The sequence below is a fragment of the Manacus vitellinus genome, unplaced genomic scaffold, assembly GCF_001715985.3.
Source record: "Manacus vitellinus isolate BGI_N305 unplaced genomic scaffold, ASM171598v3 scaffold_2_pilon, whole genome shotgun sequence".
NCBI classification, from domain to species: Eukaryota; Metazoa; Chordata; class Aves; order Passeriformes; family Pipridae; genus Manacus; species Manacus vitellinus.
This window is the reverse complement of record NW_021940208.1, coordinates 11,436,268-11,580,446: the sequence shown is the minus strand read 5'-3', so window position 1 is coordinate 11,580,446 and position 144,179 is coordinate 11,436,268. Positions and strand designations below refer to the sequence as shown.

Sequence of the window (144,179 nt, the reverse complement as noted above, 5' to 3'; positions counted from 1 at the left end):
ACAAGAGTCACTGTGTAAAATTCTGAGTTACATGAAAGATCAGAGTTTGAATGGTGGACATAAGGCCAACCCAACAAGGAGGGGCAGGTCCATCTGGGTGCATACTTCAAGATCAGTTCTTTCTCTTTAGAATGTCCCAGACATTCTAGTGACGACCAGTGATGAAATTGCTGTCCATGGATAGGTACCTTATTCCAGGTTCTTAATGGACAGCAGCCACTCTTCAATGATTTATTAAGATTTTGATTTTAAGAAATGCTCTTCCAGTTGAGGTATCTGATGTCTGAAATTTCGGAAAATATACTGGAAATTTTGCAAAATGCACAGGAGACAGCAGCAAGTCTGAGGATTAAAGATGCTATAATTTTCCCTGCCTTCGATTGCTAAGCAGTTGACACGTCTTAGTTTGGTAGCATCTGGATTGCAACAGTCGCTGATCTAGGGATTGCTGTTCAACCAGATGTTTGCATTGTCCTTTGGGACCTTCAGGGAGAAAAATGAAGTATAATCAACAGCTATTATAAATAACAATGGACCCAAAGAGGCTCACAGACTCTGCACAGTATGTTCAGCATTCACACAGAAATCTGTCTTTGCATTTGCTATGAGAAGAGCAGAACAATTCCCAGAGTGGTCCACCTCCCTCACAGATCTTTTAAGAGTTCGCGTTTCCTGAAAGCTGATGGGAATCTTTCCAGTCACTTCACAGAAAGCTGGATAGGGTCCAGAGAGTGCAGAAGAGGGGTTTATCAGTTTTTCATACTTAATGCCATCCTGTGAAATGTATGTACCATGAAGGGATAAATAATCTGAGTAAATTTCAAATATACAGATCTTACATGGTTACAGAGAAACTATGCAATTACAATGTGTAGCATTCCAGGAAAGAATGGAAATGGGAAGTTAAAAAAGGCAAGTTAAATGAAATATTCCTGTGGCATATATGAAATCCAGTTTAGTTTAAAAGTTCTGTGCACTTGGATGGAAAAGGAAAAGCTTAAACACCATCCTCAGCACTAGCCAGTCGCAGTACAAACTCTTTAATGTTGACTGGTAGTCCTCTGGGAGTAGTTATGACTTCAATATTCCCTTGATAAATTAATTTCTCCAAGATGTTCTCAGGGCTTGTGTACATTCTGCTTGTGGCTGCACTGATAGCAAAGTCACATTCCTCAACTCTAAAAACCCAATAAATACATTGTGTTTTTTCATGAGATTTGTCTGGTTTGCATTGGAGAGCCAAGAAAGAGGACATGAAATGACCTTTAGCTTATAGCCTGGTTATGAGAACATCTTTTCATTTGTGTGCTGGAGAAGTACACTGCTCCTTTCAGGAACCACAACCAACAGGACAAGCATGACCAACTTTGACCACATGTGGGAAAGAGATAATGACAGCATACTATGACCAGTGGTATTGGGTCTTAAAATGGATATTAGGTGCCTGAAACTCACATTAATGGAATACAGATACCTTATTCTAACAAGACAGTCTATAAACACAGCCCCTAGCCTGCTCTAGATGCCTGAGATATCACTGCTGTTTCCTCTAAAATTCTTCTATCCAGTCTTGCTCCTCTGCCTGATTAGAGATTTTGTTGTATTGGGTTCATATAAGATAACATATGTGAATGGTGGATGAACATTTCTGTCCTCCACAAAGGGAAATCCCCAACCACTCTCACCTGTTGCTTCTTCCTAGTGCACATATTTGGTTCAAGTCTGATCAAATCTGAAGCCTCTCATGATGGAGCTTGTTCCCCCTGTCACCTTTCAGGGCACTGAACCTGTCCCTGCCAGTCTGCAGATGGAGTAGGAGCCTTCCTCTCTTGCCAAGTCTCATGTCTCCAGCCTCCTCCATCTCTGTCATTCACCTCTGAATCCATTACAGCCTCTGGCCATCCCTCCTTTGGTGTGGCACAGGTTCAGTCTCTTGCCTCTGAAAGGTCTCCGTGCAGATCCTGTTAGTCCTCCTGGATGTGGCTAAACCTGCTCACCTGCTCACCTCTCACCTCCTGTGGCAGCTCCTTCAGTTCCTCAACCAGAGGATGTTTCCATTATTCCCAGTCCCAGAAGCACCAGGCACCCCCTGTAGCCCGAGTCTTGGGTGGCCAAACCCTCCCTCTGAACTTACCTGATCCTCCAGAGATAATTTCTCCAGTTTGTGATCTGGACCATGCCCTTGGCATGTCTGGTTTTTCAGCAGCCACTTGCTCTCCAAAGCAATTTTTGAGATACTTCTACATCCAGTTCTGTACAAGGTGCTGGGTCTGTTAATTAGACAACTATGTTCCTGAAGAGGTGAGCCCTCATGAAGTACAACAAAGGGAAATGCCAAGAATTGCACCTCAGGGGGAATAACCCCAGGCACCAGGGTGGGCTGAAGCACTTATATGTCCGAAGCTATTATTATATTAGTTGAAGTAATATTTTTTATTTAAAAGAAAAAAACAAGCAAACTGAAAAAAATCTGAAGAAATTAAAAGCAGCTGCAAGACTATTCATCACAGTAGATTGGATTGTCTGAAAAAAAAACCACCCAAATGTCACATCAACATTCCTGATTATATTAAGCCCCAAAAAGATGTTCTCATGATAGTTACTGTGCCACAGATAACAAAGTGAGTCAGAAACTTGAAATACATCCAGAAATGAATGGGGGGGGTGGAGGCAGGAGAGTGTCCAAACCAAAAATTAAGATAAGGGTTAGTTTTCTCCCATGAGCTCATTAAGTTGGATATTTTGGCTGCAGTTCTATGACAGCAACTCGACAACTGTGAAAGGGACAGTTTCAGTACATTTATCCTCAGTATTGCCTTAGCTTGTTAGATTCCTGGAGAAAGTAAACCAGGTCCCAGTTTTCTAACATATTTCATCCCCTAATTTAACCTCTCTGAAAATATTTTCCATTTCTTTCAGTGTCATGATCAATGAACTTTTTTTTTTGGATGGTCATTTCAGAGAGCTGGAAACACTGCTGCATGTGAAGTTGTTTCCTGGGGAACCCTCTGCAAGGCTTCTCTGAAACTCAGTCTATCAATCACAGTACAATGGCTTTTTTTATAACCCGCCATGCAAGACTAAGTAGCCAGATGGTTTTTATTCTCTCTCAGCTTTAAATGGACACCTATCAGTTTGTAAAGCAGTGACTCTGAAAGGTCACAGTCAAATTTAAATGCCCCACTCTATTATTCTTACCAAAACTGTGTTTCATGCTAATGAGGTCTAGAGTAATGAAAGAAATTTATTCAAAATTTACTTGTATTGCAGGAGCAAAATGGGTGATGACAAATGCTGTTACAAAACACTGTGGAATTTGGCCTTTGGTACCTCTTAATGACCTATCACATGTAATGAAAATTGTCGTTATGTTCCCATCACCAACTAGAGTTGCTGGCTGAACAAAAATTATAGCAGTTTTGTATGGTTTTGTTTACTGTTTTCAGACTCTTTTCTCTATGTATCTACCTATTAATTGCACCATTAATTGGCCTATACATTCTTGCATTTCTTTTCTTTTCATTTTCAGAAGAAACTGGTGACTCTCTTTGACCTCAAATCCTCTACCACTTTATCAGTATTCTCTTGTTCTCTGCCAATTGATCATCTCCAATTACAGCATTGATTGCAGATTTTTAAAGGTCGCAGTAAGAAGCAGCATTCAGGTGTAGGAAGACTGGTTGGCCAGCAAACTAAACGGGGATAATATCTTTCCAAACATAGCTTGCAACCGTCACGAGGCAACCTATTAAATTAATTGTATTTAAAATTCTATACTGTCTTATATTTCAACAGAATAATGCCTGAAGTATATTAAGTGACAGCCTATTCCTTGCAAATAATTTTTGTGTATGTACTTGAATGGTGCCAAACACAGACAGTCCTTGGTCCCCCATTTGATCCTGTCTGCCTACCGCAATAAAAGGACCATACCTTCTATGATGATGTTCCAATCTCATAGTAATGGTAGCTTTTGCCCAGAAGTGCTTGGAATCTGGTCCATTCCTTCTTCAAAGTTTGCTTTCATTTTAGATTAAGATGGTAATGCTAAGTGATAAAAGCCCAATTTCTCCACTCCTTTTATTTAGTCATATATACCTGGTGACTTCAAAGACTACCATCAAATTTTTATGAGAATCCATCTCCAGGAAGACAGTGACAAATTATATACGCAATCTAACTTGATTTCACAGGCAGGAATGTCTCAGATGCTAGAATTAGTGTCAAATCCAGACAGCTTCAGACTTCACCGGTACCTCCAAACAGAGGCAAAAAAACCAATTTAGTTGGAGACAGGCAAAAAACACTGAGCTGCTGTGTTATCTTGTATGCTCAACTTTTCCAGAAGTAAAACTAATTTAGGGTTTTGGTAGAGTGTAGTAAACATCCTGACCTTGGAATAAGAAGAGCACTTCAAGGAAAAATACCTGGGTGACACTAGCAGCTGGGTAACACATTGGAAGCCTTAGGAGAAGAGGGTGAGGTATCTCCTCTAAAGGAGGCATCTGGCAAGATCTTGGCTCCAACTGTTGTTAAAACTATTTTTTCAAAACAGCAGAGATGTGGCAGGTGAGGCACTAAAACACAGATAAGAACTCAGAAAACTAAGAATAACTTCTGCTACTTAAAAGGCAAAAAATGAAAAATACAACTTTTATTTTCAGATTATCTTCAAAGGACAAAACTCCAATGTATTAACCCTTAGAAGCTATTGACAAATCTGCAAAAAAGAATCTCCAGACTAGTCAGTGTAAATAACTGCAGATACAGGGAGATAGGTGAAGTTTCTAATGCCTCTTTTAAAAATTATTTTATTACATTTTTATCTATTCTATAGAAGTGCTTGAGGCCTTTAAAGGAAAGAAAATCTTGCAGCTGTCTCCGTACACATTTAATAAAGTCATCTGTTACCTTTTTGTCATATTTCATGCCTTGTCTTCCTATCCATTTCCATTTCCTACCAGTCATTACTCCCTCTCCCTTCCATAAATGTAAAAAAAATTTGAGGTACTGGAGCAGTAATGAACCCACATTAAGGATGATAGCAAGTCAGTGCTCAAGCCAGCTTTCTACCCTATTCACTTTACTGGTGCAGCTCCAGCACTACTGCCACAGTTCCTGGAGAGAAACAAGCAATTCAAGAGAACAACTAATCATATGCCTATTAACTTAGCCATCCTCCTGTAGTTATCTTTTTCCTAGAGTAGCCGTTTTTGACTAAGTTGGCAAACTTACAGATGGTGAAGTTGAAGCAGAAACCAGTCTCACTTTCCAGCAGTCAGTACTAGGCAAGTAAACAAAGTGGAAGCTATGCCATAAGTATTTAATTGCAAATAGCCTTAAATTAACATTCTTGAAAATAATTTTCAGTGAGCTTCAATTCTCCCAGTTACCACAGAATATGTTAGTTTTCTCTCTAAGCATGTTGCAGCATGTCACTTGCAATAGGCAATCAGCAGCACAGCTGCAGTTACCTTTCAGGACACTCATTACCAGCCACTATCTATTTCATTTCTGCATGGTCTTCTGTTCATTCATTCTCCGGGATGGGAGACATTGTGATGAGCTGGAGCCTGTTAGAAACTTCTGATGAGGCTTCTCTTGCATATTCTATCCCTGCACATCAACTAGGACAGATGCTAAGATCGAAAAACTGTCTTCATGGCTAAATTATTTCACCTCCTGAATCATATGCTAAGTCAAGATAAAACCAGTAAGAGCAGAAAACTGCAAAAATTTCCAAATAGCTTTCATAAGAATAACCGTGATCAAATTCAGGAGCAAAGCATATCTTGGTTTGGGAATTTTCATTATTCCATATTGTGAGTAAAATTTTAGATAAGCGTAGGGATGTCCATCAACCCCAGAAAGAAACATAAAATGGGAAGCTGCTTTCAGCCTGAGCTAGCAGACACATAGTGCCAATACACGCATAGTAAATAATGTCAAATAATACTATAGCAATCAATACACAAATTCAAAGAATAGAGAATGGGATGAGGATTTTTTTTACAATAGATTGAAAGTAGGAACAATATGAAAAATCCAAGAACAAATATCACTTTTACTGACTTTGCCACATAGAGTAGCCTGATACAAATGCCATTTATTAACACTGTGTTGAAAGAAGGCACTTTCCCTACAAAACCTTCTGTAGGCTGCTCAATGTATAGATGGATTCATCAACATTCATTAAATAAATTGTCTAATTATGATAAGAAGTGTTTGCTGACCCTTAGAAAGCTACCTATCTCTTTAGTTTGTGTTTCAGGCAAGCAGCTCAGAGGGCAGCAGAACTAGTGTAGCTGCAGATAATGGAAACGGACTTGAGTAACTAGGCAGAGGCATGGCTAAATAGCTTTTAAATGAGATTGCAATGCGGAAGGGAGGAGGTGTAATAGAGGTCGTCTCAGAGAGAGTGCATTGCAGAGCGAGGTGCAGGAAGGAGCAGCTCCTGCAAGTTTAGATAGATAGTTGGAAAGATGTTTTTCTCTCTCTCTCTGGTTGACTGGAGATTAACTCTGAGAGTGCTGGTGTTTCTTATTTTAAAAACATCATCAATAAATACTCTTTAATTTTCCTCTCCCTGCTTTTCTACCCCATATGAAGCTATATGCTTTTCACCTTCAGAAATAAACAAAATCCATCATTATTGTTCAATGGCCTAACTCAAGCCCTTCATGGGAACAAGAGCCAATAGATCCTCTCACGAGCCAATGAAGTCAGTTGCCATGAGTGTAATTAGCTTTGCTTTGCCCTGTTACATAGCAAGACCAGTGAAAAACTTTTGAAAAAATAAGTCTGGATCAGAAAGGAAAGAGTTCAGATTTTGGGCTCCTTGATCTTTGAGGGTATCTTGCCAAGATGCAGGATCTCCTCTTCCTAATCTTTCATTTGGATTTGTCTCCCACTTAGAGGAACCTCCCTCTGGAGATTCCTGTCACTTACTATAAATTATGGAGAAAATCACAGACCTACTCCTTGGAAATACCGGAAACATGCAAGAGCACAGGCCAGAGCAACCTACAGAAGGTAACCATACCTGAGCAGAGGGTTGGGCTAGATGATATCCAGAGGTCCCTTCCCACCTCAGCCTCTCTATTTTTGAAAATCTCAAAAAATTTATTGGGTCTGATGGCTGTATTTTGGGTGACCAGAGGAGACAAGTCCAAGCCATTGAAGTTATGCTAGTCTTGAAGTATATTCTTTATAAAGAAAAGTCCTAAATAAACTGAGTTTTTTGCTCACCATCAAGAGCTGAGCTGCACCTCAGTTTGTTGAGGTTTCAGGAAAAACAGGCCAGGAAAACAGTTGCAAATAGTTGTTTTCTTTCTAATTTCTTTTTCAATGTCAGTTCCAATATGAAAACATAAAAGAGGTCCCTCTTGCCAGGAAGTGCTGAATAAAAATCTACAGGGTTGAGTAACAATCACACTTCAATCTTCTATAGAAGAGAAAAGCAGTATGACTGGGATGGGAAAGAAAGAAGTATAAGAACTGGTGCAATGATTGGATATCTTACTGATATTACTCTTTCATGAAGAGATGAGGAGAATTCTGGAAAATTACAGCTAAAGTTTGGATTTGTCAACAGCAAAACAATTTGGTGAGTAGGTCTCATAAGACCAAACTGTGAGAGCAACTACTGTCGCAGTAGAACTGTTATTAAATCTCATGAGATTTTTAGTAGCAATTTGACTTGAAAGCAGAATTGGAAGTGGAAACTGTCTTAATCCTCTTCTTTTCATAAAAAAAAAAATCAGATGTCATTTGGATTTTGTACCAAATCTTAGAGAATTCTTTGGTGCAATACTTGCTGCATTCTCATTATTAAGTGATCACAGAGTTTGGCAGCACTTCTCAGAACTTTAGTACCCAATATAAGAGTAAGAAATTAATGTGCAATGGATTTTAATTGTTTATTTTAAGATTAATCTTAGCTTTTTAATCTTGCACTACAGGCCCCATGAGTGACTGCTATGACTTTTTTTTTTTTTTTAAGGCACAAAGTGTGCAAGAACTGATGTTTGGTCCAGAAGATGCATACATTCATGCTTGTCTTAAAACATTTAGACAATGATCATGAAAGAATACTCCCATATTTAGTCCATGGCTAGGACCTCAAAAGACAAGATAGCCTCTGAATGTCTGAAAGAACAGACAAATGTAACAGCATGGTAGATGTCATGCTTCCTGTTGTACTGCCTGATGATATGCAAATCTAGCCCCATACTGTATGTATTACATGCTAATGGATGATCGTAAATGCCAGAAGAAAAATGTCACTGTGTCACTTTCAGGGTAATTGCTATGGAGCAGGGCTGATTTCCTTGAAATTTGGACTCAGAGCTCTTTGATGAATGGATTGAAGATTTCATTTTTACCTACAATATAGAGAATCTGGATGTTTACTCTTCGTTTTCTGTGTTTCTATTCTCCAAAGGAATAACAGCAACAAAAATCCCTTTTCTGCCTGCAGAATTTTAAAGGATAAGAAGACTTTTTGCTATCTTAAATAGCCCTAAAAGTTTCTCATTTCTCAAAGCACTGTCCTCTGGGGTAAAATAAAGATGTTTTCAGAAAAATAACTATTTCTCCTTCCTGTTTCAAAGTCAGCATTTCTACTAAACCCTGAGATGGACCCTGTACAAGGATGAAATAATCCCATAAAATTATTTTCAAAGGTCTTGTAATTTTAGATGCAGCATTCATAGCTTCAGCGCGAAGAGGATGGAATAGAAATATTCAGAGACTGAGTAAAAATCTTGTGGAAAAACTGAAGCTCAGCGATGCCACTATACTCTTTGATAAACCCAAAGAGTATATAAATAATGAAACATTTTATTCACCTTCTGGTTACACTTGTTCTAAACTTGCATCTGTTACCTTGAAAAGCTAAGGTTTATTTTTTACCAGCAAAGAGAAAGCTGAAACTGTCACACAGCATGAGGATAACAGCAGCTTCTACTTGTGTGAAAACACAGTCAGTTTTGAAAACAAAATTAACTCAAAAAAGTTCACAAATCATTTTATAGCTCGCTTTCGGGTAAGAACTCAGGACTGAAGGTGTTGTCATCTTCTTGGACAAGGTTTATAAATTCTGACATAAATACAATCCATGTATTCAGGGAGTTCCTTGATGTTGCCAGATTTGAAAATTCATATCATTTTTGGTGTCCTGTCAGACCTTATTTGCAAAGCCTCCACAAGTTCCAAAATTTACTAGATCTTCTGTCCCATCAAGAATATTTGATTATTTCTCCCATGTTTTTGAATACTTAGGATGCTAAATCAAGGCTATCCAGGAGGCAGGCATGGCTCTGCTTCCACCTCTCCTCACATGGGCTTCTGCGCATAAGGCCAGGGAAGAGTCAATAACCAACAGTTTCCACAGGAGATGAGGAGGGAGCAAAATTAGCCAAGTGCTTTGGGACAACTCTACTATGAATTTTCTCCTCTTACCTGAAGATTGTCATGTTATTCTGCTCACAACTTCAGAGAAGCAGAGAAGAGAAAAATATGCTTCAGTGGTTATTCTAGACTGGGTTTTCCATTAATGAAGTCTTCCATGGGCTGAACGTTACAGATTATAACCTAGCTGAAAGCCAGCATTACGTGGACAGGGATGGTGTGGATGGGCAAAAGGTTGAAAAGATAGAAAACACATAAAAATGAAAAACAGATCATATAAATAGACATATATGAAATTCATGGGGACCAGACTGATGAGCAAAGCAGTCACAAGCTATTTCCGTGCTTTGTTCTTCTCCACACCAGCCTGAAGAGTCTCAGAGAGGTGACTGTGTGCCATGTTTAGTAAAGAGGAGAAACACAGCACATACTCCCCTCTTTCTCAAAACATCTTGGAAGAAAATTTGTTTCCTGGAGCACTCCCTTGGGCATTGATTGGCCCACTTCAAGAATTTGTTATGACAATAAGACAGATCTAAGGGAAGACTCTGGGTTTTGCTCACTGAAAGAAGATTTGGCAAGTCAGGGTTGGCTTCAAACATGGCAATGCTTACTGAGCAGCCAGTAGGAGCAATATACAAACCCCTGTGCAAATTTATTCACAATTATGCCTCCAAAAGCCTCTACTCTACAGTGTTCTTGTTTAGCCTTGTAAAGACTATATAGCATGATATTCTGAGAGTGAGATGTTGTGAATAAGTGGTTTAAGTTGCTTAAAAAAATCACTTGTGAGTTATCAGCAAAAACAGGTTTAATATAAATTTGCAGAAGCACAATGCAGTTCAATGACAATGTTCATTCTATTGCTTGCTATATAGATAAATCATTGTAGAGAGCTTTTAATCTGATTTTAGTTTGCATGCTTTATGAGGAGACCAGGTACTAAAAAGGGTAAGGAGAGAAAAGAGTAAGGGAGACCCTCCCATTGAGTCACAAGATTCAGAACAGACCTCCTTGCTAAACTTAGTCTCAGACTGGATCAATGGTTTAGGTCTAAAGGAATTAGCAACACTTAATCGTAACAATATCCAGTCAACACCATAATAACACTACTTAATCAATTGACTAACACTTAAAAAATTTTTCAATAGAATTTTCCATAAGCATAACAGTAATTTAGCCAGAAGTCTAACTTAACCATAAGTTCAACTTAAGTTTTAATATTTAATTATAAAATTTATTATGAATCTAAAAAGGTAACATTCATAATATGCATGTACACAGACATAAAGAAGTATGTGCAAAGGTATACCTATGAAAAATTTCCCTCAAGTTCAGTGAAATACATATAACACAGAAGCCTTTGAATTTTTTCAATGGGCAAAGGGGTGAGCTTCAAGAAGTGGAGGTTTTGGCCCAGGCTTCATCATCAGCTTTCAGCAACAGTCCTCCTAATACAGCAAACTGGAGATTTGCTGAGCTCCAAGAGTTGTCTCACTCCCAGCATGACACCCCAGAAAAGCTCAAAGACCTTCACTTAGCATGACTGTTTGTAGGGTCTTAAGATGCTGGGCTTTAGTTATCAGTAAATTTCCACCCTGGCCACAGTCTGGAACCGGAATTTTCCTCAAAAAGTTCAGTAACAAAATTATTATGTCACTCAATCTGTTGTTCAGACAGAAAAATAAAGTCTCAAGGCTACTTATTAGAAAATGAGCTCGTTAGACCACAGAAGTTCTGGGAGCACAGTTTCTAATAAGTTCAAAGGGAGGTAACTGCCCAGGTGCCATTAATTAATCAAATCTGAAGCCTAATGTGCATTCCTGAGACCATAGTGTGGTCAGGAGGGGGGAGGTATGGGATGTGGTGGTGAGGGATGCACCACCATATGAAGCTGTAAAAGTTACTTTATGATCACTATATTTCAGCTGCTGATTTAGACAAAGTGGGATTTTTGACAGGGAAGGGTTTTATCTAAGTTCCTTATTAAAAACTTGGAGAAACTTATGGGAAGAAAGTTGATATTATCTGAATTCTTTATTGAAAATGTAAAAAGCATAGCTGTGCTCTGTGGCGTTTGTTCCAGAGCATAAGCATATGTAAAAGGAGGCATTATTAACAATGGAAAATTACATACAGTGCCATCCTCACTCATGCTACTGAAACTCAACCCATCTTAAAGGCAGGTTGTACTGAGTACTGAAGCCTAATGCAGCTGGGGGTTCTCAACACCTCACCCATGAAGGATACCCATCATGGGCATGGAAGCAATTTCACCTGAGTCTACCATGGCATAGAGTTGATGTGGCTTTGCTGCACAAAGCAAGTGTATAGGGCTGTGTGAAGGTCTTCCTCTTGTACTGCTGCTCTGGCAGCTTGTGGGAGTTATGAGAAACCCATTTGTATTGGGGTTCATTTATGTACCTTAGGAAAAAGACTCTTCTGGCTTTTGATGATCCTTACTCAGCACACTGTTTGGTAGTGGCAATAAGCCATAATTCAGTCAATAGAGATCGAACTATTTAAAATGACCGAGGTCAAATAAATGAAATCATGAGACTGGACTTTTTCCCCTGGATAAGGGTAAGAAAACTGACCACAGGGAAGAAGGACGTAACTATGTCCTGCATTTTCTAACTCTAGGTGCTGTGGTCCTTCCTTAGACATAGTACACTCGATAGAGCACAAGCAGGTGGCTTGTGAGAATATTTTCATCTGTTTAGAGCAATGGTGGAGTAACCCATGGCTGGGTAGATCACTAGAAAGGCAGCAGAAGACATCAACTCAGTTTTATACTTAAAGAATTTTTTCTGAGAATAAAAAAAAAGAAAGACAATTTATAAAACATACTTAAGCTTAAGATGTTTGGTTTTTGGGAGGACCTGGCATTTTGGTTCGTTTGGTTTGGGTTTTTTTCCACACATACTTTGTTTTCAAAATGCAACTAGAATTTTCTAAGCTTCCTGCTCCAGCTGTCCTGAATAGAAACTCATTATCATTAAGTAGAGAGAGTAAAAACAATGGATTTGGGAGAAGAAATTAGAAGGTAGTTTATACATATCTTATAAATATATATATGTCTTCATACATTGATAGACTGAGTGATTTTTCAATATACAGAGTAATAATATGCTGACACTCCTGTTCAGCTTTTTTCATGGAGTTTTGGGAAGTATTTCAAGAACTCCAAAGAAATTGGTGCACCTCTCTACATCCCCCACACAACAGAGAATAATAGGAAATAAATAGAGATAAAATTACTTATACTGCACTGGAGAGAGACAACAAACACTTCCTGATCTTTTGTGGAAAGTCAAAGAAACATTCCTTTGACTCTGAACTGAGTTTCTAGTGAGGAAAATTTCCAGCAATAAAAAAGTTCTTTCAAAGATCCCTTAATGGGGCCATGGTTGCACCTCCAGAAAGCAGCATTTCTGCTGTGAGTTATTAGACAAGTTGTTTACAGACTTTGCCTGCCAGTATCTGAAATTCTTACGTGCCACTGCAGATTAATTTGACATAAAAACTGTAAATGGTATCTAAAGCTACATGTAGCAGAGCATCAGCAGTATGACCACTTCTGTTTCTGGACCTTTCATTGTCTAGGGAGGAAATTTCTTCCACCTGAAAATGGTAAGACACAGTGACAACCATACCCATGAGTCTGTGACAGGTTTCTCTTTGAGTATCTTCCCTGGGACTTTTCTTCTCTGTCCATCCCCAGCATCTGTAAGCTGCTTTTAGCATGCAGCAGATGCCTGCTCTCTTGAGTGTCTAAAGAGAATCCATTAAACAACCACTCTTCTACAGCCATAAAAAGAGGTTATTCTGATGCCTCAGAAAGTGTGTTTGGAAGTCATTGTTAGCACAGAAGCATGACTGAATATCTAGTGTAGAAAAAGCAAGCTTATTTTTAGAAAAGGAAGATTTTGCCGTTAGGTAGGCTCTAGGGGACATTTCCTTTTCTTTTCCTCAAAACCTGCTCACTCTAGTCCTTCTACAGAAGCTTCATTTCCTGAACAAAATCCCTTTTCTCACCCTTCTCTGCTTTACCAGGGACTCAATTCTCTGAAGTGCAGTAGGGGATGCAGAATACTGGTCTGTAATTCACATAGAAGACGACCGGAAAAGAGTTAGAGCTGGATTCACTCAACTCTGCCTTGTTGGACCCTGCATTAAGCATCAGTTTGACAAAAAGGTCAAAGGAAGATCCAGGTTAGCAGGGCACTTGTGGAGGCAGTCAGGAGAGGAGTGCCAGCAGAGCCCTGTGCCTGAACCTGTGAGCCAAGCCAGACTCGGAACAGCAGCTAACCCAGGTTTCAGTCTCCTTAGAATCTGACTGAGAGGGGGTGGTCTGGTGAGGGATATCTGTCTTGGATCTGCTCTTTGGGACTCCTGGTTATTGTGGAGTTAGACACTGGCATCTGACAGGATTGTCTGAAGAGGGTCACAGTAACCACACAAAAATATTTTCTTCTAATTGGCAACCTAATGGTATTTTGTCATTAATCTGGGGCAATGTGGCTCATTGTGTGCGAGTCCAGACAGATATAATTCATGTTTTGTTCTGCCTGTGAGAGAAACCTTAAAAATTGGAGAAATTAATTCCCCTTTGAGCTGAAGGATAATTGGATAACAGAGCCTGTTGTTAAGATAATAACTGCAGATCTGCTGCCCTTGGCATTTCTGCACAATACCTTACAGACCCTTCCTTCTTGGCAGCTTCTGAGAGCACCAGTCTTCAACTTCTGATCCTTTCTGCTATGAACAGGGAGACCAAGTACTCAGTGGCCAACAGTGCTCAGCCTTGGCAGTGGATGATCATTGTGGAGTCCTTCAAAGCCAAAGAAATGTTTTAACTCACAATTTGGAAGTTTTCAAAAATAACATCCATTAAAACTTAGAATGTGAGTTTTGGTTTAATACCCATAGGAAATGGTCTTTGATTATTGTAGTTGCTGGGAGCTGGCAAGTTCACATGTGACTGGGGAAGCAGAAAAGGAGTGAGAACAGGCAAAATCACTGATCTAGAACCATAAGACAGGGGCCTTACTGAGCTTTGAGAAAATACTTGGTGCCAAAGAAGCTCCACCACTGCCTCCATGGGCAACATGCTGATCCCTTGTGCTGCTTCCTGCTTACCCTCCCAGGGAGATGGGAAGGATGGGGAATGCTGGCCTTTAAACCAGTTCAGTTTTCAAACTCACTCTTTACTTCTTTCTCCTGAACTGTTTCATCTGCCTTAGAGTAATAAACTCATTCTTAAGTAAAATAAAGAAGAAAAAACACTTAACAGCCCACAAGTGATTGGTCATGTGGGATCAATCAAAATGACAGGTTAAATACAGCAAAAATATCATAAAAACACACTGCAACCCAAAATGTATTTGCCAAAATGCAAGATCAATAAACCAGCACAACAGTAAACAATTTTTAGATTATAAAGAGGCATCAAACTTCTTCATTTCTTACAAAGTTCTTAACATCAAGCATTTTTTTTTAACATAGAAAATAATAGAGTTCTGTGGACCAGCACCTGACCTTACAGTCTCACAGCCCACATTTTATTCAAAAACACACTAAACAGATTTTCCAGACTGTTTGAAGTGGAAGTGACTTGCATGATGTTTTCTGTGATACTGCATGACTTAATGTCAAAACTTACAAATATCAGGAGGAGTGTTCATATTTTCCTGTCATGTAAGATTAAGCAGCCTGGAATAGCAGTTACTTTTCAGAAATACTACTTCAATGCCTGCAACTCTTCCCATCATTTCCTTGCTACATTTTCTAATACCTAAGAGTTCTGCAGCTCTGCAGCTACTGGAACTGAAATTTTGAAGGAAGCTTCTGTCTGGCATTGAAGTTTACCTGAACTCTTCAGAAGCACACTTTGGGGGCTAGGGGTGGGAGCAATATAGTTCCAGGCTCTGCTAAAACAACTCAGGTAAGCTTTGCTTTGAAATTGTTTCTCACTCTGTGCTTCAAAGTAGGTGTGCCTTATTCAGCTAAGTGATTCACTTTGTGTGGCCAATATCAACTCACATTTGGCCACACTTCGCAGTTTTTAAAACCTGCAATAGGTATCTACTCAGTTGATGCTACTTAGAGCTGGTTGCTAAACTCTTCAGAAATTTTGCATAAATGCAGCAGGGAGCTTATCAATAGCCACAGGAGAAGTGGTGCTAGGTAAGAAAAATGGGTTTGTGGTGTGGGGAAGACTTAAATGGAGATTGCCTAAGTAAAAAATGGGCATTGGGGAAATGGAGGAAGAAGCAGGATATACTCACAAGAACAGACAGCCTGGTAACTGAATTTTGGTTTAGACACTTAAGAGTTGACAAGAGGATATAAAAGGTGGATGGATAAAGGCATCAGAAAACTGTTACTAGAAAGAGTAACTGGTTGGACAGAGGTTCTGTGATAATTAGAATGATGGGACTGAAAGCCAGAAAGAGCTGGGGAAAGAAAGGTGATATCCAAATGGAGACTGACAAGGATGAAGCTAGAGGATAAGGCAAGTACTTGGGGATGAGTTAAAGTCTGAGGTATTTTGTTCTCAGCTGTTGACTGCTGCTTCCTTGTCTTTTGGGAAAGCTGTAGGAAAAGTTTATGACTGCTAGGTTTCCACAGACTGACCTGTCCAGTGCCTGGTTTAGCCTTTGCCTGCATGTAACAATGTCCCTATGTCCTCCAGCAGCTTAGCAAACACATAAGAGGAAGTAGGTACAGGATGGTTCCTTTGGATGTAAGATTTCCCAGAGAGAATCTGGCTAATATGGGATGTCTACAGAGGCAGCAGTAGGATATTTAATGCAGTTATCCTTTCAGCATGAGAGAAGGGGAAACTGCTGGAAAGGTGACATTAACAGCTCTCTCAACAACACAACAAAGAAGTGACATTCAGGGCTTCTGGCAATCTTTCTAATCTTGCAAGAGACCAAGTATTTCCCAGTTGTTTCCAAATTATTTCATTCGTGTGCTGATAAACATTTCAGGACAACAGCTGAGTTACAGAAGAGACATAGCCAGGGGCTTGGGGGGTTATTTTTCATTCTTTTGTAGCGAAAGAGAAAACAATTCATCCACAATATGTTTTCCATTTCTCTGTTACTCAGCTATGTCCTAGAACTGCTTCTTTCTCTCACACTTTTCCCCCTTCATAATGCACAAAGCATTCCTGTTATCTCTGCATAGTATTATAAGACAGATTTCCTCTCCTCTATAGTAAAATGCTAAATCCACTAGAGGGGGCATCCATCCTACCCGATCTTTGCCATACTGAAAGACCCTCATGTTTCCATTGGCTTTTCAGACTCCCTCTTTCCTCCAGCATGACTACCCACCCTACTCCACAGATCGATAAGGCCCTAATGAGGCCCTTTCACTGAAATCTTACCCTATGTAAATGTTGCCGTGTCAACAAATATTTACAAAATCCTATACCTATGTGGTGTTTATCATAATTGTTCTTGAGCTCTGTGGGAAAGGTCATTTTTCATCCAGATGCTTCCCTTCCCCTTTAACACCACTAATATTGTAGAGGAAAGATCAGAGCTTCCTGCAAGGTTCTTGTTATGACGTATTGACTCAATTGGTCTTTCAATAAACTAAGTTTTAAAAATACCTTCCTAAATTATATATAAGCTGTCCATGTAGACAGCTGAGCTACAGAATAAAGAAATGGATTATCATGTACTGCAGTAAAGGGTGTATCTTAAGGACTGAAGACATTCATACATAAATGTCCCTTTAAACTTTGAGGTGATGGAACCCGGCCAGTATTGTTACAAGACTGTAACAATACTTTTGAACTATCCTACTGTCGCAGGCTGCAGCAAGTTTTTTTCTACCTCCTGTTGCTGTGCAGCATATCAGAGTAGAAGCTTTGTGTGTGGCTTCCCACATCAGTGCTAGAGGCTGCTGCATCTCCCTCAGAGGGAGGGAATTGTGGTGCATGCCAATGAAGAGCTCACAGCATGTTTCAGTTTAGAAAGCACCATGCTAACATCAAAAAATATTGCTGTTTCCCACCTCAATACAAAATGTTGACAAAATGCAAAAGGTTGAAAGAAGTACCAGAAATACCAAACCCCATCAGCATTCAGCTCTCCCCACATCCATTATATTAGTTTAGAAATTCAGAAAAGCAATAAAAGAGAATTGAAAACAGAGCTTGCTTATAGAGCCCTAGCAGTACCCATGGTCTGGGGTTTACCACATCCCCCAAGGCCAGAGAAAGATTGATCTATACAGTATAGTTCTAATGATTATTTGTCAAATCTGATTTCCCTAATGGAAGTAGCAGGACTAACATTTTCCATAGTTTGATAGGTCATATTTTCCTGTTATTCATACTCATTTTTCCTCTTCTCAGTTCTGCAGCTCTGTTGCGTCTCAGGTGACACTTCACCATAATTCAGAAAAATTTTTGTTGTAGCTTTTTGCCTGAAATTATTATAGAATTTTATCTTTCATACAACATTTTTTCTCTATAAACCTAACTTTGGAAAAAAATGCTTTCTGTGCAGCACATATCCTAGTCTAGGTCCTTCCACCAAGAACAGCAGATGTCCAAAGTTTTTAGGAAAAGCACTTTAGTATACATCAGCAAGTTGAACCGATTTGGAGCTTTCCGGTGCTAGACTTATTAGAATAAAAGTGTAAGCTACCATACATTGAGTTCCTTCTAAAGCATGGCTCCCATGGCAGCAAGGACTGTCCTGTTAGGGGTATCTGATGAAGCAGAGAGTGCTGAGTGACTTCACAGGATGGCCCCAGGTATTTGGGCAACTACATCTCTATTACTAATTTCTGTGATAGGAAAGACCAAAATAACTCCAGATTAACCAAAGGTCGCCTGTGGGCAGTTGAATCCCAACCCTCATTACAGAAGAAACAATGAGAAGAAGAATTTAGCTCATGTGTTAATGTGTTAACAGCAACAAACTGCATTACACTCAGAAACTTTGTTTTTTCTTTCCTATACTGCTCACAGGTGAGCAGACAGTGTCACAACGGTGTGAGCAGAAGCCAACAGGAGCAGTAATTGTTCCCCTACTATTGACCAGGTCTCATTATGTTCCCAGTAGCATTATCCCTCCCCAATACAGATGAGAGCCATTCAGTCAGACACACAGACTCCTACTGTTCCTTACTAAATACAATAGGAAAATACCTGGTATCAAAATATGAGACATTTGTCTAGCCTTTTACCTCATATTGCATATTCAGTTTTAGTAGGTATATTCACTGAGACCAGACCAGAGGAGGCATAGCTGAAGGGAAGTTAATAGCCTGCCTTTTAAAATACATTGTTTTATATTGAATTTTTTAAAGACATTAAAGACATTGTATAGTATACAATGTTTTGAAACAAAATGTGTTCAAAATTAGCTCTCAAAGAGCAGCCAAACAAACTCAGAATGTATTAGACTGGAGCACAAAATGTGATTAAAAGCAAATGGCACGTGATAAATTGAATATACAAAACTAAATGAGATGCCATGATCAAATGGGAGTAGTTGTATTTTATGGAAAGAAGATATACGCAATTGGAGATGATAAATACTGATCTGAGTATACAGCACTGAAACACTGATATCACTCAGCAGATGAAAATAATGGTATGAGCTAAAGCAAAGGACAGAAGGGAAGCAAATAGACTCTGATTGATACCAAGGCACAGGTTTAACATGAAGGCCTATCAGGCATGCCATATCTATTAAGACACTGATGAAAAAATATGTGGTCTAAAAGCTGTGCATCTACCTCAGACTTCCAAAATAGTTTTGCCCTTAAACCTTTTAAGAGGTAAAGTTTCAAAGAATATATGTAAATGAAGCATGAATCTGGTAAACTGATATTATGATTTATTACAAAAATTTGATCCATCCACAATACACTGAAGAACAATGAGCACTATGGTGGCAAGATATCACTTAATTAACTCTATTCTGATCAAAAGGCTTTTGTAAAGATGTTTTTCTAACATTACGAAGCATATATGAGAGTTTAGCTGAAAAAATGAACTGTATTATCAGCTACAGAAAATGCAGAAGCCAAAGTAAAAACCCTCTTGTGACTGCTTCGAAAAATTACAATCTTGTAGTCATGAAAACAGTATTTTTATTTCTACAAAAAGAGGGATGAAGAAAGTTTGACATCTACTGCTAGTACAGCAAGCAGTGCAGCCTGTGTCATAGTTGTGTGCATTCTTTCTGCATTCACAGAAGATATTTTCCTGTTCACGAAGATTTTAACAAATTTTCCCCCCTCTGAACTGCGTTACAGGCTGTAGTGCACAGACACATGGGTAAGACCTTTGCAGACAGATCTGTGATCCTTTTTCCTGCAGCTTGAGAAGGCCAGCTCCCTGCTGAATATGACTGGGCTACAGCTAGGAAATCCCTAAATCTCTTAGTTTGAAGATTTGCAGATCAACAATGAGGAGCAAAAAATGATACACGATTTGAAGATAAAACTTGTCAAAACCCTTCAGAAAACTATTCCACCTATCAAACACATTCATTAAAAGCTTTTTGGTTTTTTTCTTTCACTGCTTTGAAAATGGTAGAATAAGGGGACATGATGTGACTGTGGAGCAGGTTCTCCCTGCAGTAAAAGCATGTTTTATCCTGGAGGCCACAGGTGCTAAGACTATCGGTGAAGAGTTTACCCCACCGTTTTTAAATTCCCAAGTAGTAATATGTCCAATCCCCTGCTAAGAATGTTGTTAGGATGGTAATCTAAGGCTTACTAAACTTTACTTCTACTTGCATATTAATCTCCTGAGTGCCAGTCTCCTTTTTATAACAATCGTCCCTCCAGCTTTCAGTAACAATGCAAATCAACCTAAAATAAAACACGAAGTTTATAACCCCTGCTCCACTCACTGGCAAAGCTGCGGCCACTGTGGGAGGCCGGCAGAATGAGCTCATTACAATGCACGAGCCCAAGCCAATCTGCAGTGCATGGGAGAGGCGTAATCAGTTTTACCTTCTCATTGTAATGCTTAATAAAAATAGATAATAAAGCATTTGGAGTACTGTTGAAGCAAAATGCTGGTTAAAACGAACCTGATAATAAAAGGCTCAGTGGGCTTTCTTGAATCAAGTGGCAGCCTCAAGCAATCAAAAAGAATTTCCCAAGAGCTTGCTTAATAAAGGAATAAAAGGAAACATTTACTTCACATGGCTCATTCTCCTCACCTTCTGTGGTTTAACTGTGTTCGTGCTTGGGACCCATAGTAATGCCTTCCAGCCCTTACAGAGTAATAATATCCTACTCCCCTTTGTCAGCTCAAGATGCCCGGGTTTCAAGCACAGAAACTACCTCTGTTTCTCAGATGTCCAGAAGAAACTTAAGAAACCTGCTAGTTAAGCATGAAGAGAGGGATAAAGAGTGAACCTTGTTTCTCTCAGTTCTAAGTGTCAGGAATGTCACTTATGGATGGTGATGGACAATAATTGAAAATGCAGGGCAATGTGCAGTTGGACATACAATGTGAGTGATGTGCATTTGAAGGACATATGGCTATGAGAAACCCAGGGTATTAAAAAATATTAAAAATGCATAAACACTGTCCTTATTTTCCACATTCCTTTAGCTGTCTCTCAAGTCTTAAAATTTGGAGGCCTATTGCAAAATGTAAACAAGATATTTTTCTTGTTATTTTATTTTACTCAACCATTCTGTGTTTACATACTGCACTTTTCCCAGTGCCACCTGACTAGGAGTGGGTAGTGGGTCCTGCCTGTAAATGGGAAGTAGAATAGACCATCAACCCAGGCCCACCAGGCCCACCTACCTTTCAATCAAATACTGTGCTTTGACAGATACTGAAACCCCTCCAGCAGACACAGACTTTGGCATTAATCACATTATATATGGTAAATTTTGTCTTTCAATGAGAAGAAAGATTTTTTAGTTTGAAAGAAAAAGCCTGATCTATATTCCGCTGAAATAAATGAAAATACTCCCCTTAACTTTCAAATGGAAAATGGTTTGGGGTTTTAATTCATTATCTCATTTTGTATGTAAAGTAAGTCTAGTAAATCTGTTTGCCTGCAATACTGAAAATTGTCAGGACATGTTATGCATTGCAAGGAAAGGTGGTACAGTGCAAGGTAGTATGTTCCACAGCCCACGGGGTGGGAAGAGGAACCTTCTGCATGATGCTTCAGAGAAATACTTGCAGACCTCCAACACTACTATAGCCATGGTGAACTGCCACTGTGATTTGCTTTTTTCCCCCTAAATGCAATATTTATGCCCATACAACCTCTTCCTTTAAAAAAATTCCTTTTCTCTTTTTCTTACTCTGTATCTTACCTCTCGGCCAACTGACAGTAATAAATTGATGAAATCCACCTAGGTTTTCTTTGAGGATTATCAGAATATGTTTTGAAGAGACAGAGTCAGAAAGAAAGGAAGATGCATCTGTTTATACATTCTAGTCTTGTGACAAAGTAAAATATTTAGCAGTTTGCTAATGAAGGTGGAAAATGGAATGTTTTCTGCAAAACAAAGCAATCCTTTGAGAACCTGCTTAATGAGATGAAGGTTAGTCAATGACAGTTTGTAGTTTAAAGTCCCAAACTACCTGCATGGAGGAAAAGACACAAAGAAGAAAGAAGTTAAACATTTTCTCTTCTTTTCTCTAGCTCCTCCCCTTTTTTTATCTTTTTAAGAACAGAGGAGGGGAGAAGATAAGCACCAGGTCCAAAAATACCAGAAAAATAAGATACACACTCACATAAAGAAAGGAGTGCTCTCCTTTAATAAAGTGTAGGAAGAAAATTGCACACAATTTGCAATGGTAAGCTACAAATCACTTTGCTGTAGCTGTTTAATAATCCAATACATTATATTTAATAGCCTGACAGTATGAACCCATATAGCCACATAATATCCAGTATTATTCAGTTTGATTGAATTTAAATAGAAGGGCTAAATACAGTCAACATTTTCTCCAGTGGAATTAACTGAATAAATGTAAATATGACAAATATGGATACAACTCACTGGCCTGAACTGCCTTGTAGATCGAATCAAGGACAGAAACAGCCTATGCTTATGGGCTACTGACCTGAATACTTAACGCAATATTTAGAAGCATTGCATAGGCTAAAAGGCTTCGGGAGCCTAGACTATACAAGCTTCATAGGCATATTGTCTTTTCCTTAGTGAGTGATAGAATTTTGAAGCCAGAAAGTATTCAAGAATGAAAAATTCACTAAATCCACTATCTCTATAAAGTTCATAAAAGACAATTTTGCACATGTTGCTTTTAAATTGCACTTTTATTTAAACAAACCACTTCCAGAAAAAATTTACCATCCAATTCCACAGTTCATAGATGCTATAGAAAAAGAAAGATTCTTTTCCACCATCTCATAGTGCCTGTCTATTGAGGTTCATACAAAACACCAATATTTACCTCATAATGAAGGATCATTAAATGGTTCTTGAAAGCTGTGTGAAATTATTATGATACAATGCATGTAGAAGGTCTTTTGTGCTTTTAAACTCCTTGTGCCTACAACCTTAATGATGGCAACTGGCCAGTTCTGGACTTCCCAGTTATTTAGTGTGTTGTGCCCTTTGAAACTGAATGGAATTAATGGTCCCCTTTGTAGCTGGTATTGAATAATCTTACTACTGTAAATACTTCTTACTATTGTAAATACTTCAATCACAAAGTGAACACTGACTTTCAGTGTATGATGCAGTTCATGATAAATTGATTACTTAATAAGTACTGCTAGTGTATGACCCCAACACATTTGTGTTTCCCAGTGTCCTGGTTATCTTCATTCCATGTGTTCCTACAGCATGTAATTTCTTTGTTAATAAAGAGCAGGCATCTCAGCTTAATACGTTTAACACTTCCTAACAAAGCTCACAGAACAGGAAAGCCGAAATGTGCAAATACCTCCTCTGCTTTTTGTCTGATTAGGTTGTATCAGAGGAAATAGATCCAGCACACAGAGCAAGAGATTATGTTTTAAGGATGGGTTTTGATACATTCTATGTTGTTTGTTTATTAGAAATAATTCCTATGAATTATCCACATTCAGAGCCAGCAACTGCTACTTAATTATGATGCTATCAGTGCTGAATGAAGAATGACTTGATGGAAAACAAAATCCTTCATACAATTTATCAGCCTGAATAACAATTCCAAATAATTAGAATCATAGTCTGCCACAGCATGCAGATGGTGCTGCAAAGCCAGTTATCTAGAATCAGTCCAATCAATATGGTTTTATCTTGGGAAGGGTGTTATTCAAAGCCATACACGCAGGCCACCGTGCTTCCATTTTTTATGGGCCTCTCTTTCCTTAAATGACTATTGAGAGGTCTTTTTTCTTTAATCTTATCATTTTCCCTGTACATAGCATAAATGATGTTCAGAAAGGTATGTTCAGATTCTAATATATCATATGACAAATGAACAGAGACAATGAAGAAAGACAAAACCCACAGACTAATTGATAGGACTCAAAATTCCCATTAATTTTGGCACAATGAGGAGGCTAAGTTCACAATTAAAAAAAAAAACAATGTAGGAAAAGCAAAGTTAAGGTTTCCTTGGCAACCTTACTTTGACTCCTTTCATGACTTAAAAGATGGTCTTACATTCTTTTGCTCAGGTAATTCTTATCTGACATTTGATTTTTCCTCCCACTTTAGTGTACAGTTACCCTACTCTACTTACTGTTTAGTCACTTTATTGAGTCAAATAAAGCTGGCTTTTACAAAATCAGACTAAAGGAAAGGTCAACATTTTAATTTTCACAAAGAAATAAAAGCAACCTTTTTAATATTTTGACTATATAATTATTATTAATTTATTATTATTAATCATCATCATCTATATTTTTTTCCTCTAGTCTCTGAAGAGTCATGAATGTCTGCAAGACTGCTGCATAGCCCCCAGAAACCTAAACTAAGACTAAAACTACTGCTTCATCCAGTTTTGCTCAAAACTGTTCTCACAACTGGTCCTGCAAGGAGTTGAATGATGATACTATTCCATTTCCAGAGTGCTCTTAAGAGCGTTGATGGTCCATAAAATTTCATACAGTCAGCACGAAGAGATAGGGATGGTCTATCAGTCTTGATGTTTACAGTGGAGAATTGTGGACAACTCTGGGGACAGAATTAGCCACTTGCTGGCTGAGGGGAGGGAGATGAACAAAATGGTGAAAGGGGGCTCCTCCTCATCTCCTTGTGACAGTCTCTGGATCTCTGCACAGCCATAAATGCTGAGTTCGAACTGTTTCTTTCTGTACTGCAGCAACTGCACTTGGTCAAGTCTGGCTGCCAGAGACAAGCTTGTCAAATTTGATTGTTCAGTGTAAAGGAAAAGCTATGTTCCCCATGAGTGAAATCCAGACCTGCTGTAATACAGCTGACTTCAGCCAAGCTCTCTTCTAGGACTGTAGCTAAACGAAACAAGAAATATGGAATTAAAACAAAAATAAAAAGGAATAAAATTTTGTGTCTTTTATTGCAACTCTAGTGAAAAATGCTCTAGAATTTGTACAGATTTCCTACAGTGTGTGTGACACAGGCAGTGCTCTCTAGCCCTGTTCTTGATTCAGTTTTTCTCTTTTTAATTCTTTCATAAAGAATTAGCTCAAACATGCATATATATTGACATAATTTGGGGTTGTCATGGCAATGCTGCTATACCAGAAATAAATGCAGTGTGAAAGTATAGTGTAATTATAATCAGAACTGAGATTCAAAAGGAAATACTTCTGAGGCAACTTTAAGTCAATACAATGCAAGTACCTTATTTTTATGCATTTGAGGAGATCTTATTTTTATAGCAGATCTTTAAGCAGAAAGGGCATTACTGAGGGTTCACTGAAGTCAATCAGACTCTCAGTTCTCACTGTTGATTTTAGCAATTGTTCTTTCAGAAGTGTACACTCATTTTGCTTTGAATCTATGCCTGGTAAAACACAAAAAGCAGACTTATTCCTTTCAGTATTTGCACTTCTAATGTTTTCTTAGTTTCAGGCTGTGGCCAATGAGTATCAGTGTGGATGCAGGTGAAGGGGGAGCTTTCTTACAGTCAGTCTGTAAATTCCTGTCTTGCAAACAATGGTTGTAACCTTCATCTACACACCAGTGTATATAAAGGAAGATGTGTGGGGAGGAGGAGGAGAGGGATGAAGTTTAAATCATTTTCAGTCTCCTCTGTGCTGCCTTTGAAAGAACAATAAGAAACACAGATGAAGGGATGGGGGGAAATAGTGGCAAACCATGCACAAAACATCACGGGGCAGGGGAGGGGGACATATAGCTAATATGCCCTAAGGCAGCTGGTCTTATGTCATAGAACATCTTTTAAATAGTGTCATGATTTGGAAGGAAGGGGGGGACTTCATCAAGATGCTTGAATTTTTGAACATTAATAAAAGGCTGACCTTGATAATACAACTTCAAGACAGAAGGTTGTCTTTCTTGTTACAGTAAGTCAGTCTTTTGCAACTATTTCTGCTGAGATGTCTGTCTGAACATCAGTGATGTTTCTGCTGTCAGTGTCTTAAGACCTTTTAATACTATTATAAAGGACAGTTTTCCTCACGGAAAAAGCCTACCATTTGATACCTTTACCAAAGCTAAGAAATAGTTTTTTGTCCTTGCCTTTAACTTCAACTACTTCTTTTCAGAAAAAATAATTATATTTTTTTTCTGCTTTTGTCAATAAAAAGAAAAATCAGGGTATTTGTATACCTTGGTTGCAGATACATCTGGGAGTAAGTGTGAATTTCACTTAAATATTATAACTGCATTCAGAATGTCAGTTTCTAGTATAGGTATGCTATCTAAATGGCAGTTTTCTGTCAGAGGTTATGCTATGTCATAAAATAAGACTCAATGCTCTTGGCCTTCATTATAACCTTTAATTTGCTTATACTGCACATGGTACTTGACATGAGGCTACACTAATGCTGAATACAGTGGGACAATCCCCTCCTTTGCCTGGCTGCTGATACTATGTTTGATGTACCCTAGGAATGGTGTTTGCCCTCCTGCCTGCCAGGGCTCACTGATGACTCACACTGAGCTGCTGCTGACCAGCACCCCCAGATCTCTCTCTGTAGGGCTGCTCTCCAACCACTCCCCTCCCATTTTGTACTTGCACCAGGTGTTACTCTGTCATAGGTGCAGGATCTGGCGTTTAGGTGGTTAAATTTCAGTGCTGACACTGGAGGCACTAAACACCAACGTTTCTCCAAACATCTCCTACTGCACTGCTCCGCTCACAGCCCTTAAGCGGTCACAAGAAAGTAGAGTTAGCCTTCTGCTTTTTTATGTGATATATATATATATATATATATGAGTGCATGTCTGTGATTTCTACCATCATATATTTTTAATAAATATGTAGAATATCATATAATTCATATATAATATAGGTATTTATAATGCATAAGAAATAAAATAATATTGTACTAGCAGGAGTCTTAAAAGGCATAGAGGAAGCTAAATAAGAGACACTTTGTGTTGACAGAAAGTAGAGAGGAAAATAACATATTCAGTGAGTGCATTATCATTTACAGGTGATTTTGATACATCAAATAGCAGATTCAGCATAGCAAGCTGGTGTATCCAGAACAATCACTCAATGAGAAAGGTTTCCTAACAATAAGAGCATGTTTTTTGATTCAGGAATTGATTTTAATGGATATGATGTGGATAAAAGGCTGCAGAGTATTTTGAAAATTGAGGGCTTGCTGTAAATGTTTTACTTTGCAGACAGATGATTCTGCCAAAGACGGTATGGCTGATTTTCAAGGGGCAAAAGAAACGGAGCGGTAGGAAACTTTAACTTGTAGAGCGGACACAGCATATTACCACAGTATGCTTTTCAGCAAGGAGGAGGAAGGGAGGAAATTAAAAACCTTTCAGACAGCTTGCAATGAAATTTAGGTAACTGAGACACAAAATTGTTTTTTCTTACACAGTGCATTGCTATTTAGGGATCACTGGGAAGCAAGAAGGACTGGAGACTTCCATGTCTCTGACACTAGCTGAGGAGGAAAATGGACTTGTAAAAGAGATATTACAGTTCTGTGGCACATGGGCAAACAAACTGACTACTAATAAGGCCCTGGAATTCAGATCCCTGAAAGAGCACAGATCAGTTTTCTTCATAAACAGCAATTAAATTTGACTTCACTGCTTTCATAGGTCAGTTCTAAGTACAGAGGGCTGCACTACTGCACAGTTCATTCTATAACTAATTTATTTGAAAGTAAACCTACCAGATCTGCTACAAAAATTTTCACAGCCTGCTCTTACTGAATGCCCACGATAAGATGTAATTGAGAAAAATAAACCAATCCAGACAAAAAAAAGCCTTACAAAATTGAGAATATGTACCAGCAATGTCAGGTAAAAGACAGGCATCAAGAATGCAGTAATTTTTCAAAAACAGTCATAAATTTTAAATGAAAAGTTTAACATAATAAAGTGTGTGAATTCACAGCTGAGCAATTAAAGTAATTTAAGTGTATCATCTGAAGTTATAGCAAGGAAAACAAATTGTAAAGGATTACAGTATTTGTCTTTAAAAAGTAGTTCATTCTAATATGGTATCACAAGCACTGAAGTCAAAACCAATTTTTGTTATACAGCTATTTCCAACACCACTGAAATCTGAACTAGGGATAAATTAAAGAAAGCTTAATAGATGCAAGCACTGCTTCCTCCACACTGCTTGGTAACCTTTTGGATGTTGCTTCCAGTGTCACAGCCTTTGCTGTGTTTCTGCCATCCTCTTAAAAAAATTGTAAGTGGAATGGAATGATTTATTTGTACTTATCAACTCTGAGACCAGAACCTGTTGTTCTAAATACCTTATCTAGTTTCCTTTATATGTAATCTGTGCATATATATTTTTCCCAGAAGCCAAATGAAAGAATTTTGTGTTCAAGACATCTAATCTCATTTAAAAGACTCCAATGCAATGGAAAATGTATCTCTTCTCTATGTAATCTCTCCAATTGGAAATTAACTTCATTGCAAGGAAATTACATCTGATTTCAACGCTGAATGTGTATGACTTCAGCTCTAAGATGCTGGTTCTTGTTATTTCTTTGCACATCGGGGAAAAGGAAAAAAGTTAACACCACTATCAATTAACTTTTACCTTAACACTTTTCCTACTATACCACAATAAAATAATTTCTTACCCTTCTTATAATTTAAGATCATAATATGTGAAAATGTAATACTGCAGGTATATCTTTAGAATCCCAAGCACTTACTCACTTTGTGATCCATCCCATCCTTTCCAGATAGGGAACTCCAGAACCGAGGGCAGCACTGCAGTACTGATCTTCCTGGTGTAATGAACAGACCTGCACTGCCATTAGACAACATATGATGGACCTGTTCCCTTCCTTGGCCTGAGGGGAAAATGACTCCTGACAACTCAGAACCATTTCTGCTGCCTTGACTTTTTGACATTGATCTGCATTAGAGAGCAACTGAAGAACGTTAGTTATCAAGCAAGGAAAAGAAACAGTGACTATGGCCTATCTCCTAATATCTTAATGGGCAAAAGGGGACAAAGAGTTGTGAGGGTTTTAGTCTTGTCCATATAAACATAACGCATTCAAATAGCTAGGTACTGTAGCAAATGCATTTAGAGGGGAAATGAGATATACATCTTTAACAAGGAGGATTACTTACCACCAGAACCACTACCTAGAGACGCAGTGGATACTCCAGTGGGCATTAATTACTTTAAGTCATTTAAAAAAGGAGTGACTCCATTTTTCTCATGAATTACCTAGCCTACCCACCAGCAGTAAATTGATCAGGCATCAGTTTACTGATAAGTTAGTGAGTAACAATGTGAAGCTTAACTTGTAGGAAATACTGAAGTAAAAATGAACTAACAATATGCTTGCAGATATTACACATCTTTACATGCACAAAACCCCCCTGTAAAAGGTACTGAAATATGAAGACTTGGACAGCTTTTGGGTAAGAATGGAAGCTCTACTGAAGCATCCTGCTTAATGGGATAGAAGAGCTTCCACAGGAGCTGAAGATGCTCCCAAAAGTCTCCTTGGATATAGCTGGTGGGTTTTAGCTCTGAATTTCACTACAGCTTGGAAACCACAAAGCTGCATAATATCCTGGCTGTAAACCTGAAGGAATGAGGTAAAGCAAGATGGGTTTTTTTCAGTTTCTTTCCTCTTGATAAGTGAAGTAGGTGTAAACCTGCTTCCTGGAAGTTCACATGAATCCTGTTAAGTAGCAACATTAACAACACAAACAAAAGCATCTGTGAATTTACTAAGGCGATGTAATAGTTTGCAATGTCTTGCCTTTAGAGTGAGAAGAAATGTTTGGAATTTGTCTTAAAAATTTCTTTAGGAGTCTAAAACCAGCATCTTAAAGAAACATGGATTTTTAAAACTCTCTCATAGTTTGAGTTTTTTTTCTTTCTTGGGACTCAGATTTTCAACTGTTTATGGTTGGGAATTTTTTCACTCAAAATTGATGAAAATACAAGTAGGTTTCCTTGTCTTTCTGAAAAATCACCAGGTGCTTGATGAATCCTCTAGGCATGAAATATGGCAGCTCAGTAGGTGGCTAGAGCTGATTTATTTTTCCTTTTGAAAAAACATAAACTTTATTTCAGTATGAATAAAATAGAACTAAAGTAGTATTTCAATTTTGCAAAGAGCAAGTTAGAATGAGATGATTCTTATCCCACTAATGAAGATATTTGGAAGAGGAATCAGAAAAAGAAGTACACTTTGTACTTAGAGTTAAGTCTAGCAAACCTACTGTGGACTTGAGGAGGAGGTGGTAGAGGTTTGAAAGCTGCATGTGGAGCATGCAGATGGCAAGTACAGCAACTCCCTGCAGAGTTTCCTCTGTGGCTGTGGGAGTGGGATCCTTGATTACTGAAGGTGAGGATATTTCTGAATTGCTCTTCCACACATCTTTTAGCTTTCCTGAGCCCATTAAGGTAACAGAGGAATCTCTCTTGCCCATGTACCATTGTACACAGCCCACTGTCTCCAAAGAGACACTCCAAGTAGTTTTTTACTGTTCACTTTCTCCGCTACTCTCCAGCGTGGGAAACATCTCTAGCAAGAGTGAAAATAGGGCTTTTTTATGGATAGTGGGCCATGGCAGCTGCCTGGATGAGGTTGCTGAGTGAAGGAGTAATCTAATCTCCATGTGACACACAGAGAGCTCATTGGAGGGGACACGTAAGTCTCATCACAAGCCAGTCTGGGAAAGAAAGTGGGTAAGAGCAGGGACAATCCCTTAGTCCAGTGAAGATTTTGACACATTAACCCTTTCTTCTCACCTTTCTTTTTTTTGGTTTTGATTGTTATATCACCTGTTTCCTCTTCTGTTGCTTTGGATTTCTTAATTTTGTATTTTCGTAAGATTCTTTATTAGTGCATTAAGTCATACTCTTCATTAGAGACACAGCTTTGTCCCTGGTTCCCACGCTGGCAGCTGTCACACCAAGTTTTTTTGAGCCCACATAACACAGAAGATGCACCAAAGCATGCAAGGTTTTGAAAGGGTCTTCCTTGAGGCCTTCAGAAATACACAGTGGTGATACAGAGGAAAAGGAATTTACTTGGAGTTTTTTATTATTTTGAGCAACAGAACACTGGGAATGGAAAGTAATGGGAATTTTGGTCAGGAATTCCACCTGCCTCTTTCCATCTGTCCCTTGTCTTGGATGACAAAGTCTTGAAAAACAGAACTTTATTTTTATTTTTGACTAGTGCTCTGTATCTCTACCGTGCCCATTCTAGGAAGAAGAAGATGTAAATATATTAGGACATTTGTATTGGCTCAAACCAAAGATGGATCTAAGCAAGTCTCCTGCTCCAACAACAGCTCACAGAACAGAAATAGCAAGAGCAAAGCTAGTGTTGGCATCCAGATTTGAGCAATCTGAAGCTTTGGGACTTCCTAAACTAGAGGTCTTATTTTTTTAATAATCCTATATTATGACATTTCCCAAATAAACTTGCAATGTTCACATTATCCTGTGAAAATGTGTCTAATTAGACCTTCTTTTTTTTCATCTTCAGCCTCTGTTGAACAATTTCATTCATTACTTGCTTTGAAAAATTGTAGTAGCAAGAACAAGATCAGCGGTAACATTGCCTGAGCAAGGTGTTGAATCTGCAGTGTATGATACCAGCTCAGATCACTGCACTAACTGAACCCCTCTGATTTTGGTGAAAATCTATGAAAGTACATGGCCCAATGAAGAAAGACGCTGTAGGAGTTCATCTTCAGAAAATGCTGAGAAAACATTTGTTTGTTTAACTGACATGGTGATGATCTAAAAAAAAAAGGAAGTTTTCACTCTTGTCACTCACTAAGAAAACTCTTTACTACCAAGAATTTTGGAGCTTTGCAGAGTTTGAAACTCAGATAAAGATGAAACGATACAAGACAATGGATTAAATACATTTCACAGTTTAGGAATGAGGATTTTTAAGGTACTTAAATGACCTGAAATTCACATAAAAGAAAAACGTCTTTCTGATTGTACATCTTAAAACAAGACACTTGCTAAGACTGTGTTATGATAACATTTCTGAACAGTACATTCACACTTACATTCACCAATGACTTTCACAAACCAGAACTTTTATCAGCCATGATCATTAGGCCAAATATCAAAGTTCTTTCAAGGCTGCTTTACACTGTAACTGATGACATTTTCACCCCAGATTACGGGACCCTAAGAGTACCACCTCTCCCTAATCACTATTAATGGCTATATCAGGCTTTTGCTATTAGAATACTCCTGCACTTTGTTACCTAAACGATGAAAGATCTGTACAAGGAAACAGTTTTAATGTTTCTTGAGTAATGGTCTATGAGAGAATAACTCCATTTCACATAACATTTCACATTTTTAGCATGTCTTGTCACTTTTTCTTCCCATTGAGGAATGCCTCAGGAAGTCATCCCATCTTTATTATGATTCTGGTAATATCTGTTTTTTTGGTACAAACAAACTCCATTTCATTGCCTTGTGTTTGTATAACCACACTTCATGGAAAATACTCCAGGGTCTCATGGTGACTAAACATTTTTTCTGGTGGCATTCTTTCCGCACATTGATTCCCTATTGTTTGTGATCCAAATTTTCATTCATTACTTCAATATGAACTAAAGATAATTAATTCAACAGTGACATAACCATACTATTTACACACCAGTAAGAAGAGTCAGGATATCATAAAACCTTACCTATAAAGATGAAATAACATTTGTTTTGAAAATGGACTTAATAAAAAGGAGCAAAATTAAGCCTAAAGATAACTGAAAAGAGGACAGTATAAAAATAAATAAGATTAAAAAGCAATGTGAATCTTATCATGAACCATTGATTGGAAAGGTTTACAAAAATTGGTTTTTTTTCTAACAAATTTGCTGCTGTTTGAGTGCCAAAAAGATTTCAAACCCTTTTTAGTCAAATTCATCATTTCGAAACATAGAAATAAAAGATCAGTTTATTTCTAAATTGTTCTTTCTCAGACAGATGTGTTGAAAAAGTTAATGATTTCCTTAGAAAAATTGCAGGTCATTCATGGCTTGTGAGATATTCAGTGAAGTTCATAAGGGTGTTCTTAACTTCCTCTCTTAAAAAATGGCTACCTTCTCTGCACGGGAACAGGAACAGTGCATGTGAGGTGGTGTTTGAGAAGCCACAACTCAGTATTTTCACTGTTGTGCAGATTGTCTCACAGCAGAGAGCACCAACCAATGCCTGTGCCACTCACCTCAGACCCTCATGGATACGTGGGCGCTGGTAGCCTCTCACACATGGGCATATATCCAACCTGGCATATCTGGGAAGGCAGAGAAGTAAAAAAAACCTTGGTTAATCTCTCTATTTGCTCAGTTTTGGAGCTCTCAAAACACTGTAGTTGCTTAGGGATGTGAAGGAAAACAATCTTCAAGGGCAAGATAAAATACATCTGGATCTGCCAATGGTGTTTTAATGTTCCATATCTGAGCATGTGTTGGAATGACTTCACTGGGAGCACTGTCTAGGTGTTTTAAAGATGCACCATCTGCCTTTGCATGCACTCCTGTTTCTGTTAGTGAGATATTTAGATCCATTTTTTCTGTTGTTGAGATCTGATACTGAAGGCAAGCAGTTTAGCAGACATACATTATCGTCTCAAATATTGTCCTAAGAAGTATCTAGGGCCTTGTGTTCCTTTCCTTCATGAGCACATTCAAAAGCATTTCTGGTTGTGAGAATACTTAAAGCCTTAGTCTTTTTAAAAAAACCTCAGCACTAAAGTCAAAATCATTGGCCTGCCCTTTGGAATACTAGAACCATTTGGAGGCAGCTTCATTGTTTAGATCTGGAGCAGCAGAAAATAACTGAGTAACATGATTTTCTGTGACTCTTCTGCCCAGAACAGGAGATATTTCAGATGAATCAACATTATCATTGAATCATAAAATGGTTTGAGTTGGAAGGGACCTTTAAAGATCATCCAGTCCAAATTCCTCTGCAATGAGGGTACCCAAAACCACAGCAACACAGTCTCTGTGAATGTGGGGTCTAATAGCAACTGTTCTGTCAAAAGTTGTGTCATGAGAACTGAGACTACAGTCAGCTTCTAGACCAGTTAATATTGAATCATTCATGCATTATGAAACCACTCCTATTACAGTGCAAGTGAGAGAGCATAGCTAAAGAGATGTTCATTTGTTCATGGTAGACATACGAGAATTAGTTCTGCTAACGCTCGGAGAGAGTAGAGAGTGAGAAAATTGACCCAAAAGTCTTCTGCCCATCCTGCATCTTACCTGCTCAAAACCGGACAAAGAGAAAGAACTGGATAGGTAGGAAAAATAGGAGTTAAGAGTTGATAGGTTGCATCGAGAAAAATAGTTTCAATATATCTGTGTAGAAGAAATCAAAGACTGAAGGAGAATAAGATAAATTTGTGTGCAAGTTTGGAGCTGGCTTCCCGCCAAGTCTCCAAAACTCAACAACAGAGCCTTGCTTCCCAGAGAGAGGAGAAAAAAAAAACCAAACAGCCAAAGCTATAGCAAAAATATATTTTACATATAAAACAGATATATACAATGCGAATACTATATACCTATAACCCCAGAAACCTTAAAAGGGAAGAGGGGAAGGGAGAAGGGGAAAAGGACAAAACAGGACAAAAAGGGACAGAAACAAAACAGGTATATGCAATCTAAAAACCCGGTAACCAGCAAAATAAAGAACTTGCAAAATCTCACCACTTCCCTTGAGAGAAGCAGGACGGCTGGACGCGGCCCAGCACTCTCCCCTCACGTGTGGCAGACAACAGCAGCCGATACAGGCCTCAACTTCAGATAAGCAAGATCACGTACAGATCTACTGTTCTTGAACCTCTCCAGAAGAGAAGAGAGCTAAGATCTCTTCGGTCGGCTTATTTATACCTCAGGTTACATAAAGGAATAGCATGGAATACTTCCTGGGTCACCTTTCTAGTTCTGGTCTACAGGAAGGCCTAGGGTGAACACTATCACAATTTGCTGTTGAGAAACTAAAGCCTAAATATGTATACTCAAATGGAAAATTGTCAGAAACATTGTTTGACAAAGTTGCTTAGGAGAATACACTGAAATGTTCCTAGACGTGATAGAAAGCATGGTGAAATTTAAAGAAACTGGCTTTCGGGAAAATAATACTTGACTGCAGGATGGTCTCAAAAAAGGAAAAAAAAAATCAATCAACCTTGAGACACTCAGTATTTTGTTAAAGTTGAGCAAACAATAAATATTTTTATTGTTATATAAATTAAAGTATAATAAGCTTAATTTCAAATTTGTTAAAAACAACAGAAATCTTATTGCCTAGTGAAAAGTTTTCCATTATTTTCATGAAAAGTTTACCTTTCACTACCAATTAAGTTTAGGTGAATATATGAATGAAATATAACTTGGAAAATGTAAAAAAAAAATAAAATATAAAAATATCAAATATTAAAATAATTTTAAAAAATTAAGTCTTAAAAATTACAAGTTCTACAGTGAAGAGAGTGCAAATATGTAACATTCCTTTTTGTGCACACAAATGAGATTTTTTTATTTATACTCTCTATTTATCCTGTTGCTAGAAAACTACTTCAACCTTAATTTCAGTCAGATCATCTTTAGACATCTAGGCAAAGCCCTAGAATCTCTCCACCAGAGGCAATCTTCAGAGACAGAAAAATTGATAGTTGCTTTTTATTGCTCTTTTTCACTTTGTGAGGTAAATAGTGAGAGAGAATAGTGACTTTTATAGGTTACAAGCACAGTATTCCAGCACTGACTCAGGCAGAACACAATTGACCTGATGCAACCCTTCAACACTGTGTACCACAGTCCTGTTCTGGAGTCCTCTCAGCATTTTATCTAGAGGTGCTGTGTGGTTATTTCTGTCCTCACAATAAGCACAACCACCCCAGCCAGAAGATCTCATTTGTTACCTCTTTCCTCTACTTTCGTCAAACATTTCATGCTCAAACATTTTGAGCATGTTCACTTAAATTAACTGTTTCTATGACCAAAATGTCAAAACTGAACATCTCATTTCATATACCTGAGTCCATGCTGTTGAGATGTGACCTCTATTTGCTGGCATACCTTTCTGAGCTGGTCACTCCAACCAAGGGTGGTTTTGCTGCTCACTCCCTGCATGGGTCTCAGTGCTGCTCACAATCCCCTAGAAGTATGTCCTTGTGGAGACCATACTGCTCATTTCATCTTTTGGAGTAAACTGCACTTGGTACCATTGCTTCTTTCAGATATCTTCATTTGCTGTTATTATTATCTATGAAGTTCCCTTGTCTGGAATAATTATTAGTAAAGAGTTGTTTGGTCACACAAGAGTTAACTAGCCTGGGAGTTAACCAGCCTGCTTAGCTACTCCCTTATGCTAGTTTTTTGAAGATATAAGCTGGGTTTTTTTGCTTCTTTTTCAGCAAAGGGGGAACAATGCAAACCTGTACTAGCCTGTGATGACACAGAAGTTACTTGGCACAGCAGCAGATGCAGAGCACACCCCAGTGCCCAAGATAGTGAGATCTGCTGGCCAGACTTCAACACAACCTTCTTGAAGAACTGAGGGCAGAGCCACATCTTGGTAGTTAATTAGCCCTCCCTACCAGGGTGAAGGAGGTGGAGATAAGAAATAGGTGCTTCCGTATGATCCTAAGGCTGCACAGAGAGAGCTTTATTGTCTTCAGTGAACAGCAGACTTGTGCTGGGGAAAACAGACTTTTTTTACTTCTTACAGAAGAGCTGTCTTTTCTGAGACAGCTTGACAAAGCCCAGGATCATACAGGCAAGAAAGAGTCTAAAACACCCTTTATCCTCATGTAAAAGAAGTCTAAGAGCTTTCTCAAACATACAGAGGAAGACTATTTGGCTGTAATACTGGATTTGAAACAATCTAGCCAAAATATGATAGACATGGAAATCCAGTATACCAGTCAAAAAACTTTCCGGTACATTTATAATTAAATATAGCACTTAGGAATGAAAAGATTCTGTTATCCTTCTTATTGGGTTTATGTAGGTTTGGCTTTGGACTAATAGCTATTCACAGAAACATGAAATAATAATCTAGATAATAATATGAATTCTGATGGTTAATTTTAGGATGCTCCTTGGTACTAGGGTCCTCCTATGTCCTGGGACAGATACAGGAATACCACTGGTCAGGGACTGCTGCCTGCTGACTGTGGGATGGACTGTAAATCACAGGTACAGCATTTAAGAATAAGTAGCTACATAAAGATTATTTGTGAATTTTGATGGGGCTGTGAAGCCAAGTGGAAAGCTACAATTTTTTAGGGTCAAAGAAATAAGAAGGCTCATTTTCTGCTTGAAGGTACCTGGTGAAAATGTGTAAAAATCTGCTATCCAAGAAAAATCTTTTGGCAAAATTATGGATTCTGAATACAAGCTCCATTTATTTGTTCACAGACTTGAAGTTTTATAGGCAGAGTTATAAATTCATAACAGTTTTCCTGAGTGCTGATATTTTCCATTTTGGAATACTGGTGAAATGCAAGATGTTCACAGGTACAATTATCATTGTATATTTATAAGAAGGGCTCAGCATTGTGACAGCATTTGAATATAAAATCCAAGATACTTGCATATTCCTTAAGTACATAATTGATTGTGTGTCTTTATTTTGCATTCAAATATGTTTTAATCTTCATTGAAAATTCCCTATGAAATTTACTATTTCTGATCAAATTTTGAAAACAAAATTATTGCCTTTGTGCTTGTATAAATAATAGATAAGATGCAGTTTAGATGCAATCAAACATTTAAGCTAATGTTAGAGGGAAAACAAGCAAAAAACTGACACAAAATCTGGATAGTATGTCACAAAATTGCAATACATTTAAGATCACAGGGAGAGTAAAGGGCTGAGACCAGTGGTTTAAAGATATTGTTCAGCTTTTCAGGTAAGGAATTGTTCTTTTTAGCTTGTATTCCATGGTCTCTTACAACAGCAGCCTTGGTTCTTGTCTTTCCAGTCAATCAATGATGGGAGAGGCAATGTATTAGCTCCCTAGATGAGACTTCTCAGCGATAACTGCCTGATGCTACTCTGATATGCTCTGAAGCCAGAGTACCATGGGCATTGGAAGAGGTCATATAACACTGAAAGAGAAAGAATGAAGCAGGCCTTTTCCTGTCAGCCACTCAGTTTGAGGCCCCCAGCCTGCTACTCGCCTGGACTTTCCTTAGCCCTAACCCAGAACGATTAATTTCCCGGTGTGAGTACTGCATCACTGTAAAAGATCATGGAGTGCCACGTAAATGGTGTTACCTATCCCTTCTTGTCTCTAAAAGTCATTCAACATCCTTAGTCCTCTAGCTTCTTGTAGCATGAAATTGCTCAGAAATAACCACAGTGCTCCTCGTAACACAATATGTCCAGAAACATAGGGAATCATTCCCCACTCTAGAACAAAATATAACACAGAGAAAAACCCCTCTTTCTATCCATAGGGCACAATTAATGTCCAGTAAGCTAATACCTGTCAGGACTGCTATATTCTTCATTTCTAACCCTCACGTCAGGCAAAGCTTGCAACCAGGACAGTAAATTTATCCTGTAGATAGGACAGGGAACTGAATTTATTTCTTTGCTAGGTTTTCCAGGGCCTTATATGCCAGGGCTACATTCACTTTATTATGGAAATTTACTATAGGTTGAAGTTAAGGTTAGCAATCCAGGTGCCTAAGGAATTCTTGGATATTTGACATGTTAAACATTATTTTTGAAATTTTTTTTTTTATTCTTTTGCCAGCTATGTGACATTCCTCAGAGACTGTGAAGAGTTTAAAGCCAAATAAATGGAAAATTAATGTACCTGAAAATCCAGCAATTGTCCAGATAAAACTGTTGGAGGATAAAGCAACAACAGTATTGAAATTACTTCATTATTACTTCACTTGGTTTATTCATATCAAAGAATTAATGCAGTTAAAAAGACAGGATTTTTTCTGATCTAATCCAATCTTCCTGTATCAATTATATGCATACTTTATATTTCATATCTCAGAGCTGTAAAAATAATTTAAACACTTCAGGCTGCAGATCAATGCTTTGTTATATTTGGAAACATTTTGCTTATATTCAGTAAAATGTATTATTTTCTAAATCTGCAAATTTATCAAGTGTGAGAGCCACTGAGCAGTATCTAATATATATATATATATATATATATACCCTGACGGATAATCTCCTTTATACTTGACATCTTCTTGTTTAAAAAGTAATAAAGTAATTTATCACGAAGTTCAATTTGTTTGGTTGAAGAGAAATAATTTTATGTAAGTCTGTCACTGAAAATGATGGAATAGTCTATTGGAATGAACACAATTTTGAAAACATAGATGAAACTGAATTAGAGGCAATTACAATCCAGCTAATCTGAACAGACAGCACGTCTACACAACAAATTCAGAGTAAATAACATCTGTTCATCTTGTGACTAGTGTTTCCTTTTTTCACTGTCAATCTAGCATGCTAAAGCAAACTTTTGAAAAATCAGTATTAGAACAGATTGTTTGAATAATTTGAATTTATCCTGCAAAAAAAGCCAAAGTCAGGTGAACAAAAGAAGAGTCATTATGGTCTGGGATGATCTTAAGGCAGTGTTTACATATGGCCCCATTCATACTGTCTCTAGACCTTCATATTTGGGAGTATCCAGGGCAGATACCCAGGTATCAGATGTGATTCAGCTCAGAGCAAGACACAGAGTTACTTGGTTTGCCCATGGGCAGGACCACACTAAGAATTAACTCAAGTTTGAAAGCAAGTTAGCTGCAAGATTGCACTTTCCTATTTGAATTGAGGAACATAGAGATCTGTTAATTTATTGCTCTCCAAATAACACTGTTTCACACCTGGAGGTATACCCAAATGCAAAAATGCACAATTTCCTAGGAAACAGCCCTACTCTTTTATATTAATCTCCAAAAGAAAAATTGCCATGGTATATACCTGTTTCTAATTATAAGCTTGTTGCTTACAACTAGCTATTTTTAATAAAAAAACCCAAACATCTCCTTTCACACTAATTTTCAGCTGTTGAAAGTCACTGTACTGCATCTATATGGGAATTAAAGAAACTTATTCTATCTTCTATACCTGGTGGGTGACTAAGGAAAGACATTTTATCTGTATGTGCCTCATTTTATTCCTCCACAAATGGAAATAAAGACACTCTTCTTTTTCTCATAGAATCTTTAAAAATCTTGTAATAAAGTGTTCTAGAAAACAGCCTGTTACTCCTAAACTGATTGTTCTGCACTATTTTCTGTAAGCAGTGCATGTGTTTGCAACAGACAACTGGAAGTAAGTTCAGTGAGTTCAGTCCCTTGCTTGGATTATATCATCATTGCATCATCTTTCTCAGAAAGCAATTGAGCTCTACCTTGAAACTAGTTAGATGACTTCTGTTGAAAGTCTCATTAATTGTGTGTAATAATGATAAGGATTTTTTTTAACTTTTATTATTTTGAGTCTAAATGCATTCCTGCTCAGTATATATCCATGTGGGCTTTTTTTTGGCTTTTTTTTCCTCCCTGTAATACTGTGCTTTGGTTTAAATATGTGTTCATCCTGTAGCATATGCCACATCTTCCTTCAGCACTGCCAAGGGGTGAACACAGGCATTTGCAGAACACCAGAAGAAGTATCACAAAAGCCACAAAAACCATTAATACTTCTCAGAAAAGCTGTCAACATTCTTTTTACCTACACTGAACTTCAGTCTGCCATGCAGGTAAAATAGGCGAGTAGCCTCTGCTGGAAGTACCTCTCCCAAAATGTCTTACCTTTACTTTTTTTTTCCCCACTTCTCTGTGGTATCTCAGAAGATACCTGTGCTCACAGAACACCATTTCTATGCCTCATTCAGCTTCAGCTGATGAATTCTTTATTACCGCAGAAATCTTCTTATGAGTCCTTAAGCACAGTCTTCCATTTTATACACCATTAAATTTAATCCCATTTTCACCACTGCAGTCCCCAACATCATGCTGTTCTTCCTGACCTGACTATTTATTGACAAAGTCAAGTTAGAAGAAAGTTTTGTCATCACAGACTTGGTTTTGCGCTCAGAAAATTAATGAAAATATTAATAAATTACTCCTATGAGCAATTTTTTAGGATCCTCACTGTTGCCTTTCTCTGGTGATTTATCCTCTGGAGAACACCATTTTCATTTCGTCTTTGAGCAGTTCTCCTCCTACCTTCAGTTAGTTACACTAGTATATTACCCACATTACAATTAGCTCTCTTGTTCTTCAGTCGCGCTGTGATATTCTTAATGTAAAATACCTTCTACATTTAATTTAAGAAATAATTTTATTTTTTAAAGAAAATTCAGAATTGCTTGACATAATTTAAGTTTATGTATCACAGTGTGTTTCATCATTTTTTCGTTCAAAATTTGTTTCAAAGCTGTGCAATCTAATTCATCCTTCAAACTTAAACACCTGACTTGGACTTTCAAATTTTAATGAATCAGTTATCCTAAAAATGCCTAAATTCACCACATGCAAGAGAGAAAAGCTGACATTTTAGAAATTCTTCGGAGAAAAAGCCTGTCTACTTGTCTTTCTTATTTTCATTATTCTTAAAACTGTATTGGTGCTTTTTTTTCTATAATTTCCCTCCATGTGAGAATGAAATTCATCTCAACTAATATTAATTGTCCAAAGTATGTATACCTAGTATAAGGCAGACTGTCCAAATTCCCTTACAGTGAAAAGAGAGACCAGAGCTTCTCAAAGTAGTCATCCCAAAGCATTGTTCAAGATATGTGAGATAAAATAAATTTGGCTGTAATATATTTCTTTCCACTGACTAACGGGAAACTAGGTAATTATAATGAAACAAGATGCTTAAAGTTTAAACAGTTAAAGTTTTAAATGGTTTAAATTAGGGAAAATTAATTCTTCCCTAAAAGATAGTTTTTCTTTTTCGTATTACCTAATTTTTCATCAAATCAACTTTTTTTTTTTTCTTTTTACTGCCTTGGGTGTCTAATTTTGCACTACTGTCCATAATAATAAAATGGGAGAATCCCAAATATTGACATGTATGTTAACCTATTTGTGTTCATACTAGCTCTCCTCTTGTTCTCTGTTTTGACTTTCTTTTTTTTTCTTAGCAAGTTTTAAGTGCTTGTGTGCAAATAGACTTGAGTGGTTTAGTACACTTCAGCTGTACTCCAGAGCTCTATGGTTTCTGTCAAAATTGTTAAAAAAGGTCAGCTTCATGGGAAAGTTTCTAAGTATTCAAAAATTATGATCCTGGCTCAGAAAATCTGCCAGCTTCTATTTAAACTGAAGAGATTAATATATAATAATAAATTAATAATTTGAGAATTATAATTCAATTATTTTTCTCCACAGCCTTATGGAAAATGTGAAACATTCAGAAATGCCAAAAAGAAAGAGACAAAGACAGTGGAGATGCCTCAGAATAGCCCGACTACCAAAGCTAAAGATTTACATTTCTTGTTTCATGTTAAAACACAGAGTTATGGCAACACCGTTTGAAAATATTGTTGCTTAGTTTTCCCTAGCCCTTTCTGTGGATGATAGCGTTGTCAAATAATCCTCTATATATTTCTGAGAGTTCTTAAAATCTCCACTAATCTCATTTTGATTGGTTTAGGGTATACTACATTTCAGAGCACCTTAGTCCAGATGCTAGATATTTGCCCCACATACAATCCCGTTTTCAGTTCTATTCTGAAGTAAGTCTATTGTGTTGAGCTCCAGGTCTACTTGTCTGTTGGAGAGTTTGACACAATGACATCTGCTCTGAAAATCCCATTGAAGTTCAGGTCTTCATGCAAGTTTCATACATGCCTCAATCCGTTAAACTTTTTCAGAATGCTGGAAGCATGAGTGTACCCAGGTTGGGTAATGAAGGAAGCCTACTAAATTCCTTTTAAGTGTCTGTCCTATCCAGGCGATTGCTAAGAAAAGAACAGCAAATAATTATTTGAAAAATGAGATACAATCATGGGTTCTTCAAGAATGTAAGAAAAAGATAACCTGATGGATGAGTTAATAGGCACGCATCCATTCAGACAGGCACACAGGGATGGATGAGCCTGATGCCTGTGAAGCAATCACTCATTAGACATGTTAGCTATTATTATTATCTGTTTGTGCTACATAGCACTAGGAGCCTCCTGCTGAGATTTCAATGCCATTGTGCACACAGTAAGAGAGTACTGACAGCCTCAACACATTTCCAGACTCAGTGGTCAGAGGTCAGCAAATAATTGCATTATTTGTGCACAGGGGGTGGAGGCACCCAAAGATGAAACAACTTGCTCCTCAATTTGTCAGTGATGCTTCAAGGAGGAGTCATTCTAAGGCAGCTGGATGACTTCTGGTAGCCAGGCCAGTTTGGGCATTCTTTCATAACGTTGTTGTGCTATATTCTTGTTGTGTTGTAGTTGTGTTGTTGGATTCTCAAATTGGATTCTCCCATAAGAGAAATAATTTCCATGACTTTCCTTTAAATTATGAGCGGAATATCAAATACATGTGGTGGACACAGCAACTGTGCCTGGAATAGATTTCTCAAAGTTTCAGCTCATGGAAAAAACCTAGTTGTCTTTCTTGTTGCATTTTCACTTATATTTGTCTCTCCTTTTAGCCTGCTGTTAGAAACTTATGGAGAAAAGGAATGCTTCCCAAAGAAAGACAAATGAGATAAGTTACCAAATTAGTTCATTTCAGTTACTTTTGTTCAAGTGACAGTTCTAAAGGACAGCAGGCTAAATGACTCAGAAGTGTGAGAAGAATTTGAGTACAATTTATTATCTTGACATCCTTTATATAATCTTTGTTTTGTGCTGTACTTCAGAAACTGTCTCATTAAATAAATTTCCAAACATTTCATTATTTTCTTTACCTAAATCTATTTTTAAGCAATTTCTTTTTCACCATGGGAAGATTAATTTTTTGACAGACATCTGAGGACTGTGCACAGGATTTTTATATACCTCTTCATCACATGCCGCATACACCTGCGCAGGGGTGTATGTGTGCCCCCCTAAGCAGGGGTACCTGTCTTAGAATTGCTGTTTTAATGGGTTTTGTCAACTTTTGGCCCCCACCTTTTTTTAGGTTTGAGTTCTGCTGGCAATTTCATATGCATTGTATTCACTTACATCTTTGTCTTTTGATTCAATTTATCCCAGTATTGGTGATTGGCATAGTTTTTAGTTTTCCTTTTCTCTCCCTGTCAAGGTCAGATTTTAGGAGCCAGACTGGCAGAGCCGAGCAGCAGCATGCTATTTCCCTGTGCCTCTGAAGGTTGCAGGGGGTACAGGCAATAAAAAACCACATCAGAGCTGCCTCAGAATGACAGGCCCAGATCTGAGACTTTTGACAGCTTTTATCTGTGCTGCTTGAACTGAATCAGATTTGGCATCACCTTTATCTACAATTAAACAAGAAGTTGACTTTAATAAGAGCACAAAGAGAGACTGCAGTGCTGGCCTGGCATAAAAAGGTGTAGAAAAAGCCATTTCAAATCTTGACAATAGACACAGAGACCAAAAACTTGAATATCCTAATGGTCTACACCTCCTATTCTGCGCTTTGTATAAATGTTTCCTTTGCAGTCTAATTTATTCCACCATTTTTAAAAAGTTCATGTGAAAGAAAAGCAGAGCATATGTAACGATACAATTCACATTTTGCCATTAATCACATGTACATGTACACATGTTTTTGCTTATCTACAGTGGGTCAAATCATCTGCTTTGCAGTAGTGGTCAAAAAGCTTGGGGCACTCTATGGGATCAGAACAAATACATATGCTATTTTTCTGATGATTCTTTCAACCCATTACCATCTGCCCTTCAGGCATCTCCTGAACTGGGAGTTGTTTCCATGAAATTAGCAACTCCTGGTGTATTTCTCTTCTGTGAAATTCTCAAGCCTCTCCTTGAAGCCATCTAAGATTTTACCATCCATGACTCTTGGTGAGGAATTCTGCCCCTCAACTGCAACACCACCTGCAAGAAGAGTCTCTTTTTTGATTTGAGACTAATTTCTGGCAGCCTCATTTGATGTACCAACTACCACAATATGGTGCCTTAGGGAGCTACAGTGGGAAAAGCTCTGGTAATGGAATGTAGCACTTTGTAGGAGGCTATGTTTTTTACTGTTGGGTCCCAAGTGAGAGCAAGTGAGAGCTCCACCTCTTCATAAAATATCTGAAGAGCATGAAAGTGCAACCAATCTAGTGAGGGGAAGGAGGTTTGCCTCCCGTTATCAGAACTGATATGGTTATATATAACTCTAACACTTCTCCTGCTCTGTTTTTCAGGTTCAGTATGCTTCTGGTCTCATAGTTTGGGAAACCAGATACTGCAAGGATTGTTACATTTAAATAAACATTTTAATGCTTGCTATAATACTGCAGCTATGTCATAACCAGAAAACATGGATTTTAATAATGTAATAGTAAAGTTCACAGAGTTGCCTCTGCAAGGTATGCTACATGTGGATTTATCCAGAGAAAAGGACAGGGAGAGGAGCTGAGGACCATGGTTCTGTAGCCATCTCACTGCTATTCCAGGCTCCATAGGTAACCCTTCCCTCTGTATGCCCCTCTGCAACCTCCCTTGATCACGGGACTTGTCCAGCTGGATCACTGTACTGAAATGCCTGGTCATCGGTGTTGAGAGGTTTTGTATCAATGAGAGATGGCAAGGCAGCACTATTGAGGACTGAGCCCAGCAGCTGTAGAGACCAACCCTTCCACTCCTACCCTACCAGCAAAGGCTCTGGGATGCCTTGTGGAATGGTGAGTATCACCAGGGTCCTTGAATCCCAGATATTTTTTGTGTTTGTTTGCCAATAAATAATTGTTTCATATTTTCAGGTGTGAATATTCTTCTTGCACAGTCTTCTTTTGCAGATCTGAAGATGTCCAATGTGACTCAGAAGAAACATAGTTATACATGCTATGTGTCAGATGGCTTCATCTCAATCTTCTCTTATTTTACCAAAACCTGACAGAATGCTTGTCCTTGGCAACTTGCAAAGATGGTTGCAGTCTGATCCTATGACAGCAGATAGGAAGTGAGATGAAGGCATAGGTTAAGCAGCTTTTCTTCTTGGTCAGAAATACCTGAATATTTAGTCTATTCACATTCTGCTTGTTCTTATTTTTCTCAAAATGTACCTTTCACAAGTAAATCTAAGCTGTCTCAGAAGTAAGGATGGATGTTTCTGCTGTGCTTAACTCTAAACAAACACAGTGTTTTTCCTCCCCAGAAAAAGATTTTTTCTGCTGAGTTGATAATCTGCCTTGTCTTTCAAAATCCACAAGACAATCTCCAAGCCAGCCATTTTAGCTGCAGCTTGGAGAATCACAACAGGATTGACAAATAACATATAGACTTATCCTGTATGATATATTTTTTAATCTGACAATCTCAAATATTGTTTATAATGAATTCTTTCCCTTCTATTCTTTTGTATGCAATATTCAAAAATGAAAAAAAAAAAAAAATTGAAGACCTAAACTAGGGAAATCTTTGTCATACTCATGTTTTTTGTTAGAACTGTTTGTGTTTTTTTTAATAGAACTACAGATAACTCCTTTTGCAAAGGAATTTAGCCACTGGCAGGCTGGGTAGCAAGGCAGTTTCTCCTGTGTAATCCTCTGTATTGCAGAACTGCAATGGTGTGAACAGGCCATAGCGAGGTTCAGCATGTGCAGTCTGCAAAAGGCTCCAGTTCTGGCATCTTGCACTGCATATAAGATGCTACTGTTATTTCAACAAGCAGAATGCTTAAATTTAGCTTTGATGGACAAAAAAATTCAGAAGCACTAAGCTGACAATATATTTATATCATAAATGCAAATGCAAAATGTAGCCACAAATTTCAAACCCAGTTCCCCAAGCATCCTCTTGAAAGAATATCTTCACAAGCTCTTGAGTCTCTTCTTTATTAATTTTATGCAGTGTCTTCTGATAAACTCAGTTTTTAGTGGTTATTTCAATGCATTGCAATGCATGAGGCACTGGTAAAAACTGCAGTAGTCATGCTTACCTACTATATCATAAAAGATTTACTCTTTCTTTCTCCCTCTTTTTTTAACCTTCACATTTTCTATTTCAGGGAGATTACCAGCATGAATGAAAACCTAATGGTGGACTGATGGCTGTAAGGAATTCAGTTCTTAATGTACCGCATCAGAGACTGAGAGCAAGAATACAGATCCCTTTGGAGATCCTCGGTAGGCAAGTCATTAGTCTAGTCCTTCAGGTTTATATGATTTGCTATGCGTAATTGCAGGTAGGTTGATTTTTCTAAAGGTTAACAACAATACCAGAGTGTGAAGAACACATTGAAACACTCATTCCTTATTGGCCACTATTAAGTTGCAGCAGTGTTTTACTTCTTTTATTACTGCAGTAAGAAACATATTTTCTGGAAGAGTTCCTTAGAGGTAGTGACTAAAGAGAAGGAAAAGAAAGTCAAAAGCTAAACTGAAAATTTCTCCAGTAGCTCATTTTTGTTGCGAGATATTGAAGGATGAAATGCTTTCTAATACTGAACACTTATGAACTGCCTGGAACTTAAAAGTAAATGCTGAGGAATTCCAAGGTAATTAAGAATCTAGGACAGTCATTTTATTAAAAAAAAAAAATACTGAGATTTATACAGAGAAAGATTCAAAAACCTCTGAGGGAATATTCAAAAACCTCCACCACAGAGTTTATTGTCCAGGTGACTCTTCAAATGGTTTGCGAACAGCAACAGAAGGAAATTGCAAAGAGAAGACCTGAGGGAGGCATTACTAACAATCTCTTGTCAAGATTTTGGGAAATGGAAATTGAAGTTCTATCTAATAAAAGAACAAATCATTTAGTGTGACACCCTGCAGAAGAGAGACCTTCTCTGAATTCACTTCACAGCTTCCCAACAGACTGTTGCATCAGTGGTGGAGACTGCACCAGGCATATCGGGGACCTGTGTGATCAATGGCTACCCTCCCTTGGAAAACAGCACTTTATTTATAGCCTGAATTTCAGTTTACAGTCACCACATCTTTTTATGCTTCATTCAATAGATTCAAGAGCTCTTTTCACAACTCAAGTTAAAATGGAAACAGCAATATCTTCCTTCTAAAGCTTTCTGAAGCCACTCAGCACTTCTCCTCCAGCTCTGACCCCTCTGGGATGGATCCTGCGCTCTTATCCTGGTCTCAGGCACTTATGGTTCCTCCGGTCCATTATCCCCTAGTAAATATGGCATAGGTGCTAGTCCTCTGCTCTCATAGAGCTAACAAACCAGACACCTAAGGCAAAGGACAACTATTTAGGACAAGAGCTTTAAACAGAGAGTATACATTTCTGTTCTGTTAATCCTCACTTTGAGGGCTTTTTCCCCTCCCCTAATGCAGGTTGGTCCCTTCCTGCCATCATCAGGGCTTTGAGAGGAAATTTTCATCAGCCCATCCAAACTAGCCAAGGGAAAAATGGGACTGTCGTTCCTTCCAGGTATTTTTTCTTACTAACTTTCCTCTAACTTATTTTATTTCATGCAGAAAACTTCTTTGATTCTGGAGACAGAAGCACATGTAATGCCTATTTGGCCAAAAGAACAGCTTTTGAGTTTCATTTAGTGCTTATCCACTTGATATTATGGAACTGATTATCCCCTGCATTTCTACCATTTGGCATGCCCACTATCAAAACTTTTAGCCATGTGTTTCAATGCTCATTCTCTTCATTTCCTTCTCATCAGTACAAAATGAATCAGAAAATTATGTGCTCCACCTCAGAGAAGATTATTTCATGCAGCTTAATCAGACAGTAAGAATTATTGTTGTACCAAAAGAAAGACATGGAAGAATCAAACTTATAGTGGGGATGAAACAGGATAAACAATAATTAGCCTGGATGGTAGTGCAGATGTACCAAACACCAAATTCAAAACATGAGTTTGTACCTTCCTAGAAAATTCCAAAAGCATTGCCTTGTTTTGGGAGCTCTCCAACACAATCCTATTTAATAGCACCAGCTAGCTCTCCAGGAACATAAGGAACTCATTCATTTAACCCTGGTGTCTGAGATACCCATGAAGTTAATGCATGTGTTTGCTTAAAAATATCCAGAACTAGGGGGACTAAATCCCCCCCTTATATAAATTCCACATGACTTCCTAGGGAGAATAGAGAATTTAGACACCTTAACTTCATAGCACTGCACTGATTTCAACACAAAATGTTCTCACAGTACCCCCCTTTTTCATAATAACCTCATCCTTAATGCCCTGTGCTCCTCTTCTACTGCAGCAGGGTGACAGCACAGGACACAGGAGGCTGGCTGACTGCACTCATAGCAAGCTCATCTACTTAGGAAGGAGCAAACCTGAAGGAATTTGTTCCCAGTACCACGACTTTATTTTTACAAGTAATGCACAACCATTTCCTAGAAAACAACATCTCGGATCTTGGACTACCCTTATCATGGGTGAGTATCTTCGTTTGGAGATGACATTTGCTTCTGACTGCTTTGGAGGGCTTCCTTGGCTCTGTAGCAGCAGTGGGAAGCTGAATTTACCACACAGTCAGCAAAGACAGGTAGCTACTTAGTTAATAGGTCTAAATTGCCTTCTGAAGGCTTTCAGAGCTGTCTGCAGTGATTATGTGGGATACAGTCTTTCTTTAGGCTCTCACATTTAGATACTGCAATTCTTAATTCTATGCTTTTGATTTAGTCCAGATCTGACTCATTGTGCAACAGAATTGAAAAACGTACTATCAAATGAAAAGTTTATTCATAAACTAATGGTTGAATCTTTTTGGGTGAAAACTAAATCAAACCAAACCAAACCAAACCAAACCAAACCAAATAAGATTGTATTTCTTAACTGATCCGAGTACCAGGGCTAAACTCAGTCTAATGTCTTCTGGAGACATGCTCCTTTGTGGGGGCCCGCCAGTGAGAATGTGCTGCTGTCCGATAAACCCAGTCTGTGTTTTCTTGCTTGGCCTGTCCTGTCCTGGAGGACTGTGTGGAAAGAGCCTCAGAGATGACTTGGTTCCATTCTTCAATCAGTAGCGGGGTACTAAGCGACGAGACAATGTATTTATGAAAGTTTCATAATGAAAGTTCAATGTCTCTTGTTCTGTTGCTATTGGTTTTACTGGTCCAGGAGGAGAATTTCTGCATGTTGTTCTCTTTGTCTAGTATAGTCCTAACTCAGGACAGCCTACAGATGTGTTTGAGCACTCTACTGAACAAGTCTGAATGCAAAAACATGAATAAACTGAGTCCTGTATTGGGACCTTTTGGCACTAAGTTAAATTGAAAATCTGCACAATGGAAATTTAATTTTCATCAGAAATAGGAAAGCATATTTTTCTTTTGCACTTTTCTTCTAAGTGCTTTCAAAATATTAATTAATTAATCCCACAGTGATTCTGGCATTCAAACTTTGATTAAACTTTCTGTAAATGTTAATGTGGCACTGAACTTTGAAAATGTAGATTGCACTGAAAAAGGGATACATTGTGTCAAAAAATATCCCGTCGGAAACATAAAGGGTAAAGAATGACAGATTATGCATAATAATATTGTTCGAAGATACTTAAAGGTCAGACATATATTTTAAAACTTTCCCCTTCTGAAGAGAAAACTTTTCTCCCTTTGAAGTGCTGTTATCAAGCCCTTAGGACTTCCTGTGACCCAGACCTTCCATTTTATCTCATACAATGCTAAAAATGAGCGTACATTATATTGACTCAGTGTTAGTGAAACCCTTCTGTAGCAAAAAAAACCCCAAACCAAAACAAACCAAAATAACCACTTAATTTGTGTAATAAAAATGCTAATATGTTCAGAGCAAACTACTAGAAGTTGTCTTAATCCTTATTCTTCAAAGGGGGTACAGCCTGAGCTGTACAGCACTGAGAACCCAACTGAAGACAGTACAGATACTAAGCAGGATGCTGCTTTGCTCACATAAAATTGGTCTGCCAATGACTCCAGAAGGAGTGCAATAAAAATGAGCGCTTGACCAGTAAGAAAGGTGTTTAGCACACACTACGTAGTGATGAACAGATGTCACCAGCTTTTATTTTTACCTGGAAGTATTGATGCTGGGCAGAACCTCACTTCATATCACAGATGCCTTCTGATCAGCAGAGGAAACCCAGACATGAAGACTGAAAAGAAAAATTGCTAATATAATAATAGTGATATGATTAATAATGTTAATATTACTAATAAATTAATATTAAAGAAGACCTGAAATTACCAAAGCAAACAGCCAAAAATAAAAACAATGTAAAAAAAGGACTCTTCTCCAAACAAGATGGACACCCTAGCAAAGCTGCAGAGGTTTCAGAAATTTGTTAAGGACTTTTTCTATGGAAAGTACTTAGCACCCTATACTTTGGCCTGTGTCAGTCCCTGCAAACAAAGATTTCAGAGCATTAAGTAGTATTAAAAAATTACAATTAGTATACATTATAATAAGCAGTTAGAGAGCTTGCTCTGACATCGTCTGTCATAAATCAGGAATAATCCCAGTTAATTCTTTATTTCATCCTGTAATATTCCCAGTGGAATTATAAACAGAGTGATACTATAAATGGTGTAAAACTAGACTAAGACCCTGAAACAAGACCGTACCCCTGTACAATGGGTGCTGAGGTGGCTCCTTGTTCCTTGAGATTTCCCTCCTGCTCACATAGCCAAAATGAACACAGGTAAAAAACAGCCAAAAAAGATCTATCTCCGAGGTCTTCACACAGAATTTTGTAATGAGGATGCTGTCTGAAGAATACTTCTCAGCTGCTGTTTTTCCTTCCTTGCAAGCATGGCCAGCTGGCTGTGTAAGTTTGCAGTTCTCTGTTGGTCTCTGATCTACCTGAAAGAGTTCCATTTAAATACTTTTTGTTCAGCATATTTAATAATGATTGCAACTATTTACAAATTACAGACTAAATTTCATATGCCCTTATGCTGTTTTGAGATTATTAGCTTTAATGAAGGCAGAAACATGCAATAAGGTAAAAGAGTCAGAAGTGCAAAGAGACTTGGGGACTAAATTTACCTTTCCCGTCCATCCAGTACAGAGGCATTTGCTCCAAGGTCAGGTAGATTTTTGCAGTCTTCATGGATGAATTAATGCTTTTGGAGCTATTCAGTTTTGAGAAGAAGGGGTGGCAATCATTTAGGATTATTCTGCCCTAATGGATCCACACTCCTGCAGAGTCTCAGGAGGAGTCTGAGCACAACTGAGAGATATTAACCCTTACAATTGATCCACGTTGTTCCAGAAACAAAACTGCCCTCACAGGCCCAGATAAAGGAAGGAGAGCTCATTTTCCCTGACTAACACTAGTCTCACACCTTGACAAACAGGATCCTCTGCTGAAGAGTTTGCACTACAGAAGGGTCTGACTGGTTTTCAACTGACTTGAGAGTGAACAAAGAGCTGGTATATGGACTTCAACCCTTAAGGATGGCTACATTGCTATCCCAAAAAGAGAATCTAGGCAAGTTTCAGTATTAAGGTCATTAAAGAGAAAAAATTACCTTTCCTGCCATGAGTTAAAAGCATAATCAGGGTACAGGAATACATTTCTTACATAGGCAAGAAATAATCTCCTTCTGCTGTTGATCTAACTTAATGATGAAAATTTTGCAGCTGGTGAACTACAGAAGATATTTTCTCAAGGATAAAAATGGATCTTCTCCTAGTAATCTTATTGAAATCCTGCTGTGGCAAATTCCTGGAGACATGGTAACAAGGCAGCACAGCTCACTCTAGAAGACAGACTGGCAGACCAACACATGAGTTAGATCAGAGAGCAGGGAAAATGATGCAGTGCTCTCCCTGGCAGAGCTGTATGAACTTCTGTTGTGATTCTTTTGTTTGAATTTAGATGGTTTTTCTCTTTGCTGAATGGTTCTGAGAATATTTTTTTCAGGTTTTGTAATTTTTATTTATTCAAGGTGTGTACTGAATTTATGGGAGCTGTAAAGTACTGCTGCAAGTTCAAAATATGTGCCATGTGATCAGACATCCAGATCATGTGGACTTGTTATTTCACCTGAAAAAAACCAGTAACTTAGGCAACGAAAATTCATGTTACAGAAAAAAAGGGAAAAATGCCCCCCTCCCCCCAAAAAAAACCCTGCCAACCCAATCCAACCCAATCCAACCCAACCCAAAACTTATACTTCGAGTATCTTTGGAGAACTGACAGTCAATATGAAAAATGGTGCAGGCTAAATGCTAGTCTAGTCTGCACCAGGGAGAAGTGTCATTATACAGATGACTTCTTTACAGTAATTTTTCCTGTGGGAAAGAGGCAATGTCACAACTATGCCAGCCAGAGGTGTGGAAAAGGGCTTTCCTAAGGTGTACAGGCCAGGAGAAGGACCACTGAGGTTCATGAAATCCTTCGACTATAACCCCCACTGCTCCTCCAAATGGGCACCAACATGGCCAGGAAGAGCTGGAGTGTGTTTGGAGTGACTACATGGTTCTGGGGAAGATGGTCAAGACCATGGGATTCCAGGTGGTTTCTCCTTGGTCCTTCCAGAGAAGAGAAAGGGCATGGTGATGAGGTGACAGATTCTGCAGCTCCACAGCCAGTTCCATTGTCAATAGGGACTGTTTTGTTGACAGGGCTTTTAAAACCACAGGACCTTCTTTGAGGATACAGGATAAGCAGGGAGAGATGGAACCCACCTGACCTAGTGGTCTTCTGTAATAAAGTAACTGGGTTTCTGCATGAAAGGAGAGCAGTGTGTCCCACAATATCCTTGTATGTATGTGTGGATATGAAGGTCTGGAAGGGGGGTAAGCAGATGGTTTTAATAGTTGGAGAGCAGTGTTTAATGGGTTGTACTCCACCTGGAGGCCAAGAACAAGGGGAATAACACAGAGATCTGCACTGTTTAACATCTCTATCAATGATCTAAAGGAGAGGATTGAATGTCCCCCTCAGCAAGTTTGCAGATAGCACCAAACCTGAGGTGAAGCTGGAATCCAGTACCATGCAACAGGAAGGGCTCTCCATATGCAAACTCTGCTGATGAGCTATTCCTTTGCCCATTCTGCTGTGTTGTGTGTTTGCACCTATATAACTACGAACAGAGGATGTTGCTGGAAGACTTCTCTTACTTCCTTTGTCTGAAGCTTTCAGGAACAAAGGGACATCATGATTATTTAAGTTTTGAAACCTTTATTTGTGTTACCTAACTTTCCCCCTTCTCCTCCTCCTCCTCCTAATAGCCTTGAATCTTGCTCATGGGGAAGATGAAAATGACAACTCCTTCCACATCTGGAAACTGAAGAGACAGATGATGAACTGTCATTTACCAAAAGCTTTTTCTTCTATTCTTGAAGCACTGCAGGAAGAAAGGACTTCTGAAACCAGCAGAACCGTTTTTGCTAGAAGATTTCCCATATAGCTATTCAACTTCCTAGGACTCACTTGGTTTCTTTTGCCCTGAGGTCTTTTCTGTTCTTTTGGGTTGGGGGTTCAAGCAGAGGAAGTTCATTTTGAGGTTTGTTCCTTACCTGCTCCCTCTTCTTTTTTGCTTTCTTTCTTTCCTTCTCATTGCATGTTTTGATGATTTATGCATGCTGAGAAGCAAGGTGCTTCTGGGAATGCCTGTTGCTATTTAGATGCCTGGAGGAAAAACCTCTTGTAGGAAGTTGCTGAAACTACTACTAAAACAATTTTAATCTTATGTTCTTCTGCTTTTCAACTTTAATCATCTCTGATCCACCTGATCAAGAAGGCTTTTCTATTGCTTGGGCTACACCTCAGTTGAATATGCACTTAGTTTTTTTCTTTTTGGAGATTCAGGGATATGAAAGATGTGGGCAGAGCAATTACCAGTGAAAACTGAGGCCAAAAAGTTGTTGAGAACATCAGCCTTCTCCATGACAATTGTTATCAGATCCCCTTTTTTTCTTCCTTTTCCGACCGATTACCTTAAGAAGCTCTTACTATTCATCACTTCTCTTGCCAAATATAGCACCAGTTGTGCCTTTGCTTTCCTGATAATTCCTCTTTCATTTTTACCTTTGCAAAAGAAGCTGCTGTGACAGCCTTTGCATGTTTCTCAAAACAAGGATCATTGCCAGCCTGTTTTCATAAGGACTCCAAGAAGTTCCAGAGAGATAGGGAGGAGGAAGAAGAAGGAAGCTCCTCTAGGCAAAGATGTCCAGGGAGCTGGGCTGTAAATCAGCTACTTCAGAAGGGAGCTTACCACAACTACAGCCTGTGGGACCCAGTAGGGACTCCCTTGGCTAAGATATTAAATCCTTGGGTGGTTCAAAGTCAGTAGAGCCATACAAAAGTCCTTGGAGGTCTGCCACATGATGCTACCAGAAGATACAGCACGGAGAAGTGTGAGAAGATACCCTTAAATCTCACTATACTCAGCCTCTGCAGTGCAGAATCCTGTATCATTATGTGGGTCCTGGAAAGGATGCACCAGGGAAAATGATAAACATTGAATTACAAGTCCAAATGGTAGCTGTGGACAGTATTGTCAGATCCTCTCAAGTCAGCCCTCCTCAGACTTGCAGGGGCTTGCAAGCCTCTGCAACAAGGTTTTAAGTGGTACACCTGACATTGTGCAGTTGGCAGAACAGCTTGCACCATGCTGCTCGAAGGACTATCTAAGCACAATACAGTGACCACCCCATGGCCATGTTGGACAAGCACATGCATTGCAGCTGACTTTTGCAGGTCAGAGCAGCCTCCAAAGCTGTGATAGCAGATCAGAAAAGACATTATCCAATTTTACCTTAGGAGGCCATATTTACAACCCAGCACTCTGTGCTGAGATCTTCCGTAATGGGAAATCTGGCTTTGATTACTGCTTGGACATAACTACTTGTTAAAACTGTGGTTTTAACATTCAGGCTTTCAAAAAAGTAATTTGGGGCTGTGCTACATTATGTTTTACACTGCTCTTGCAATGTTTGATGTTTTTAAGACTGCACCAATGTAGGACCATGATTATTTCATGTGCCTTAGTCTGGCTTGTTCTATAACCATAGTTGGGTGGGTACAAATGCCGTGGGGTTCCCTTTGCCCATCAGTGCCAAGAGACTCTATTTCAGCCTCCAACCATCTGGGTTGGAGCAGAGCAAGTCAGAGACCTTTGATATTTTCTGTGATTGTGTCAGCTATCCTTGTTATGGCCACCAGAAATTAGGGAAGTATTCATTTCCATGCAATAAAAGGCAGTGCACTTTAATACACTCAAGAGTAGGGAATGGGGCACAAATAACAATTCATCCAATTACCTAACCAAACTTCTGAAACTACCCAGACTGATTTGATAGTTTTGGATTTTTTCCCCATCATTTCATTTTTGTGAGCATGCATTACCTCATTGGCATGCTCATTGGGGTCGAAAGGTAACAGTGCCAGTTATAAGCTCTGACAATGTTATCTGATATGCTGTTATTAAGCTACTGCAGGAATAAGAAGTGATTTTTTTAGTATAAAGATTGCAGCTTGGTGCTACAAGTCTTCACAGGCTCCCTGAAGCATTATTTGTAAGCAATTATCTTTTCTGTGTAAGAAAAATTCTCACAGCCTAGAGGTTGTTTTGTTCTCTGAAAAGAAACATAGTGATGCTTCCTGCAAAATTTAGTCATAGCACTGCTGATCTTGAGTTTATTCTAAATAAGAAATAATTTCCTATAATGGAAAATCCTGATCAAGTTAATTCTAAGAGCTGAAAATCAACAGTGATTAAAACTGCAGTGTCTAGACCAAAGCAACATATGTTTTAATGATAAACAAACTCAAATAGTTGAATTAAGCAACTGTAACTGTCTAATCCTCTTTGATCTTCAAAAGCAGCTCTAGCTGCTTTTCTAGCAGAGTACACAAATACATTAGTGGTCTCTTTAATCTGGCAGTTAAAAGTATAACAATGTAAAATGGCTTGAATTTGAAGTAAATCAAATTCAGACTGGAATACAGTGAACAGTTTCAATAGTGAATGTCATACCTTTTGATCAGATTATCATTAATAAACTATATAAAATTATTAGATTATAGAGAAAAAATATCCAATTTAATTTTTAAAATGTGAATTCCCTGCCAGCCTTTCCTGCCCAGAATATATCACATTCATGGAAAATATTTTAAATGCATTGAATCAGTGGCCACGTGAGAAACAGTAGATCCATCACCACGATGTAGCAATGACTTTATTGCTCATGTCCTGCACAACACATCTTTGCAAACATGCCCCTGTTACTGAATTGCCCCTAAAATGGAGTTGCCATTGCCAGAAGAGTTTACCACATCTACCCTTTTCCTTTCCCTAGTGTGTCTTGGAGGCAGAAAAGGACAGAGTGTCTGTCCATGCTGTATCCCCACCTCAGTGAACAGGAAACAGGGTTCCTCCACCCAGGTCCACAGCTGCAGTGGTACAAGGTGGACCAGGGAACACCAACAGGCAACTGAACAGGGTCCAACGAGAAGAGGAGAGGAGAGAAGAGGAGAGGAGAGAAGAGGATAGGACAGGACAGGAAGGATGTTTCAGTTGGAACGGACCTACAAAAGTCTGCCTGAACACTTCAGGGTTAACCAAAAGTTAAAGCATTATGGCATTAAGGGCATTGTGTCTTAAAGCCTCTTAAACATTGGCAGGCTTGGGGCATTGACAACCTCTCCAGAAAGGCTGTTCCAGTGTTTGACCACCCTCTTGGTAAAGAAATGTTTCCTAATGTCCAGTCTGAACCTCCCCTGCTCCAGCTTTGAATCATTCCCACACATACTATGACTGGATAATAGGGAGAAGAGCTCAGCACCTCTCTCTCCACTTCCCCTCCTCAGGAAGCTATGAAGCGAAATGAGGTTGCCCCTCAGACTCCCTCTCTCCAAACTAGAAAAACCCCAAAGTTAGCTCAAGTGTATTAACTTCAAAAAATGTTCAGACTTCAGAAGTTTGGAACTTTTTTCACTAGAAGTGTTCACCAAAAAGGAGTCCTTAGAGGTGGGCATACAATTAAGTCCTGGTCTGATTAGGATCCATCGAAGGCAGAAGGCATATTGGTAACCCACAAATGATGGTCACACAGGTAATGATGGAAGCAGAATTGCCCATCATTGTGGCTTCTTCAGAAGTTTTGCAAGAATGAACAGTTATAGAAAAAGAATTGTAGAATTCTGTCTTCTAGGGAGTCCAGCCATTCAACAAACACATTCCTCTTGTCAAGTCCATCAGCATCTTCCTGTGTGCTTAGTCATGCTGAGGAATTACCATCACTCCTAACAGTGGGCTTTCTGTCTTTATTCACATCTCTTTTTCCATCTCTGAAAGACACAGTGGTCAGTCCTGTAAAGATTGGTTGCAAGTTGATTGCAAACTGGCCAGTTTGTAACTTGTTCAGCTGGTCCTGCTGAAGGGTCTTCACTCTAGATTGTAGGACTGCTGAATCTTTTTCTTAATCCTGATGAGGAACACATTTCTCACCAACCTGACTCCAGATTATCTGTGCTCCATCTCTTACATCACCGGAATTATTTCAAAAACTGCAAATGGCAGGCAAATGATAGCCTGGATCTTTCTCGGTAATTAATGACTTGCATCCCTGGGATGAACACATGTGCTTAACACCAGCAACTGTTAAGACAGAAATATTTTCATATGTTAAACAGAATGAAACATAACCACATACCAATCATATCTCTATGACAAATAACATGAGATGAATAGAGTTCTGAAGCTGAGTTGCAGAAGTATATGAGAATGTGCAACCAGGCTGAGACAGATTGTTATACAAAAGTGCATTACAAGATTTATTTTTTACATATGTTCCTAAAAGTCTGACACTTGAGCTAGCTTCACACCAAAGACCAGATGTAACTCATGTTTTGCAATGGTATTTAAATGTTAGTGCTGACCAAAACCAAAAAGTTATTGACAGTCATTTTGCTGGACTCATTAGAACAGTTTTCTGCAGTATTCAACCATACCTCTTGTGTCAGAATTCAAAGTAAACTATGCTGGAAGACTAAGGCATCTGTTGACTATATGGGTGATTGATGAGTAAAAAGGCAGTGGCTAATCAAGGTGCAGGAGACTAATGTGAGTGGCAGAACAGAGTGCCCTAAGATGCTGTTGCCTTTCCATCTTTTTGCAGCTATTTGTTGTGTATTGCCAAAACAGCTTGTTAAGAATAGACAGCTCCAAAGCAATGTTTTTGTAAAATCCTTTAATCAGAACACCAATGAGAAAAATCGGGTCTGTGGATGCTGCAAAGTTGAGATGTATAGCTTCTGCTAAACAGCACATCAACATAATTTGTTTATAGTTGTTTTTTCTTCACTGAAACCTAGCTGGACAGGTTATCAAAGTGATCTTCACTTTTGTAATATCTGTTCGAGGACGACTTCCTCCAATGGAATAATTCAATGTTCAAAACCTACCAACAGAGGGATATCAGAAAATAATTTGACTTACTGCACTTGCTTAATAGCATAGTAAGCATGGGCTGGTAAGGACCTCTTAAAGTTTCCAGGTTTCTGAAAGTTTGCAATTTCTGGGCTGTGGCTGACTCTGGTTATGGTCACAGCACTTGCTCTGCTCTTCTTATTTGAGTGCCATGGGGGACTGCACCTTGGTGGTGAGGTGACTGCCCTGCTAATGTGGCTGTCACCCTCAGCTCCCAAATCACCTTCTCCCATGAAGCAGCCCACTTCTGCTGCTCTCTGACAAAGTGATGCTCGAGATAATTGTTCAAAGTCTGCAGAGGATTTATGATTTCAAGTACATAAAGCATTCAGAAATTAGTATTTCTATTATTCTTGCATTTTCTGTTCTAAAACTGAAAAATGAGCATTAGTGCATGTGCTGTGGGTAGCATATTTGACTTCCAAAACTCTTTATCAGTTAGATGCAAAGATTTGCATTGAATCCAGTTTTATCTGAATTAGGTCTACTAGGCAGAGACATGTTTTCCTCATGACTGTCCTATATGTCAAAACTACTTAAGTTTTAAATCAATATTGCATTATTGTGCAGCTGTGACAATATGGCTAGTAGCTTATTTCCCAGCATTTTTACCTCTTGACTGCACATGAACTCCTTTTCAATCCAAAAACTCTTCTGTTGAAATTTAGGCTTGTTATTTTGTCAATATATTTAAGATATACCCAAGTCACACCGTCCAAAGATTGGCTGGCACCCAAATGACCATGACACCCAAGGCTGCTAGTGTGTGGGAGTATGCTCCTCAGAGGAATGGCAAATCTTGGAATGGTAAATGAGCAGTTTTGACAAACAGGAACCAAACATTGAAAACCAGCTCTTGAAGAACACAGTTCAACATCAGGAGATCAAATTTTTTTAGCATTTTCAAAACCTACTGTTAGTAATGTTAGACATTTTAAGACATTGTTGTGGTACTCTTCTGAATTGGAGCTGGTATAAATGTCTACTCACACTTTGTGAATGTGTTTAAGCCTTATTTGGGAAGTTGTGGATAGAACAGGTTAATAGACCTCGATTAAAAAATTTTAAACAAGCCCAATCTTTTTTTCTGTTATTACTAGTTTTACATGCACTTAATAAGAGGGTAACTCTAATGCAAACACCAATTACAAACTTTTTTGGTTCAGTGCTAGGAAATAGCTATTATCCTGGATGTAATATTTCTGAGTAGTGTCATTTCAGAACTGCAGTTTAAATATTTTAAGAGTAGAAATTAATAATAAACATCTATGTCGAAAAGTATGTCTTTATACAAAGGTTTGAAAACACCTTGAACTGCTAGAGCAAAAAGAATGTACATTGCTTTTCCAAACCAACATCACAATGAAATTTGAAAGCAGAAAAAAAATATTATGTTTGACTGAAAGAATGTAATAAACAACAAGGTCACCTAAACTGCTTGGGTGTATAAGCATGCCTATTAGATGCTCACAGGGATCAGAACAAAGCCCATTATTACTGAATGATTTTAATCCATAATCTCAAAGTAGGTATCAAATGTCTAGTGGAGAAAACATGCAAATGAGGAACAGTGAAGCTTGATGTGGGCAATAAAATCATACACACCATGAAAAGATGAGATGTGAACAACAGTGGTGATTAAGATGGCACCTGGGAAAATGGTAGCTTTTCCATCATTTGGTATCCTCCACTGAAGATTTCAACTAAGTTAGCTTGCTCAAGATGAAGGCAAGTGCATAAAATTAAAGGAAACTCCTGGAGATTTATAGGAAGTTAAATCTCTTCTGCACTTCGTCAAAAACTGTCAGAACTAGTTGAAAACCGTGAATTTAATTCACTAGTGATACTTCCAATTATTTTTTTTCTGATACAAGTAGCTTTAAACATTGATCCTGGCACCTTCTAAGCTAGATTTTCAAGCGATATTTGGCTAATTTAGTCCTTCATACATTAATAGCAAAATCTAGATAGAGGAGAGAAAATGGCCTTCTGAATTCCTGAATATGAGTGCACACCATGATTCCACCATGAGCAACCCAACTGTGTGATTCATAATCTCCTACTGCCCCCCCACAAGTCCTTTTTTCCAGAGAAAAGAAATCTTTGGGAGCTGAGCACTGGTAGAGGTAACATGCTTCACAGGTTCCCAGTCTAGGTAACCAGGGGACCAGAATTTTGTGTGCACCGCAATGCTCAGTGGTAGGTAAATCTAAAGAATGACTTCAATGACAAAGTACTCACAAACTTTGCTGTGTACATACTGTCATGCTTATTCTTTTACTGAGTAGCAATGAGATAACAAGCTCTTACGCTGAAATCACTACTTTTCTCTGACAGTTTATCCTATATTAAAATACAATTTTTTGTTTTATTCTATACTGTAACATAGGTCTGGAGAACGGTTCATCCACCTCAAGTCTGCCTTGAAAACTGCCTTGCACTTTTCCATATCAAAAGACTTTCACTAATTAACTTGGAGGGCTACAATTTGAATTGTGCAAAGATCAATGGATCAGTGCTGGAATGGCCATCACATTTGCCCTCCACAAACTACTTAAATGAAGAAAAGATTTATCCTTTTAAAAATGCATTTTTGAGCTCTTTTTATTGCCTTCTTTTCCCTTGAAAGTACAGGTCTGGAGTAGGAGTGTAGCAATTTTCAAACATGTGAAATGTATTTTTCATATGATTGAAGGGCCAAAGATAACTTAGCATGATTTGGACACATGAAGAGATGAACTCGTCAATTCACCTATTCTTATTTGAATAAACTGTGAACAAATTGTATTTTACAACCTGATCATTTGCCTATATCATAATCAAGAGTCTAGGAAGCTGTATTGTGTATTGTCATATAAACTTGTAAATGCTATACCACTGTGGTTCAGATACTTCTGTCCCAGGGCAATAACTTCTGCTCAGTAATTCTTTCGCCAGTGGCTTTCCAGTTTGGAAGCATACAAGAATTTTCCTATGTCCATGTCAAGCTTTATTTCAGGCTCAGTTTAAAACATCACTTTTCCTGGCTTATCTCTTCTGTATTGACCCATATGGCAAAACTCACATGATGGAAAGCACCCTGCCAGGAGGATTTCCATTTGAGGCAACGTTGAACCTGGTGACAGACTCTGTGTACCCTGGAGTAGGGTAGGAACTTGGACATGCTTCATCATCAGAGGAAGATTACAAATTTAACCACATGTTCTGGAAGGATAATTGCTTCAGATTGCCATTTTGTATAATCTTCATAATCCACGGAGTTAATTTAAATGCTCCAAACATGCTAGTACTTGGGTATATGATGAAAACAAGAACATTTTTTTCTGGGATTTTGATACAAACCGAAGAAAACCAGACACTCAGTTCAGCTTTTAATTGGAAAATGGATGGCTGTCAGATTCCTTTGAAAAAGCCTTTTCTAAATGTGCCTTACTGGTGTTGTCATACTCAATTTTTTCCTGTAAGGAAAACAGATTGCTTGCTTCTCAATGGCAAATTACTGTACCGATGTACTCAGAACATCACTTAATGGTGGTATTAACCCAGTCAGCTGCACTGCATTATCAAAATTTTCATTTCTGCATAAATTTATTGGGTGACTGGGCTGTTGCAGTTTCAGAGTACCTGCCCACCTTATGTCTACTTACAATATTACATATGCTGCTCCTTTAATTTTCATATATGTTTCCCTGGAGTTCACAGTATTCTGAAGAATCTGTAGTTAATATTCTAAGAGTGCAGTTTATATTAGCTGAGCAGAATAGCCTTGCATTGCTCCCACGAGCAGCTGGCATTTTCAACGAAAAATATACTTCTGTATATCCATGCACTGCTTCCCAGAGTACTGAGCACTGACTGCACAGACTTGTGAAGGTGTTGTACTAAGAGAGGGTTCCTATTTCAAGCATCAGAGTTAAAGCTGAAATGTACAAAAGAAAATCTGAAGCACACCATTCATGAATCAGGTTCTAGGTGATTACAATGATTCCTCCTTAAAATTAAAGACAAATTTGTGAAAATTCCTGTTAAATATTATTTTTAAGTTATCAGTGATTTTGTTTCATGTCTCAGTTATATATACAACACTGAGACAAAAAATTGGAAGCCAGAAAGCACTATAGAATTAAAAATAATTCAAAAGTGGTAAAACAAAGCATCACAGATGAAATGTTTTATTTGCAACCTTCAAAACAAACAGTGGGTTTTTTTCAAAGTAAAACCAAATCTTGTTTCAAAGCTGAATTATGTCAAAACTGACTATACATTTCAGTCTTATTGAAGTGGCACTTTCCAACAGAGAACCGTTTAACCAGAAAACCCTTCAGAGTCTCTGGCCTTGGGGCAGAGCTGGAGTGACCAGTCCAGTGATGCTGACCTGCCTGGGCAGGACACCAGGATTGTTGCAGCTGTGGTATGTCAGGGAGGCAATCTACCCTCACTCCTCACTACAGCATGTTTGCAGAAGATCTGCTCAGTTTAGTATCAGCTGTGCCTTTAATGCAATACTCTCTTCCTTATTTTTGTGATCAGCTTCTCCTAACTTGATGGTCCCACAGTCCCTTAACACATAATGTGTTCAGGGAGCTGAGGCACCAGCTCTTTCTAAGGCTATTTTCCATGATAAACAAAATAGCAACATGTAAAAACTGCTAATAAATGGCACATCCCTCAGGAGAGAAGGTATTACCTCAGTATTATCCCATTTTCTGCTTATTCAAAGAGTGAGACTCTCAAGGTCAAACAAACCAAGGCCTCCCTTGAGGCAATGCTAATGCCAGACTGGCTGTGCATGCCAAGCTGCTGGCCCAAAGGTTATGCATTACAGGCTTTGACTGCAAATATTCTTATACTGCTGCTTTTCTTTCTATTTACCATTCTCCTGCACTGCATCACTTTTATGTCAGGCTTTTAAAAAGCCTCTTCTCCTCCTATTACCTGAAATTTTCAAAAGAGTAGCTACTGTTTGTACGTGAAGAGGTAGGCTATTATACAAATACTTACATATGCTATGCACAAAAAAAGATGGGTTGAAGGAACTATCTCAGGAGAATAAAGCACTTGAAGTCAAGCCTTAGGAAGAGCAGGACTACCTGCGCAGTTTTAATTTATCCCCCTGCCATCCTTATATAAAACCGAAGTGCTAAAGTGAGTTAAGTTATTGTATCACACGAGACTTGTAATTTATTCTCCTTTTTCTTTTTTTAAGCTCTGACTGAACCACATTTCTGATAACCTACTGCAAACAAATACTCCATGCTGCAATGTTCCTTCCAAGAAAGCATGTGATGAAAAACGGCTACAGAAACTGGTAAGTAAGAAAAAAATTTACTAAGAAATCAAGCCTGCGTGCTTTGTATTGTAAAACAAAACTTCAACTGAAACATGGTCATAAAACTAATCTGTCATCCAGGTTGCTATGCAATATACTGACAACAGCAAATTCAGGTTGGCAGTTCCATTCCAAACTTCTCTTTTCATTTTTAATCTATTACACTCAAAAGGACCTGTGAATGTATTTGCATTAGGAAAGGCATCTACAGAGGTTTAAAAGCCATCTGTGTTCATAGGGAGAGAGAGAAGACTTGGGACTGAGATTTTTTTCTACTCAGTCCTTCCTTCATCTAAGAACAACAACAGGAAGGTGTGCTACATTACCTACTGCCTGTTGGGCCCTAATAGCAGGGAAGCTGGGAGAGGAAGGTAAGGAGAATTCCTCTAAGCACCTCACAATTGGCACATGAATTCTGCTGTTATGAAAAGAGAAAGTGCAAAATTTTTGCAGTGCTGCCACAGGGGCTCCCTTAGGGGCTGTGCCACAGGAGATGGATCGGAGGGTGAACATCTCTTCTAGGGTGGAATGAAAATGACAGTTCAGTCCAAACACATGATGCTTTTTCCCCCCTACTGTAGACAATTAAGGCTTTCATTCCAGGTAAAAGAAAAGACTGAGTTTCAGAGAAAATGTTGGTGGGAGAAGAAACTGGATGAGCAGTCTTTCTTTGTGAGACAAAATTAAAATACCTTGCATGGCACCGTTCAACTGAAATGCCACCATCAAGCCTGTACCAGGTGTTTGAGAGGTTTTGCTCCTGAGGCTGGTACAAACACTTTGCATTGCTATATCACAGATGGGATTGTAAGTTAGAAAATCACTGACTCAGCATATTTGCATAAATATTCGCATTTCTGCAAAGTTCAACTCAGTTGGAAGTATATTTTTTATTCTCCCTCCATTCAAACATTGTATATTCTAGTCAGGGTCAGATCACATTAAAAATGGTTTTCGGTCAGTGCCCAGTTGACTCAGAGAATTTCAGATCCAGAGTTTGAACAGCTGATTTTGCTCTAATTCTCTGAGCAAATGTTGCAGACTGAAAACGTCTGTGTTTGTGTCAGGGGTATTTACAATTCTGTACATGGAGAGAACCTGTTCCAACAGGGAAGTGATGACTGCTTTCAACGTTCAGAAGGATCTATTTCCTGGCTGTCTCGAAAATCCACAGCAAAATATGCTAAAGTTCTTCTGTTCTGAAACCTGAAAGTTAAGCACTGTGGAAGATTTAAAAAAAAAAGTTAGGATACACACAGTACATTAACTATAGTTCATTATGATTTCATAAGGTAAATTTCAAAATGCGTAAATTAGAGTTGCTAAAGCAGATTTCTTCAAGTTCAGGGTTTTATCCCTTCTGCTAATTTTGCAGGAAAATCAGCTGCTTCTATAATCATATTTTGTAGTGACATTTCAAATACTGTTTAATTAATACTCACAGCAGCCTTGGGAGTAAATGGAAGATACAATAAAACAATAGATTTAAAAACCTTTAATACAGAAAGTCACTATTTGCTCAGATCCTAATCTTTAAAAAATAAGGTAAGGTGACAAGACAGCAGATCACATACTATCCAAGAAAGTGGGCTGAAAAGCCAGTTCTACAGAAACAGATCTGGCTCAAACAGACAATTAAATATTGTCTTTCACAAAGGACATATGGATGGAAGGCTAACCATACAGCTGGGTGACAGTCACCAGTGTGGCCTTAGTACACGCCTGAGATATTCCAGAAAGGAGAAACTCCCTGCACAGTCCCTACATCTGCAACTTTCATCTGCAAACTGTTGCTAGAAGGAATTGTTTATTTGTACATAGTTTCTGGAAGGCTTAAGTCTTACTTTAACCAAATGGATTTTCTTGAAAATATTAGCTGTGAGAAGAATCCATAAGGGGATTTATAGACAGCTGAAATATAGGTAATTCGCAAAATACCCACAATAATACACAGAGGTCTGTGACCTCCACAACATCTATGGCTATTTACTGTTATTCTAAAGTACTAAATTTTTTCTTCAGAGTTTTAGGAGAAAAACAAGGTTTACATTATTTCCTAATGGCATCAGTACCAGAAAACAACCTCTAGCTGAATGTTTTAGGTACAGTGCCTTTGATAAAGGGCCATATTTTTCAGTAGCATGTGGGGAAAAAGCAACAAATGCTAATCCTTGGTGTAGGCTTATAGTCTTTGGGATTTGCTGCAGATGCTACCAATTAGAAATCACATATTCTGCTGGTAAAAAGGAGAATCAAAATAAAGGTTTTAGTTTGCTCCCTATGTGACAAAACCCTCCTGGGTTTGTTCTCTAAATTTTCAACAATCGGTCTTTTTTTTTCTCATTGCTGGATATCAAGAGGGATACTCTGAAGTGATAGAATCCTTGGAAAAGTTAAGAAATCTCACCTCTGATGATAATGCTTGCCTGTGCATTAGCACTACCTGCCATCCAGTCACTGTCCACTTGCAGCTGATGGGAGAAATAGGACTTGCTTGGAGCCAATGGTCTCACTGTGACACCTGCCTAGTGCTCATGAGGTCAGGTCATGCTGCTGACACTCACCACCTCAGTGCCAGACCGTGTCAAGGCAGTTAGTTGTAAAGGGAGCAAACATTGTCTGAAGTGCTGAGATTCCTTTCACATCTTCACAGTGGAGCTTGTTCCCCTGAATCCCACTGTTAGTGGAGACAAGTGGCACTTCTAGCCAGCAGTTCATCTTAGTATGTCAAACACCTTTAATAAGCTGATAAGACTTGTGTCCTCCAGATAAAAGAGATGATGCACAAAACTCAGTGTGGTGCAGACAGCACCTGCAGATATGCATCCCTTGTCACCTGTCCCTTCAGTCAAAAGTGTAAATTAGTCAAAAAAAATGGCAAAGGATGCACCCAACTTCAAAGGAGGTTGAAAGGACAATGTGGGGAATTGCAGGTCACTCAGCCTCCTTTGAAAACTTCCTCCCTGAGTGAGGCTTGTTGTAGAGCATTTCTGAGTACAAGAAGCAGCTGGCTGGAAACAGGTGGCATAGATTTACTGAGGATAAACTCTGCCTGACTAACTTGATTGCCTTTGGTAATAAACTGACTAGATTTTCCAAGAGCAGAGCAGTACAGAGTGGTCCAAGGGGAGCACCACAGCAGTTTCCACTGGGATCTATCTGCTTAACATCTTTGTCAGAGGCTGGAGGAGGTGACTGAATGCACTCTCATTGTGCTTGCAGATGTTGTCAAACTGGAGGGAGTCTCAGAGAAGGGGCTGCCATCCAGAGGAACTGAGTCAGGCCAGATGAATGAGCCATGAGATTCAACAAGGAGGAATGCTGAGTCCTGCCTGTAGGAAGGAAAAATACCTGCAACAACACAGGCTGAGGATTGACTAGGGGGTACACTCTGTAGCAAAGGCTCTGGGGATCCTGTTGAGCAGCGAGCAGGACATGGGCCAGCAGTGAGTCCTGACTGCAAAGGTGGCCAATGGCAACCTGGACACAGTGGAATATGATGAGGATGAGAGGTTGGAAAGGAAACAAGAAGGGCTTCTAAGGCTGTATCATGAGTAAAAGAAAGGTGAGAGGAAATGTGGCCCACCTCCAGAGAACAAGGAAAAGGCTGAGGTACTCAATAACTTCTTCACCTCAGACCTTACCTGTACAATATGTCATCAGGAAATCCTGAGAATCATGGGAATGACTGGACCAAGAACAACTAGCCTTTAGCAGAGAGGAATCCAGTTAGGGAACACTTAACAAACTAAACATACATAAGTTCATGGGATCAATCTTATAGGAAGCACCCACAGGGTTGAGAGAGTTGGTCAATGCAATTCAAGAACACTCTTGATTATATCAGAGAAATTGTGGTGGTTGGGACAGGTTTATGAGGACTGGAGGAAAGCAAATTACACTTTTGCCTTCAAGAAGGGTACGAAGGACGTTTTGGGGAACTACAGACTGATTAAACTCACCTTAGTCTCTGGGAAGGTGATGGAGCAAATCCTCCTGAAAACCACTTCCAGACACATGAAGGACAAGGTGGTGATAGGGAGTATTCAGCATGGATTTGCAAAGAGGAAGTTGACCAATCTGATAGCCTTCTGCAATGAAAAGACAGGCTCTGTAGCTGGGGAGAGAGCAGCTGATGTCGTCTGTCTCAATTTCACCAAGACTTTCAACACTGTCTCACATAACACCCTCATAGACACACAGATGTCATACTAGACAAGTGGACTGCGAGGTGGACTGTGAAAACTGTCTGACAGATTTGTAGTCAGCAGCACAAAGTCCTCTGATTTAGATACAAAACCCCCTTGTGTTTCACACACATTCATGACCAGGCAGTAGGGTCTATGGACTGGAGTGTTTTTTCAAACTGTGAAAAAAAAGAGCATTTAACTGTTATATCATCCTATAGGTGATTACCTAATAGCCAAAAAAAAAAAAATAAAAAAAATATGGCACTATTTCCCTCAAACAAACAGAAATTTTTACCTTAATAACAAATAGCATCTCATTCTGCGCCATGATGCTAGTTGGAATCAAATGCTAAGAGAATGATGTTGGCAAAGGAGCAGTCAAAAAACTATGAAAAGGAGAGATAAATCACTGTTAAAGATAGTGAATGTTAGAAAGAAACCCTCTCCCCATTTTCAGTTCTTTTTAACTGCACTGGAGTACTCTGGAGAAGGGAAGGGATGAAAGTAAGATTTGTCTCAAGGTTAACTGACAAAGTGAAGGAGAGCTTAACAAATGAAAAAAAATTTATAGTCTGGGTCTCTGAGCATGGTGTTGGGATCAAAATAATCTGCTTGTGGTGCTGGTTTAAACAGAGAAGCATGTCAGTGGCTGCAACACTATCCTGCCTAAGTAGGGAGCTCCATAGGGAAAATCCAAGCCTTTCTCCCTGCTTTCCCACACAACAAATCACAACTTATTCAATCTCTTATAATTTCACTTCCTCAGTGCTTTTCCAAGGCAGTGACTGGGGCTCCTCTCAGTAGCCAAGGGATGAGCTGGCCAGTATTGTGCAGCAGGAGACTGGGCACTAGCCCTGTATGTAGAGCCATCAACACACAAAGGGTTCATCTTTCCTTAATTTTCCCCTTGGAAACTTCATAGTGAGCCCATGTATTTCCTGTGCTGGTGTTCCTATCAGAAACTGCTAATGTATCAGAAAAAAAACCATCGTTTCCAGCCCTCTGCCCTCGTCCATTTTCTATCTTTGGCTTGATGCTTGGACCGTAAGTGTTTCTGGAGAGAGGTGGTCTTTTTCTTCTGTATGTGTATGGCACTTATTCAATATTCATTAGTTTAAGCAGATTTTTTCATGAAAAGTTGCAGAAACTTTGTAACCTGGATGCTGCCCTTGGGTCTCTTGTTCACTTTTAGATTGCCTCTGAACTCAAGCAGCAGCCAGACTACATCCTCTGGCTTGTTTTGTAGGCATCATCTCGCTGTTGACAGCCGTTCTTCTCCAGATGGCAAAATCCACATCCAAGTGCACAACTTTTCATATTGGGGATTTATTTTGGGGATTTCATTTCTTTTCTACAATTTTGAAATGCTACACAGAGCTAACTAGCAGCCTGCCCCGTTTCAGATCTGGCAGAAAGTGCTGCAGAATTTCCATGTTGATTCAAGTGGCACAACCATTCATTTGTCATACTGCCAGTTGGAGAAGTTGTTTATAACTCAGTAAATTCAGTTGGTTTCCATATTATACTATTTTCCATAAGATTTCACACCTGGTTTTAATTTCTTTTTAAAATTCTCTTATTGCAACATCTCATACTTTTTGAAGTGACCTTTGCTTGCTCAAGGAAGAGCAATTATTTCTGAGAAACATGTAAATCTCTGGATTGTCTTGATCCTGCTTTTTGGCTTCAATTGCTGACACTCTCAAATAGTTATTTTTTTTTAGTGCTTGTAAGAAGTTGTCAATAATGTTATAGAAATCAAAATTCATACTGTAAACAGAAACTGTTACCTTTTTGATGGTGCAGGTTGTAGCTAACAGATTCTAAATAATTATCAAGAAACAATTTTTTCACAAGCTCTATCTCAACAGCACGTATTAACCTCTGCAATTTCACCTAAAAATGCTGAAGTGACTTACTAAAAAATTCCTCCAGTTTAATCGGAAAGAAAACATCACCCCCTATCTAGTTTATACATTCTTAGATGGTTTTTATTCCAACAGATTTATCTGTATGAGGATTGAACAGAGAAAAGCAATGAGTTTCAGAGATCTCTCTGTTCATTGAGTCTTGAAAATTGAAGTAGTTACATAATGATAGTTTAAAAATTAATGGAAAACCGCTAAGTAAAATTTTTAGGAAATGTTATCTCCACAGCAACACTTAGCCATTGGGTTTCATAATGACTTACAATGGTTTTAGTTATTTAGACAAGCAGTTTTTCAGGAAATGTTAGAAATTATTAGTCTCCTATTTCTGTTATTAGCCTTCTATTTACTGTTCTGCTTTCCTGCCATTTTTAGATAGACTTCAGAAATAGGTTACAGAAATAAAGACAAAAAAAATACTACAAGTTCTCTGTGGAAGACTCCTCAGTTGCAGACACCTCAGAGGAGCAGTGCAGGAGGTATTCCTGCAGCCTGCACAATATCTGTGCTGTGGACAGACTGCGAAATAAATACCCACTCCCTATACCAGCACTAGTGCTGCATCCATGTTTAGCTGGATATAAGTTGGCATTCTCACTGAATGTACTCTTTCCAAGCAATTGTCATTGACATAAATGAAATTGCATTCTTGAAGTAATTCTCTGAGCTGTCACCAATGCAGCATTGTGCAAAGCAAAAGCCATAACATTGCTTCTTAAAATACCAATGGTGATATAGTAACCTTACATCCATTTCTCAAACTGGTTTTGAGGGTTTTTTTCATAATGGATAGTATGACATGATAAATTTTAATGTACTGCAAACCACTTACACACTTTCATTTAGAATTAATTTTGAAATTACTGTTTTCCCAACTGGTTGCTGTTGTTAAGGCTTTTACACATTTAACATGCTCTTAATTGTTAATTGCACAGAAAAGAAGGCATCACCCTATTTAGGTAAGTCACTATTAAATTTTTTTACCCAGGAGGCTGGATGGAGACTCCTGAAACCAAAGATATCAGCATTCACCAAAAAGCAGACAAGTGCTTCCAAGAAATGAGAGGAGCCTTTGCTCAAAACACACATTGCATGTTAATATGGTTAGAAACTGAGCTGCATGAAAATGGTAGAGTAACTTGGGAGGCTGATTGACAGCTGAGTGCCAAGTGAGAGTGTGTGATTTTAGGAGTAAGGAGTAATAGATGGGGAATGTGAAATACTCAAAAGAAACTCCCAGATGTTGCTTGAACCCTGTGAAAACACAACTTGGAGCATCAATTTGGAAAATTGATCCAGTTGTATGAAAGAAGTCCTTTTGTACTCATTCAGCCCCAAATACCAATAACTCAGGCCAAGTAATTAACCTTCCACTGTATCTGTGAGGAAAGCAGACAGCAAGTCACAGCCACTGTTCTCATGTTGGACACCACAGATTATAGCATTTAAAGCCCAACTGAGGCCCCCCAGTGCTGAGAACCAATAGACTCTATTTAATCATACGTGTCTTTCGCGAAAGACACTCGTGTTCAACACTGCTGAACATAAGGGCATGTCACTTACATCTCAAGCACATGGTTAAAACCTTCCTCCTCTCTGAAGTTTGTGCCTCAGCACCAAGAAAAAAACCCAAAATCCACTGCCAGAAAAGTACCCTGCCAGTAGTTCTGGCATACAGTGACTAACAGTTAAAGCATGGGTTTAATCCCTCAGCTTCACTCGTAGCTGGTTGTTTCCCATAAGCCACAGAGCAGGCTGGGGGCACAGCAGTCACTGCCTACTCCTGGGCTCAGCAGGTACACGGACTTTCGTCCCGGTAAGGAGCGTCCCCAGCTCTTGAATTCAGGTGCCATTTGTGTTGCCCATGTGGAACGCAAGACACCAACTCATCCCACATTAACTGTGTGGCTTTAACATGAACCCTCTTCTCCACTAGTATTCCTTTTGTGACATGAGAAAATGTAAGTGATGAGGTAAGAGGCGGGGATATCTCACCATTGCTTTGTGATGAAATAAAAGCTGGGCTTTAAAAATGGGCCTTTTTGCCATAAGGGGACCTGCACAAGATAAATGAAGTAACAGTGAGTGGTTGTGATTGAGAATGTTCCACATAGAGGAATTGAAGGTCTCAGGAGGAAGACTGTCAGCTGAAAAGACTTATGTGTTCCTAGGGAGGTGAGGAGGAGACTGCTGTGCCCTAGAGAAGTGGGAGCGACCTCTGAGACCTGATTCTTTTGCAGAGTGAGATCATCTCAGCCTGCCCTTACTTCACATGCCCTGTCCTCTGCTACTCAATGTCCCCCTCCTGGGTACCAGCACTGGGGCCACGATGGGTAGGTCAGTTAAGGGAACTGAGCCAGATGAAAACTGAGTCCTCAAAAGCCCACAGACTTCTCTAGAGGAGGCCTACGCAACATATGCTTTCTGTTTGATTTAATCGTGTGTTGTGTATCTTTTAGGGGCAGCATCTCATTGCACTTATATTCTTTTGAATTACGACAAATACAACCTTTGCTTGATGAATTGCATTAGTCAAAAGGGGACAGTAGGGCAAGCATATGAATCATGAATATGATGAAGGAGGCCTTTCTTTTACAGCACAAAGAGGTAAACTGGATGAACATTTATTGATTTAGCTTTATTTATTATTTTGCAATATACCAAGGTACAGGGCTTGCTCTAAATACCTAATACAGAAAACATTTACTGAAAATTTCATCAGGTTTTTTGAACAGTTTTCACTTAAAACACCCCCACGTCTGTTTCTTGCACTGATAGTTTTATTTTAAAAAGTTTTAAGCATTCTTTTCAGAAAGTTTATCAAAGCTCTTTCCCTGACTGAGTGAAACAAAATGATAAACATATATATGAGCAGCAATGTTCTCATTTGCATTTAAATAAACATTATAAACACATCTTAAATAGTAGCGATTCTCAGAATTTGTATATGGCTTCTAGTTGTAAAAGCTGTGCTCCACTTAATTTAAATAGTTATTTTCTATGCATCATTAGATTTGCAATAGACATCTTGTATTTCTACCCTCAAATCAAGGCCAGCCTTGAAAACACCAGGCAGGGTGCTGATTTTGAATGGGATCATTATTTCCAGAATACTGGGCCAAACTATAAGCTGGTTTTAATCTGCAAAGTTCTGTTATCTTTAGTGGAATTAAACTGATTTGGGCCTGCTAACAGTGTGGCTCACAGCATTTATTTATTTAAGACAGAAAATAAAACCTGTCAGGTTTACAGCAAGCACCGAGACAAGGGGAACAGCCCTCAAGAACAAAGCAGAATGTCTGACTGCACCACAAAATGGTGAATATTAAATGATACACGATGGCATGGAGACAATGAGAATATAAAGCATTTAAACTGGTTCTCTGACAATTATTTAGCTGTTACTATTTAACTAAAGATATAAAGATTTTTTTAAGAAGTGAAATGAGTAGCATTGGAAATTATTTTATAGCCACGGCACAGACATCTACAACCGCTAACTCAACAGTTTAGCAAACTCAAGGTAACAGCTCAGCTCGTGAGTGGTCTTCCATGGGCTGATGGAAATAGGCTGGTGGATTTTGACACAATTGTACTTGTACAGAAGATCTGACTTGATAGTCAGATCTTTTCAAATTTGAAACACAAAGTTAAACACAGCACACAAAAGACCTACCCAGAGCTTCAGTGAGTGGATAGAGCTTCTGCTCTTCCTAGGCATAGCTCCAGATCCTTGGGAAATCAGAACTCAGTACTCCCACTGGGAGCCTCTGGGGTGGACATACCAGAGTGGCAGAGAGATCTGTCCGTACACCTGCCTTTGTCGATCCAGGGTAAATCAGTCTCATTTACATCCATCAAAATTTGCAAGCTGTATGGCAATAGCACCACAAATGTGTTCTCCTGCAAGATTTAAAATAATACCTACATTATAGAGGCAATTTAAGGGTTAACTTATAGTGGCATTTAGGATCATTTTAAAGGCTGCTCAGCCCAGGCTGATTTATTCGAATAGTTCTTATTCCTTTATCATGTGCTGTAAGTTGTTTCAAATTTAAGAATAAAATATATGACATTGAAGTAATGAAAGTTGGAGAAGACAACTGTTCTGCTCAAACTGAAACGACGCAACTTTTTAAACAAAATAAAATCATGAAAAAAACAGAAATCAAAAACTAATCATATATATGGAATACAATATACAGAACAGAGAAGAGAAACTAGGAAAGGCTTTTCTCCAGAAAGCATTCTGAAACACTATTTGAGCTTCTCTAACATTTTTATGATTATATCTGACATAGGGAGAGGATAAGCCTGTGTGAGTCCAACCCAAAAACTAAAGCAGAAGCCTTGGTTCAGTTTTAAAATTGTTTCTTTTTGCAACTGCTGAGACAAGTCACAGAGAGGGTAAAAAAAGAAGGTGATGAGTGAACTCTGCTGTCTGAATCTTTTCTGGAGATTTACTGTGCCTGGAACCATATAGTACTGCAGCTCACACACATGGGTCTGACTCTTTCCTGGCCCATCTTTCAATCAGTGACTACAGAACAATTACCTGGATGCATCAACTGCAAACTCTCCTGCTTGTTTCACATCTTTCTGCCTGCTCTCTTTGTTGCATTCAGGTAGGACTAACCACAGGCTAACCTGGATGCTGATCCTGTAAATGTAGGATAGTAAGGCATTTGCAAAAATGGTCCACCATCATTGCCAACACAAGCTCTTGATCCCACATGCATATCAAGTTTTCCAAATGTTTCTGCCTGCCTGGTTGTAGCACTGCTCAGTGATCACACAAATTCCAGCTGCCTTCAGGCATAGGTAGGTAAGTCAGCTGTCATTGCTACCAGAGAGGCAGGGGTAGACACCATTTTTGTGTGATTCCATCTAATGACCTCCCCAGGTTCAGTGAGAGCTGGGCCATGCTGCTGCATATCCAGCTCAACCCTCAACTGCCCCTGCCCCACCCCTGAAACAGGGGGAGAAGATCTGAAGGTAGAGTAGTGTCTTTACATTAGACATATAGCAGAATAAAGAGAGGGAAGCAAAGGGTGGTAATGATGTATTTTCTAGCAGAGCCAGTGCATTCTCATTATTTTGCTTTCATCAAAAATTGAATTTTGCCTCCATCGCTGTAGAGGCCTTGAGACATTGCAAGGAGTCTGAGGTCTGTTTCTCTCCAGGTGCCACCACGCAGCATGGTCTCTGCATAATACACTGCTCAGCTCTTACCAGAATTCAGTAAAGACAGAGCTTATTATATTTTCCTTCCTTGGTCAGACATAACATCAAGAATTTAAAAAAAAGACATAATACCAAATTAACATAATTCAGAATTTCAAAACCATCATCCCGTTGACTAAAACAGTTAATGAGATTTAGTGGGTGCCCAATGTACCTTGGGATGTTCTGTGTCTGTTGCCCTTATTTCTCAAGTGGTTGCAGGCATAAAAAGTCTAGTCTTGGCCTGCTGGGCTTTGTCACCTAAAATTGTGGAATTCCAGCTCATACATTGCCCTGTTGTCCAGCCTGCAGGCATGAGAAGATACTGCTTCTTCTTTCACAGCTTATGTCCATGTGGGCTCAAAATTTCTGCTATTGAGAATGCTATTTAAAGGTTTCTGGGTTGTAGATTTCCTCCACAGGTTCATACATCTGGTTTTTAGACATGGCAGTTCCTGAGATCTTTTTGAAGCTGCCCCACAATATTTAAAATCTATCAAAACTGGCTGGTAATTTAAAACTTCAAAAATATTTTCCTAGATTGCTTCATGTTATTCCCACAATCACAATCTTTTTCATTTCTTATGCTTCCCTGCAGATCTTACATATTTAGTGGAAGAGAAGCAGCAAGCCAGTTTTATGTCAAGTTTAAGTGCTGCTTTGATTACATCTTTGTTCATTGTCCAATACAAGTCAGTTGCCAGAAGGTCAATATCCAGATACACAATTCTCTATCACAGATGACATACTAAGTATCTTGGACCTCATAATTCTGTTGAATGGACAAAGATTGAAGAGAAGCAAAGTCTTGGCTTATATTTATTGGAAAATGCATTCAAATATATGGAAGTATTTATATTTCTCTCATGAGGAAATGATAGACAACTTATTATGCAATGCAGAAAATAAAATTATTATTTTACTTTTTATGCATAATTAAGCTAGTCACTGTTTCTATTCCTGTGTTGTAAAACATAAATCATTGATAAGCAACTACAGTATAAAACAATCTTTTGAAAGCATTAAACAAACATAAAACTATTCACTTGTCACATTAAATGAACATTTATCCAATTCCCACAGCTTAGCAGTGTGGCCTCCAGCTATCTACTACATTTTGATACCTATGAGAAATTATTCTATCCTGAAAAACTTCTAAATACCTTAAGACTAAAAATTACACTTTATGCACCCCTTATATGAAATGATCTCATCAAAAGTTGCTGCTGCAATCAGAGTGTTCACATATACCTTGGGAAACCAGTGCTCTTTCTTGACTTGCTGCACAGTTGGGCTACCTATTTTTTGAACTCTTTTGGTGGGGTATCTGGTTTTTTGCAGTCTTTTAGCTAGGATCTACCATCTCAGTGAGGAGGCATAACTACCCTATGTGTGATTTCACCATTTCCATCAAACTGATAATTTGAACATTTTTGTCTGAATTGATTCGATTCCAGGCTGGAAGGTCCAAAGAAGAAGCAGAGCCACAGTGCACCACAGAGGGCTTCCAGTGGCTGTGTAGTTGGCTCTTTGGCTCTACCCCCACTGCTAGAGGTAAAGAAAGCAGGCATAATCTATAGTTAAACTCTATTCTGCTGGTGGTAAGTATGCGTGGATGCACTCAGGAACCTTCACAGTGGATTATGCTGATTTCTGCTTGAACGTTAAGCTACTAAAGCCTCCAAAATCCATTGATGGCTTTCCAAAACCCATAGACACAACTGGAATAACAATTTTTTGGAATTTTTTCATCTCTTTCAAAGCTTGAATCCAAGGGCTCTGAGGCACTAAACAAATCAAACCACTGGATAATAGAAATGTATCACCCCATTTTACATGAGAGGAAGCAAATGCACTGATGACTTGATGCAGTTCCCACGTAAAGAGGAAAACAATTCCAGTCAGACTCATGTGGCATAAATCCATACACTTTCCTCATCTCATTATAATCTCAGGTCCTGTCTCAGAAAGATAAATTACATATGTTTATTGAACTAAAGTAGCAACATAACCCCACTGTAACTCTGCTGTTCAAAAAGAGTGGGCATCATGTCTGCAAGAACCTGGGTGACTGTACTTCTGCCTGAAAACAGTGTCACAAGGTAGCTTGAGGCGGTCTAACTGGATGCACCTTCCCCAGCTCCATAGGTAGCACACAGCAGTGTGAGATCCAAGGACTGTGTAGCAGAAAAGAGAAAGAGGAAGTAACCTGGTAAGTAAAATGTGGATTTATCAGGAAAAACAGAAGGGGCTTCAGATTGAAGAAGAGGAAAGTGTATCAGCAGAAAAAAGGAACAGAGAAAGAGAAAAGGGAAATTATAAAAGGGGGGTGTGGAATATCCAGATTCGCACTGGATTCACAATGGAAGTCCATTGCTCAGAACAGCTTTGTAGACAAGAGAAAGACAATCTCCACTGCAAGACGGACTCAGACACGGTCCTCCATAGAGGGAATAAATCATTATTCATTCATAACCCATAAAGGGTGTTCATTCATAGAAGGAAATTAAATTGGAAGGGGTAAAAGAATATGAACAGGAGGAAGAGAGTGCTGGAAGAGTGTGCTGTGCCTATAAAGGACTTGCGAACTGGCTTGGGATGTAACTAGCATCACAGGAGACCTTGGCCTGCAGAAGATAAAAATATCCTGGCCAAGAACTTGTTGGTTAAGCAGGAAAGCCTGGCAAACAGAGGCCATATACCCTAAGCACAACTGAATTATCTTTTTGTTCATACATATGCTCACATTTAATTAAGTTATGATATTGTCAAGCCTTTGGCACACTGCCTGTTGTATAAACATTACTGGCACAGATATTCTGTAATTCTATTACAGAGTTATTAATTCAAATGAAGAAGCAGGAAGGCATGAAACCAGCTGGAATTTTCAACTGAAACCCACCTCTGGTTCAGACAGAGAGACACAACATGGCAAGGTGGCAATGACATCTCCATTCACAGGAGCCACCCAATGTCTCTGCTCATCTCTTTAGTGCATCAGCAGACAAACATCCAAGTCTTTCTTGTATCAGCATAGTGACTCCAGGTGATCTCCCACATACAACAACAACAACATCATTTGAGCTCGAAGGAGCTGCTGTTGGATTATTAGGTTTGTCATCATTGGGATTCAATTATTCCTGCATTATTTATGTAACAGTAATGCAAAGAGGCTCCAGCTGGGACTGAGTCTCCATTTTACTAAGTATTGGGAGACAGTTTCTTTCTCAAAAGGGGTTTGCAGTTTCAGCTGATGATATGCAGACAGAGGGGAAACAGGGGCATCAAGATGTGATTTTATTATGATTGCACAGAAATACAGCCAGCAGGCAGAGACTAATTCTAAATGACACTTCAATATTAGCTGGCATCTAGTTAAAACATAACTACATGCACTTCCTTGATTAAAATAGAAGGAAGGCTATTTTAGACCTACAAAATAAACAGAAAGTCCTATATAATAAAGACAAGAAAATCTATTTAGAGATACAGAAATGTTGCAGTTTGGAAGCTAGAGGAATGGAGAAAAATATTTTACCACTAGAATTGGAAGACTTCTTAATTTTTACTTCCCCAATGTGCCATTGTCCTGTACTGCTGGTAATTGAAAGTGCATGCTTTGCTTTATGTTAAGGAAAAGCAGACAGACTGGAGTCTTATCTTAGAATCTATAAATCTTACAACAATAGTTTTCGCCACAAATACCACACTGTAAACTGCTCAATATAGAACTGGACTTTAGCTGCCCTTGTACTTACCTTCAGAATTAAAGCTTCCTCTTCCAAACTCTTGTTTGATGCCAGCTCAGGTGCTAGACTGGTTTGCAGTGCTTGGCCTGACTCACACTTCTTACCAATTCCTTGAATTATCAGAGCTCTCAGAGACCCTCCTGAAGCCTAGGGGGGAAGACCTGCACACTGTAGTGGACAAATATCTGACTCAGTGTCTTATGGTAGAAAGTGGATTCCCTAGAGCTGGGGAATCATCTCTAGCAGGCATATAAAAGCTAACATGCTCTGCACCTCAGGATGGAAGAATACAAAGGAGTTTTGATTCAGCTTTTGTTAACACTTATGCTCTTTATCATTCTGTTACCAATAATGTTATTTTACAGACATAAGAGTAATTTCGTCTAAGTCCTACAGGACCTGTATTGCCTGGAGAAGATGTTGGCAGCACTTCTGATATTGTGCTTTATACCAAGACCATGAAACCATCTCTTCAAAGCAGAACACAGTAGTTATTTGACTTCAATGTGCCCAGATGTTCTAATTAACAGGTGTTTTTCTACTTGCCAATCCACAATTTCAAGAATTCCTCCTTCTCAGAAGCATTTGTTTTCTGACACAATTGCATCTGGGCTCTTCAAACATACATACCACAGATTTTCCCATCCCACTGAATGCTGAACTAGAAAAGAACTACGGACTAAAACAAATGCAGTCTTGTTTCTTTGGTTTCTTTTATTGACTTCCTTCATACAAAGTACCAATCATTAAATGACAAAGAAAAAAAATAAGAAAAAAAAAGGGGATTTACCTATATTCACTCATTTTCACAGTTTTTTAATTCACATATTTTAATAAAAACTTCCAACAGATAAAAAAGTTATGTCTTAATCTGCTCCTTCTCCTATTTGTTCAAGGCACTTCTTTTTATTTCTCAGTTGCTGGGCTACAAATTTTCTTTTGCATCAGCCCAAAGCATTTGTACCATTTGTATTCCTTACTCTTGAAGCACTTTTCTTACACTTCTTGGTTACAGAGTTAATAAAGATGGGGTTGGTTTCTAGTTCTTTTAAGGTTGATTTTGTGTACAGTGTATGTGTGTGTGTATTATACATGCATGCGTGTATGTGTATATGTATGTGCATGCTACAAGTCCATAGCAACACAGCAAACAGATATATTGGCATTAACACATTTAAATTGTAATACAATTGAATTTTTATTTTCCTTTTAAAAGTCTGTTTATACAAACTCAATAATTCAAACTCCTGTCACTCCAAAAAAAGAAAACCAAACCAAAAACATGTTATTCTATCACATGGCTTCAGAAGTCCCCAAATTGACTTCTATAAATAAATAAATCAGATCTGTTTTAGAATTCCTAGCACATACAAGGAGTCTTCACTACTTCAGCAGCCCTTCACTCTAGGACAAATTACTTCCTTAACTGAACACTAGCCTCAGAAGACAAACTTATTTTCTGATTACTTAAAGGCATTTACATGACCAATGTTACATATCTGTACGGCAAGCATGTCTGCCTTTACCAAATCCAACTGAAATCAATGTGCTTTCACTGCAATGAGCAATTCGTTATTTTCTGGTTTTATCCTGAAAGGTCACCAAGAGATAACACTGATTTCTGCAAGCAGGAGTGCCTGACTGCCCCAGTTGAAATGCAAATATATATCCTACTGCACTCTAGGGAAAACATTCTAAATTAACAAGGCAAATCATCTGAAGATCCTAACAGACAATTAGGCAGAAACAATGATATCAGAAGTATCAGTCTCTTTGTAGTAAGCTGTTTTCACTCACATGATAATTTTAATTGTGGTATGTGCAAGTACAAAACTGAAGTACAACCTCAATCCACACACAGTTTTACTATACAAAATTAATCTATTTTCCTAATGTTGTACAGGCAGCTAATTAATTGTAGACAACATAACTGTCACAAGATTAACAAAATGCTTTTATGCAGGTAGTAAACACTGCTTGCTGAGAACATTACTTTATTCAGAAGACAGTTTGAACTGAATACCTGCAGGAAAATTCCATTTCTCTTACAAAGAGACCAGTGACCTCACTGAGTAAGCAGTTCACTGTGCCTGTCACAAAAGCTGTCAATTAGGATGAGAAGTACACTTTACAATCAACAGATACACAGGCTGAGAATCCACTACCCTGAGGGTAGCCATGATAAATTACTGAAAACTATGCTCCTAAAACTGAGGAAAAAAAAATCAAAACTAAGTATCAGTCATGCAGTAGTTTAATTAGTTTAATATTCAGTGACATCAAGTAGTGATGTTATTCAGCTGAGTGAGGTAATTCAAGAAATAATGAGGCTGCTTAAGAGCCATTTCAACAGGAGTATATACTCCACTCCTTTGACCAAAGCAGTGTCACATTGAACAACCAAGTAACCACCGGCTGTTCAAGCAGCAGCAGTAGGTTTTGGGTGAAGCACTGCTCTGTCATGCCCTTGCTTCTGCTGACGTGTTTTTATGAAAACCTCTGAGACTCATCATCCAACTTCAGTCTTTGCCATCACTTAGCAATGAAAAGGGCTATGAAGAGGCCTGGACAGCTAACATGCTCCACGGGCACACAGGGTGCTGGACACACAGGGCATGGTCGAGCAGGAGAATGGGCAAGTGGCTGATCTGTATGTAAATTCAGGGGCAGGCTAAGTTCCTGCTTTCTGTCTCTCATCACAGATTCACATGGATTAAATGTGTGTAACTGGCTACTTAAGTCAACTTCAACCTATTTCAAGATTAAAGGAAAGAAATTTTTTAGAACGATGAACCAAGGCTGGAAACATTAAGGTACTGCGACACGGGAAACTCACAAGATAGTTGGAAAATCTTAACAGGAACTCTGAAGTGTGTAATATAGACACTACTATTTAACCTTGAGGCGAAAAAAAGAAACCGAGTTAAACGGATTGAAATAATTTCATCTGCTTTGAGACTTTAGAGCAAAGCAGAACTAAGAACTTCTTTCTGTGAGCTAAAAGTTAGCATTAACACACTTTACCTTTTACATTTACTACTTATTATTTGCAGTACAACGTTAAAGTCTTAACATATAACTCCCATATTCATATTTTCCTTTAATTTACTAGAGTTTGGTAATAGAACAAAAACATTTTCTTCTCAGCTCAGCATTACCAACCTGCCATCAGGAATTTTCATGACACTGGGACTAGCCCCACTGAAAGTTGTTGCCGCAAAAGTGATGCCTCATGGTGCTGAGGAAAAAAAACCTCCGGAGCAGTTAATTGAGGATGAGGTAAGAAAAGGGTTTAATTTGTGCCTAGGCATAGATGTTACAAGACGCACGTGCCGGCCGTGTTCAGGTGTTACAATTTATAATACTATCTGTCCAATCCCAAGGGTTTCCACCCCGTAGCCTTCGCTCTGGTCCACCCCTTGGGAATTGGGTCTGGGGGCTTTTCTTCATCATCTTCACCTTCTTCAGAGCACAAAGGGTACACGGTCACCTAGTTCCTGACCGTGTTCTGTGGTTCGGGTCAAGATATAAGTGTTCTCTAAACAGCATAGGCCTTGCCTTGACAAAAGATTAAACATTTTCTACTGGAATTCAGGGATAGGATTGATATGGAACATAGAATGGGGTGAGAGGGTTGAGGAATGTGTAAACTAAAGGGTGCTAAAGGGTGAGGAATAAGGGCTGCAGCTTCTAAAACCTACTTCTACTATTTTACTTATAAAGCTTATAAAATTAGGAAAATAAGAAAAACCAAATGGACCTTACGACATCAAAAGGAACCTCAGATGTGTTACAGGTCCTGTGGTACTGAGGGCACAGCACAGGCACACCAACACACACAGAAACAGGACGAAATTGATGCACCAGCTAATTCAGACGTTTTAACAAAAAAGGCAAGTTTGCAATGAAAATCTCAGAGCCCTTATCAAATATCGGACTAGACTTAAATGCCTGAATAAGTTTATGAGGTAACTACCAAATTCAAAGTGAGACATTTGTACATCTACAACACTGAAAGCCTAAAAACACGAACCTGAAATAAGCCCTCAACCAAACTCTTTACAGCTTTGCCATTCATAAGAACATTACTATTTACCAAAGCTCCATCTGCCTTTCCAAGTTCTGGCACTGACTATAGGTCTGGAATTGCATCTGCTGGGAGTCTTGGTGTTAGCTTTCTGCCCAAAGCCTGCTCCAGATGTCAACAGGCACACCTAAATCCCTAGGATGTATCTAAAAAGGAAGTATGGCCAACCTTTTAAGTACTCTACGTGTTGGAGAACAAAACATGCATTTCAACTGAAATACCCATTTTCTTCCTGTTTACATCACTGTGCAAGTAAAAGTTCTTTTTCTGTGTGAAGCTCCCACTACAACCTAAAGAACTTTTGTGTTCTACGTCATAATTAAAAACCAAATCTTCAGATATCTCCTTACATGTGTAAGCAACACTGTGCAGCACTGTAGCCTTGTACTTGAAAATGTGTATCTTCCTTATGAGCATTAAGCTTCACACTACTGCAATTTCGACCAAATGATGAGACACTCACTCCAACATAGAATTCTGTCACAGTTATGCCAAGAAACTGCGTTGCACATTATGAAATTAAAATTGTAGAAGGAGCCAAGGAGTAGACAGCTGATCATCCAGACCTCTGAATCATGATTCATCCAAAGGATGTTATTAAGAATATACAGTTTTGTCCCATGAATTGTTTGCAAAATAGCAAAGGACTGCAAGACAAGTGTTTCAGTAATCTCACCTATGTCTGGATCTAAATAACAGTGAGATAAAAAAAAATAACCACAAATAGACAACATAAACACAAAGTAACCCACTTTTTATTTCAGTTAAGAAACTATAAATCTTAGAAGAAACAGGATTCATATTTAGCATCTGGCCATAAAAAACTGCATGTACACCACAAGAAAATAATATCTTACAAAAAGTGACTTTCTGAAGAAAAAACAAAACATTTTTAAATTGTTTTCTCTCTTGAGAATTTATTTTCATGCTTTTGTTTTCTATACAGAGTGGAGCAAGCCAAACTATCTGTATTCTGGAGGATAATGAAGTACATACCAGGATGTCTAGACATCTGCAGAATTAGCCAGCAGTTAAGGAGGACAGGCTCTTTTAGACTTGGTTGTATCAATTCTGAACCAAGAACCACTTATCTTCTTTGTAAAATGCAGTACCATAATCTTGTAAAGCTCCAACAAAGAGGCAGTCTGTTGACTTGTATAACTATCTTTTCCTTTCTATCTTCTTTGCCAATCATTGCTTTATTGCAGTGTCTCGGGTCAAGATGGTTGTTTAAAGTTGAGCTGTTGCCTGGATTTTACCAAAAATATGTATATTACAATCATATATACACTACTTCTGTTGCAGCATCTATGATTTCTTGTCTAAGATAGCACATCAGTGCATTTGATCCCATAAGATAGTAACAATATGCATCTCGTGTAAGTTTACAGATTCTGTAAAAGGCTAGGAGTGAATTCTCATGATCCACTTTTCAAAGTTACAGATTTTCATATCAAATGGCACCAGTCTCTTGTCACATAACTGCAAATTGTCTTGAACACAGTTATGCCCCCTGAAGTTCCTAATCCACTCTGACGATTTTGATGCAAGATACAAAAGGGTTTGAGCACGGTAATATAATCACAGAGGCACACAATATTCTCAGTTGGAAGGGACCCACCAGGATCACAGAGAGAATGGCCTGTACAGGGCCTGAACCCACAACCATGGTGTTATTAGCACCATGTTCTAACCAGACTGAGCTAGTCTCAGGGTCCAAACTAAACCACATTTATTCCCTTTGGACAATTTTTTCACTGAAGACCAAAACTTTTAAAACTATTTTTAGATCAGAGACCATTAACAAGTACTTCTCAGAAAACACTGTGTTGATACACAGCCTAGGCCAGCAGATGTGATCTAAATCTCTACTTTGAGAAACAGGAAGGTTGGGCAATCCTGTTCCACAGTGAAAAAGACTACCTAGCCAAGACCCTGCTGGAAAAGGCTCATGTAGTGCAGAGCTTGTGATTTTGCAGCTTCTTACCCTCTAGGACCCAGGTATGTAGTATGGTCATGCCAAGGACAGTACCTAGAAAACAAAACAGATGAAGGAATGGAGCTCTGGAGAACATAAAGGCCTGAAGGCTTCTAGATGTAACTGGGACACTTCTTGCAGAAGAATGATGGGAGACAGCAAAGGTCAGCTCACCTGCACTGGACTGGGCCAAGAACTTGAACTAATGCGGGAAGCTGGAGCTGTGCTGGACCAGTATTTCTAAAATGGCAGAGAACTCTGTAGCCATTAAGATCGTATTGTGAGGAAATGCAAGGAAGTCAGTGTTATGGCCATGTCTGGATATAGGGCTCAATTATGTTTATAACAGTGAAAAGTGTGATGGTGAAATATAAAAAAACCCCAAACATTAATCTTAGAACTGTGAGATTAATTTATCTGTACACACAAACAGCACTTGTTTCAAGATGGGCCTCCACACCACAGATGCCCAGAAAAATTTCTGATGACTTCAAGAAGGATCATTCATATTCATAAGGAGTCGGAATGTCCTGCTTGTCTTTTAGCAGCATGCTTTTAGCTGGTAGTTCCACAACTATCCAGCTGCTCTTTCTCACAGCAGTAAAAGGAAGTGTAACAATTCCGTCTATTTGCACTGACATGAAACAACATGACTCAAGTGGCTTTTCACAAGTCATTGCCATCAACTAATCTCATTGCTATCTAAGATTAAAAAGGAGATTAGTCTTACTTTTCAAATAGTTCAGTGTAAATTAAAGACTTGGAAAAAATCATAATGTGAGTAACTGCAGTCTTCTACATGATTCTGTCTGAATCACTGGAAACTATGATTTTACTTCATGGAAAACTAACCAAAACAAACACCTTTGGTTTTGTAACCTTTCTATTTATATACAGTTCTGAAAACTATCATATTCCTGGCAACAAAACCAAGTGCAATTTTCTAATTTAATAAAATTGGTTTGTCCTCTCCTTGGATGCAAGCATGATATTATAATTTCATTAATAGTTTTAAAACTCTTTCCAATGACAGAAAAATTCTGGTTGGAGACACTGATTCTATGCAGAAATAACTAATCTCTAATATGAAATTTATTCCTTTATCCCCAGAAATCTAGATCTGAAATTTCTCTATTCATCTCACCCCATATTTGCAGTTCATTTGTACCAGTTTTTCTGGTTTTATTCATTGATCTGAGAATAAACCCATTATATTTATAAGAGAAAAAGTAGTATCATAATTTAAGCTTCAGCATAAATGAAGTATGGAAACACATTTTTATATACTGAACACTTGTTGACTAATGAACAACATTATTGTAGGTCTGCTTTCTGTTCCTAGCATGGATATTTATCAAAGTGTGAGAACTACTGTCAAGGAGATGCAAAAAAAGCATGTGGCCACCTTAGGCTTTTCACTCAGAATTCCTTAAGCAAGGAAACTTGTATCTTCCTTAAGATTCTGATAAAGCATCAATTTTGAAAAGGTGAAAATCAGGTTGTTAATTTAAATAATGAAAAACACACTTCATCTACACATGTGCACTTATTCCCATACTTGGAATTATGCAGAATAACAGTACAAAATCTTCAACAATTTTCTTTTTCTTATAAGCATTTTTCTCTTGAATGTGAACTCTGGTGCACTGGACTCTCCTGCTTTGAACAAAAGTTGTCCCAATATGCAGAATCCTCAGGTGCAACTGGAATACCAGATGCAACTAAATCTTCAAAAGTCAGTAATGTAAACTGTGGTGGGTTAGGCTCCATGGAACGTACCTAAAGGAAACACATATTAGCATAACACAAATCAATAAGCATTAATTTCCTTCCTGTAAAATTATCTGTCCAGTTTAAACTACACACTGCTTACTGAAGAAGAAAGGAAATATTCTGCATTTGAGACTAGTGTCACTGCCCCTAATTTAGGCTATGCATTAACTAACAGAAGCATTTGACAGGCCACACAGAAAAATCAAGTTTTTCCTTCACAATCAAGTTCACGAAACTGACAGAACGAGGGCTATAGAATGCTGTGAGTGTTTAAGTCCAGTAAAAAGAAAGACAAAGATCACCATCAAACAGACTGCACTTCATTCTCCACCAGATATGATTATTTGAGACAATTACATGAGGATTTATTCCACTAGAGGTGTGCCTATTCATACTCTTTTTAATACCAGTAATCCTCATGGTTGTGCATGCCTCTCTCAAACTCAAACGCTACTTAAGAACTAAAGCAGTCACAACTAACTCGCCATTCCCCATGTTAAATCCACATTAAATGCAGACCGAGATATTGGAGATGAGAGTGTCATGGTTTCCATGTTAGTTTCATCGCTCCGAGAAAAATCATGTTTCAAAGAAAAAAAGATTTGGGGTTTTTTTGAGCACATGTTACTGTGCAGCCTGCTGTATATGCCTTCTCCAAGTGAAGTTGTTCCCAGACAGCAGGGCAAATAGTACAGCTTGCATGAATCCAACATAAATACGGTTGATTCTTCTAAATTGACATTTGCTCAAACAACATATTCTTAATGTTTAATATTTGATAAAATTCAGCAGGGCTCCTCTGCAGTGGGAGTACTCTGTACATCACACAAACTGACTCATGTCTGACGCAGCCTAAGCCTATCCAAGTCCCTCTGGTGTGGCAGCATGACCCACTGGCATATCAGCCACTCCTCCCCGTTTGGTGTCACCAGCAAACCTGTTGAGGACGCACTACACCATCATCCAGTTTCATTAATGAAGGTGTTAAATGGGATTGGGCCCAGTTTTGATCACTGGAGCACATCATTAGTTATTGGCCTCCAACCACACCTTCTACCACTATCACTATGCTCTGGCCCCAGCTGTTCAGCCCGTTTTCAATACACCTACTGCCTGCTCACCCAGTACACATATCAACATTTGCTCCAGGAGGATCTTCTGAGAGGCAGTGCCAGAGGCAGAAAGTACCAAAACATAGGTGGACAATATCCACTGCCCTCTCCTCACCTATCAGGCCGGTCATTTCATTGCAGAAGTTTACTAACCACGACTTTCTCCTGGTGAAGCTATGCTGACCAGTGCTGATGATTTCTTTGTCCTTGCTGTGTCTGGAAATGGTTTCCAGAATTAGCTGCTCTGCCACCTTTCCAGAGATGATACTTTATTCCTCATATTGTTTGGACTAGTGTACAGGCACTGTAAAGGGACCCCAGCATGTTGAGTTCCTGGAGAAGGGTTGGGGAATGTGTTCATAATTGTACTTTGTAGGCCTTTTCTTGCCATGTACCAGTGCTGCAGATGATCCCATCTAAGGTCTATTTTGAGGATTTTGTTGTCCCTTTCTGTCACATCAATGGAGGTGGGCCAGTAAATAGGTAAAAGCGCAAAAAAGGTCTACTCTCCATTTCAGTGTTTGAGCAGTAAGCTACTGCTAGGAATAAATGCAGAGACAACAAAATGGGTTGTAACAGTACAGTAAAACTCTAAGTTGTCAATACAGACTGAAACCAGAAGTTATTGAGCTGGCTGTCACTTTATGTCCTTACACAAATGACATAGTGTTGAGGCATTCCTGTTCATCTGACATTTTGGAGATGAGGTAAAGCTGCAGGAACTGTGCCTAGAGCCATGTAAGTGACATCACAGATGCATACCAAACATGAACTAAGCCTCAGAGCCAAGATGTTAACAGATATAGTTTGAACTTCAGCGCATGCTTGTCTGAAGGCAAGTGTGTTCTGACTGAATTAATCTCAAATCTTGTGAAATTTAGCAAGTGACAGACAAAAAGATATTTTATAGCCTACATAGGAATTATAAAGAATAATCTCTTTCATTGAGATTTGCCACAAATTAACTGTCTAGATCTCAGTAAACAGTGCAGATACATGTTCTGTTTCTTAAAGCATATAGCAGTCACTAGCAGACACTTTGTAAAGATTCTTGACACTAGAGATTTTTCACTATAGTACATTAATGTAACGATTGATCTTTCCTGTGAATTGTAGGTACTTGCTATCAGTACAGGAAGAAAGCTGAATGTACATGTTCTGCAAACAGGACATAATGACTTATTCCTGTGATTGCAGAGGGGGAACGAACTCAAACACTGACATCCTGGAACAATTTAACAAGGATGAGCAACTTCTTCTCTCAACACATCTAGCAAGAAATCTAAAACAAAATAATTTTTTACAGTTCTGTTACATAGAGAGAAGGTAATTTTCATTTCCTTCATGTTCCTGTTAGGAGGAGACCTAAAAAGGTACAATGCAATAGTATATAAATTTTCACTTAATTTTTATTTTGGGGAGTCATAGGATGCTTACTAGTCCTGCTTAAAACGACCCTTTTTCAGTGAATTGAGATATTGAAATTCAGGCCATCAGAAATTTAGTCAGTGGACAATCACGCCTTTGAGACTTCTCTTGATTCAAAGATTTTTCATCATAATTCTTGATATCATTACTATTCTTCCTATGATAACTCCAAGGTATGTGACAGTGGTGGTGAAGGTCAACACTTAAAAATCCTGGATTTTTGTAGAATACTTAGGTAGCTGTCTTTATAAATAATGGCCATCTTCTTTTCACCTCAGACTGCATTTATCATTATTCCTGTCAGAAGAATGATATGCCATCCTACTGGGAACTTAAGTATGTCCTGTCTAGCAGACTGAACGTATTTTCTTAAAATAGTATTTGTACACTGATTTAACACAGTAAAACCCCAAAGGCAGCTTATACCTCTTTTTTCTTTTTAACCTATCCAATACTAGTTAAAAGGTCTGCCTCTTTGTGTTATTCATGAACACAGACAGACTTTATTACCATGACAGATGTGTGCATTACCACTTTTATACTTTTATCCATTCCTACACTACGTTTTTTCTAGTTCCTGGTAGAACCTTTGTATCTAAATAACAGAAAACAACTAACCCATTTTCTTGTGAGCAATTAAAACACCACAGAAAAAGTCCGGCAATTTGTCACACTCTCCTTTTCTGATTGTCTGGCTATTTCAGCTACAACTTGCCAGTCTGTCTCTCCCTTAATTTTGACTTTTATTGCTATTTTATGACTGAGATCTTTGTTAAATTGCACAGAAAATCCTGAAAAGCTTTTAAGTAGCTTTGTTCCTTCTCTCAATAGACACCACATGGAATGAAGACTAACACTGCTGTTCTTCCCATCTGTTGGTTGCTGTTGCTTGTCTCAAGGGTTATCTTGTCATAATGGTGTTTGAGCAATGGATCTGCTCCAGGATACATGCACTGACAGTCCCCCATTAAAATCAACTTGGTGAGGTGTCATACAAGCTTAGCAAGTTCAGATTGGTTCACTGTCTCCATTTCCCTCTGTGAAGACCACCTTTCCCACATGAGTATTAGCAGGCTGTGACAAAAATCACTTAATCTTCTCTTGAATGAACACACTGATCACTGCATTCCAGATCTGACATTATCTGTTGCTGTCCTCTGAAAGCATTTCTCCTTCCCAAACCTCTCCTGAAATAGACACAATATAACTACAGGAAACAGTTCAGTAATACTGCTTGGTTCTGGTTAAAACTGTGCTTAAGATAAGCATTTTCCTTGGCCCTAAATCTGAGATAACACATTTTTAGCTACAGCATAAGAATAAGTTTATGTTCAGATGATTAACAAGACCTGAAACTGTTTCATAATTTCTTACATCAGAGTCCTTTTGCAGAAATCCCGTCTGTTTCCCGAGTGCCACCGCAACATGATGATGGTCATCGAACCGGGTTTCCTAGTAAAGATAAAAAATGGCAATGTAAATGCATTTTCTTTAGTCTGTTTTCAGCAAAGACTATATAAATGTTTAGATTATGGTTCAGAACAATAGCAGACCATAATTTAAAATAATAACATTCAAAAAACAATAGTAGTTTTCAGCAGTCTTGGAGAGCTCAGTGATGCTGATACATTAAAAAGTTAGCAGGGCTGAACTGGTTATCATCACCTCACCCATTTGTAGATATTTATATTCAAGTTTGTGACCTGAGCATTCCTTTACTGGTCCCTTCTAAGTGACAAACCATATAACCCATCTTAGCTATCCATTTTCCAATGAGATGAACTGAACTCCTGGAAGGTATTCTGAAAAACAATGATTTAACTGTAAACTTAAACCAATGACTCTCTTACTCTTGGCTTCAGACAGCACGTAAGAGCACAACTTTAAATTCCTGACACACAGTCTGAGCACTGATATGTATAAATACAAATCAATTTTTCTCAACGTTTTTAGATACCGAACTATATATTTAGTGATAGAGTTTTTACTTACTTAATAGTTTTACTTGAAAGTGTTTTCCTCTACAAAGGCTAATAATTCACCCTAAACAAATAATTTCAGAAAAAAAAACCCCAAACCCTTCTATATACTCTTTCTGAATAATGCTTATTTTATAGTCAAGTCATAATTCCATTGGCTTTTTAAAAAATATATAAGGGGAGGAAATAAAATTTTTCTTGCTCTTTTATCCAAAAGTTTTCAAATAATTTCTGCCAGACTTTCTAAAACAGAAATCAAGAATAACAAGAATTTTACCTAGAAAAGTGAATGATTTAGATATCACCATTAATCTGAAAATCAGCTAGTCATTGAAATATTCTCCTGGGATGTAAGTGTGAATCTCCAGTTTTGGCTTCCTTGGGAAACATTCTAACTGCACTATATTATAATATAAAGCAAATATCATGATGTCCTATTTCCTCTGACAGGTTGTTGGTTGCCCTGTTTTTTCCCCTTTTAATCTAAGCAAAATGTCTTTTAAAACAATGCTATCAGTCTGCATTAGGTTTCTCTACAGTTCATCTACTATACAGAATTTTCTAATATTTCAGTTGCCAGGATACCATTTCCATGATTCCCAAACAGCCCTATATATAAAAAAGTGCCAAGATAGCTCAAATCTACTCAGCCCAGCTCAGCTAAGACAGCAGCTGCTCCAGTCATGTGTAGCAGCAGTACAGCTGCAAAGTTGGAAGACTGTTCTGGCAAACATGGGAGCCTTGGCAGAGAGGTGCTGGTGAGGAAGTAGAGCTATGTTTTTACTTTGATCTCTTCAGCACCAAAACTGTGCCTATTTGACAGCTTTAGCTGTGAACTTTTTAACCCTCATCTACTTAAACACAAAACATTGAGCTCATGTTGTTTTACCTTCCTGCAAAGTGCTAGTAAGAAAATGACTGTTTCAATTCTGCCTAGATTAGGAAAAATATTTAATGATCACAAGAAACACTAACAAACCTACAGCATAAGCAGTATTTCCCATGACTGCAAGAGCTACAGATGTATTCACTACGAAGTATTTTACTGGGTTTTCCATTCCTTTACTAGGGAACAAAACTGAAAATAAAAGAATGAAAATAAAGAATGCTACTTCGGAGGTTTGATGAAATATAACCATTTGTACACAGAGTGCGCATTTCTGGAACTTCATAGAAAATAAAAAAGACTATGAAAATTAGATGCTCAGTCAGGTGTTCCTAAATCATTTATACAGTTCTAGGCTAGTAGTGTTTTGTGTTTGTCTAGATGGAAAAATTACTACATCGGCTTTTTTATCACTTCATTTCCCCCCTTCTTTCAATTTTTTTTCCTTTTTTTCTTGTTCAAGAGGTTAAAGACAGATCAGAACAGAGAACACAGTAAATCACATTCAGCACTGGCTTACACCTGTAGTCAGAAGTCTACAAACAACGGTGTTATGTTAAACACACTGAATTTTCCTTTTGTGAAGTCAACTTACGTATTACTTCTTATTCGAGTAACTAAAAACATATTATAGATAGTATTTTACACATTGTTAATAATGTTTTCTCAGTTCAAAGTTGTGTTTAACAGGCAGTGACTCTTTAGATAGACCATTCCCTGAAGAGACCCTGCTCAATGAACAGTGAATTTAAAAGGTTCCAGCTCATTTATTTCCCGTATCCTCTGTGGTCACGAAAGAATTTTCAGCATCTTGCAATAAAACACAATAAACCATGTCCTTCATCTGTCTGCTAGTGGCCAGCAAAAACCTTAAGCTACAGAGTTAATGAAACATACTGAAGCAGCAGATCTGCTTGCCTCCCTGGAGATATTGCTATACCAGCTTATAAAATTAATATCTTAAATGGAAATAGATGAGAAAACAAAAAGAGGACAATCGTACAGAATTCCTTTGAGGTAGAGAGTTCGTTTTGTTAAGATTCCTCTCTATAAACCAGAAAACATATAATGGAGGAAAATTTGTTTTTATCTGCACAGAACAGCTCTCTTACTAGAGCTGTTCAAGCTACAGGCAACCGAGACTTATAATGATCTCATTTCAAAGACTTGGTGGAATGATGTGTCTGGGATTCAAATCATTATGAATTCACTCAACAACAGACAGCTTATGAGGAAACTGTACCTTCCCAGACAGCAAAACTGATAGCTGCGTGAATCCAGGCGGATTAGCTAGTCTTAGAAATAAAACTTTCTATTCCTATTTATTCCTGATAATGCAACAGGATTAACTTCTCTTACTGAAGGTGAAAGATGCTAACTACAGTTGCACACCAGCAATTACTAAATATGTTTCAAATTGACCCAGGTAATCTCTCTTTGAAATTCATGTTCTGGAAGTAATGTATTTGCACAGAAACAAACCAAGCAAATATTTGTTGTGAAAAAATGCAAACAATTATTTGTGCAGCAGCAGTGATGCCAAGCGACTCTTAATCCCAAAGCAAGGTTTAGGATAAAATGCGTGTTTCCTTCATAAGCTAGTTGTATCCAAAATTGAGGTAGGTACCAAAACAGAAATGTTTTGTATTTCATTTAAGATTCTTCTTTAATATAGATTTCTGAAAATGCTCTCCAGCCATTCTTCCTTAACAACTGTACACAACTGGGATGGAAAGAGTCATGAATACATTTAACATTTGCAAATCAATAATTAGGATTTTTTTTTTTCACAGAATGTCTTATACTGGAAGGGACCTTAAAGGTCATCTCGCTCCAATACCCATGCCATGGGCAGGGACACCTTCCACTAGACCAAGTTGCTCAGGGTCCCATTCAACCTGGCCTTAAACACTTTTAGGTTTAAAAACTGCCCAACTCCTCTGGGCAATCTGTTCCTGTGCCAATATATGTTTCCACATATAAGACATATATATATATATATATATAAATATAATATATATATACACAAAATAAACTTATGTTTATATCTTTTAATTATAAAACTTGTCATAATTGTTTTCAATCAACTTCTTTCACTTTTACTGAAATTAACTACTACTTCATTCTTGTCGTGGTTTAACCCAGCAGGCAGCTAACACTACAGAGCCTCCTCACTGGCAGAGCATTATGAGGAACTAAAGAGTTCTTTACCTAGTGTGTCAGTGTATTATCAACACTGTTCTTATCCTAAATTCAAAACACAGTACTATGCTGGCTACTAGGAAGAAAATTAACTCTATTTGAGACGAAACCAGGACAAATCTTTAAGTTTATTTTTTTCAATGGAAGTAAATGGAGCATACAGAATTACCCATTATAACTATCATCATCATAATGACTCCATCCTAAATTAACACCCTGACACAAATACTGTTATCACTCTTCACTTGGCTAGTTATCTTTTTAATTATTGCTAAACAAGTTCACCTTTTTTAAAATGAGGAAAGCATACACTGTCTATATGATTAAAGCATATTTAATACACATAGTAGACATATCTTAAAATTAAATTGATGTTTTAAAATGAAATTTTACAGTATTTTTTCTCCTACTCCTTCCGAAATGGTTTTGAAGGGAATCTGCGTAGCAATCTCTGGAGTACTATTTGCAAACAAGTGCCTAAAGGTAAATCATTCCATCAAGATCAAACAAGAAGAGGCTGTTTCTGAGCTACTACCTTCCATCCAAGCTCAGAAATATATAAGGAGTGGAGGGTAAAGACACTTAGAGCAAAACTAAACCTGTGGTAAAGGACCCACAAACAGTAAACTACATAACAAAGCAGTTCATTTGGACTCACAATGCAATAAATCTGTCTTTTAGAATGTTCACAGAAAATGCTATCTCCAATATGAATTGGCTTTGCTCTGACTGTAAATAGTGACAGGGTGTCTGAACAGTGTCAACTTTGATTTGTTCTGATTCATTAGTATTTCTTTTGACCTTTTAGGCATGATAAGTATAAGGTGGTGGATCTTTTTCTAGTCTTTATGCATTTAAGTTGTCTTTTTTCACATGACATAGTACTTTGTGGTAGTTTAGTCTGGGCCTTCCTTGGTGACCAGTTTGTAACCAAGGAAGTGTCCAGATTTACCCAGTATTCCCTATGATTTTTACGTAAGCCAGGGTATTAGAAGAAAGGAGGAGAGGCCTTTGGCCTCTTTCCTTCTGGCAGATTGGAGGTGCAGGTTCCCTGCTGTTGAGTCTGCCGTGTTGGGGAGTGAGGCCTGGTAAGGCCTTGCCGACCTTGGGAGACGGAGGTTGCCGGCAGTCGTTCCGGAGCGACTTTCTGTTGTCCCGAGGAGAGTAGAGAGATATTCTTTTGCTAATTCTTTTAGTTGCTAGATCTTGGGCTATTGATCGTGTATATTTTATTTTGTTTGTGTTCTTTTTTTCCCTTCCCCCTTCCCTTTCCCTTTTGAAATTGTATATATATTTCAATTGCATTTAACTGTAATATAAGTGTAAATATATTTTTATATATTGCTTTAGCTGTCTCTCCCTTGCTTCAGTTCTCTTGGTTTTTTTTTTTCCTCTTCTCCCTGAGGTTTGGGGGGGGGACTTCTTGTGGTGAGGTTTGGAGACTTGGCAGGGAGCCAGCTTCAAACCATATCATACTTTCTGAAGGAGATTTCAGAATATTTGGTGTAATTTAAATGGATAAAATCCCCTTTGTTTCTCTCTTCCGTTTTTGGTAAATTAGATTGTCTAAAACTGAAATGAGACAATCCAAAACATGGGAAAATTTTAACTTTAAACAGTGTCTAGCTCTCTTTGATCATCTCCTATCATAAAGGGATAGGCAGATCTGAAAAGTAAAAGTGATATCACTATTTTTTTTTATTTGATAGAAAAGCTCCCTCAAGCAAACTCAGTACAAGAGGGAACCCAATGAAAATACTGTATCAGTAATATGCAATCTTACAAATGATTCTTAATGTCTGCTCCTGGGTGACTCTCAGATTTCTCAAAACTTAGTGTTTTCGATTAACAAGTTATTTCAAGAATCTGGCTCAAGGGCAAATAGAGAATCAGAAAAGGACTTTTCTTAGTAAGAAAATGGACACAACATTAAAAGAAACTTGAGAAAAGACAAAAAAGTAAAGTGATGCTTAATTTTAGGCTGGGGATTGGTAACTAAATTTTTTTTATTTCATTTTAATAAATGTTGATATTTAAATAAAATCACATCCCAATTGAGCTCGTATTTAAATGAAACTCGATATTAAGCCCTTTCTTTGAAACACCAAAATTTGCCTCATTATAAGGCTTTGCTCTTGGGAAGCAGGAGGGCAAGTGTAGAAGTGGAGACATTCCTCAAAAAAAGTTACATGAATCTTCCAGCAGTAATTACTAAGTACTAAGGAAAAATCAAATAATTAGAAAGCATTTAAGTATTACAGGGAGCTATCTACATCATCATCATGCTATTTGAGTCAATCAACCACAGGCATGTTGTCAAAGACCAAAATTAGGAGTTCTAGAAATCAACCTAAAGAGCTACACCGCAATAATACAGAAAGCATTCTAGTGCAAGATGTGTCACAGTCTTTCCCAAGATTTTCTTTTCCCAGTGTATAATTCCAACTAGTGAATTTCATGACATACTGATATTGCCATACTATAGAGAAATTGAGTAAGAGGGTTGATTTAGTATGGATAGACTTATAAAATAATGCAAAACCAAAAGTGGATTGGAATGCTGAATGGAATGAGCTGTGAAGAGATAAACTTGGAGTACAAGTTAAACATTACTGGTACATTTATTCTTTTATACCACATGCATAGAATACACGTAGTTTGTATACTAAACAAAATAAGTGTACAGAAGAAATCTGTCATTCAGACACCTCTACTGGAACAGTTGTCTCCAACAACATAGATATTTTCAAAATGTAAATGTGTATTTGAAACTGAATACTCTTGCTGAAAGTGCACTTTCTGTTTTTTCCATTTCTTCCTTGAAGTGGTTAAATGAACATGCCTCTGGGGCATAGAGAAATGGCATTGTGATTTGTTTTTAAAGCTCGGTTTCTTAGGGTAATTAAATAATTTGAAGTCGTTGTATAAAATCAGAATCGTTTAGGCTGGAAAACACCTTTAAGATCAGCAAGTCCAACTGTTAACCCAGCACTGCCATGTCCAGCACTAAACTATGACCCTATCAGTTGTTTCTCTATATATCCTTTAAACTATCTTAGATTATACCAGTAATTTCCTATCAAATCTAACAGGATAGATGTTTTAGTGATAAGCCTCAATAACTTTGAAGAAGAAAAACAAAAGCCCAAACCCCAACACTCAGATAGAAGATTGAACCCAAACTGATGTTCCAATTAAGCAAAAGTAAGTTTTTTCATCTGTCCACTTCCACAGACAGCACCCACTTCAAACTCACAAAAACACATTTTTGTATGGACAAGAAATAAGAACCCGGTGGAACTGAAGACGCCTCCTCCATTTCAAACATCTAACCTAAACACTAATGGAGTTGCTTAATCACTAGGCCTATTCTACACCAACTGATGAAGACCTTTAAAGTCCTAGACACTGTTCAAGAAGACAGGTCTGAATATGTTTCAGTGGACTTCTTGCAGACCCTAGGATGAATTTCATAGAGTGCAAGAAACATATTCCAGGAACAGGAAAAATAAAAAGCCATTATAATGAATATATCTATGGGGTGTTCTTGCAATAATTAAAAATACCTTAAATTGCTGCAGTTTTATAACCTAAGTTTTGATTTATACACGCTCACTGGGTTTATACAGAGTAAAGGTGTGAAGTGGCAACTAAAAAAAAAAAATCAAATATGCAGTGGAACCATAGGGAGTCAAGACTGTTTATCACTAGTGAAAACGTACTCCTTACCTCAAATGTCCACTCCTCTTCTTTTTCTCCATCCAGAAGCATTTTTGTCTCCTTATACACCTGCCCTACTTCCAGCTGCAATGGGGATACATTAAACTCAATTCTTTGCAAGTTAAAGCCAATTCCAACTCCAACAGCCTTTAAGAAGCTTTCCTTTAAGGCCTAAAAGACACAATAAGTGTATTTTATTCGTAAGGGCTGTTTTCAAACTGTTCTATAAACATTACATCTGACTACAAATGGTAGACAAAATAAATTTAGGACTTATCCTACTCTAAATGTGAGGGTAGACTGATGCAATTATCAAGAGAAAAAGTTATCAACATTGTTAATACCCAGCCTAACTTTCTGCATTACAATAAACATGAAACTGGAATTACCCAGTGGCACTTACAGATATGAACCCTCTACCTTCTTCTAGCTATGTGTTTAAAACTAGTAATAAATCCTAGAAATGTCAACTGTACTACGGTTGTCAAAGTTATTCTGATATAAAAAAAATCATTAAAATATCAAAATTATTTTTATCTTCACATGAAATGGTATCAGGTAGCACCAGGAGACTTAGATTGGATATTAGGAAAAACTTCTTCCCTGAATAGGTTTTGAAGCACTGGGACAGGATGCTCAGAGAAGTGGTTGAGTCATCATCCCTGGAGTTCTTTAAAAGATGGGTAGAGGTGGTATTTAGGGACATGGTTTAGCAGTGGATTTGATGATCTTAGAGGTCTTTTCCAACCTAAACCATTCTATGATTCTATGCAACTATAAAAAGTAACATTTTTACTATGATGAAAATAATAAATTATATCAAAAAAATGTGCATGTTTGCAGAGTATAAATAGGGAAAAAAGTCTTACCCAGTGCCGATAAAACATATCCAGCTGCATCCATTCATTACTCATAGACTTGATTACATCCCACTCTGTCTCAGTAAACTGTCGCTTCATGATGTGAAAGAAATTTGGAACTGAGCTACTACCTATAAATTAGACAGAAATATTTACAGAAATTTTAATAGAGTAGCAATAATAAGCAAATGGATTACCTCGTTATTGCACTAGAAAAAATTCATAAGAAAACATTTATGAACCAACTCTGCTCTACAACTTAAATTTATATAGCCTCAAAGCAGCAAGCTGATGATTTTTCAGGACATAGTACGAAAAAAACCCATTTCAATAGCAGAACTGCTGTATAAAAATGTGAAATTATGTATTTCCACCATTCTATAAAAAGTAAAGTATTTTACCTGTTTGATTTTACATATATATAAAAATATTATATTAGTTACAAAAGTAGCATATACAGTCTCTGGCATATCACAGCTTGATCTAGTAATATTTTATAAAACAGCATGCTGTTTGTCAAAATTCATCAATTCTGCCTTCTGCCCTAGGATGCTGTGATACCAAAGAAACCCTTTTTTAAGCACTTGTAGAATATAGTCTCCCAAAGTTATCACATACATATTAAGCCTTTTGGATTGGATTTATTCTGCAAGGAAAATGGGGGTACAGGGGTGCCCATAATAACAGTAAGATATATACCAAGGAAAAAGAAAAATCCCCCCTAAAAAACCCAACCTCAAACCACTAAACCTCAAATCCTTAGATTAAATTTAAGCTTCCTCAGGGGCTATCTCACTTTTCCCCACTAGTGTAGAAGACACTAGTGCGGTTATGTTGATCAATGGCATTTCTATAATACACTGGAAGTTATGGACCTCATTACATGCTTGGCTACTCACCCAAGAGCCTATATTAATTAGCATACCATGCAATCTGTCCACTTGGGCTTACTGCTGGCTAAAAAGACAATGGCAGAAAACAATCTATTTTCTTTAGTAGGGATAATAAAAGTCTGGATAGAGACAGTTCCGCTTATTGCATAACCTATCAAAAAATTTGTTTCAATTTTCTTATTAAAAAAAAATATTAGTCATATTTAACCTAAAAAACAGCCAGCCCTCCTAATACCACACTACTTTTAAGAACCCATCACTAGATAATGGCTTAAAAAAGGGGCAGATCCTAATTACACCTGTGCCAGTAATTCTGAGTTGACTATTGGCAAGGCACTTTCTTTCCCTACACTAATGTTTGCCATCTTAAATCAAAGATAAGGGTATTAACCCTTCTCTATAAAGTGGTTGCCTTCTATAGATATCTAAGCACTAAATAAAAACAGGTATTGACAGCAGTAATAATTGATCTGAACATTCAGGTTTTCTCACAATTTCCAAATCACACTGCAAAGTGTTACCTGACAGACATCACACAAGACATAGCAGTGACATTTTAGAGATGCCCTCAATTGCATTTATAAAGTGAAGAAAACATCTTAAGACTGAAATTTTGTTTACAGTTGCAGCAGTCAGCTAATGGAATGATTCAGAACAATCTAAGGGCAGAACTAACGTTTCTCTCTGGAGAGAGAAAAGCAACCACAATGCTAAGTATGCTTTGATGAATTACCAAGACAAATGCCATATCCATCTTACACAATCCCACTTCCCTGAAACAATGAAAAATCACAAAAAAATTTGTTGAACTTGGAGAAATGTATTTTCTTTCATCTGTGTTTATATGGCCCATTTTAGAATCATCATCATGATGGCCAGGCTTCGTGAACGAAGATTTGGGAAGGGCTCTACCCACGTTTGTTGCAAGCGCATTGGTGGCTAAAAAGGCCAATGCGAGACAGGCATGTCCGGTTGCAAAAGGCACAACAGAAAGACTCCTTAGGTGGTGTATTCTGCAAGGCACAATTCTTTCTGTGTTGTCTTTTCTCCTTGAGAGTGATCCTGCGTGTGTTCTCAAAGGAAGCAGCAGCGTTATAGATGGTGTGTCTCCAGGCCTCCCAATTGGAGGCCAGAGTAGACCAGTTATGGTGATCAATATGGCCAAGGTTGAGATGTTGTTTCAGGGAGTTCTTGTATCTCCTCTTCAGGGCTCCTCTCTTGCGGCAGCTGGTGGTAAGTTCACCATAAAGCAGGATCTTAGGGAGGCGGTGGTCCTTCATCCTTGAGACGTGCCCTGCCCAACGCAGTTGTGTTCTCAGTAACATGGTCTCAATAATTGTGATTTTAGAATCAAATAACTGTGTTAATACTTGCTCCAAACAATTCACTTTTTTTTCTATTCTCTTCTTTTCTGGAGTATGTAAGACAACAGTGGTAAGGTTCCAGCCTCTTGTGATTCAAACTATAAAACATTCCAGAATGTCCTGATGTACCTTTCCTCCTTCATCATTTTCAGAGCTCTCCTGCTTTCAATAATCCACGGCTATTCACACTACCTGAGAAAACCATCCAAGACTATCCACACTACCTTCAGCACCCAGAGGCATATAAAGGCTCCTGCATTGTCAGTCCTGCCATCTAAACTTTATCACGCATAGTGAATACACTTGAGACTTGAACTGTTTAGTACACTAAGTGTATATCAAGCCCATATGCTACTGGGTTTTTTTCCCCCTCATTATTTGACTTCTTTTTTCGAAAGGTTTCTTCAACTGTTCAGCTACCCTTCTTGACACTTTGTTCAGACTTACATAGTAAGTCCACTTTCCCATCCACTCCAGTCGTTTGTCACATTCTTCCTCTGAAGAGCTCAGGCACCACTTTGTCCTTCAGTGCACTCCCCTCCTGTCTCCTTACTGCAATACAGTTGCTTTGCTCTGAGGAATGGATCGGAGGACCTTGGACTACTATTCTCCATAAATTACTAGCAGTACTGCAGCCTGCCTAGTCCACTTCTCCATCTTCGCTTAAGTATCAGAGAAAGATTCACAGAATTATGAGGAAAATTTAGGTTGAAAAAGATCTTTGGAGATCACCTAGTCTGACCTGTTGAAAACCAGAGCCTCATGCTGGGTTACCCAGGGCCCTGTCAAGCAGAGCATTTCACCTCTTCTCTGGGGAGCTTAGTCCAGTGCTTTACTGTTCTCATGGTGAAGAACTGTTCTATAGAGATGTAATTCCCCCTGAATCAACCTGAGGTTGTTGTCTTTTGCCCTGTTACTGTTCATGCTCATGAAGACAATTATGTAAATCATCTTTACAGTTACCTTTCAGGCATACTTTGGTTAGATTCCCCTCCTAAGAACTTTCCCCTCGTCAGGTCAAACAAACACAGCTCCATCAGCATTTCTATATAGGTCAAGTTCCCCAACCCTCTAATCACCTTGGTGGTCCCTTCACTCAACCCCTTCAATTTTACCATGTCATATGTAATCATACCTGGCAGGTATGATGGAGACAAAACTAGAAGAAGTAGAAAGTTTCCATTCAAATGCTATTTTGCTTCTAGTTTGATTTAAAAAAAAAAAAAACAACAAAGCAACAACAAAAAAGCTGCCTCAAATGTACTTGCCACAGGTTACAAAAACTTTCTTTCAAAGAATGGGAACAACTTCCATATAGCAATTATTCACTTGGTTTTAAATTTATATTTCTAAAGTACCTCCTATTTATCAACTTGTTTCAGAAAATAAACTCATGTCTTAAATAAATACTTCTTACTTACCCGTGCCAAGAAACAGAACTCTTCAAAATCTACATAGCTTTTTTTCAATACAAACTGAGAAACAAACTCTTTTAAATGCTGAGCACAATTTTATTGCCCTTGCTGATTTTTAAACACATTTTCATTTGTATATGCTTTTATAATTCACTTATTTTCTTACCTTCACACAAACTGCTGCGGATTTTTTTTTCGCATTTGATTATAAGAGTTAATATTCTAAAAGCATTTTTCTAGCCTACTGTAAACTTCACACTTGAGTATGTGTGCTCTGAATACTGGAACCAGTTTTTGTTTTTACATTGGATCATCTTGCTGAAGAGAACTCTAATAAATGTAACCAAAACATACTACAGCTTCCTTTCATAATATTCAGTTAACCAACAAAAATTTCTCCCAGTATCTAATTGCCTAAGAAATACAAACCTGTACTTTCATTTGCATTAGACAAAACTGACTGGATGGTTTAGCTATTCAGTGGCCTAATTTTAAAAAGCACTTTTTCCCTGGAATGTTTAGCACTGTCTCCTTCCCATAACACTCATTAACTTACTTTTTAGGGAACGTTAGCCAACAGAGAAATGACACACAGCAAATCTCTGACCAACTCCTACAGTTGGTGTCCAAATTACTTTGATATTCACAAGACAAGCTAAAAGTTTTATCCTTGAGACCAAATCATATTTTCATTCAATTTCTTTAATCCACAAACATTTAAGCCTCACACTCCTATCACATCCTAATGCACATCTGAAATGAAAGTAGTTCTGGGAAAGTAGTTCCCAGAAAAGTTAAATGTAAAATTAACACAGTTGTGAAGACAATTGCTTACCTATTATTCCCTGCTAATAAACTTTTAAGCACATTAGATCTCTAAGAATATAAGCTGAGTAGTCTTTCAAAAATTGCCTTCTATGCATTAAAAAACAAAAAAATCTAACCCAAAAGTTAAGTTTCTTCATTAAATTAAAAGCACGCAATACTTGGGAAAATTTCAGGAAGAGCGAGGAGGGGAAATATTGAGTGATACAGGAAAAAGAATCCAATATTAAGCCTGCAAAGTAAACATGCTATATACAAATAAATGAGCATGTTCATATGCGTGTATATGTGTGTGCATTTTGGATTTTCTGCAATAACTATTTACCTTGGAATACATAATGTCACCTTTTCTACTGCAATGAGAACTGGGTATTTTATCAATTTTTTTTAAAGACTGGGCAAAAAAAAATCTGCTTTGCATTTACCCTTTAGAACAGCAAAACCTTAGATCAGATATAAAAGATTGATTTTAAAAAGATGCAGGAGTGAAAAGTAACAAAACATACTATGTTCTCTAGTTCTGTATTCGTATGTGCTTTAGAAATAGTACATAAATACAGGCTAATTTCCCCCATTTCTCTACCTGCTAAAGAAGCCAAACAAGTTGCATTTGTAGGAGGATAAAAGACAATCAGAAATAAGATCCATGTAAATTATGATGCTATTAACAGTAAAGACTGCTATTCAGGGGGCTAATATAGAAATCTTCATACTATTTTGTTTACACTGTTAACAAACATCAGGTCAATCATAGGACTGTTTTGGTAATACAATGTGCATTTAAAGGCAGGGTACGAACTTGCACCCAAAGGTATTAAAATCATGACATGCCTTCTCAAAAATAGTGAAAAGAGTAGATTGTCTCCAAATCGGTTTTTACCAGGTTTACAGTTTTCAAAGTGTTTGGGTCACAATTGGTTCAAATTGTTAGTGTCAAAAACTATCTAGCTTATACTGTGATCTATATCCCAAACTATGGAAATTCAGATCTAAAAGCTACCACTGCCACTTCATTGATCCACTAACCCCCTGAAAAAAACAAATCAAAAAAAGAAAAACAAACCCAAACAAGCACTCAAACCAAAAAATACAGTACAACCCCCCAGAACGCTAACAGCCTCCTCACTGCCTCAAACTGCATAGAAGAAACAGGTCAGTGATCAAGAACTAATATCTAATCAATACCTGTTTTACTTTCAGATGGCAAATAGGCAAAGTGGCAGTGTGCCACGTACTACCTAGCAAAATGAAGAACTGAAGCAGGAACAGATCAATCTACTTAACAACAGGAAACACGCAGGCTAGCTACAAATCTTGCAAACTAACAAACTGTATCAGACGAATGTTTCAAGCCCTGGACTCCTGGTCTGGCAGTACTTTAGGTGTAGACACAAGCCATATTTGATCTTATTTTACTATCTCTAAAGGAAATCAAAGTGAACTACTGATACAGAGATAACATTTTTTCTGCAACAGATGCCCAAGCCCTAATTGTCTTTTAATACCCACTAACCCTAGTAGAGGTGTTTGACACTGGGTAAATAATTAAGTAACTAAATCACTAACTTAGAAGAACCAGATAGAATATTAACAAAGCATGTTTTTTCAACCTACTAGCTCATGCAGCTTTACTGTGAACTGGAAATTGGATTTATATTCTCTGACCTCTACACTTCCTACCAATATCCTGCAATTCTCCGAATGATATGTATGTTAAACATTCATTCTCGTCACGTAACTACTGACATGTACTACCTTGGTGTACCTCAGAGAAACAGCATTAACTTTAAAATGGCCAAAAATCTGATATTGCTTCCTATGAATTACTCAACATTTCCCAGATTGTAAAAATGGAAAAGTCATAAGGAGACTGAAATAATTTGATAATGTTTGATATTTTCTCTGCAGTTAGAATTATTAAGTCTTTTCTATATTAGAGAAACTGCTAAGGTTTCAATCATATTACTGTAGTGGAGTCTAACAGCAGTGATGAACGTTTAAGCAAGCTGCCTTGATACTCAATGCCAAAACAAAGAAAACAGTGTCATAATGGCTTAGATAGCCCTACCTCCAAAACTTCACTGGAGAAATAACTGTTTTGACACAGCTATGACTTGGATAAAAAAAACATGAAGAAAAGTCACAAGTTGTTAACTGGATACCTCATATCTGATCAATTTACAGACAAGTAGTGTATGATCCGCAACATATTTACGCTTTTTGTCATTTGTTCTGAAAATTTATATAAAAAAAGCCAGATGCTCTCAAATTTCGTTCAGACTCCAGCATACTTTTACATGCTCTTTCTATTCCAAACATTCAACTGTAATATATACTTACCATTGAAGAGCTTGCAGACATAAACATACCTGGGTGCAAGCTCATGGTTTTAGCTTGCTTCTGAGTAGAGAAAATAAAAGTGTTTAAAATACACAGGGTCTTAATCACTAAGATAATTCAGGAACCCCAAATTCTTTTAATGAAATGTACTTATAACTAAACAGTAATAGTAAAAATAGTAATGAGCAGTAATAATATAAGAAACCTATTCTTAACTTGCCTTTGTCAATGATTATACCTTTTACTTGCTTAAGGGCTTTCCACAGCTAACGGAGTTCTGGGTAGCCAGAATATTTCAGCAAAAAGGTAAATTACCCCATGAAAATGGCATTTAATGAGTTTTCCATTACAGAACTTATCAAACAGTTAAAGCAATCATTTCACTGTCAGAACAGCAGGAACTCTTCTTCTTTCCAACACTTATGATGCATCACACTAAAAATACACAAAAAATTCCAAAATCTATAAACATAAAAATGTACTTTTATAAAGCAAGTTGTGAGGACCCAACTACAGATGTAATTGGAAAAATCAAAAAAGTCAAACATGCTGAGATGTCTTTAAAAGTTACAGACATTTAGAAACACAACATTTTCCTAACTACATCTTCTGATACTCCAAAGACAACAAAAACGTTGCTAGTGCAAGAGCTCCCACATATATATCTGAGCATCTATAACCTTACAGTACAGTAGTACTACCAGAACTCTCAGATATTACATTTTATGCCATAACATACTAAGGGCCTTTCTATACATTCAGAAAGATTACACTGACAAAAACCTTTGGTAATTAATCCTTTGCTTAAAAATTAACATTTTAAAGAAAACCTACCACTCACTACAATTTATTATTCAAAAAAAACAGACAAAGCAAAAAAAAATTATATTTAATCACAGTATCAAATTTTCCTTTGAGTTTATCAAGCAGGAAAAGGTAGGTGCTTCAGTGAAAGTGTCCTTATAGGGAGAGCAGTCTCATCTTTAAAAAAACAGTATCACCACAGTACATGAGGGTGCACTGGAATCCATTTGGTATTTGTTATACAAAATGTTATACTTGACAAAACTGGGAGGGGGAAAGCCAATTCTCAGTACCTAAGTCATCTTCATCTCCCATATGAATTTCACTACATGATCCACACTTTCTAACACCTCCTTGATCTGACTAATGCAGTTTGTTCCCCTCCCGGGAAGGTTGTGAGACCTCAGAAAGCACAAGCTGATTCAAACTGAGCTGGTTTCTCTGAAGAAGTCTGATGAGAAATCCCATATTCTAGGACTATGTCCTTCTACACCATGAAATCCTACTGCAGTAATGAATCCACTGAACAACAGGGTTCCTTGTAATGGCAGAAACTGGGACACTGCACAGAATCCTGTCCCAGAACACAAATCTCACTGCCAGATGAAGTAAAAATGTCCCTTATCGTTTTCACACTTAAAACTTCCCCACCTCTGTTTGTATACTATCCCTCCCCCATTTCCGCCTTCAAAACAAAGTCCAAAAAATCCCACAAGATGACAGAAAAGGTATTAGTGTTTTAAATTTGGGAATCAATCAATATCAGTGAAAGTAACCACTAAGCACATTCTTTAAAAAAACAAAACAAAACAAAACCAAACCCCCAAATCTTATAAACCCATTTGTTTGGCTTGCCAGCAGCTGAAAGACTGTCCCACTTGACAGCTAAATCCAGCATGTTTTGCTTTGTTTAGTCATTCCACTGAGAAGAGACAGCAGTCAGCTAGTCACTGGCAAGCTGTTCCCCCACATCCTTTCCCCTACCAACACACGAATCAACTTCGCCAAAGCAGGAGCCATCTTTTATCCACCCAGAAGGTTTAAGCAAAGATATAAGAGGAAGATAAATGTGCTGCAACATGGCAAAAGCAGAGGATGGCCCACAGCTGAAAAACTGATGAACTTCAATAGTCCATTCACCTCTATCAGTTATGTCTAGTCTTGTGGATACTATCTCTAAGTGTTTGCTTTACTTTTATTAAATTGGTTTTTACTAGGGAAGAACAAAAGGAAGATACACATATTTAATACAAGACCCAACAAGTCTGATGAACGGACAGGACAAGTAATAATGTTTTAATGCCCTAAAAAATTGGATTTTCCATTAAAATGCAACATAGCACATAACAGCCATGAACACCTAGAATTCACAGCACCAACCCAATAAATGGCAAGCAAACAGCTACTCATGGAAGTAGTAGAAGTCTCCTGGTCCTAAACTTTCCTGAAAGCCTGATGTGACAACAGTAACCTGTCATCTTTATTGAGGAAATATAAAATCATTTGCCCTGTTGAAAATCAGAATTTTTCTTAGGAAAGAAATACATCAGGGAAATGCAGTTGAGGCTATTTTATTTACAGTTACTGAGGAAAGATGTGAAATATTTAAGATAAGTTTCTATCATCTCATAAGTTAGTTTAAAAATCTCAAGTCTATCTCTAAAACATTGTCTCCCAACCTTGACATCAATATGAGCTCCAAACTGTAATACTTGCAGAGACGACATCCAAATAAGCTTTTGACTACACAGAACAAAGACTTTTTCTATTTTTCAACTCTTGCAACAAAATATGTATCTGTAGAGTTGAAGCTATTGGAAATGGGTACGTTAGCAAAAAACTCCTCAAAAAGCACATTTTTAATACCTACATAGTAATTACTTAATTTTAGCCCTCATGTCACATTTTTCTGCTAAACTTTCTTAATTTGGAAAGCCAAAGCTAACTGTCACTAGTGCAGGCTGAGACGTACTTTTAGTTCTCTTAAAAAAATAAATTCTATTCTACTTAACACCTCATTGTGAATGTATAACTTAATTTCCCAAAAGACCAGCTAAGGAATAAACTGTGATTATTTTAAATTCAGTGTGCAGAAGGGAAAATAACCTCACAACACCAAAGCCCAAAAACAATCAGACAAGCATTCTTATATTTGCTCTTTGTTCCACCTCTTATTTTTACTAAAATCACCTATTTTAAATTTTTTTGCTTTCTTTATTGCTAATTTATTCCTTATTTTAAACATATATACTCTACACACGTTTATTTTTACTGTTCCACATTTTGCTATCTGTTTATATTTTAATCCAAATGGTTTTATGTTTTGTTATTAAAGAAAGACTCATAAAGGATTAAGATGGTTTCTTCAGAAAAAAAAAAAAGATTATTTTTCCTTAAAGAGGAGATTTAATCAGAATAACAAATTTTTCTTTCACAGTTTATCAAGCATTGGTGTCTCATTAATTACAAAATGACGCAATTTCAGGTTAAAACAGCGTTAGAAATGTGACTAAATAAAGGACAATAATGAAACTGCTATAATGTAATAGGTATTCTTTAAGAGTATGCTTAAAATGGCTGTTTCTTCCCAGTTTCAAACAGAACAAGAACAAAGAAATGCCTCCCTGTTTACTCAGTGTAAGTGCGTATGACCACTATGATTCTTTAGCTCCACAACAATATCAGCTGTTTTAACACTCCTTCGCATCGAAAAATTATGTGCTTACATATTTATAAATTCTGACTTCTTTGAACAATTAGAAGTAACATTTAAACCGAATCCTTTGTTAATTTCTTCATCCCAAACAGGGCATCTACATATCTAAAGCTGTAGCATTCACTAAGAATTTGGTGATTATGTCTTGCAGCAAAAGATTAGATGCTGATTGCCACTATGAGATTTACTGAAATACAACAATAAAAACAAAACCAGATAAAATTTGGTTTAAGGTAAAGTTAAGGCACTGTAAGGGCAAAAGCACTGCAAAGAACAATCTGCTTTGGCACTTCTTCCTAGGTTAGGAAATTCCTATTGAAAAAAATGAAAAGTAGCAATTAAAAAAGCATTGCAAGTTCAAAAAATTGAGCATGGTTGCTACCTAAAAGACATGCCAAGTATGTTAACTATGATGTAGGTGTGCCTAACTCTCACTTTAGCTTATGGCTACCAAAACAAACAGCATAAAGCTTTTAACTGTCTGGACAGAGAGAGAGACAGCTTTCCTCCCTTAGCTAGACTGAAGCATGGTATTTAGCTTCTTTGTGTGGTACTTAGATATCCCAATTCGTGTGTGACACATCTCTCATTTGAGAACCTCTATCATCTCTTGCATTATCTCATCTCAATGATGAAATAATGAGAATAAAAAGAGAAAAATGAGTCAAGTTCTGTTTATATTTATCTGCCTCAGAGAAAAGTCAATCATGTGTTTGCATATAATAGACTACTTCCTTAAAAGAGCATGGAGTATTTTTAGATCAAATGAATTTTTCTGTAAAATTCACATACAGAAAATTTACTGTTTTGTGTCTTTTAATATGCAAGCCTAACATAAAACCAAAATATCAATGAGAAAAGTTGATTTTTATCTCTGTAAAATACTTAATTCTGGAAGAACATTGAGATTAGACATGTCCAGAACAAAGTAACTTTAATGTGATAGGCAAGAAAAATTGCAGGCTGATTATGAAAGATAGAGAACGAATTGTTAGTTTATTTACCTTTGCAATCCATCTAAGCTAAAAAATTGCATTACTGAAGAGAAATTCACTTGCACAGCAAGAAAGCTCTTGAACCTAAGAATCCAAACTTTTTTTAAGTGCTCCAGGCAATTTTTATTAAGCTATAATTATTTCCTAAGTCTCTGAAAATGTTCTACTTTGCAAAGTTTAAGTGACTGGTAAATCAACATCCCACTTAAACCATTGTTGACACTTGTTGCAAAATTTCTTTTCCATAAGTTAAAAATCAAACACAAGCTGAGTTTTTCCACAGGAATTAGTAGTACTGTGAGAATCCTTCTCCTTTCCTTTGGTGAAAGGCTTAAAATAATTTCACATGCATTAATTCTCTGGTCAAAAAATGTGCACAAATACTTCTACTAATAAACCTACAGTACTACAGTGTGCCTGTTCCCAAATGACTCAAGAGTCCCTCTTCAACTGATCTGAAGAGAATAATCACTGTTCTCAGTAATTATTCAAAAACAAGTAAACTGAAAGACTGATTTAAATCTACAACAATAACATGCCAGATAATGAAAAGGCAAAAGCATACAATACCTAAGGAAGCTAAATACCTAAAGAGGATATTTTCTACCATCACTACAGTATTTAGTTCAGTATCTGAATAAAAGGAAAAAAGTGATAAACTTTTATCACCTTGAAAAAAGGTGAGCAACTTTTGTAGAACTGCCTCTATTTGCAGTGCTAAGAATAGTTTTTCTTATGGCCCACCTTTACCTCTGAAGAAGTCTGCATCTTCTAGTAGTTTCATTTTTCAGATTTTAATAATGAAGTAGAAGTAATATGGAAAGAGGAGGCTTCTTATTGTTCACAAGTAAAACAAAAACAGATAGCATGGATTAAGTAGTTGTATAAAATATTTATGTGCACCAGGACTCCTTATTACATACTAGCACACAATTAAATAGCAGAATTCTCAAAATTTGCAGCTGCATGATACTCTCTTGTATATCTGCACTGCAGATTTTGCATCTTCACTGGTGGAGCAATAAAGGAATACAAGAACTAGAATAGTGGAGACCTCAATCAAGATTCTGTTGGATAACATCACAAAATAAAGTACTTTGTATTTAAACAAGCATTTGAAAAATAACCAAACAAACCTACTGTAATGTACTTTGCACATAGGGAAATCTTTGTCCTTGTAGCTGTTCCAGAGAAAGAGATTTATAGTGGATTCACCCTCTGAAATCTAATGGACTCAGCAACTGCAGAACAAGAGCACCACTCAGTGGAACTATCAGAGAAAACAATACTGGTAAAGTCAGTGTTACATATTCATAGCATAGCAATAAAAAAGGAGTTTCAGGTGATTCTACTAAGAAAAAAAAATTTCCCACTGTCACTACTTGGAAAGTCATCCCTGCTTCTACCTAAGAGACAGAAAATCCATAATTAACATATCTGCAGATGCTGATCCTGCCAGTATCATAGCACAATTCATGACTTTACTTTTCCAGGGTCCTGCTTTTCTAAATGGGAAATAGATTTATATTTGTCATAACAGAAATAAACAATGAGGAATGCATATAACAATTTTAAAAAAACCCAAATACACTCTCTTTTCTAATTACACTAAATTTCTAGGACACAGATTACTTCTTTGGGAAATGTGAAAATGTTCAGTACTCAAACACTACAGAATCTGTTTTGGTCAGAATAATGCATTACCTGGTAAATTAGTCTTCATTATATCAATGCCCACTTGAAGCTCAGGCTCAGCTGCAAGGACTGCATAATCTCCTTGATGAGAGATATTGAAGTTGTAATTCGAATTGATACTGACTACGGTATTGGCCAGGAAAGGTTTTCCTTTCGATGTCCTTTGCAAGCGTACTTCATTCCAAGGTATGCACATCTTTTCTGCAATTAATTTCCGCATCAGCAGGCGACCAGCCTGTGAAATAAAATGGAAGTGATTCATACAGAACTATTATGCTATCTGCAAAATACCTCTGGTTGCTAGAAAACCACCTGCCTGAAAAATATGGTTTTATTATTGCTGATACAAAGTAAGAGCGTATTTTAGCTGAATAATTTAAATTCCCCCCTTTTATAAAAGCCTGTGTCTGCAAAGCACGAGTTCACCAGACCTGAGTATCAAACACATTTATTATCACTATTAGCACAGAGGCAACATAAGACCCAAAAGCAGTCCCAGCCTAGAAGAATCACAAAAACAGTTCCTTTCCCTACCTTGTTTACTTGCTTAGGATACTTCATGGCACAAATAAATATTTTTACACCACCCTGAACGGTAACATTGTCTCAAGCCTTCCTTGCAGTACAGCCACTCCATTACTTCGGCACTAAATGAAATACTGAGCAGCTGAAAAGTGATGGGTAACTTCTTACACACAAATTAGCAGGTCTGTATCACTAACACATCCTGATGCGAGATTTAAAACCTGAATCGTGTAGAATAGCTTTATTCTCTTACACACTACACTGCTGTCTTAGGTACAGTCTCCCAGGGTATGCTGATTTTGTCTCCTAACTTGACACCCCGACACAGAACTTGTGAAGACTTTCACAGTAACTACTGAGAGCAGACTGCAAACATCTCTTTTTGCTCCGCGGCGAAGCAGAGCTGCATACTTTACGCATCAAGCTTTGTACTTTACGATGCATTACTTCCCCGAAATGCCCTTGTAGAGCACGTTTTCCTACGAGGAGTCAGACATCTGGGCAATGCCCAATCTGCAGAGACAGCCGCGTCCCCGTGCCCCCATGTACCAAGGCGGCTTTGGCATCGCGAGCAAAGACAAACTGGCCGATGCGGTCCTTCTCCTCGGGCTGCACCAGCTGCGCGGCCAGCAGCCAATCCCCGGCGGCGGGGTCGCCAGGCCCCCGCAGGGGAAAGCCAGCGCACACTGCCATGGCCCTTCCCGGGCCCCGGCCCAAGCCAGGCCCGCCACGAGCCACCCCCCTACGAGCACGGCGGGAAGCTATCGGCGTGCGGGAGGACGAAGGCCCCCGCCTCGAAAGGCACACGACCAGTTCCGATGTCAGAGCACCCCATGAGTGACAGGGGAATGCGCCAGGTACCGGCCTATCAGGGGAAAGGCGGTGCCTGCGGCGGAGCTACACCCGTGGTGCCGTCAGGGAGGAACCAGCTCTCGGAGATGGGCGGGCTCTGCCCTGGATTGACGGCCGGGGGAGCCATTCCGAGCGCAAGGAGCGAGAGAATGACACCAGAAGGCTGTGTCTGAACTTGTTGGAGCGACTGAGGCGAGTGCAGTCGGTGAGTAGTGTTGGCTTCAGGTGGTGTCGTGGCTCGGAAGTGATGCTGCAGTTGTGTGTGCTGTGGGTGTTGTGCGGCTAACGGAGGCGTTGTGCGTCGAGGCCTCCACACTCCTCTCCCGCGTCGCGCTCTAGTGAGGAACCCTCTGCCCCCATCCCGCCGCATGGTCGTGGCTCGCGTGGATTAGTGTGCGTCTGCTTGTAGAATGAACGGAGCCGCCGCGGGGCGCACGCGCGGGCTGCCTGAGCATGCGCAGTGGTGGCGCTGGCGGCACCGCCCTCCCCCTGCGGGCGGGGCGGGGTCCATGGCGGCCGGGGTTGAGTTTGGGGAGGAGGAGGTTGGGGATGGCCGGTAACCCCGGCCGGGGCAGAAGGAACGTGGTTGCCCTGTAGCTTCTGACTGCACCCGGCTTTGCGCGAGACAGGGACGCGTTTATGCCGTGGGGGCGGGGGACGTTGGTTCTTGATGGCACCGTGACCGGTCAATGGCAAGTGATGCCCCCGGTGTCCCATCGCTGCCATCGGCGCATCCGGCTGAGATGTTGCCGTCAGCACATCCATCCTGCTGGAGAGTCGTCCCAGCCCCTGGCAGAGCGGTCGCAGCGGGGTGGCCTCTGCCTGCCCTGGCCTCGCTGCCTTTTCTTGCCCAGAAAAGAGGAGCCGATTGTCCCCACAACAGATGCAACGCGCTGCATCATCCTGGTTGGGTTCTGGCTTCAAAAGATCTGTCCGAACAAAAGCCTCTTCTATCCCGTGCTCGTTGAGAGCACTAAGAGCTCTAATGGTTGTCAGAACTGGGTTCCCACTTGCCCTCAATTACAGGCCATCTGTAAATCCTCAGAAGGTAATAAATTCGTTTGCCCTTTGGTTCTGAAGTTGGACCATGGCTAAAAATTTAGGGCTGTTTGAAAATTTATAACCCTTCTTCTTGCTGCTTGCCTTTAGAAATACTTAACGCTTCAACCATTCTATACTGGCCATGTACAAATGATGCAAAAGTATTGAAAATTATATTATTGCAGGTATTTCTTAGAATCCTCCTTTTATTGTTGCTGTTGTTTAGAATTCACAGCTCCCTGGTCGTGGGGGAAAAGTGCTATTTCTACATGGGCCAGAAAGTCTTTCTGCCTAAAATATGTCATAGTTATAACTGAGTATATGTTGCTCTTTGCAAAATGTTTTAAACACAGAAGTAGCATTTGTGTAGAAATATGTTTCATCAAGAAAACATATATGTTTCATCAAGGGTAATTATCATATTTCAAAATATTATTCCCATTTTTCTTCATGACTTCGTGAAGCAATCGATGGCATAATCTGTAGTATCCAAAGACAGAGAAAAAGTTAAGTGACAGCAGAAAAGGATTTAACACTGTCAAGAAAAAAAATCTAGGAAAATGCTATTCACCAATATCAAACTGTAGCTTCCATTTCAAGCATTGTGATTTCCTTTTCTGGAGCTTGTAGTTGTTATTTTTGCCAGAATTAGAAGTGTAGCATGGCATTTTAATTCCAGGGTTTTTTTCTGAAAATTAAAATTACAGTTCTTGATCTTTTTTAGCTAAGAAAATAATTTGCAAAGGAACGTGATGACTTTGAGAAACTTAGCTTTAGGATAAAATCCAGTCAGTTTTAGTTCTTATAAGTGATTATTGCTTTATCTTAATGGATTCATGTGTTTGTGAGAGAAGATGCATTTAATGATCCCTGCCTGCAGAGTAGGAATCTCCCACTTTTGGAATGCTTGCAGGGACCAGTGACATTTCATTCCTTCCTACTGATATCATGCTGGGGTTTTTTCCATGTTGGGTCTTTTTTCAATCACTTCTAAAGAACACAAAGCTTTAAAGTCTCTGTGTCACCTTTCAGTCTGAGAATACTGTCTCAATATGTATTATTGATAAATGCCACTTTTGTGGATTAAATGCCTCAGAATGTCACATGCATTTTTTTGATTGTCTAAAAATGATTGACTGAATATTATTTTTCATTGAAGTTCAGTTATTTATGAAGAAGCTGTGAGATGCAGTTGCATTGAAATTTCCAGATTTGAACCTGGAATTCTGTTAGTGTTTTCAATCTTAGACAGTTAATGACAATCAAAACATTAATACAATATAAAAGTACAGAACTTTTTACTCAATATATATAGTTTAGTTACATTTTAAATCACTCCTGTCTTTTTAGTCAGCAATTAGAAGTGTCACCAACTCCTTCAGATATCTGTTCCACTCATACTCACCTTGGTGAATGTTAAATTAGATGTGTAGTGCAGAGCGATGTCTTTAAAACTTGTTAACAAATTATTAATTTCTCCCCTTTTGAATGGATAAGGAGTGAAAATAGCAAATCATCTTAATGGATATGTAGTAGACTTAATAATATAATACTTATTTTTAATTTAGATTTTAAAATGCTGACCTTGGCCTTTTCAAAACATAAATTAATGTACAAATAAATTTTGTATGAAAAAAAAATCCGAAACTTCTCTAGAGAAATGTATACAATTTTTTCATCTTCATTGCTCTTCCTTCTTCATAGGTACATAAGTCATGGTGTAAAATATCAGCTCTTAACTATTTTTTAAAATCTTGTTATCCAGTAAGACATACTATCCAAGTTGGGAGAAGGCTAAGTGACAAACGTAATGTTCCACTGAAGAACAATTTATTTCTCATAAGATACCTGCTAAGAAGTATTAAGAACTATTTTTTTTTTAATTGTGAAAGGGTGTCATAGCACATCTGTATTGTGCTGTCAGATGAAGCAGACAGATTGTTTTACAATTGTTTGTAAATACCAAAGTACCAAAAAAAGGTTGTTGAGTTTAGACTTATTGCCAGCTATGTTGGTAGAGCAGAGAACAGTACTTGTACTTTCTAAGTGGCTCATGTAAGTTTGGTGTCCTTTGTGCTGGAAACAGTGTCGAGCTTCAGTCCTGTTACAAGTGTTTGGATGTGTTTACTGTCAGGCAGGCACAGCCATAATGTGTTTTTTCTGACAAGGTGATGACTTAGCTATGTGTGATACTTATGTATACTCAATACTTTCACAAAACAACATCCCCTAGGCTTTTTAAAAGTCACACGTATTTGTATGTATATTTTTATCTTACTATTATAAAGTGATCAAGCAGTTTGGTCTAAGCCTTTTGTGTCTTTCTGTACCCTTATCCAGGTGTTTGTGCTCCATTCTTATTACACACGTTCTCCCTTTTTTAATAAATTTTCCTTGGTTATTCACTAAGAATTAATTGTACATCTTCCACCATTCTCAACTTCATCGGCACATTTAAACTTCTGTAACCGTGTTATCTATCAGCTGTAGCAGCTAAGGCTATTTTGATTGTTGGTTTAGCAAAATCTCAGCAGAAGCGTTTATGAATATATGTACATGATATGTTCTGATCAGACCATTCGCAAACAAAAGTTCATCTCTGCTCAAAGTTCATTTCACAGTTCTGCTTGTTTTGCTCTTTCAAATTGGGTGGAATGGATGTGAACACCATTTCTAGGAGGCGGATTGCAGTGATTATGATTTTAGTGTATGCTGTATGAGATATTCTGAAAAGGTCTGTCCTGGATGTTTTTTGTCTGCTATATGAATTTAACATGCTGTATTTGCAGTCTCTTAGTATAATCTGGGATTAAACATATATCTAGGTTATTAAACTGATACTCAAAAGGGCACCTGGACTTGCCAAAGGAAAAATATAAGCAAATAAATGACTCATTTCAATTTCTTCTATGTACAGAATTGTAAGAACATTTAAGAAGGATTGTTGATGGTGCCAACTAAAAAAAAATCATAAAAAATTTATGTCTTTAACTATCTTTGGAAAGGGATCATTAGCATTGGTGAAGTAAAACAATTCCTCTAGAAAATCGGTGAGTGATTTTGGCAGCTGTTCACATGGTGTTGATGTCAGTTAAACATCTTCTTGTAGCTTTTTACCAATAGCTTAGATATGACTAAGAGGAATGTGTGTATATCTCATATCACGACTATGGACTTATCAGACTTCTCAGTGTGGTTACCTGGCATCTGTGACAACGAGCTCATTGTGTCCTAGACTCCTCTGTCCCTTATCATCTTGGGAAGAGGACAGTGTTAAATCGGGCAAGGAGTTGGAACTAGATGATCTTTAAGGTCCCTTCCACCCCAAACCATTTTATGATTCTAAAACAGAGGAGTCTTGTAAACAGCAGAACTTACAAGGTTTGGGTCCTTATTAGTGGATTCTGTGACAGACTATAATACTCTTCCCTTAGAGCTCCCGGGTGGTCCCTGATTTCATCCACCATAATGAACAAAATGAGCTTACTGTCCATAAGGCTGCACTGTGGCCACACATAGGCTGGCCATTGCTTGCTACTTAGCTTTCAACCATTCAGAATGCCCTGCCCCTCAACTGGAGATCTGCACAGATAGCTCTGAGAGGTACATATATGTCCCCCAGTCGTGTATTATATGGGGTTGACCTTAATAACTGTGAAGTTTTTATGGCATTTCACTGTAATGGTCAACTGGCCCCTTGTTTGAGGTGGCTTTCAAGCAAAAAAAACCTTAGGGCAAGTGTATTAAGGGAGTTTAGCTTTGGAATTGTTTTGGATTCTCTTTGTTTTGTTTTTTTTTTGTTTTAGAAAACCAGGCTAATAGCTAATGGGGCATTTGTGAGTGTAAGATGTGTAAACATCCAGGATGTGAGCAGGGGAGCTTTGTCAAGTGGTATATGATTGGGTCACGTACTGCAGTGCTCAGGGTTTCCTGTGTCGTGTTACAGAAGATGCTGGAAGGATGGTTGCTCTACAGCACAGCCATATGCTAAGAAACAAAAATAGGAGTTCCCAACTCTAATGGACCACCTACTGGAGTTTGGTTTGTGCTAATCCATATAAAGACAGGCTTTGAAACTGGAATCCTGTGGAGTTAATAGAGCAAATAAAAGGAGGCTTGTAGCCCAGCTTTCCTGAGCTACAGACCTATGCAACATATGTCTGCACCCTCTATGTTTTCTACCCTTTTGTCAGTAACTTGATCAAATATTTATTAAAAAACCTCTATTGATTAATTCATATAGCTTTGTAGAAGAAAGTATGAAATAATTATAAATGCTAGTTGGCCTCGTTTAACATACCAAGTTTTAGCTGAATTGTTAAGATAGTTTGGAGGGCTCTAAAATCATTTACAGATTCAGTAGGGTGGTAAATTAGTACCAAAATTACCATATAAATCAGGAATTGGCTACACAAAAGATGAGAATTGAATTTTTTTAATATGTATTTTCTTAATGGAGGCAAGGGTGAATTAGGCTAAGTCATAGCACGATATTCATTACTACATTACTGAATAGTGGACAAAAATATTAAAGATACACTGCTGAATTTTGCTTTTAATAAAACAATGAGACACTGCTATTAGAGATTAGAATTAGGATGCACTAGATGTCCTGCAAACTGGAGTAGTGAGACAATGATGAGATCTTAACCATAATATTGTACAACAAATCTGATATCAGTGAAGAAAATTTAAGATCAAACTAGAGTGGATGAAGAGAAAACTGCAAGAAATAGGAAGGAAAAACAAAAATTCAGTCTTATAAATGGACCTTGGAAAATTTGACAATTATTCACTCTAATGAAAGTTGAGAGAAGATATCAATGCTCTTGATAATTAAAAGAGTGAAGAAATATACAACAGAAAATTAAGTCAAATTACAATTTAACAGAAGAACAAATATATGTAAGCATTAATAAATTGATTCTGTAATTAAGAAGTTTTCAGTCTCGACACCAGTGTACTGGGATAGTCTTTTTTTGTGGTAATAGTGTGGTAAAAGAAAACTTTCTGGAACTTAGACTGCTTTTATGAAAGTGATTATATGATGTTTTTTGCCTAAAATAGCAGAGATGGACTTGATGACAGTATTATGTCACTGTGGTCATTATACAAAGATAAATATTACTGAAATTGGTAATTTTACCTACTGAAAAAAAGTTGTAGGTTGAGGCTTGTTATAGAAATTACATATAAAAGGAGAAAGATGTCTACTATCTATTTTCAGTTCCAGAATTTTGTGAAAAGGTTTTGTTTAGGAGAAATGTTACTTTATGATTTATTGAAGTTGGGGGTTTATGAGGCCATACATTATCAGAATAAATGGTGGTCTTGTTCTTCTGTATTTTCCTAGTTCCTCAGGCTTAGAATGGAAAGAGTGAATACGTGAGATTGTCTGGCCATGGGAAGGAGAAGATGCCTGCTGCACGGGTGCCAGTGCTGGCAGCAAGATCACTGGATCTCTTCTATTCCAGGAGACATGGAGGTCTATTTGTGGTTGGAGCTACCTGACTAGATAAAGTATAGATCAGTCTGCTGTGAAAGTACCTCCCATGAGGAAGACTGCCTGATGCTTTAGTTTGCTCTGAATGTATCATGTTATCAGATAAGCCTTTTCATGAAATCAAAACCCAAACCCAGTATTCTGGTTTCTGAGCTTGGCTTGGAATTTTTTTATCCCCTTGTCAATTCAGGTGGGCCGTTATCTGTTGCTAATTTTAATTGGAACTGTGGAAGTCAAATCCTGGAATAAAACTTGCAATGCTTCTTTAAGCTTTAGAATAGGCAACCTTGACTCAGATTTGCAGTAAGGGCAGTTTATGCATCTGCAGCATATAAATAGCTCTTTAAATATGTGTAAATAAAATATACTCATGTTTAAAGCTTCTTTATGTTGACAAAGTGGAGTAAAATATTTTCACTGTAAAAAACAGTTAAAGCCAACTCACCATAAAAAAAGTATACTTCAGGATGGGGATTTTCACCAGAACCAAAACATGGCTGCTGAAAGGGAGATTGCACTGTCTTAAGTTTAAATGGGTTCTGAAGCCAGTTAATTTACACCACTGTAAATGAAGCTTACAGTGGGCAAACATACAGCTACCTAGCAAGACCAGAGCTACAAGACAAAATGAGTTTCAATTGACTAAACACTCAAAGGTGTACTGTTACCAAAGTGTCTCTAAGTGACCTTATTTGGTAAGCCCCAGCAATCCTGTGATTCGGCCAGGCTGTTGGTGTTCATTTGTATTCTGTTATTTCAGTCCAGAGTGCCTCATGGGAATTCACGTAGGAAGCAGTCTGGTAGCCTTTATCTCCCTTCCACTGCAAGCTGTAGAAAGATGAGCCTTTTGGAATCTAAAATATGCAAGAAAGTTTTCTTTTTCCAACTTCATTGTACATTAAATTGTAAGAGTTTGGGTTTTTTTGAGGGTAACCCTGGACTAATCTTTCTCTTAAATGCCCCTTAAAAATTTTATCACACTCCTTGATGTGCTTCCTGTGGACTTTACTGGAAAAATTCCTGCAGGTGGGTATTATTTGTAGAGTTGTTCCTTGATATGTGGCAGATATTTTACTTTTCAAAATATGCTGTGTGTATATATTTTACAAAGGAGTATTGTGTAAAAGTCACTTATGACACAAATTTCTAACTGTGCATAGGACTTATAAACTAAATTCAACATTGGGAACTTTTTTGTTTGTTTTATGGTCTATTGATTTTGCTTGGGTTTTTTTTAATAAGACTGTAGAATCAATTCCTTATTTTTCCATTTCAGGAATAGATTGAAGAAAACATGGCCAATCAACGGGATTACATTAGCAGACCTATTTGCAATGGGATTTCTGTTCCTGAAAATAAAATCAATTCCTTAGTGGCTGAAGGTCATGGACAACAGATTCTAAAAGTACTACAAAAGTTCAGAGAACAAAATATATTTTTTGATTTTAAAATTGTTGTGAAAGATGAAATAATTCCCTGTCATCGTTGTGTACTGGCAGCATGCAGTGATTTTTTCAGGTAAACCCAAATTTGGCATGAGTTTGCAGGAAATAGATTCTAAATTCTCTGGGGGGAGAGGAAAGAAATATAATTCCCCAAAGAAAAAAAAAAATCACAACTTACATACGTGTGCAGAGTTTCAAGCAAAGCGTTCAAACATCATTTTAAGGATACACCAGGTGCATCTGTTTGTATTTCCAAAGTGCCACAAGGACTCTGTGAATTCAGACAGGAGTCCATACTCTGAAATACAAGCTTCATACCATAAGTGTGTGGTTCTGCTCTTGGGTAGAACTGACACAAGTTACGTATATTTAGGAGTTACCTGTTGGCCGTATCAGTACTTAAAGGTCTGCAAGGATATTGTTTGACTTTGTATTGGACAGTCTATGTACTGTGACACATATCTAGTGAAACAGAACAGGTTGATTATAAATACATCCATTGAGCAATTGTGGATGAATTGTACATGGTTTTGGAATGGGACTGCATTTTGTTTGTCTAAGATGAATGGTTGGTCTATAGATTGTCTTCAGTTAAGACAGATGTATTTAAACAGATGTACTTTTTCTAAACTACAGATTTCAGCCTTTCAGCATGAAATGGATCTGTGATCTTCCTTCTGGTGCTTAAAGCTATATGTTCTTAAGGAACAGCTAGATCATTCACATACAGAATATTAATTTATGAAGAACCTTGCTAGCCTTTTTATTAGTGAGTCTCAAACTTGCGATTCAACACTGAAAGTCTGTTTCTGAATACAGTGTTAAATAAAACAAAGCTAATACTCTCAACAAAGAAAAAATGGGCTCCTAGAAATGAGTTAATGTCCTCGATTCAGTTGCCCAAGGTCACCCATAGGTGACAAGTGTTATTTTCAAATGTCCTGGAATATCCCATGTTCTATGGGAGTCTGCCATATCTGACAGAAGATAGCTAGAGATATGCTTAGAATTACTGAAAAAAAAGGAGAAATCAGATGAAATTTCAGAGAGCAATTTCTCCCCTGTAGCAGCTCATTTGGTTTTTCTCTGACACAAAGAACTACTTGCATTTATTTCTTCACTGCTTGCCAGCACAAAGATGCTCTGGTAGAAAAAAATATTAGGATGAAATAGCTTCCAGTGGTAGTTTTTAGAACTGAACTTATGCACATGGTAACGTATGTGTCCTTTTCACTACCTACAGGCTCTTCAGATGAAAATTTGGTAGGAGAGATCTCTCCCTACTGCAAAGAGTTGATAATAGCAGCCATCAGATTCATAAGTCATCCTTGATTGCAAGGCCCATTTTTTACCTTCAAGGAGGAAAAAGTACTTAAGTCCACTAGATACGTTTTAAAACAGAACACCTTTTGTCTTCCTTGGCCTTTGGACTTCTCCTAATTTTTGTTTCCTTGTGCAAACCCAAGATTCAGCAATATTTTGATCCTTACTTGTTAGCTTTCAGAGTCAAGGCCTTTGCCTATATTGCTCTCCTACTGGTATTGTTCCGTTGCTATTTTACTCTGTAATTAGAGATTTATATCATAGCTCTTGGGTTAATGAGGAAAGGATTCTAAGTGTCATCATTTAGTATGCAAAAAGGTCTTTGGGACATGGGTGTCTCACTGTAATTTTATGTTCTTGCTCAGGAAGTCAAGCATCTTCCTGCTTTACCAGATTTTTAGTTCCCAAAGAAGATGCTTATACACAGTTTGGGTTTTTTTCTCTTTGGTTTCAGAAAAGGAAGCAATTTTAAAAATCCCATACTATAGAGATACTTATTGTATAACTGAACTATAATACTTTCTTTTTAACATGAAGTATCCATGATCTATTAATAATCCAGATTCTATACTTAGCATCTGGTAATTTATTTGAATCTTCCTCCACTATCATCTTTTGTCAAATTCAGAAGCCATTGCTATCCCTGATGCTTAGGGTAGGACAAGGGATATTGCAGCACTATTCTGTTGCCAGCACTTTCCTGCTTGAAAAACTTTAGTTAATTTATCTTGCCATGTTAGATTGTGTGAAATACCTAAATGTTATTACATATTTAGAATAAAGTAGTTAAAGTTGTAATAAAATTTCCACAAATGTACTTAGCAATAATTCATTCCACAATTTCAATTGTCTTTGTATTCAGTCACAATCTACTTTCTGCACAGTTTCATTGTGTCATGCAATCCTATGTCAAAACCTCATTTTTTTCTGACATTGGCCTGTACTCAAATATCTCTGTCAACTCTAAAGCAAGAATTAAGTTTCCTCATGTTTTTTTTCCTTTTTCACCCCTCACATACTTTTTATTTCCAAGGAATGCACCCATCATCCATCCTGCCATTTGCTCAGGCTGCAATTTGGAAGGCTTTTTTTCACTTAATTTTATGTATTCAACCACAGTGCATGACCTGAATCATGGGCCTTTTTTTACTCTGTATTTTTTAAATTAGCCTTTTCTTTCCTAAGCTGTTGAAACTGATGCTATCCTGAACAATTTCACATTTTCTCTCACACCAAGAGCTGCATACTTCATTGCTCTCTGTGAAAATCCATACAAAATGCAGGTGCAGCTATCATTTTTTTAAGCCACCACTTTGAATATGTTCTTATCACGACTCCTTTTCTCTTCAAACATACCAAGTAAATGCATTGTTCTTTCTTATAAGAACTTCCATACTTTAGACGTATTTTAGATCAGCCCACCTTATTATACTCCTCTGCTGCTTGCTAAGTCTTTAATTCGTGTGTATATCTTCTATATTTTATTTGCAGAGCCATGTTTGAAGTTAATATGAAAGAACAAGATGATGGCAATGTTACTATTAGTAATCTATCACCCAAGGCAGTGAAAGCTTTTCTTGATTACGCTTACACAGGAAAAACAGAGATAACAAATGATAATGTGGAAATGCTCTTCCAACTGTCATCATTTCTTCAAGTTTCACTCCTTTCCAAAGCTTGCAGTGACTTTCTAATAAAAAGTATTGATCTTGTGAATTGCCTACAGTTGCTTTCTCTATCAGAAAGTTATGGGTCCATCCGCTTGTTTGATCACGCGCTAGATTTTGTACAGCACCACTTTTCATTGCTGCTCAGATCAAGTGATTTTTTGGAGATGAATTTTGAAATATTACAAAAATGTCTTGAGGCTGATGAGCTAAATGTCCCTGAGGAAGAATCAGTGTTGAAAGCTGTCCTCCAGTGGACCAAACACAACTTAGAAACACGGCAGAAATACCTGCCTAATTTGATTAAAAAAGTGAGACTACACCAGTTACCTGAAAAGACTTTGCAGGACTTTCTGCATTCTGAAGAACACTTACTTAAGAGTGCTAATTGCTCAGTAATAATCAGTGATGCAGTTAAAAGTGTGCAGAACTTCAGTGGACTGTTTCCAGATGCACGTCCTTCAACAACAGAAAAATATATATTTGTTCATAAAACTGATGAAGATGGAGAAAACAGACATACATTCTGCTACAACATCAAAACAGATAAATGGAAGGAACTACCACATACACACATGATTGATCTACCAGGGTCAAGTTTATCTAGCTATGGAGAAAAAATATTTATAACCGGAGGATGCAAGGGGAATTGTTACAGGACTGTCAGGCTTCATATTGCTGAACCGTTTCATGATGCCACTGACCAAACCTGGTGCTACTGCCCAGTCAGCAATGAATTCTCCATAGTGTCAGCTATGAAAAAACCAAGGACAATGCACACATCTGTTGTAACCTTAAATCAGCTCTTTGTAATAGGTGGAAAGACCAGAGGAGCTCAAGAAACTCGAAGTCTTTTGGATGTGGAATCCTATAATCCTCTTTCCAAAGACTGGAAATCTGTAAGTCAATTACCAAGAGGTATCTACTATCCAGAAGCAAGTGCATGTCAGAACATAATTTATGTCCTTGGCTCAGAAGTAGAGATTACTGATGCCTTTAATCCATCCCTTGACTGTTTCTTTAAGTATAATGCCATGACTGATCAGTGGTCTGAGCTTGTAGCAGAATTTGGGCAGTTTTTCCATGCAACTCTAATCAAAGCTGTTCCAGTGAACTGCACATTGTACATATGTGATCTCTCCACTTACAAAGTCTACAGTTTTTGCCCAGAAACCTGTGTTTGGAAAGGGGAAGGATCTTTTGAATGCGCTGGCTTTAATGCAGGGGCAGTTGGGACAGAAGACAAAATTTATATACTAGGTGGTGATTATGCTCCAGAAGAAATCACAGATGAAGTTCAAGTTTACCATAGTAGTAGGTCTGAGTGGGAAGAAGTTTCACCAATGCCAAGAGCCTTAACTGAGTTTTACTGTCAGGTCATTCAATTTAATAAATATAGGGACCCTTGGTCACCTGTACTGACAATTTGCTCTGGAGAATTTTGAAACTCCTGAATCAACAGAATCTATTTAAATGCACAAGTTTTAGAACAGATTTTTAAGTATTCATTTACAGATGGAGAAATATGTACCTGTTTGTTTAAATCTTCAGTTTAAATTATATGTTGTAGGATTGCTTTTGGAAGAGTCCATTAACATGTCATTCATGCTATTTATTATATAGAAAGTATTAATTTTCTATACAACTCTTCTCTGTAATTAATAATTTTGAAAATTATGTTACTTTTCAAAAAAGAATAGTCATGAGGAATTCATTGTGTAATACGTGCCATTATGTCTGTAATATTCGCAGCTGTCCCAGTAGACAAATTGCTAAATGAGAAAATTGACTGTGATACTGTTTGCCCTATGTAACTTAAGTTTAAAAGAAATCTACATTAGTTGTTGTTTTATTTAGATTTTTTATATTCATAAAACTGTAAGAGGAATTAATTGTCAACTTTATCTTATCAGAATGACCTTAGCAAGGGCAAGAGCCAAAGTGACCTTCACAGCATTAAAACCAGGTACCTAACTTGAAGAGACTGATAATTGCTATCATCTTACTTCAGCTCTTCAGTTTTACCCGTTTTTCTCCATCCTTGTGCCTTAGTAGTAGCTCTATTTTATGTTTCCATCCCATTACCTGTAGCAAGATAAACTTCAATAACATACTGCAGAGTGGGCAAGATTTCTACAGGATGGATGATTCATGTGATATCTTTGTTTCAGTCATGTTGTTAACTAAAGAAAAAACCCTTCAGGATGTTTTCTAACAGAAGTCTTCCATCTCTGAAGTCTCCAATGCTACCTACTAAGCAGTCACCAGGCTGCTTATAGCAGCAAGCTGTAAAATAAATTATAGTTGTTGCTTTGGTTAACTATGGGAGAAGTTTGTATCTTGTCATACATCAAATACAAAGTTACAAAACTACACCTGTATTAAAAGTCAAAGTAAATAGTATTTCTGAGGTAAAAAATCTTCTGGAGTGGTTTAAATGAATTAAAACACTTGTACTTCATGGTCATTTTAAGTGTTAAAATATTACATAGTAAACACTGCATAATATATTGCTTGATAAACTTTCAGTAGTCATCTATTATAATGTTAAAATTGTAATGGACTTTTAGTATTAATATTAATCTAGGCATACATCGTGAAGTAAATTTGATCTCATGCTTACAAAGGGGGCCCTCTTTCTGACAGGAGAACAGTGAAATTAGCTAGGTTTCATAAATTCATTTGTAATCTTCTACAGCCTGAGAATTTTCTTTTTGTACTAGGTACTCAAATAAGACACTGAGAGCCCTTATGTTCCTTATAAATATCATGTAAGCAGTAAGGTTGTCCTATGCCAGACAGAATGGTTCTAAACATCTAAGCATACCTTTTCCAAGCAGTTTAAAAATTAATAAAGTTTAGTGAGGCATCTGAAACATCTCTCATATGACTTGAGACGACTGTGCCAAGTTCATTATCACATCACTACTGCATGTACTTTTGGCAAAACTCAAGCTCAGTATTAATGCTTAAAGCTTAATATTGCCTAGAACATACTTTTGTTTTAAACAGTAAACAATGGAATTCTGTGATTAATTCTATAATTTGTTATCAGATACCTTTATAAATGTACATAACATTCATTTTAACTATTTTCATGAGTACATAAATTAAAGTTATTCAGATTTGGAGAACATATTAATAGAGAAGAACCCTTCCACTCAATAATTCATTTGTATTAAGATGCGTGTCAGTTCTGTAGAAGTAAATAGCTGCTTGTTACAATATTTCAGGCAACTTCCACATTTATTTTGCTTTTTGCATAGTAAGTCTCCAAATCATATTGTAACTACAATTAGCTAGGTAACCTCTACAATCATCTTAGGGAAATGTAAATATTTTTATATTGGAACACAACTTTTTATTAGTAGAAAGCAAATGTATTGAGTAGTATTGAGTAGAGAGAGGAAGAATACTATTCCTGCTTACTGAAACTCTAGGAGAAAAATAAGACACATAGGAGAAGAGTAGTGTTAGTATTAATAAAAGCTACTCAGCACAGCTTAGAGACTTCATTGACCATTAATTATTGCAGCTTGTCACATCGGAATATAAGGCCCAGTTCTCTTTTGCTTGTTTATTTGTGTTGGTTTTATACCTGAGTATTGTGAGTATGCAGTTTATGCAATGACAGAAGTAACATACTATACCCATAGTACATGGGTATAAATAGCTATGCAAATTGGAAGAGACTAGAGAATTGCAAGGGTTTTTTAATTGCCACTGTCATGACCAAATTGCTGGATCACATAAACAGCGAGTGAGTCAGTCAGTAATTCAGGTAATACTCTTTCCCCCAAGTTTTTTGTTACAGCAGCTTTTTTTGGCAGTCTTCCATCCAGCTACTTGCTACATATATTAAGACTCTAGCATAGGACATCAGACAGAGCAATGACATATGAGATAAATTAGTGTAGATAGTGAAAACTGAATGAAGCTTAATATGGAAAATAGACATGCTTCTTTAATATTCTACACTACACTTGCACAGGAACTAATGTCAGTTCCCAGTTTGACAGATCATTCATGGATTTCACATGGAGTTGAGCTTTTTTACTCAGTGATCAGGAAATAGAGTAGTAGTGTCAATTACTTTCCAGCATTGCTTACAGAAAAGTTACTGTGAAATAAGACTGGTTTTCTTCAGTTAGGCAAGGAAGCCTGTACTACAGATCTCACAAAAGGAAAGAAGGTCATTTGCCACAATTCCACAGACAAAGTATTAAATCTGGTAGCAGAATTGAATGCAGAAGAAGCTGTATTAGAAAGTTATGGTTAAAAATAAGGCTTTCTGATAGAATTAAAAGCCTATATTCCAAACCCTGTGATTGATTGCTAAAGATGTAAGAAATCTCAATGAACTCAGCTACACTGACTAATATGGATTATTTGCATGAATAACTGCTGTAGGTCTGGATCAAATAGATTTTTCATTCTACTTTACACAGCTGTTATGCAATTTAAAAAAGGTCAGAAAGTCAGTACAAAGCAAGTTTTTCTATATCTTTTCTGACTTTTCAAAGCTCACAGTACTTTATGAAAAAGTACCTTCCTTAAAAAATAGTTGATGACTAATGATTACCAATGTTCTCACTGAAATAGAGTAAGATGTTTAAAACTAATTGCATGTAAAGTTATAACTACTATTTGCACTTAAACGATGTAACCAAAACATTTCTAATAGTATTCTATTTTATGTCACAGAACACATTATAAGCATGACCAGTATAATATACATGGAGATAATATATATTATATGTGGGATTTTAATATCCAGTGATGATTATATTGGATAATCTTAATTTTTAAAGAATGCTGTCAAAACATTTAGCACTTTGATAATGTTATCACACTGGTTTAGTTGTTAAAATAAATATCAATTATTCAGGTGTTGATTATGTTTGCACAGACCTGATGATTATTATTTATTTACTAATTTTTGGTTTTCTATATTCAAAATACATTTTTAGTAAGTCAGTTTATTGCTGTTAAAAATTTATTATATGCACTAAATGGAGTAGATTTACCAGGTCAGACTTATTTACGGTATTACTCCATGAAGAAAGCTGTTTACCTCCTCTGGTTAGTATTAGGTAGTAGGCAAAGTATAGGCTGTAGAACGTGCTGACTGCAGTTTGTAATGTGGAGTATAATTGTAGATGTTTCTGTTTGTAGGTGACCAACAGGAGGCAGCATAAGATCTATTTTAATTAAAACAGCCTGAAAACAAGGATATATTTCACATTATATATACTTGACCATTATGCTCAATTTACTTTTTTCCTTCTAACATCCAATAAAGCATAGAGATCACTACTATTTTGCTGCTGCCTGGGCTCTGCTGATATGTGGAAAGTATGATACTACATGTTTGCCAAGATGTTCGTTTTTTTGTGAATAAAAGCACTGAGCAACCAAATCCTTCTCAAGTCTGATTTTTTTTTTCAGTCAGTTTCAAAATACTAAGAATCTGCAGTGTTTCTAATGTGGTTAACTCCTTTTTTTTCCCTCCCCTTTTTTTTTTCTCCAATGGAGAACATTTTGAATGTTAGATTATAAGCAAAAATGCAGTTAGCATGCATGAAAACTGCAGTGAGGGGGTTTTGTGATTATCCTTGGACCTTGTATTTGTATATCATTTGCATGAGTTGTTGTTCCCATGCTGAAAAGTTCCAAGTTTAGCATTGTAAGGTACTCATTTAAATAGGGTTTGGTTTTTTTTTTTTATTAGATCCATACAGCTCAGATTGATAATACAGGGGCTTTTTAACAGTTTAAGTATTGCAAATGATTAGGTATTTAGTTTTACTGAAATAGACTTCCATACTATTAGAAGTATGGAATAAAAGGAAAATACAAGCTACTTAGTCTAAAATTCACATGCAAAGGGTGCAGAAATGGCATCAATACAAAGAGAGGGAGCCCTAGGTTGTCTTGCATTCTTCCAAAACTTAAAATTCTGTAAGCCTCAAATCTCTATAGATAAAATAGACTTACAGTAATACAAATTAGCTTCCAGTGCTCCAAGGCCTTTGCCCCACAGCTAGCAAAAGCCATTTGGAGGTACCTCCAAAGTGTTCCAACAGCGTTCACAATGTTAAAAGCTTCTATTGAACAACGAAGGAATAAACAGACCAAATTTGAGAGCTCTGATTGTGTAACCCTGTGGACAATGAGAAGACAATTGCATATGAATGTTCTACAGAACTAGGGAATTCACTATGGACTTGAACAATTCACATCTGAACTATAAGCCATATGGTGGGGCTTCTCCTATTGTCATCAAAAGTTAGTAATTGAATAAAGTACACATAAATCATACATAAATTCAAGACATATCCTACATGAATGAAGGAAGTCCAAGGATTTTTGTTGGAGGAACCTAGCATACATCAAGATTTTTCACCAGTGATCAACAGTCTCCATAATAGTGGAGTAACAATAGAGGGAGGAAATAGAGCTATTTAGAATTATGTGCATAGGTACTCTAGGAAATCATATGCTTCCTAGTGAAAATTATTCTAGTGGATACTAATCATATTTAGTGGTTTTGTGCTTCGCAATAAAAGAAGGACACTTAATGAGGTGTAATTAGGACTAATTATTTTTGCAACGTGGCAGAGGTTCAGATTGTTAATGACTTCCACTTTCCATCATTTTTCCATATACTTGCACCTGAAACTAGTTTGAAGTAGCTTGCAAGACCTTTAGGGCACACTTGAATCTCATTTCTGAGCACTGACAAAATACTGATAATAATGGAAATGAAAACCTAGTTCATACATAGGCCTCAGTAAGAAATGTCCCTGTATTATATATGCCAGCAATGTAGCATAGGCTTGCTACCCTACTCCTTACTGTTTTCCTTTTTAATTTTTTATTATTTTCAGTACACAATGGGCAAGTAAGGCAGCAAAACTATCACTACCTAAGTAAACTGATAAGTTCATAGCCTTTAGTTTCTATGAAATATTTTGCAGAAAGTTCAATACCAGAATTGTTGACAAACTGGAAAATGCCATCTTAAAGGAGATTCGTAGTTTCATCACAATTTTGATCACTTGAAGCTTTATTAAGGAAATAACCTATCTTTCCAGTGAAAGTAAACAAGTCCAAATACTCATTACAACCCATATTTGGGTTTGAAAGAACTGAGGAAAGTAATTGTTAACAAACATGCAAAATAATACATGCACACATCAGAGCAGGCAGAATAAAGGCAGCAAACTTTAGACAAAAAGTAGTGCCTTAAGCCTGCACGAAGGTTACGTGACCAAGGCAACGGGATCCAACATAGAGAGTAAGGACCAGACACATCTTGTGTGGCAGAGGAGCCCCAAACCAGAAAGATCCACAGAAGCCTTTTGCATGTATATTCACCCACATCAGTGACCTGGCGGCTTACATATGCAACACTTCCGAAACATTTTCACTTCTTTAATTACAGTATCTATAGAAATGTTATTTCTCTATTTGAATCACAAACCGCGCAGTTCCGCATGAACCACCGGCTGCTGCACGTTCGCTCTCTATTGCAGCATCATAAACCAGCCGCACGCATGGTCCTGCACGGCAAACCCGCACCCTCTCCTTTCCTCGCACATCCCGCGGAGAAGCCCCGTCCCCCACCCTGCCAGCCCCTCGCTGTGCCACGCCCTCAGACGGAGCGAACAGGACACCAAACCCACCTGACTTCGCGTGACCCGCGGAGGTCTCTACTGAGGAGGGCGGGCCGTGACCTCCGCAGCCAATCACCAGCCGGTCTGCGGAAGACGAGGCGGCTAGTAGCAATGGCTGTCCGGGTGCGGGCGCGGCGCGGGGCCCGCGGGCGGGGGACGTGGGGGATCTCGGCCCGCCCGGCGCGTCACGGCCGGGGCGGGGAGAGCGGCGGGCCGAATCCGCCAATAGCGCGCGGAGAAGACTGACAGACAGGCGATTTGCCCAATGGGAGGGCAGTGGCCGTTAAAGGGCCGGCGGCCCGGCGGGAGAGCGCCAGGGCGCAGGTGAGCGGGGAGTACGTCCCCGGGACCGGGCCGGGCGGGCCGGGCGGGGCGGTGCGGGCGGCGGCACCGGGCGGGGATGGGGCGGCCGCTGCCTCAGCAGTGTGCGGGCAAGCCCTGGCACTTCGGTAGGGGTAGAGCGGTGCGGCTCTGCCGCTCTGGGCCCTGGGGGCGGCAACGGCGATTTGTCCTCCGCTTCTCTCCCCGCGGGGAGGCTCCGTTCGTCTTCCTGGGAAAGTCGGCGTTTGTTGCCTTTCTTGGGCCTTGGTGGCAGCTGCTGCCCGCCTCTGCTCCCGGGTTCAGTGGCTGGGGCAGGCGGGCCCGCCTTCTTTTGTTGCCGGCTCACTCCCCGCAGCGCTCGGGTGGGACCGGGCCGGAGCTGGCGCCTCACCCGGGGCTGTGCCCGCACCGGTCCCTCCGGAACGCGCCCCCCGCCGGGGAGCGGTTTTGTGCCGTTCGTGGCCGCGACTGGTTCGGAGGAAGGGGAATGTCAGCCTGATGAGTCTCTGGATTCATTAGCCTGAATATACAGCTGCCTCTCATTCTCTGTGCCTCTCTCCTCTCTGTGCCTCGTTAAACGGTCCTTTTAGGTGGTGTTGGTTCCCTCCCCTGCGTGCCTTTTCGTGTGCGCAAACCGCGCGCTTTTTGCAGGGGGGATGTGTTGGCCAGCACTCAGCCTCTCTGTTAAAAACCCTAAGTTGCACCAAGTCAACGTAGCCATCTGTTGGGAATCACATACAAAGTTTTCTAGAAATCCCCAGGCTGTAGTATCCAAAGATACTCAGACTCTCGAATTTGTTTAAAAAAACTTAGAAGTAGCAGGTCCTCCTAATTTAAACTTTGTTTTTTTTATTCAAGTATAAGCCCTGAAAGTTAAATAAATAAATAAATAAATAAATAAAGGGACTATCAAGACATCGTGTTTAAAAAAGTCATGATTTTCCTATAGAATACTTCTAAGACTGTTGATGCTAGCAGCAGTCCTTCGGTCCTGGTGAATGCAAGGATGTTTTTCTTTGTTTCCTTGTTTATTTTGGGAGGGTTGGTTAATTTTTTTTTTTTGGTCTAGCACTTAGACAATAAGGTGTGAACAAAGGAGACAGAAAAGACAGAGGCAGAATGTGGATGCCTCTGCCATTAAGTATGTCAAAGATATTCAGTATGTGTATGTTCTGCCTGCTTAGGGAGTTTGCAGCTTAGTTTTACAATACTTGTTTCATTTCAACTCTGACAAATAGTTTATGTTTCTTTAGTCCAGCGATGAGGACCTTTGTGACATTGGGCTGCTTCTGACGTGACAGGACTCTGAAACTTGTAGCTCCATGTTGCCATCTTTTCTGGAAGACCTTTGAAATCTTTGTTACTGTATAATCAGAATTGTTTCTTTTTTTTTTTCCTAGTCATCACTTTGCATTTCTGCACAAACTGTAAAGATACGCAGTTTGCATTTGCAGTTTCCCCCCAGCTTCTTATAATTCTCCTTAGTGGCAGAACGCAGGAAACTGAGAAGTTCTTGACTTAGCCTAAGCACTGCTTAGCAACAACCAACACATCAATGTGTTATCAACATTATTGTCACACTAAATCCAAAACAGAGCACTATCCCAGCTGAAACCAGGACAGTGCTGTATGTCATGTTTTTGTAAATCAAGCTTTTCGAAGTGGGGTAGGGTAGCTATCTAGAATGTGTACAAATCCTAGATTATTGCCATTCCTGTTTCTTTTGTACTTCGAGCATGTAATAGTTCATTTTTCTGCATTAAAGAGTAATATCCTGGAGACTATCTAGCAGTGTCAGAAAATTGAATATCCCAAACCTCAGGTTTAGTTAGATAATAAGGCTTTATAGTTAATATATCAGAAAGGTACACAGTGCCACAGTGGATTTGAACCATCCCTGGGAATAAGTACACTGTTAAAACAATTTGCTAACACCCATTTATATTAATAAGATGGGAATTGTCCTTAATGAGGCCATGTACTTTTAAAAAGGAAAGAGTTAGAAAAGGCAAAATGTCCTTTGCTATTGGAAGTTAGTAGTTATGTGTTTTAAAACAGATAGGTTTTGCTGATGTTTCACTGGGAGATTCAGGGCTTGTATCAGACCTGTTCAAGCAAAAATTAAAAAAAGTCTAAAATAAAACTTTACCTAATAAAGGAATTGGATGCCAGTAGTTTCCAAGTTAGTATTGTAGTTCTTAAAGGTCATGTCTTTAGCTTATAGCATAAAATCCAAAACCAAGATTAGACACTTCACGAAGAGTGGCTAGGGAGATCAGTCAGGTGGTGGAAAGCGCTGGCACAAGGAGCAGTGAGGCTGACCCACAGGGTAACCTGACATTTGTGTATTTTAACTCTCAACCTTCTCTGGGGCTAAGGACAAAGCTTACCTGTCTACATCTTCTGTGTTCATGTAGAACTATATTTAGAAGATGATGAAAATTTGATTTGAAAACCGAGGTGTTGTTTTTTTTCCTGTGTTTGTGCCCATATCGGCCTGCTGTACTAACTTTGAGAAATTTAGGGAGGGCCAAGGTAACTAGAGATACCATATGAGTCTCTAAAATCTTGTGGTTCCCTGTTATTGGGAATGACCAGAACCTTTTCCACATAGCTGGGGCTAAGTAAAGGACTTAGCCATATATACCTTGAGATTAAAAGTCTGCTGTTTAAGAATCTTAAGAGAAAATTAAGTATCTACTGGTACTTTCAAGAGTTTAGTTTGATGTACCCAACTGGCGAGTACTTAGGAAAGTTTGACCCATTTTCCCATAGTCAGCAAAGTACTTGAGTGTTCCCTTAAGTATTACTTAACACCAAACCTGAAATTCTACTGATTTCAGTGGAGATAAGTGTGACCTTGTAAACAGAGATTTAATGTCCTGGTAGTGACAAGTCAGAAATACTGTCATTCTTGTGAAACTTATGTTGTACCTGAGTACTCTATGTGATTCTTTATACCTGGATGGATACCTCTGTATCTTTCACACACACTCCCCACCTTGAAAACAGGTGAGTGCAAATGTATGTGTTTCTAAAGCCAGTATGAAGATACGAGTACTTGATCATTCCCCAGTAACCAGGAATCACTATATATTTATCAGTCCAGAATAATTGCCTTGTAAATGGTGAAGATTATAAAAGTGTTCTAAATTTGTTCTGTGTGCAGGTAACTTTCCTGAAGAATTTACTTCCTCAGTGACTTATCAAAAGGTTTAAAAAAATCCCACAGCCCAAGACTTTACACAAGATAAACTTAGAATTTCATGCATAAGTCAAGAAATTCAGTTACAATAATAACAGTAAAGCACTACTGCTGTAATTTGCATTTGAAAAGCTCAGCAAGTACCAAATAAATTGATTTACTGACAGAGAAGTAAATATGATTCTGCTTTCTTGATATCTTTTTGTGATAAGCTTATAATAATCAAGATTAAGGGATATGCTTAAAGATCAGATAAAAGGTCTCAGAAAAAAATTATGTAATTTTAGCAGGTACAGTGCTGTGTTCTGGTATGAATCTGATTTTCTAAATTGACAACATTTTTTTCACTACTGGTCATTTCAAGTTAGGGGTCTGCATTAAAGCACTACATTACATTATTTTTTAAACAATTCCCTTTTCTCAAAACCAACTAGCATTTTATTTTCAGAAGGGTAGAATATTTCACACATCCTAAACAGCAACATGCAGCTTCCTGCTTGAGTCTGAGGAGTCCAAAGTGCTGAGTAGCTGCATAGCAGAACTGGGGACTGGTGTATGCTAATACATGCTCATGCTATGCAATTGATTTCCTCTTGGGACTTGGTTTTGCATATTTGCTAGCTAGTAATCATTGGAAGTAAGTGGCTTGACAGTGAGAACAGTATTGTAATGACGAAAAGTAGTAAAGCGGTTTTCTAAATGCAGCATTTTAAAAAATACTTGATGGCAGCATGCTTGCATGTTGGATATGAAAAGATGTTGCTTGACATGGAAAATTGCAAGTGAGTCACTTACTGACAGTCAGCCATGCATACGAGATGAATAACAATATCTACACTACATTATCCCCCAAATGGAGAGTTGTTGTGTTGTGCTGATGTGTATGTTTTAACCAAGTTTAGGGAGAATAACAGGAGAAAAAATGCTTAGTAAGTTAAGAATCCTGTGTAGCTTGGGGAGGGGGTTGGGGGGGGGATAAGAGTTAAGTCCATCAGTCAGTAGCAATTGAATATATAGTTTGCAAGCCATTTGCCTTCAGGTGGACAAATGTCTATACTGCATGAACAGTGAACAAACACAGCAGCTTGAAACTGTATGGACTGTATGGTAAGTCCCTGGCCTGCTTGGTTTAAAGCCTCTAAACCTATGTACAGTGGTAGATAAGACGGTACAAATGATTGTTCAAAATAATCCTAAATTGGACCCATTACCAAGCAATCTGTGACCATGAACCATTTTTGTCAGGTGTATTTATGGGGTTTAGTGTTCTCTTCAGCATCAGGGGCAGGACCAGCTGTTGCTGCGGGCAGAGAACTGAATGAACTTTAAAGCTGCCATCGCATCTGACATGTTTTACAGTGTAAGAAGGACAGAGCTGCATGTAGTGACTTATTCTTAAATCTGTTTACTGTTAAAATATCTCTCATGCACGACAGTTGTTTGAGCTAGTAATTTTATGACATTAAACAGGATTGCTTCGGTTATTTTATTTCTGATTAAGATAAGTCGGAAGAGCTTCTAAAATTTCCATTTTCCATATTAATCTACTTTTTTATGGAAATGGTGTCTCATTTAAAATGTGTCTCAGAAATTTCAGTCTCCTACACGCTTGATGATTTTGAAGTAATGATATAACAATTTCAGCTTCTTTTGGAAATAATGTAGTATTCAAACTGAAATGTGTATGTCAAATTTCAGTCCTAAGCAAATCCTGACTGGCAAAACTCTTAAGAGTTGAAGGAAAATAGTTGTATTTTTGTAATGGAAATATCAAATCAACTATAACAGTTCATGACATGGATATATTAATGGTTGTGTAATTCATGGGACATTAGAGAAGGTATCGATGGCTACTTTATATTCAGAGTCTAAGAGAATGGTTTTCTTTTATCAAATAAACAGTCAGCTTAAAATATGTATTCCTTAAATGATGACTTAGGAGTCAAGTTGCTAAATGAAAATATATAGTGTATACCTTGGAGATTTATGTTGTTTGCTCTTTTTCTCTTAGGAAGCCTGACAAATAGAAAAATACTACAAGTGAAGAGAAAATTCACTTCACGAGAACTGAGCTCTGCTTTCATTGGCTTCTAAATTTATTTATATTAATAGCTGACTAGTGTCAGATCATCTCTGTGGTCTACTGTGGTGAAATTATTAGGTTAAAGCTGGAAAAGATGAAACAATTAAAAAGAAAAAGGAAAAGCAATTTTAGTGTTCAGGAAACTCAAACTCTCCTTAAGGAAATCAGAAAAAGGAGAGAAGTACTCTTTTCAAAGCAACTTAATACAACAATTAATGAGATGAAACGGAAAGCTTGGGAGGAAATAGCAGAGTGTGTCAATGCTGTAGGTGAAGGAGAGCAAAGAACAGGGACAGAAGTGAAAAGGCGATACCTTGACTGGAGAGCACTCATGAAGAGAAAACGTCTGAATGCAAACATCAAAGTAGTAGGTGCTGGGTTTCACCTTCCTTCATCCAATTTAGATGACTCTCTCAATGAAGACATGGATGAGAAAATGGGATTTGCAATTGAATCTAGTTTTGAATGGCAAAATATCACTGACTTCAGAGAAGCTGGTGGATCTTTAACAGAAATCAAAGTAGAAGAGGAAGAGGAGGATCCGCAGAATTTCGAAGTGAGTGACTGACATGCATTAGCTGTGTGCAATATGGCCTTTGTTTCATTTCAGCATAAGGCTACTGTGTTTCTTTATAGTGTCTGTTTCTGTTTTTTTTTTCTGAATGTGTGAATTAAAGAAACTGTAGAAACAAATATATTTCAGAGAGGTGGTATTCAAATCTAGCAACTTGGAATTGGGTGTAGGTCTTGGATGTTGATTATTGAATTGATATACCTAAAGCTGGAATATGTCTTCGCACATGTATTTTCCATTTGTATGTGTCACAGATAAGAATTAGTTCAGTCAGTAGAATGAAAATATGCTCTTTAAGGAAACTGGTTATTGTAATATTCAGGCTGTCTGGATGGATGAACAGAGAAGAAAAGTGCACTTCTTTAACAAATGGAAGTATATGTTACCTGCAGGTACAGAAAGAAATAGAATACTGTTTGCATGATCTTAAAATGAACCCACAGGAGATGAAACCATTACTTGAATAAGTCAGTTGGCCATTCTTCTCTTTCAGAATTTTAGTGTGAATTTGACAAGCAATTGTGGATTCTCTAGACAGGTTGTTACTCCTAGTAGTACTGTGACTGTCCTGGGGAAGGCAGCCAGCTGGAGTCAAGTCAAATGTTGGGATAGTTTTGCTGTGCCTCTACAAATATATAGTTCTCATTTCAAAAAGGGGTATTCAAACAGTTTTCCTTTTTTTTTTTCTTCTCAAGTGAGAAGGGTGGGGAAGCAGCTCCTGTCTTAGCTCCGTCAGTATATGTGCTGGGAAAAAATCAGCAGAAGCTGTTAAATGGTAGTGAGACTACTGTCAGACAGTGCTGAAGAACAGTGTCTATCTTCTGCTGAGAGCAGTGATCCTAACCATCTCATCATCTGCATCATAAATAGCTTTACAGCAAATGTGGTAACACAGAACGGTTAAAGTCCTGTGTATAGACCCACTTAACGGAGTTGGAAGGGTTAAGAGCATGTGAAAAATGTCAGTGTTAAATGTTTCATAAAAAATGGAATCCTTTAGTGAAGGTTGGGTTAGCTTACTTACCACACAGCCTATGAATCCATCTGGTCTGATAAATAATTAGTCACAACAAATTCCTAGTGGCTTCCCTAAATGTCACTCAGGTCTATGAAAAGTAAGAACAACATATGGTCTCGTAGATCCATTTTTCTATCAGTAGTTCTGAATGATCTGTAATAACTGTGCCATGTGTTTCTGTATGTTCTTGCATGTCCACTGACAAACTGATTTTGCATTTTTCATTACCAAGTATTAACTTGCAGATAAAGTGTGTTTCTCTACCTGTGCAATGATAGAAAAATTTTCTGATTTGAAATGGTTATTTCACAACATGCGAGTTAAACAGTTCTGAGTAGCTTTAAAGATGAAAAAACACAATATGTTCTTTTCAGTCATGTGTAACACATTTATTCCGGCATAAAGACTGGAGAGTAATTCTTTTCTGTCATGTTCCTCTGCAGTTTCCTATTGAGGAAGAGGAAGAAATATTGTCATCAGTTTTACCAGATTCAAAAAAGGAAAATGACCTACCAGACTTCCCCCACATTGAAGAGTTTGGAAATCTAAGCTCTGCTCAAGCTAGGCTAGCCTATGAAGATTCTCATTTGCTTATAAATCTGGAGAAGCAAAAGCTGGATCTGGAGAAACAGCGACTAGACATTGAAGCCGAAAGGTTGCAAGTGGAGAAGGAGCGCCTGCAAATTGAAAAGGAACGGTTGCGGCACGTTGACTTGGAGCGCGAGAGGCTTCAGATTGAGAAGGAGCGACTTCAGATTGAATGGGAGAAACTCAGGCTGGAGACTCTGCAATCCGAAAAACCTGCCCTGGAAAATGACCTCACCCCAACAGAAAAACCTATCATACAGCCTCTGGATCTAGAAACTGAAAAGTTAAAACTTGAAAAAGAACGTTTACAGTTAGAGAAAGAGAGGCTGCAGTTTCTCAAGTTTGAGTCAGAGAAGCTGCAGATTGAGAAGGAACGCTTGCAAGTGGAGAAGGAGCGCCTTCGAATTCAGAGAGAGGGTCACTTGCAGTGAACTTCTCAACTAAAGTGTCAACATTAGTGGTTTGATGTTTCTAAAATAGAGGTAGTTCTTTTCTTAATACTGAAACTGTCCTAGAGGCTAAACATTTTTCTGTTCAGAGTTGAACATTATGTTAAACTGAAAAAAAATGGTGCTCAATATATCCGTGTGCCTGCATAAGTGAGTTAATGTGTGAAGTTGCTTTTCAGTGTATCAGAACTAAGTGTTATGTTCTCTTGTCTCCAGTATTGTGCTGTATTAGTTTGGTGTCCTCCTCTTGTAGACATGTTGGGGAGAATCAGGGCTGAACCTTATGCTGTTTTTCACTGTAGTAACAGTAAGGAAGGATGGGAATAAATCAACATATGTTGTGAGGACATGGTGCTGACAATTTCCCATATGGTAACGAAGTATAATTTAGGCAGAACAGAGTAATACAGAGTCATGATGAGATTGATTCATTAAACTTAGTTTCCCCTTTTTTGTTGTTTTTTTTTTTTCCTGCCCCCACAATTGGAAAAAGAGTTGAAGAGTTTTATAGAAGTTAAAGTGCAAGTTAAATTTGTTGCAGTTGTTTGTACTGTTGTTCCATGGCTTGAACTGAATGAGAGTGCAGAATATAATATTGTTTCTTTTGCATTAAGTATTCATACTAGATAAAGTTACACATCAACCATACCTACTATGAGCTAGATGTTTGGTTTCACCAGGTTCTTAATAATGCTATATGGAATATAGCACCTGTCTTAGTGTAGCACAGGGATTTACTGATTGATCACTGTCTGGTGAGTCTGTGATGACCTGCTGAAGGAAATACCTGGTTTGTTCGTTGAAAGACAGTAGCTGGTGATGGGAGTCTCAGGAGAGGAGACACACAGGCTGAGCAGAGGCTAAGGAGCACTGAGCTTGAACATGGACATGCTCGTTGCTGGTTCTACCTGGCCAGCACTGAGGTCATGTCTGCAAGGCAGCCAGAAGAGGCTTCTGTGACTGACACCATATAGTATATTTTAATTAGACAAACAGAAATAATCCGTGCTGAAGGCTGTCGATATTTTTCATAAGAAATGTATTCATTTAACAGAAAAAACATCAAGGAAGGAAGCTTTCCATTATTTCATATATGTTTAAATCCAAACTGAGCCAGACTTCACATTTCTCATCTTTCTCCAAGTAGCTATCTTTTGTTGACTCCATTTGAAATTTAGGATTATGAGAATACTAAGTCTAAATATATGTTGAGTGACTTATGTGAATTCTTGTGCAAGTAAATATATTTATACCACTACAGGTTTACTCTTATTCTGCAAAGAAAATGTTATTTTTTTATTACTGAAACAAGTGTGCTTCTACAGTGGAAATAAATTTGACTACTACACTCCAAAATGGCTCTTGAGACTGTCTTTCTTAACAGAGGGAGAAGGCTACATCTGAAGAGAAACCTGGGTACTCAGCACTGCAGCACCCCAAAGTTGCTGGTGCCTGTATTCTCTGTGTAGTAAATCAGAGAGATGAGACCCCTCAGAGTTGAACTTAAATCAACCAGCACTTACTTGAGAAAGGAAAAGGGAAGGAGACACCAACCAGCTAGATAGAAATGCCCCAGGGGGAAGTGTATCTGAAATTTTTCTTCCTGAATGTGGTTGGCTGATGGTGGCTTGATGCCGGGTGCCCCCCCCCAGAACTGCTCTCTCTCCCCTCCTCAGCTGGGCAGGGTAGAGAAAATATAACAAAACACTCCTGGGTTGAGATAAACACAGGGAGAGAGCACTCCTCAAGTACTGTTGCAGGCTAAACAGATTCATCTTGGGGAAATTAGCTTATTACCAATCAAATAAGAGTAGGGTAATGAGAAATAAAACCAAATCTTTAAACATCTTTTCCACAGCCTTCCCTTCTTCCTGGGCCTTAACCTGATTTTCTGTACCTCCTCCCCCTGAGCAGTCCAGGGGAATGGGGGCTCTGGTCAGTTCATCACATGCTGTCTCTGCTACTCCTTCCTCCTCAGGGGGAGGACTCCACAGTGTTCCCCCTGCTCCAGCATGGGGTCCCTCCCACAAGAGATAGTCCTCCACGAATTTTTCTAACATGGGTCCTTCCCACAGGCTACAGTTCTTCATGAACTGCTCCTGTATGGGTCCCTTTCACAGGGTCCAGTCCTTTAGGAACAGGCTGCTATAGTGTGGGTCCCCTGGAGGGTCCTGCCAGCAAACCAGTTCCAGAGTGGGCTCTCTTCTACATGGAGCCACAGGTCCTGCCAGGAGGACCTGCCAGCCTACTCCAGTGTGGGCTTCCCACAGGGTCACAGCCTCCTTAAGGTGCTTCTATCTGCTCTGTTTTGGAGTTCCTCCACAGGCTCCAGTTGAATCTCTGCTTTATGATGTGCCTCTATGGGCTGCAGGGGCACATCTGCCTCACCACAGGCTGCAGGGGAATCTCTATTCCAGTGCCTGCAGCACTTGCTGCTCCTCCGCCTTCACTGCCCTTGGTGTCTACAGGGCTTTTTATCTCACATATTGTCCCTCCTCTCTCGGTAGCTTATTCCCGTTTCTAATTAATGTTATACCAGAGTTACTACCCCTGTTGCCAATGGACACGGCGTTGGCCAGTGGCGGGTCTGTTTAGGAGCCGCTGGCTGGCATTGGCTCTGTCGGACGTGAGGGAAGCTTCTGGCAGCTTCTCACTGTAGCACCTCCTGCTACCAAGACCTTGCCATGGAAATCTAATACACTGAATGAAAGTGACAGTTTTAGCTCCCTGATACGTATCAAGCAAATTGATACTAAAATAGCTTTCTGTGATTTGGAGAAATTACTTATCTTTTGCTTTTAAAATACGAGAGAAGCAGAATTCAGGAGGTTTGTCAGGATTTTCTAGTGCGTAGAGCATTGACCAAGATAGTGGGGTAACATGGATTTTATGATTGCTCTATCCTGGGATG

At 38.2% G+C, this 144,179-nt stretch overlaps 3 protein-coding genes across 10 annotated transcripts; 2 read left to right on the top strand and 1 right to left on the bottom strand.

Annotated features, from left to right (window-relative positions):
• Positions 1–84,907: 84,907 nt before the first annotated feature.
• On the bottom strand, positions 84,908–114,213 carry AASDHPPT (aminoadipate-semialdehyde dehydrogenase-phosphopantetheinyl transferase). Its single transcript, XM_018070924.3, has 7 exons — positions 114,070–114,213; positions 113,005–113,230; positions 99,958–100,079; positions 99,098–99,259; positions 91,676–91,753; positions 87,547–87,767; positions 84,908–86,246 (listed from the first exon to the last, which is right to left on the bottom strand). Exons 1-6 carry the CDS (start codon positions 114,211–114,213, stop codon positions 87,597–87,599), a joined length of 903 nt encoding a protein of 300 aa, XP_017926413.3. The 3' UTR covers positions 84,908–86,246; positions 87,547–87,596.
• A 701-nt stretch (positions 114,214–114,914) lies between these two features.
• On the top strand, positions 114,915–130,765 carry KBTBD3 (kelch repeat and BTB domain containing 3). Of its 7 annotated transcripts, XM_018071406.1 has the most exons (6): positions 118,148–118,463; positions 120,767–121,106; positions 122,193–122,434; positions 125,176–126,250; positions 127,265–127,317; positions 130,527–130,765. In XM_018071406.1, exons 3-6 carry the CDS (start codon positions 122,211–122,213, stop codon positions 130,528–130,530), a joined length of 1,356 nt encoding a protein of 451 aa, XP_017926895.1. In that variant the 5' UTR covers positions 118,148–118,463; positions 120,767–121,106; positions 122,193–122,210; the 3' UTR covers positions 130,531–130,765. The 7 variants fall into 7 exon arrangements, with proteins under 7 accessions (XP_017926892.1, XP_017926895.1, XP_008921000.2 ...); XM_008922752.2 differs by having other exon boundaries at positions 127,265–130,765; XM_018071403.1 differs by lacking the exon at positions 118,148–118,463 and adding an exon at positions 114,915–115,420 and having other exon boundaries at positions 125,176–130,765.
• A 5,580-nt stretch (positions 130,766–136,345) lies between these two features.
• On the top strand, positions 136,346–142,624 carry MSANTD4 (Myb/SANT DNA binding domain containing 4 with coiled-coils). Of its 2 annotated transcripts, none has more exons than XM_018071408.2 (3): positions 136,346–136,363; positions 138,568–139,195; positions 140,675–142,624. In XM_018071408.2, exons 2-3 carry the CDS (start codon positions 138,734–138,736, stop codon positions 141,248–141,250), a joined length of 1,038 nt encoding a protein of 345 aa, XP_017926897.1. In that variant the 5' UTR covers positions 136,346–136,363; positions 138,568–138,733; the 3' UTR covers positions 141,251–142,624. The 2 variants fall into 2 exon arrangements, with proteins under 2 accessions (XP_017926897.1, XP_017926896.1); XM_018071407.2 differs by lacking the exon at positions 136,346–136,363 and adding an exon at positions 136,395–137,916.
• The last annotated feature ends 1,555 nt before the right edge of the window (positions 142,625–144,179 follow it).

Coding starts and splice junctions, on each gene's coding strand:
- MSANTD4 (XM_018071408.2), top strand. CDS start 138,734: ATGAAACAATTAAAAAGAAAAAGGAAAAGCAATTTTAGTGTTCAGGAA. Junction 139,196..140,674: donor AGGATCCGCAGAATTTCGAA/GTGAGTGACTGA, acceptor GTTCCTCTGCAG/TTTCCTATTGAGGAAGAGGA.
- KBTBD3 (XM_018071403.1), top strand. CDS start 122,211: ATGGCCAATCAACGGGATTACATTAGCAGACCTATTTGCAATGGGATT. Junction 122,435..125,175: donor GCATGCAGTGATTTTTTCAG/GTAAACCCAAAT, acceptor TTTTATTTGCAG/AGCCATGTTTGAAGTTAATA.
- AASDHPPT (XM_018070924.3), bottom strand. CDS start 114,213: ATGGCAGTGTGCGCTGGCTTTCCCCTGCGGGGGCCTGGCGACCCCGCC. Junction 99,260..99,957: donor ATATGTTTTATCGGCACTGG/GTAAGACTTTTT, acceptor TGTGTCTTTTAG/GCCTTAAAGGAAAGCTTCTT. Junction 87,768..91,675: donor TTCTGCAAAAGGACTCTGAT/GTAAGAAATTAT, acceptor TGTTTCCTTTAG/GTACGTTCCATGGAGCCTAA.